Genomic DNA, 138,819 nt, shown 5'->3' with positions numbered 1-138,819 from the left:
ATTTACAGCAACATGGTTGTACTTGGAGGGCATTATGCTAAGTGAAATGTCAGACAGAGAAAGACAAATACTGTATGATATCATTTACATGTGGAATCTAAATACTATTATTTGAAATTAAAAAATAACTCCTTCCACCATGTCCTATTTTTAGTGTCAAGTATAATACAAAGTTCCCTTGGCGGTTTTAGTGGGACCTTGGGAATTAATAAAGGATCAGCCCTCAATAGGATTCAATGCTGGTCCCTGCAGTATGTGAAAGTGAGACCTCTTTGTGGAATTTAAATATATTTTCACTTGCTGAGGGGTTTATTCAATGACTTGTAGTAAACACCAAAGCTCTTACTTTCTTGAGAAAAAATGAATATCCTCGTCAAAATGTCTAAATAGGGGCTTCCCTGGTGGCTCAGTGGTTAAGAGCCCACCTGCCAATGCAGGGGACACGGGTTTGAGCCCCGGTCTGGGAAGATCTCACATGCCGTGAGATCTAAGCCTGTGTGCCACAACTACTGAGCCTGCGCTCTAGAGCCTGTGAGCTACAACTATTGAAGCCTGTGCGCCTAGAGCCTGTGCTCTGCAACAAGAGAAGCCACCTCAATGAGAAGCCCATGCACCGCAGTAAAGAGTAGCCCCTGCTCTGCAGCTAGAGAAAGCCGGCGTGCAGCAACGAAGATCCAATGCAGCCAAAACGAAAAAAAATAAACAAAAAGTCTAAATAGGACATTAATAAATGTACTCCTTTAATTTCACAGTGTTGGACAAAGGCTAATGTTGTTAGCTATGACAAGTTTCAGTAGCTAAAATCAAATATAGACATAAAATAAAAAAATAAATACAACAAAATAGCGACTCAGATATCTGTGGAGTATTACAATGAAGACATCAGAGATTCTGTCTCACTGACCTTGGATTTGGTCCTTAAGAACAGTTTCCACCATCTTGGAACCAGAGACAGCTACAAATATGAAATCATACTTGTGACTCCTCCTTCCCTTACGTATAATTTTTCACAGCTGCCGTGTGAGTGGAATTAGGGAAGTCTAGTTAACTTTTGCATAGAGAAGATCAGGGTTGCAGCAGAGTGATACTGAAGAAGGTCATATTTTGTTGGCGGGAAGGGAAGACCCGTAATGAAGTGCCATTTGGGACTGCTGATGCGATCTGAGAGCCTGGGGAGAATCTGCCAAAATGGGAAGAGGGTTGGACTTTGGTGGCACTGATTATTCAGGATTTGAAGACTTTCCCCTCATTACCAGCACCTCTGCACCAAACACAAGTCGTGCTGGCCTGCTGGGCTCTTGGCCATAAGTAGGCAGTGCTGGTCTGGGGTACAGTTCCCCAGGGACCACAGGGATAGAGAGTGCTATACGGTAGGGAAATGGAAACAGGGTCTCTGCCTAAAAGCAGCGTTTCCCCCATGTGAAAAACGAAAGGCTGGAAAAAGCTACCACAACAGGTGACAAGGTTTCTGTTTTCTCATAGCTGATGTCCGGGGAGGAAGGTGGGAAGACATAGACACATCCTTTTAAGAGGACCTGAGCTGAGCTGTTGCCTGATTCTGAAATATCCCTGAGGTCTTTGTAGGACCTGGTTCTGAATTGTTTGCTATGGAGATGTGGGGAGCCAGGAAAGACAGTAGCAGAACTAGGAGAGGCAGAGAGAAATTTCCCACAAAACAGGAGCCTAGAAAACGAAATTGGAAACTTGAACTCTAGGCAGAAAAATAAAATTCTGTGCAAATTTTATCAGGAAAATCAATTTCATCATTCATTCAATTTGAAATTAAAATAATATAACTAAATAAAAGAATTTTTAAACTCACTATGTTGAGGATCTTTAAAGGCCCAGGAAGAAAAATCACTCATAGACGTTAACAATAACCAACCATAAATGAATGAAGAACCAGAGTATATGAAAAATAAGCAATTGGAAATCTGAAAAATAAAAAATACATGGTGATTATAATTGAAAAACTCAACGGATAGGGTAAAATCTAGACTAGAAACAGGCAGAGTAAATGAAGATAATACTGTACAACAGAATGAAGGCCAGAGAAACAGAGACTGAGAAAGAAACAGATAGACAGAAGCTAGATGGAGAGGCTCTAACATGCACCAATAGAAATCCAAGAAAGCATGAAAGAGGAAATTCCAGAGCAGCATTATTTGAAGAACTTATAGGTAAGAAGAATAAAAGAAGGGTATTCTAGAACTGAATAAAGCTGTGGACTTCATATTAAAGGTATTCTCTATGTACTGGGAAAAATAAATAAGATTCAATCCACACATACACACATCTTGGTGAAACTGAAGATCATCAACGATAAACAGAAAATCTTTGGCCTTATCAGAGAGAAATGACCTATTACCTATAAAGGAACACTTAGGTCGAAAGCCTGCTTCTCCTGAGCAGCAGTTGATTTTAGCAGTTAATGGGCAACGTGCTGGGGAAATATCTCTTAGCCTGGAATTCTACTCAGCTTTAGTGTCGTACAATTGTGGAGACAGATGCCTGACCTTTGTAGACAAAGACTAAGCTCACTACCCGTCGAGCCTCACAGAAGAGCCACTTAGCAAGAAGAAATCCAGACAGAAAAACAAATGGAATCAAGAAACAGCAGCAAACACAGAAATAAACAAGCAATTGGTAGAAATCGGCTAACTCAATTAATTACTGATGACTAGAAGAAGAAAAATAAGCAAACTTTTGTGCATTTTATTCTTTTAAAGATGAAGTTCTGGATAATAATAAGAGGAAATAGGCACGAGTATATATCAGTTTCCCACTAGAATATCAGCACCCCAGAGACAGGATTTTGCTTTGCCTTCTGCTGTACCTCCAAACATTAGCACAGTGCCTGTCACACAGGAGGTGTTCAGTAAGTGTTTGTTGACTGACTGACTGAATGAATGAATGAGGTAGGGTAGAAGCAGACATTCAATGGGCAAGTATACTCAGGTTTTTGCCTTGTTCTCAAGGGGACAAGAGATACTGATAAAAATAAGGTGAATGCTTAAAGGATGCCATCAAGAGTATCAGAAAAAAGGGAAGAAAACAAAGAGAATATAGAAAATTGTATTAGCCCAACAGAAGGTAGAGGAGAAGAAGAAAGAGAAGAAAAGTAAAAGCTGATAAAGAGAAACCAGAAAGTAGAAATAAGTTCAAATGTATTAGCACTAATCACAATAACTATAAATTGAATCAACCTACCTGTTAAAGGACAGAGACCATCAAAATGGATTAAACCAAATGAACAACAAACCAAAGCCAGAAATTTTCTAGAACAGTGAAAGGTTAAGAAGAAAAGTCTGGGAAATGATATTCAAGGCATATATTAATTGGATGGAGCTTTTACAGTATTAATGACAAATAAAATAGAATTTAATTTTTTAAAAAGTTACTCAGGATAAAGAAAGACATTGCATCATGCTAAAAAACAATCCACAAGGTACAGTAAGCATAATCTTGTATGCACGTAACATAAAACCCTGGCATATATAAAGTAAAAATTAAAAGAATCAGAAATTAACTAAAGCACAGTCAGCATGGAAGATTTTTTTTTTTTTTTGCGGTATGTGGGCCTCTCACTGTTGTGGTCCCTCCCGTTGCGGAGCACAGGCTCCGGACGCGCAGGCTCAGCGGCCATGGCCCATGGGCCCAGCCGCTCTGCGGCATGTGGGATCTTCCCGGACCGGGGCACGAACCCGTATCCCCTGCATCGGCAGGCGGACTCTCAACCACTGCGCCACCAGGGAAGCCCAACATGGAAGATTTTTAACACATCTTTATTAGAAAGTGCCAGATCAAGTAAACAATGATTAGATAGTGTATGGAAGATTTGTTCAACATGATGAAAAAAATTTTGACATAAGAAATACAGATATAGAGGTCTGCTTCCAGTAAGAATAGGTAATATGTATCCTTTAAAGAACACATGAAAAATTAAGAAAAGAATCGCACATAAGGACCCAGTTTTCAAACAAATTTCAATTTTTAAAAGCAATTAAATGAAAAATCAACTGAAAAATTTAACATACTTGGAAACTAAAGCAGGCACTCTTAAAGAACTCATGGTTTAAAGATAATTCCATGATGGAAGTGGTAAGATAGTTAGAATTGGATCTCAATAATAGAATCATACACTGATGGTATAAAAAATAATGAATTTTCAAATTTAAGATTCTTAAAAGACAGCAGAGAAAACCCAAAGAACAGAGAAGAAAATCATAAAATCAAGGGAAAATTAATAAAATAGAAAACGAAGAAATAGTTTTGTTTAAAGGTCTAAAGCAAATATGACACAAGTGAAGATTTGTTAAATCTGTCTGGTATATACATGAAGTATATATTATATTATTCTGTACTTTTCTATGTGATTGAGAGAGTAAAGTAAAATACTGGGCACGAGGGGGCTGGAACGCTTTTGCCTAGATCACAATTTTGCCAACGTTAAGTTTACTCCAGATTCTCAGGGGCAGAGTCTGATTTTGGCCATTGGCTCTTCACTTGACCTGCCTGGGCTTTAGCTTTTTGGCGAAGACATCAGGTTGCTGTTTTTATTACAGAGAATGTGGCAGAAGAATGTCCCTAAATTACTGCACCCATCCTCCTGTAAGTAGAGCTGAGGGAGTTTCTTTGCTAAAGCCATATGTACACTGAAGTAGCTGTCATAAGCCTCTACGGGATTGCCTTCACGGGTTTTATCTCTGTGCGTGAAAACATACGAGGGAATTAAAGGAAGATGATGTTAGGATTTTAAGGTGGAAAGGGACCTCCTGTCTGTCCTCTCTCCCATGGCAGGGAGGCCTTTTACAGTGTCATGGAGCAGTGTGTTCTATGGAACAACGGAGAAAGCTCAACGCTTATTGAACAGAAGTCCCTGGGTCTCAACCACTGCTTTTAGCTTCTAAAGCAACACATCAGAAGTTTACTCACTTCCAAATGACAACCCTTCAAGTGTTGGAAAACAACAATCTGGTCCCTCTTCAGACTTCCCTCCTCCTGGCAACACGTCCTCAGTTCCTTCAGAAAGGAAAGAATCGAGCAATTCTTGACTACCTGTTATACATGCCAAGTGCCTTAGATAGAGGGTGTGATCATCTTCAAATTCCCTGCGAGTATCTGCATCGCAGATAGGGAAACTGCGGCTCAGGGAATTGAAATAACTTAGCCTAAGATCCTAAGGTTAATAAAGCAAGTTTGACTAAGCCCCTGGGCTTTCTGCTCCTCCATGCTGTTCGCGAGGTGTGTGGTCTTCGGGGGACCCTGCAGCCCACCCTGCCTTATGCTCCCTGCATGCTCAAACACGCACCCGGGATGTGCTACTGAGAACTGGACATGACATCATGACTTCCAATAGCCCGTTAGAATATTTTTACCTTACTCAATCCTCTCTCCAAACCACCGAATATGTAAGAAAGGCATTAGCGCTCACATATTACAGATCAGGAAACTGAGCCTCAGTACAATGGATGCCCCCCCGCTCCAGATCAACCATCTTTAAGTGGAAGAATTGGGATGCAAACCCAAATCTTCACATTCAGCATGTCTTAACCGTTGCTCAAGATGCCCACCCATGATCCAGAATCTCACCAGCATTAAGAACTGATCCACCCTAGTTAATCTGGACTTAAGTACCGTAATTGTTAATACATGGCCCCAAATGGCCTTAGCTCCTTTGGCAGCCTATAGGACACTACTGCCTTATGCAGATTCTGTTAGGAAGTAGTCCCCCAAATCTCTTGTTTTACAAAAACTGCCGTGACATCACAGCTTCTCTTTGTGCCACTGAGTTTACATTGATCTTTGCGAGACTGCTTCTTTCCTCCATCCTAGTGGACTCTATTCCAAGCTCCTGCCCAGAAGAGTATTTTAGATTATCCCTGTGTCTTCCAATGCGGTAGATCCAACGTAGTTAGAACTGGGTAACCGGCACCCTTGACACGCCTCTGTTTGCTCTCACGGTGGATCTGTTGATGACACTGGGGAAAGCACACCACTGAGGACTGAGCCTGAGGGTGTGAGTTCCAAAAGCTCAGGGTCCTGAGGAAACACAGTTGCAGAGAAGGGAAATCAGTGTGTATTCAGATGCCACCACTGCACCATGACTGGGATAACTGGGGGTGTGTGCTGGGGGGAGCAGCCCCCCTGGAGATATATTCTCTCTCTACAGTGGGGGCAGGTTGATGGATTTGGGGGGAATGAGACACGTGGAGACATTCCCCCATATCCTCCTGACATAAAATCTTTCCCCTAGATAATTACAGACCGTGCTCAAGGTCACAGTGAAGGTCATTCAATACCAGTGTTTTTCCCCACCTTTGCCTCATTGGGGGAATTCAAGTTGCTTGGAAATATCCCATCGCAGCTGCCTGCCTTTGGAGCTTGCTCTTCACTGAGGGAGACCCCCTTTTCCAGCTCCACCCCACACTCAGCTTGCCTCTCTCATTGCTGAGCACTCTTTCCTTTTCCTGTCACCACGCTCTCCCAAACAGATGGTGTTTATAGACAGGAAAGAAGCGGAAGTTATTCAGCTGTAAGGCTGGTAATCGATACCCAGAAACCGACCCTCTGAAGATGACAGTCAGAGGAGGGTCCTCATGGACGCAGCCACTAAAACAGCTCAGAGCAGAGACCGATGAGCCTGGCCTGGGCTGTGTCCCGGGGATAGGATGACAGCCTCTTGTGCTTGTAGCCAGTTAAGTGGGATAAACGTATGTGTTTCCTGCTGGCTTTTCCCTACTTCTCCCTGGACTTTATGGCTGTGTGTGTGAAAGTTTTATGTTCGTGAAGCCAGAGGCAGAGACCCGCCTCTTCCTGAGCTGGTGGGCAATCACCCCACTAGGGGGTGTTTGTTGAACTCCTGCGTGATTGTACTCTGCTTCTCACGTGTTGTTGTGGAGACTCAAGAAAAATCCTCAGCTGCTCTTCAGTTGCTGAGAGGAGGCTTTGCTGTCAGGACAGCGGCCCTCTGAGAACTGTCCCAGGCAAAGGTAGAAATAAGACGAGAGGCAGAGAGGGAGTGAGGCGGGTAGTATATTAGTGTTGATATATGGGAACTACGGAATATCGTTACATGTGGAATCTCACACACACACACACACACACGTATATTTGATGCAAGGAATCTTGGGTTCAGATGAAAGGGGGGTTTGGGTTTAAGATGAAAGAGGGCACTGATGTTGAACCAGCTGCCAGGAGGGTTGGAATGGAGGGAACCGGCAGTGCTTAGGGAGTGTGGGGTGGCATGGGGGGGGCCCCAGGTGCTGAGGGAGATCATGGAAAAGGACATAGGTTCCCCTATAACCCCAGGATGGCAGGTTACTAGGACAGACAGGTTTCCTAGTGGGTCAGGGCCCTGTGTGTAAAAGGGTCTGGCAAAGCATGGGATTCAGGGGCAGCCTCCAAATCTTAGCCAATTACAATTTCAGGGACCTCTCTGTGTCCCCCTCTGCTTCCCCATAAAAAGGTAATTTCTCTTTTGGTCAATGCCTAAAATGTCTGTAGCAGAGAAATGCTTTTATACGGCAATTTGAGATAAGGCTTAAGACGCAGCAGGGCCCACAAAGGGAGATGACACCACACAGAGGTTGAAGTACAGGCTTTGGATTCTATGAGGCCTGGGATCCATCCCAGCTCTGACATTTGCTTCTAAGGTGATTTCTATCACTTTTTGAGCCTCATCTTCTTAATCTTTAAATTGAGGACTACAGTTTACACCTTCCTTGTAGGGATCAAAGGAGCCAATGCATTTTTTGTGCAGTCACGTTTGTAAACCATCAACAAATAGCAACTAGTATGAGTCCACCCATGCAAATGAGTGTAAAAGATTCATTCAACACATAAATGGCAGAATTTATACAAGAGAACAAGAAAAGAGAACTCAGAGGAGATTGAGGGGCTTAGAGGCAGAGAAGGAGAAAGAGGGGGAAAGGAAAGGAACAAAGCAGCCAAGGCTGGCAAATGAACACACAGGGATGCGCAGGCTCAGGGCCCTGCCCAGAGGCACTTCTGGGTCCCATGAGCGGGTCCAGGACAGTGACCAACCTCAGCGAAGGATGATCCTACTGCCAGTTACGGAAGCAGGTGGCTCAGCTTCCAATCACATCTGTGGATTTTTGTCTTGAGTAAAGGAACCTCATTTCCAGGCCAAATAATAATTAAATAGATTCCAGGTTGAGACTGGTCTCTGCCCTCAAGCCATATACTGTCAGGGTGGGGAGATTAAGTACCAGCAAACAATGAGAAGATGGCGACAGGTTGAACTGGCAGGTCCTGTGGACTAACGGTGCTTTGGTAGCAGGGACCCCAGGGCTGGGGCAGCCAGAGCAAGTGGAGAGGGCATTCCTGACAGCAGAACAGCAGGAATAAAACGGGGAGCCTGGATCACTCAGTGGGGGAGACCTGTTCCCCTGAATTAGGTGCTTGTGTGTGGCGTGGGATGAGTCAGTCCCAGCCAAGGCCATACCTTGGGAAGGTCCTCACAGGGTGAAATTCAGAGTCGGGCTCCCAGGAGTGGTGAAAGACATGTTGATTTCTCAGGGGGTGGGGAAGGAATGAAGGGCATGGAAGGGCAGGAATGTCAAGGCAGCTTGTCCAGGAGGAGGGCGACACCTCAGAAAGGATAAGCAGGACATGCTTGGGTGGGGTCTTGTCAGGTCAAAGCCCACACCTGAGTTAGGAAAACTGGGGTCTCACCAAGTGGATAGGAGTTTTCCTGCTTGGTCATTCCTTGTTTAAAGGGCTAAAGAATTCTACTGCTAATAAAAATATAACTTAACCTAGCTCTCCATAAAGATTACAAACTTTTGGGCTTCCCTGGTGGCACAGTGGTTAAGAATCCTCCTGCCAATGCAACGGACACGGGTTCGAGCCGGGGGCTGGGAAGATCCCACATGCCACGGAGCAATGAAGCCCGTGCACCACAGCTACGGAGCCTCCTGCGTTCTAGAGCCCGTGAGCCACAACTACTGAAGCCTGTGTGCCTAGAGCCCGTGCTCTGCAACGAGAAGCCACCGCAATGAGAAGCCCACACACCACAACAAAGAGTAGCCCCAGCTCGCCACAAGTAGAGAAAGCCCAGGCGCAGCAACAGAGACCCAACTCAGCCAAAAATAAATAAATTAAAAAAAAAAAAAAGGTTACAAACTTTTGAGAAATCAGGTAATAAATCCACATATTAAAAAAAAAAAGACTTTGAGCTGGCGTGCTTTCTGACTCCATTTTCTATCTATTTCCCTTCATTGCATCAAGCATGCGTGGACAGTCATGTCCTTTGGTGTCGGATCCTAGTATATTCAGATCTTATCAGCCCTGTCCTTTGGAAGTCATGGTAGCCAGCATGTTGAGAGCTGAATGATGACAAATATGTGACAGTTTTCATCTTTCATGTTTTGTCATTTCCATACCTGCTACTTTAATGGCACAGCAATGAGATTACCGGCATTAAGCCACCAACATCTTCCTATCCCCAAGCTCATTCCTGGATAATTTTGCCTGAGGTTGAAAAAAAAACCCAAACAGTAAAGCATCTGCTTTAAATTAGGAGGATATTCCTTGGTATTCATATTCTTAAAGTAAATTAAAATTGGTTTATCTGTCTTCTTTAGAATACACAGGAAACTCAAATGGTCATGGATTTGGGGCTTGAATTAAAGAATTTCCTCATGGCCAACTCTGCTGTTAATTCAACCTGTTTTCTTAGGATATTTAAGCCTCAGATCAAAAGTAAAACTCAACACCAAGGGAGAAATAGAGTCTGAGTTGCAATTAAATTTATGCCACTATTCAGGAATTAGGGAAGGTGACTGGGATCCCCTCTAGGCAAGCTGAAGCCAGGTTTGTAATCCCCACTCCATTCAGAAGGATTAACAGTTTAATTCAAAATCAACATAAACAGGCACTCTAGAGAGTCCCCCCGGGTACACTGGGCCTGGCACACCAATTTACTGACAGCAAACCAACTGTTTTACCTGTGAAGTCCATGGTGAAAGGCCAAATATTTCAGACAAAAGTGAAACAAGTGAGGCATCATCAGGTCCCAGTGACACAGCACTATTTTAAAGGTGTCCTCTGGGCAATTTGGAAATGATCAGGAAATTCTAAATGTGCGTGTATTTAGACACAGAAATTCCATTCCTAGGACTCTACCTTAGAGATGCAAATTCGTACAAAGATCATGCAGACGGATGTTTATCACCATGTCATTTGCAATAACAAGAAGCGGGCAGTGACTTAAATAACAATCAATGATAGTACCTTCACACAAAGGGATAATATTTCTTCAGGAGAAGGTAGATTTCTATGTAGTGACAGGAAAACATCCCTGGCATATTTTTTGGTGAATAAAGCAAGCTTCAGACTAGAATGTGATCCCAGTGGAAAATCAGGAAAAAGAAAAGCATCAACGCATGCTGTTGTGTGGAAGAGCATACACCCTGTGGTCAGATTGCCTGGGCTCTAACCCCTGCTCTACTGCACGCCAGCTGGTCAGCGTGAGCGCGTGGAGGAGGCCTCGGTTTTCTCATCTGTAAAATGGGAACGCTAAGACTACCTGCCTCGTAGACACATGATAGGCTTTCAGATAAAGTATCAGACAAACTATTAATATTGATCAACTCTAGGGAGCTAGACTTGGGGGAGAGGAGAACTTTCTTTTTTTTTTTAACCGTATTCACTTCCAAATTTTTTTTCTTTGCACGAATGTTTAAACTGATTTTTTAAAAAAATGTTCTCTCTGAACTAGAAGCCATCTATCAACAGATGATGACTCTGGTTGCACCCTTGGTTGACTGAGGATTAGTGAAAGGTGAAGATATTTATCAGCTCAATCAGGACCCCAAGACACCCTGAGACTCTCCTCCTAGGAGAGAAAGTTCTTGGTCCACAGGACCCAAAAGGTCCACTGAGAACCACAAAAATCTTACCACAAATGACTCTGTCCAGCTCCCCACACTAAGTGAGCTGACCAAACTCAAGCATGGTCTTCTATCAGCTCAAGACCACGGGGCTTGGATGACCCCAGCCCCTTAAAATGCCTAAGAAACAACACTGTCAAAGGGATTTATTGTTTTTTCAAGCTAAAACCTGACTATAGGTTCCTGACAGCTTTTTTCTTAGAGCGGTCACTTTAGAAAACTTGCAATTATAAATCCTTTCTCTGCTCCTTTGAGATGTAAACCTTCTACCACCCAGAAATGTCTCCTCAAGGATCTGGCAGCCATCTCTTTGCAATGCAAACATCCAGGGAGATAAGTCCCCACGTCTCCTGGTCTTGTGGGAGGGAAGGGGCCTCACTTGGTGGACGCCTTGCTCCAATTTGCAAACTACCTCCCGTCATAAAGATGTGAGAAGTCTGTTTCTCCTCTGGATAAGTGCCAATAAGCAAACACAGATGGCCTAATCACATTGACCACCTCCCCCCTTATATATCCTCTAGTACTTTTCTTTTAGCACAATCCAGTGTTTAGAAAGTCTCCCACCTCTTATTTTAGTGGTGTTGGGCTCAGTGTTATACTGAAGTCTCTCCCCTACTGCAGTAGTATCAATAAAATGTGTCTTGTCACCGTTAATTGCTATACACCTCTGTTTCTCTTTGACACCACTGTTGAGGGAGGACTTCATCAAAGGGAAAGCCATGACCATGGGGAAGGGAGGCCTTGGCCTTTACCCTCGTGGTAATTACTTAATCTCTGCCTCCCAGTAAATACCAGAGGGAAAACTGGGTAGTTGTGGTTCACTACGCCAAAGACAGCTGAAATGTGAGTGAGGATTTCCCCCCCATATGAACACAAGCCCTTAAGTGAGTGCTTTACGAAGTACTGAGAAATGTGCTAAGCTCTCAATATACAGCAACTCATTAAATCCTTACAGTAACTGTATGAGATAGGTGGTGTTATTTTCTTAAACTCTAAGCATCAGAAAGATTAAGAAATTTGCTCAAGGTCACATAGCTCATAAGTAGCAAAGCCAGGTGTCAAATCCTAGTGTCTGTCTCCATAAGCTTTTGCATGGCCTAGATAAAAATCATGGTACAGACGTAGAGAATGGACTTGAGGACACAGGGAGGGGGAAGGGTAAGCTGCGACAAAGTAAGAGAGTGGCATGGACATATATACCATGCCAAATGTAAAACCGATAGCTAGTGGGAAGCAGCCGCATAGCACAGGGAGATCAGCTGGGTGCTTTGTGACCACCTAGAGGGGTGGGTTAGGGAGGGTGGGAGGGAGATGCAAGAGGGAGGAGATATGAGGATATAGGCATATGTATATAGCTGATTCACTTTGTTATAAAGCAGAAACTAACACACCATTGCAAAGCAATTATACTCCAATAAAGATGTTAAAAAAAATCATGGTAGCTCTGCAGATGAAGTATAGCTTAAATTCATGTTTAAGCTGGAAAGTTTCTTCTCCATGGAAAATAACTATGTCTTAGTGCATGTAATCAAAAAATAGCTGTACTCTAGCAATAACAACAGCAGACACCTCTGTAATAAAACACTTAGCCTTTTCCCTCAAAACTGGATAAAATAAAAAGAAGAATGTATATATATGTAAAATGGAGTCACTTTGCTGTACAGCAGAAATTAACACAATATTGTAAATCAACTATACTTGAATATAAAAAAAAAAACTGGCTTTCAGGCCAGTGAAATAGGGTGGTCATGGTACAGATCTCAGAACCCTGCCCTTTTTTCTTCATTCTCTTTCTTAATGGTCTTTGAAATGCCTTCTCTTGAGTATTGTCTCACTCCCCAACTAGAACATCAGCTCCCACTGGGTAGGGATTTCAACTGTTTTGTTAACATCTGTAGCCACAGTGTCTGTGGAAGTGCATGGCCCATGGTTGGTATCCAATAAGCACTTGTTGAAGGAAGGAAGAAAGGAGGATGGGAAGAAGGGAGGGAGGGAGGGAGAGAACTGAAGTGAGATTTAGAAATATGCTATCTCTAATTCAATCCCCCTCCCAGCCAAACTTAACGCGGCCGTCCAGAGAGTGAAGTGACCAGCCAGGGGGAACAGGTCTTTTCACTCTTCAACTAGGTTAACTACTCCATCCTTCTTGGGTGGTGGTGAGGGGGGAGGAGAGGGGCAGATTTGAGAATAGCTTAGATTTTATGAGGTTTCTCAGTCTCAGCACTATTGACATTTTGGGCCAGAAAACACTTAGAGCACACTCTAAGATGATAGCCACATTCCTGGCTTCTACCCCCTCAATGTCAGTAGCTCTGCCTCCACCACCCGCCTCTGAGTTGTGACAACTGAAAATGTCTCTAGGCATTGCCAGTGTCTGGGGACAGAGGGATGGCGGTGGGGAACAGGGCAAAACTGGCCAAGGTCAAGAACCACTGGATTAGAAGATAATGTAACGATGAGTTACTAACTAGATAAGGAGTAATTAAACTCCAGTGCTTAAACAGAACTGGGGGAGATCTCAGGATTTCGGGGGTACTCAAAACCATCGCATATACTGTGGAGAGAACCAGAATCTTGGGATCTGGGAAGGTTCCAAACTCCAGAAGCAGAGGAATATTCATCAACACGATGACTCAGGAAATGAGTATTCTCATGGTCTGCCTGCCATTCCAGGTAAGAATTCAAGAAATTTAATAAGAAAATTGATCTGTCTGTGCATGGTGGAAGAGAATCTAATGAACAACAACCCAGGCAAATTCAAAAGCCTCAAATTATTCTCCCTAATACCGGCACAGCCATTTTTGAACACAATTATGGACTTGAAACTCCACAGGGGAATTCAGTGGAAATCATTTAAACATTTATTTGATGTGAAATATCTGACCCAAGCAATTCATAGAGCAATTAAAGAAGTAGGGTCTGGGAGATTTGACGGTAACATAGTTTTGGGTTTTGTTGACAAATGGTCAGTAGAGGTAAAAATTAGTGGCATCTTGAATTAGATCTGAATGTGAATAAGAATCAAGGATCCCAGAGGGCTCAGTACAGGAAACTGTATTATCCAATAGACAGTGCTCATTAACAACCTAGAGGGGAAAGTAAATTTGACCTAGATTAAATTTGCAGATAATACAAAGTGAGTGACAAATAGCAAATGCAGAAGATAAAGTTAAAATTACCAAAGACCTGGACGTTAGAGAATCTTGATCAGAACTAAGATGGAGTTTAATGAGAAAAGGGAGGCTGTTACATGGTCAGGTGTGATCACACTTGACAGTCCGTGTAATCAGATAACACACGGGAGGGAGAGATCGGCATGGTGGTGGATAAACGAAAGGGAAACTCGGTATTCCTCTAACACACCTTGGAAGATTGGCTTAAAAACTTAGCATATTGTGTCTGAAGGAGATTTTGCAGCATAGGAAGTGGGATGTAGCAGATATGAACCTGCTGCCCCTGCAATCTTAGTTCAGGGGTATAGAGTTTTGCTCTAGGAAAATGGAAATCTGGTGAAGTTGATACTCTAGTAATGGTTGCAAGGTGATTCAGTGCTTTGCAAACTATCATCATCATCACCATCGCCTACTGAGTTCCTCCAGATAGCCCAGATTCTGTCATAAGGACTTTATTTTGTTTAAAAAAATTTAAAACAAAGGCTGGTGAACATTACTTTGTTACTTAATCATACACATGTATATCGAAGAACAGAACACTCCTAACAAAATATATAAGAGGAAGATAAAGAGCAGTGTAATGGGGCTTCCCTGGTGGCGCAGTGGTTGAGAGTCCGCCTGCTGATGCAGGGGACACGGGTTCGTGCCCCGGTCCGGGAGGATCCCACATGCCGCGGAGCGGCTGGGCCCGTGAGCCATGGCCGCTGAGCCTGCGCGTCGGAGCCTGTGCTTCACAACGGGAGGGGCCACAGCAGTGAGAGGCCCCTGTACCGCAAAACAAAACAAAACAAAACAAAACAAAAACAAAGACCAGTGTAATGGAGAAGACTTCTTTCCCTGATAACACAGAATAATATAAAAGCAGTTTAAAATACTTCAGTTTTTTTCTAGCTTTAAAAAAATATCCTGGGCTTCCCTGGTGGCGCAGTGGTTGAGAATCTGCCCACCAATGCAGGAGACATGGGTTCGAGCCCTGTTCTGGGAAGATCCCACATGCCGCGGAGCAACTAAGCCCGTGTGCCACAACTACTGAGCCCGTGTGTCACAACTACTGAAGTCTGCATACCTAGAGCCTGTGCTCCGCAACAAAGAGAAGTCACCACAATGAGAAGCCTGCGCACCACAAGGAAGAGTAGCCCCCGCTCACCACAACTAGAGAAAGCCCACACGCAGCAACGAAGACCCAATGAAACCAAAAATAAATAAAATTATTTTTAAAAAATTAAATTAAAAATATCCTTACGATTTCCATGTTTTACAAGTGAGGAAACTGAGGCACAGAGAGGTTAAGTGTTTTGCCCAGAGCCAGGCAGGAATTGGCAGAGAGGGGATTATCAACCCATATTCCTTGAGGAACAACCTGTAACAGGGGGAATCTGTGAGAAAACCTAGAATATTCCTGGCAGATCTGAGAGAAGTGGTAAATCCTATTTGAAGGCAAATTCTGTTTGTTGGCTCTAGTGAAAGAAACATGACATTTGCCTTCAATACGCTCCTGTCTCCTTTTTCAGAACCTCCCTAATTGGTTAGGCATTTATTTGGCTGTAAGAAAAACCTTATTCACAGTGGCTTAAACAAATAGGGGTTGATCTGTCACAAGTAACAAGAAGACAGAAGTAGATACTGGTGATGATTTCCCATTTCAGCAATGCCTGGGCTGACGTCTCTGTGTGTTTCTTGGTCTTTCTCTCATGGTTGCAAGATGGTGCCAGAACTGGGTGGAGTGTCTACGTTCAAGGCAGGAAGGAGGTGGGAGGTTCCTTCACCATGAAGGCAGAAGCTTTCCCAGAAGCCACCACAAGCTGACTTCCACTAAGGTCCCCTTGGCCAAAATGGGTCACATGAGCACACCTGCCTGGGAAGCGATTTGGAAAGCAGGAAACAGGATTGTTATGACTGAGTTGAAGCAGCCATTGGGTAGGCAACTATATGTATCTACAATGACCTCCTTCTCTCTTCTTTTCCCCTCAGCCAAGCAACCTGATTCCAGCAGTGCCTTGGTCTGAGCAGCTGACATGTTCTGGCTAAAGTGTAAGCCAGCAAAGAGCTGAGATGTGCCTATTTCTAGCGTTCATTTTCAGTAGAGTGTTTCCCAAGGACCTTAAATCACAAATCTGTAGGAATGGGTTCTGGAAAGCCATCCCTTTGCAGGGGCCAGCATTCATGGAGGGATTTGAATGTTCACCAGGGTAAATATCTACCAGGCATTTCTGGCCAGTAAACAAAGTCAGAATTAGAGACATCCCAAACATACAGTAATAACTGGATCATTCAAACAGGGAGAACTGGCTTCTGTATCAGGAGCGGATGCTGGGCAGCTTTTCAGAAAGTGAAACATGTAATTACTATACCACCAAGGAATTCACTCCCTGGTATTTACTCAAGAGAGATGATGTTACATATGTCTACACAAAGACGTGAATGTTCATAGCAGCTTTATTCATAATAGCCAAAACACAAACAGACAAAAAACAAAAGAGAACCAATCCCCCACCCCCACCCCGCCGCATATTGGGAACAACCCACGTACCCATCAACTGGATACTGGTGAATGAGGAAACAGATCGAGAAATAGCCACACAGTGGAATACTATTCATTAGTAGAAAGGAACCAACACTGAGTACATGCAATGATGTGCCTGAACCTCAAAAGCTTTATGGTAAATGAAAGACACCAGATGCAAAAGACAACATACTGTACAATGCCATTTATATGAAATTCTAGAAACGACAAAACTGATATGTACTAACAGAAAGTTTATCAGTGATTTACTGGAATTTTGGGGGGTGATGGAAATGTTCAGATCTTGATTGTGGTGGTTGCATATATTTGTCAAAACTCAAAAAAGTATACTCTTAAAATGGGGGCACTTTAATATGTAAATGGTACCTCAGTAAAGTTGATTTTTGTTTTTAAAATCCTATCTATGTCTGCATTTTCATCTTTTCCTCTTCCTTCTACCCCTCCTCTTCTTCCTCCTCCTTCTTCTTTTTCTTCTTCCTTTTGTTTCCTTTGTTCCTAGCCAAGTTCCTTTGGGAAAATTCCAACTTTATTTGGCAGAACTTCAAGAAAAGTGGTATTTGCCCAATACTTACAAGAAATGCAGAATGCCTTAGAGATTAGAGGGCGTTCACAGCAGTTACCCACATTTGACAACAGGGAGAGACAGGATGATGGTTAATTTTATGTGTCAACTTGGCTAGGTCCCAGTACCCAGATATTTGGTAAAACATTATTCTAGGTGTTTCTGTGAAGGTATTTTTTAGATGAGATTAACATTGAAATCAGTATACTTTGAGTAAAGCAGATTGCCTTCCATTATATGGGTGGGCCTCATCCAATCAGTTGAAGGCTTTACGAGAAAAAGACTGAACTCCCCCAAGCAAAAAGGAATACTGCCCGCAGTCTGCCTTTGGACTCTGCAGCTCTTCCCTGGGTCTTCAGCCTGCTGGCCTACCCCATCAGATTTTGGTCTTGCCAAGCCTTCGCCATTAATTCTTTAAAACCTCTATCTATTGATCAACTGATCAATCGATCAATTGATAGATATAGTTATAGATACAGGTATCTGTGTGTTTGTATCTGCATATATAAACACGTACACACATCTTGTTGGTTCTGTCTCTCTGGAGAACCCTGACTAAAGCAGACAGGTAAGACAGACAGAGCTGTGAAATTAGGTAAAGCTCTAGGCTCTCAAAGTACAAGTTGCTGCACAAGGGCTAGCAATGAAGAGTTGTGTGCACCACACTCCCAGGGTTCTAATGCCAGCTCCTTGACCATGGACAAGCGCTTACATTCTCTAAGACTCTTCCTCCCCGCAAAAGGGAAAAATAAAATCATCTATTCATTAATAAGCATTAAGTGAGATATTGATACAAAGCAATTCTCACTTTAGCATAGACAATATTGACTGCAAGAGGGTTGCACAGTTAAGCTTCTCGACTTCTGGAGCACTGCTCTTTGCCTGTACTTGGATACCTATATAGCATCCCCTCCTTTGTCTTAAATGACAACCAAACTGTCCACACTACTTTGAACTTTAAGAGGACCAACACTAAACTTGGATTCAAATTCCAATTTTGGTAGAAAGGAGTATTTAACTTATCGAATTAAAACTTCTTCGTATTGCATGAAAATAGTTCACTCGAGTGTGTATCTGTTATTTATTTGTTATCAAAAGAGCACTTTGCCTAAAAGAAAGGACTGACAAGTGTGCAAAATGTTTACAATCCTTTGTGAAATTGTAGTTTATCATTAGTTTGTATCTGTAAGTTACTGTTATAAATATTTCCTGTAGTTTTTACTGTTATAATATTGGTGTTATGATAAGTAGTCTTAAGCAACTTCCAGATAGTTCATTTGAGCTGACCTATTACCGTCATCACTGTTGGCAGCGGGTACTCATGCCCCATGACACTGCTCTACTATCAGGACCCATCTCTTCCCCCGTGTTCCCAGGGGGCTGTGCTGGGAGGCTCCATGTGAGTACATGACTCACCAGACACCCTCATTTCTGCAGTAATGTAATATGCTGGTCTGAATACCTGGGTGCCACAGTGCTAGGTGCCATCAAGAGGAGTACGAGAGATAGACAAATGTATGTTGATTCGATAAGTCAAATCAGATTAAACTAATGGAATTTCAGAGATTTTCCTGAATAATATTTTCCTTATGAACTTGCTACTAAACTCGGTTGCAGCTTGGCCTGCCTGGAGTTGAGAGACTCTGGTCTGGAGAAGTTGGCAGGCTGGGGGGATGGTGATTTGGAGATAACCACATGTCACACATGTGCAGCTGGCTCTTCACATAGAGTTTATAAAATGGTTCACATTCATGGTCTTTTTTATTCTTGTCCTTGCAAATGTCCCAGGGGAGTGGCAGGATGAGGAACACAGCCTCTGTGGATAGGTCCTTAGAAGAAAGAACCAGAGTCGCTCAAGCCCAGAACTGCCCTGCCCTTTGTACCATCACCAGCTCTGCCCTCGGCCTCCTGCTGCCTTGGTGCTCAACTCTCTACTACCTGAGGGGTAGGGGCAACATCTGAAGCCTTCCAGCCTTCCAGGCACATTTGACCTGGCACAGGCGGCTGCTTGTACAGTAGCTTTCATTTCCCCAGGAAGCCAAGTGACATAGGCATATACCTGTGGAAAGTTCTGGAAAATAGTGACCCTTGCTCACTGGATCCTCTGATCAATGCTCAGCACCCGTGTCTCTCACTTTCTCAACTTTAAAGGGAACACAAAAAGATACATGCACCCTTATGTTCATAGTAGCACTATTTACAATGGCCAAGACATGGAAGCAACTTCAAAGTCCATCAAAAGATGAATGGGTAAAGAAGATGTAGTACGGGGCTCCCCTGGTGGCGCAGTGGTTGAGAGTCCACCTGCCGATGCAGGGGACATGGGTTCGTGCCCCGGTCCGGGAAGATCCCACATGCCGTGGAGCGGCTGGGCCCGTGAGCCGTGGCTGCTGAGCCTGCGTGTCTGGAGCCTGTGCTCCGCAACGGGAGAGGCCACAGCAGTGAGAGGCCCAGGTACCGCAAAAAAAAAAAAAAGATGTAGTACATATATACAATGGAATACTACTCAGCCATAAAAAGGAATGAAATAATGCCATTTGTAGCAACTTGGATGGACCTAGAGATTTATTTATTTATTATATATTTTTGGCCGCATTGGGTCTTTGTTGCTGTGTGTGGACTTTCTCTAGTTGTGGTGAGCAGGGGTACTCTTCATTGTGGTAAATGGGCTTCTCACTGCAGTGGCTCCTCTTGCTGTGGAGCACGGGCTCTAGGTGTGTGAGCTTCAGTCGTTGCAGCACGTGGGCCCAGTAGCTGTGGCTCATGGGCTTAGTTGCCCCACAGCATGTGGGATCTTCCCAGATCAGGGATCAAACTCTTGTCCCCTGCACTGACAGGCAGATTCTTAACCACTGCACCACCAGGGAAGTCCTGGACCTAGAGATTATTACACTAAGTGAAGTAAGTCAGACAGAGAGACAAATATATATCACTTATATGTGGAAATCTAAAAAAAAAAAAAAAGTGATACAAATGGACTTACTTACAAAACAGAAGTAGACTCATAGACATAGAAAACAAACTTATGGTTACCAAAGGGGAAAGGTGGGGAGAGGGATAAATTTGGAATTTAGGATTAACAGATACACATTACTATATATAAAATAGAAAAACAAGGACGTACTCTATAGCACAGGGAACTATACTCAATATCTATCTATCTGTATATATATATAAAACTGAATCACGTTGCTGTACACCTGAAACACTGTAAATCAACTATGCTTCAATAAAAGTAATAAATAGGGCTTCCCTGGTGGCGCAGTGGTTGAGAGTCCGCCTGCCGATGCAGGGGACACGGGTTCGTGCCCCGGTCTGGGAAGATCCCACATGCCGTGGAGCGGCTGGGCCCGTGAGCCATGGCCGCTGAGCCTGCGCATCCGGAGCCTGTGTTCCGCAACGGGAGAGGCCACAACAGTGAGAGACCCGCGTACCGCAAAAAAAAAAAAAAAAAAAAAAAAAGTAATAAATAAATAAAGGGAACACTGGAGGATGTTCAGATCAGTCAGGATGGGAGAGGAGGCGCAGTCCTTGCATCTGAGTGAGCGTTGACAATACAGAGAATATCTAGCGAAAAGAAGAATGCGGCCCGCACGATGGGGTCTGGAAACATGAGGGGGTGTCAGGAGGACCGGGCAGGGCAGAAGAGGACCACATGATCCACACGATGAGGGGAAGCTAGAGAGACACTATGAGGAAGTAAATTCACTCTAAGGAAGAGTTTTCCAACATCAGTAGTCTCCAAAGATGAGAAGAAGTGAGCTCTCCAGCACTGGAGACATTCAAGTGAGAGCACAGGAGCACCTGGCAAGGAAGGAGTTAAGGATGAGAAGCTGGGCTAGGTCAGCCCCCCAGCAGGGGGTGATTTTCCCCCACCGAGGAAATACTGCAACGTCTGCAGACTTTTAGGTTGTCACACTGAGACATGCTACTAACATCTACTGAGTAGAGGCCAGGGGTGCTGCTAGATACCTTACAATGTCCAGGACAGACCCCACAACAAAGAACTACCTGGCGCCAAATCTCAACAGCGCTGAGAAACCCTGGAGTAGATAAACTGGAAGTCTGGAGCCTAATTTAATTTTTTTTTTTTTTTTTTTTTTTTGCGGTACGCGGGCCTCTCACTGCTGTGGCCTCTCCCGTTGCGGAGCACAGGCTCCAGACGCGCAGGCTTGGCGGCCATGGCTCACGGGCCCAGCCGCTCTGCGGCGTGTGGGATCTTCCCGGACCGGGGCACGAACCTGTGTCCCCTGCATTGGCAGGCAGATTCTTAACCACTGCACCACCAGGGAAGCCCCCAAGGCTGGAGTCTAGGGTAATCGCCCCTGCAATCTGTCCAGGAGCTCAGAAGACCATGGAAGGTAATAGTGAAATGCCAGAAATAACTGGATTTCAAGGAAGATTGCAAAGTAGGATGTTCACGTTGACATCAGAAATATATTTGCAGTTTCAGACACTGAGGGCTACATTTTGGGACTCTGGCCATCCGTGCTGTAGCCCAAACTATGAGCATGTTATTCTCCAAAAAGCAAATTTATATGTTCCCACCACTTCCACCCACTTCCATGTACAAGTTGCAAAACGATGTCCACAGATCTAGAGGTGGGTGGGCATGGGGTGGGGAATAGCTGAAAACAAGCAAAGGGAGGAATCTGCAATTAGCTTTCACCCAAATACCTCTAAAAATTATTCCCAATATCTCCTCTAAAATTATTTTAATATACTTTTTATCCTTCTGGGTGATGAAATTTATCGACCCCCAGAAAAGTCCTGTAAGTACAAAGAAACTCATTTTTGCCAGGCTTATCACACTCAGAGCTTGAAAATCAGATGGCTCTGAGGTTGACTCTTGACTCTGTCAGTTAGCATTGGGTCATTGGGCAAGTTACTTAACCCTCCTGTGCCTCAGTTTCCTCATCTATAAAACAGGACAAATAACATCTATGTCATAGGACAGCTGTGAGGGTTACACGAGTAAGTGCACAATGCCTGGTACATGCCAGATGCTCACTGATTGACAGCTATTATTCATATGATTATCTCTTCGGGAGATCTAAATAGCATGTGACATTGGGGTTAGGCACTGAGCAAGAAAATTATGCCCTCTTGACGCTCACATGTAAGATAAAAATTAGCTTGCCCCAATTATAGTTCTCCATAATTATTAATTAAAACAAATAAGTAGCTGTCAGTCAACAGATACACACCCTAGGGAGGGAGATATTACCAATTTATAGATGAGGAAAGTGAGGTGCAGATACTAAGTCACTGGCCTGGTAACATAGTAGCTCCTAAGTGGCAGAGGCAGAATTAGAACCCATGTGCTTGCAGGACACCAATGTCTCCTTGTTCCTTTCCATTTGCCTTCACAGCCTGCTTCCTTGGCTTTGGACTGGATCTGGGGATCTTGGAGCATCTCAAGGCCTGTCCTCAAAGCCTTCATAGGCACCAAAGTATAAATGACCAGTGACAGCAAAAACAGCCCCGTAAACCTTAAGACTCCTAACCTAGACTCCACTTAGGGCAAAGATAGAGACGCATGTGCTATTTTCAATATTTCAAAAAGCCATACATTTGGGGAATTTCCTGGCAGTCCAGTGGTTAGGACTTGGTGCTCTCACTGCCGGGGCCCTGGGTTCCATCCCTGGTCGGGGAACTAAAATCCCGTAAGTCGCGTGGTGTGGCAAAAAAAAAAAAAAAAAAAAAAAGCCATACATTTACCCCTGATGAAGCTGAAAAGATGAATTAAGATGCAACGTTTCACTGATTTAAGCTGGAATGACATCTACTCTCTAGGTAATACTGGTGACTTCAACCTGATTAGAAATTCTGATGGACAGACAGTTCCTATGTCTTTGATGAGTAAAAATGAGAAATCTAAGCAATATGGCTTGTTTTACAGTAAAAAGTCCATCAAAACCTAAACTACGTGGAAGAGAATAATAAAAAAAATGCCCTTACTTGGACGTATATACACTACCAAATATAAAATAGATAGCTCGTGGGAAGCAGCCGCATAGCACAGGGAGATCAGCTCGGTGCTTTGTGACCACCTAGAGGGGTGGGATAGGGAGGGTGGGAGGGAGACGCAATAGGGAGGAGATATGGGGATATATGTATGCATATAGCTGATTCACTTTGTTATAAAGCAGAAACGAGCATATTATTGTAAAGCAATTATACTCCAATAAAGATGTTAAAAAAAAAATGCCCTTTCCAATGTCTGGGAGTCACTGAGCTAAAAAGAAACAACAGACGTCATGAAATATCAGGCACAAGACAGCATGTGCCTGAGGATCTGGGGAGCAGGGCCACTGGGTATGATACCCACACCTTCTTTTCAGGGAACACTGTCCCGCCCAGAGCCCTGTGGAGTGGACGCTGCCATATCTACCACCACGTGTCCTCGCCTCTATAAGAGTGGGTTGGACATTGTGGACTCACTCATCTTTAAGCTGTTGGGCAATCTAGAACACGTATAGCTGGGTCACAATAATGAGCTGGGTCTATCGTGTTTCTCTCTTGGAAACCAGGAGTTGGGAAACTGAGAGATGGAGGCAGTTTCCAGCAGAGGTGCAAGACAGGAGGCCAGGACCCCAGCCCACCCCACACAAGTGCAAAAAATGTCAGTGAAATATCATGGCTGCTGGCTACATAGATCTTTTGTGGAAATAGCTAAAGGGCTAAGATCCATTTATTATAGAAAGACTAGACTAAACATTCCCAAATGGGGAATCCAACGGAGGGGTACCCTAATTTGTGCCACAGTGATAAGAGGGTGCAACGCCCCCCTGAGCCTAAGGGGTGCTGGTATGGTAGTTAGCAAGAGATTCTCTAAGGGACGTAGAACTCTGGGGCAGAGGAGACGGGCCGGAGACCCAGTCTTTCCTCACCATGAGGGGAGGTTTTACTTTATTAAATAAAATTTGTAAGACCTCCACGTGCCTGAGGCACACTAGGCTGGTTCTGGCTGTTTATCAGCCGTCCATCAAACTCCACTTATTCCTTCTTCCACAGCGGTGCAGTCAGAGCCAGGCGCCTGACTGATTATCAGGGCTACAGCTCCCAGCCTCTCTTGCAGCTCCCTGTGGCTGAGTTTTTACGGATTAAAATATGAGCAGAAAAGATGAGTGGTATGTGTGGGCTGGTATATTAAGAGAGTGGCGCGCCTCCCCATTTGCCCTGTCGTGCCAGCTGCTATCTAGGCCATGCAGGCAGGGACAGTACACTTAGTGCTAATTAAGTGTGGTCGGTCCATGCATCAGCTGCTCATCCTCGAACCGTTTGTAACCCATCCACAGCAAGATAAAGAGCTTACGTCAGAATGCAAATCAACAGCACTAAATGCAAATCATTAAACACAGTGTTCAGCTGACAAAGCAAGATATTCTCGATGAAGGAAGCAATGCATTGATCTACATCCTGACACAAGCTCCTTGTCTCCTTACAGAACATCCCTTTGAGGAGCAGAGCACTAGGGAGGGGTAGAGGCACAAGACGGAATGAACCTGGGTTCCTGAATATCTACGTGGAACGGAGCGCTGAGCTATAACCAAGAAGGGGAACAAGTCATCCCTATCTGGCAGGGCTGTGGTTAAGATTTTAAAAGCGATATGAAAAGACACCCAGCCAGGATCTACTAGGACTCATTCAGTACTGGCTGAATGAAACCTGCAATGGTTTCCTTCTCTAACTTGTAACAATCCATTGTCTTTTCTGGTTAGAGGACTGGACTCAGGCTGCTATACCTGGAGGACAATGCAGACATTCACATCTCTCGAGTCCCTGTTCTGTACCTTGGACTGGGTCAGACACTGTGGATTCAGCCCTGAGCAAAGACTGACACACTCTCTGCCCTTGTGGGATGCCAAAGCAAATGACAAGTCTAAGCCCGAGACCAGCTGCAGAAAGCCTGGAGACTAGGGTGCTTAGAGCAAGAGCTGAAGTGAATGGAGGAACCTGGGTAGCTCCTGGTCTGCAAGAGACCCAAGAGTGTGTTGCCTGAATTTGCAGAAGAGTTGCACTTTCTGTAGAGCTGTTCCCACACTTCATTGTATTTACAGTAGTTTTCCCTTGGTCTCATAGTGGGAAAAAGGTCATTCAAAGATTCTAAAATAATCTTGATTAAGGGGAAAGGACATTTTTCTATAACTTAGTCTGGAGAGAGAAAGGTTTTCCAAAGGCTCAAGGTTGCAAAAGCCATTTAGACTCAAGCATTTCTTAGGTTAGTTGTACATTCATCAAATCGTTGAACACCACTGTGATCCAGGCTCTTTGCAGACACACAGGGGAACAAGACCGAGTCCCTGTGCTCCTGCAAGCTCATGGCCGAGTGGGAAGTGGGAAGCCTACGTATGATCACCTGACCGTGGAACATGTGCTCACTAACGAGCAGAGCCTGGGAACCCAGAAGGATGGAGTCCAAGCCAATTGTAGGCTTTTTTTCCCCTTGATTTTCACTTGGGGTGTTCCCTCAGGATAGTATTACTCTATTGCTTGGCTAATAATAGTGATCTTGAAATTAGCATTTAACCTTCTAGCCAGACACATGCATGGAATACTCTTCCAAGCCCAAGAATGCTCAGTCATGCAATATGCACACATCCTCTAAGAACGGCACAGATGTATTGAATCACCAGAGGTATTGAATCACCAGATATCCCGAAAGATGTATGATTTCAACCTAATTGGTATCAACGCCCAGTATTGACATGGAACACCAGCGGGAACCAACCAGCGAGGCAATTCACCAGCACTCGGTGAGGAACTGGCATGCGGGAACACACCAACACACGCCCGGCTCTGACAGCCGAATCGTGGGCAACCGCATCCTACCCGCTTCTATTCACTGTTGCATTGCTATGGTGCCCACCCCCTTTGTATCCATGGCATTGAGAGCCTCGGGAGTTGGGCCGGTGACCATTCCTCGTATCTGAGAACAGAAGGAGAAGGGGAAGGTTGGGCAGCTCTAGAGAAGTGTGTAAATGGCAGCTTAGGGACAGTTTGAGCTTTCTGGTAGAGGCGGCCTAGGGAAATCGCCGCAGAAGCTTCTTCTGTTATGTGGATGCCGTATGCTGGCGCAGGGAACCAGGAGTAGAGTAAAACTATTGTTAGTATTGTAGCTCCGATCACGTTACATGTCTTTCCTGCTCCAGCCTCCATCGCACCCTACAAGCGGGCAGGGACGCCTCCGAAACCCCAGGTGGGGTGAGGGTCTTGCGGCGGTGAAGCGGCGGCGCTCTGTGGGAGGGAGCAAAGGTCGCGAGGTTCATGGGCAGGGACCGCGAGGAGGGAGGTGGTCCACAAAGGGGGGAAGTCTGAGAATCAGAGGTCCTTTGCATTCCGGGCTCCGGTCCCCTCCAGCAAAGCCCAGCCTAAAAACATCCATCCTTGGCGCACATCCCTCTCTATCTCCCCCACCCCAGCTGCGCCTCTCGCCCCTGGGGTCAGGCCACGGGGTCACTGCTCCTCCTCGAAGGATCCGAAGGCAGCTAAACGCGGGAGGCGCCCCAGTGAGGCTGCGGAGGGAGGAGTTCCCTAAATTGTGCTGGAGCGAAGGCGTCGAGGATAGGAAGAACTAACCCAGGCTGAGGAAGGCGGACGGGGCTACGAGGGAGAGAGAGAGGGGACAATGTACGCTCAGCCTGTTCATCTCTCGGCAGGAAGATGGATGATTTTCGGAGACCGTTGTCCCAGCGCTCCGGCTCGCTCCAGGGAGACGTCAGAGCGCTGGGGTCGGCGGTGGAGAACCCCCCTGCGCCCCCGCCCGGGCTTGCATATAAAGTCGGGGCGTCGTGGAGGCTGCAGCAGCGGCGCTGGCGGCGGCGGCGGCGGCGGCGCTCCTCTGAGGTCCCGGTCCTCCCCTCTCTCCTCTGCGGTGGAAGCGCACTCTCCGCCCAGCCTCGCCGCGGCGCTCCGAGGGCTTCCCGCCGGGACCATGCGCGGCCGCGACTTCCCGCTCGTCCTGCTGGCTCTGGTCCTCTGCCAGGCGCCCCGGGGACCGGCCGCCCCGGTGTCGGCGGGCGGAGGGACCCTGCTGGCCAAGATGTACCCGCGCGGCAACCACTGGGCGGTGGGTGAGTGTCCGGCGCGCTCTAGTCCTGCTGGGACCAGCCAGCCGAGGGGGCCAGTCTCCCCATCTCTCAGCTTTTCTGCGGCTCTGCGTTGGGGGTTGGGTTTTGCTCCGACCTTTCCACTCAGACGCCAACCCCGTTCTCCCAAAACTCCACCTTGCCCTTCAGTATCCCGGGAAGCCGTCGGTCCCTCGGCAGCCTCCGGCTGGTCCCTCGGTCCTTTCCCGCTCTCTTCCCTCCCCCCGCAGGACACCCGAGCCAGCGCGCAGCTCTCCAAAATCCCAGCCGTACGCGGAGATCACCCTCCCTCCGCATCTCCCAGCACCCCCTTTTATCCGTCTAATCACAACCCTGTCTGGCACGGTTCTCTCCCTGAACAATTTTGGGGAGCTGGGTCCCCGAGCGCGTCTCGGAGCCCTGGTCCAGCCTGGCGGCTGCGCCTTTACCCCCGACAAAGCCACAGGTGTGGGACACGGGGCGCAGCGCCCCCCCTGGGTTTCAAATCTGTTCAGCAAGCAGCGCCTGAATCCCACCTCTATTTGGGGCTCGCCTGAATTTCCTCAGTCCTTCTTTGCCTTGCAGCGATTTTCTTTTCCCTGCCCTTTTGCCCAACCCTCCCTCCTTCCATCCGGCAGGCTCGGTGCTCCGGGAATCACACCTGGTCTCCACGCTGATCCTGGGTCTCTGTCCCCGAAGTCCTCGCTTTTCTCCGCCTCTCTTCACGCTCTCCCCTAGCTCCTTCCCTCTTCCCCCTGCCTACAAGTCCTGCTTTCCAGGCACGGGCTTGGAGGTTCTCTCGTCCCGGCCCCCGGAACCGCAGCGGCTTGGACCGGGTCTCGGGCCGCGGAGCGCGCACCCGCTTGCTTCCCCGCAGCTGGGAGGCAGGTAGCGGCCCCGCTGCTTCTCGCTGCTCCAGCGTCACCCCGGGGCTCTCGGCCGCGTCGAGCAGAGCCTCTAGCAAATGATGCCAAGAGTTCGACTTCCTCAGACAGCTCCCCACACAGCCATCTACAACAGCCCTAGCATTTCCCGGGAAGCTGGTCGGCCCCTAGAGAGATTTAAGGCGGTGTGTGTGTGTGTGTGTGTGTGTGTGTGTGTGTGTGTGTGTGTGTGTACGTGTGCGTTTCACGATTTCCTTAGTCATCTACTTAGAAGTAGGGGAGGGTGTGTTGGAAAGATACTTGCTAATTCAACTCTCAGAGGATTTACAGACTCTCGGGGTGAAGACTAGGATGAATTTGGAAGATGGGATGAAGCTAGAACTGCGCGTCCTCAGCTCCTGTGCGCTGTGTAGGTTTCCCTCAGAGAAATGGAGCGCTCTGGGTTGCGATACAGTAGTTTTCATTATTACTGAAAGAATCATTTGCCAAGTCTTGGCAACCCCAGGGATGAAAGTATTTGTCATCTTTGAGGGACACCCGGAACCCAGGAGCCTGGTATAGAGAGGAAGGGTTGGGATGGGTGAAAACCCTTGCACTTCCAGAGAGAAGGATACTTAGAAGATGTTAAAGAAGCCAAACCTAGAATCGAATCTATGCTTAAAAAGGGCTCCTGGGAGTTTAGATCAAGTGGTCATTGTCCGGTGTGGCCAGCGGCCAGTGGGCTGGGAAGGTGGAAAGAAACTTCCAGATTTCCAGCCTCTTTTGCTCATCCATGTTTTTGTACTAAATATATATATATATGTGTATATATATATATATATATATATATATATTTAGCGGTACGCGGGCCTCTCACTGCTGTGGCCTCTCCCCTTGCGGAGCACAGGCTCTGGACGCGCAGGCTCAGCGGCCATGGCTCACGGGCCCAGCCGCTCCGCGGCATGTGGGATCCTCCGGGACCGGGGCACGAACCCGTGTCCCCTGCATCGGCCGGCGGACTCTCAACCAGGGAAGCCCTAAAAAGACTTATTGTTGATGTAACCCTTGCAGGCTAAACGCAGGACAAGAGAGTTAGCTGGGAAGCTATAATCATGGTATTTCTGACGCAAGCCAACGCTGATTGCTGTGATTCCAGAGCACATCAATCCCCAGGTCTTTCGGGTGTCGGCCATTTCATCACCCTTCATGGTGGTACTTGGGCATTCCCAGCCCCAAAGTGTACTGACCAGTGACACCCCCAAATTGTCTTGTTCTCTTATTTGTTCTCGAACACACTCTTTTTCCTTTTTCTCCCTTGGCTAACTGTGCAGAGTTGATGAAGAACAAGGGAAAGAGGGAGGTGACATAGAAAATTGCATTTAGATTTAAAATGACATTGCAGTTGCACAAAAGTTTGCTTTGGGTGGACATGCCCTCTGTTGGAATGTGAGCATTCACAAGCATGAATGCCATGTTAGATTTTAAATTGAGGTTTCTGCCCTAAGTAAATGCCTGTCCTCCTCAGTCACTGAAGACATGGAGGTTAGTTTTAATTAATGCAAACGAAAGCTACATATTGCTGTCCGGGAAGAAGCTGTTAGCACAAATTTGCAGGTTTGTTAAGTGAATTGCTTCTTCCAGCTGAGAGGAACGTGATGTGGCCGTGGAAAAACAAGTCAACAGACTGAAAACGTAACCAATTATTATCTGTCTCGATGTTCATGGAAATGTTTTGTGTGCCATGAAAATATAGGTCAACACTAACACTGGGAACTATCCCCCGTGCACCCATGAAATGTTTCTGGTCTTGGTTCTAACTCTGATGTGGAGCGCGCCGTGGAGGGTTGAATGCTACCCAAGCTACTGTGAAATACAGCTGAAGCATCACTCCAGAAAAACTAGCTCTTAATACTCAGCACTTTCTGTCTTAACGGATATTTTCTGAAGTTAGGATAATCTTCAAGTATGGAGCTCAAGAAAATTCTTTTCTGTTGCAAACCTGCCATTTTAGTGGTATTTTTAAGTGATTAAAGAAGACAAAAGCTCCCCCCCACCACGCCTGGCAAGGTTTCATTTTTTCAAGTGCCTATCTTTTGATCTCCATTATTATTATACGGATACATAACAAATGATGATGGGAGAAGAGATGGAAGTGGGCATAGCGTCCACGTTGCCATGGAGACGATTGTTTGGTTGAGGTTAGCTAGCTAAGAAGTACATTAGGACCCAGGGAACGTGTGCTTCCCTGGGACGTTCTAGATGGCGCACTTTCCTCAGAAAAAAGAAAAACATCTGTGGTCTAGGGGAGGGAGTCTGAACACCCATCCACCAAATATGCAAATACTGAAATTCAGTACAAGGTCCCAAAGATCTATGTTAAATCACCCACAGAATGCAGGCCCATTTTAGCCTTCCATTGTAGAAAAGTCACAGAATTCTTTAAGCATGACAAAAATGAAGTTATTTGTAAAAGCATCTCCATCATCCCTCTGCTTCATTGCCAATAACGCCTTTCTCATTTCCAGCATCCTAACCAGATGATAGACAATGACCGAGGACAAGAGCAACTGAGGTTATTACTGGGAGCATCAGATTCTAATCCCACTTTCCCATTATCATGATTCGATTTCCTCCATATTTCTAAGCCAAATGATTTGCTACTTCCTGGGAGGTTGTGGAACATAATCATTGTGATGGCTAAATGCAAAGTTATTTAGTAGATATCTGGGTACCAAGTTCCCCAAGCAGATAAGTGAGGAGCCAGTTTTTCAAGATTCCAATGCTTCAGTTGGGACAGTGTCCTTAATAGAGTCTTAAAATTGTGTGCAGTGTCAGGTCCTAAGTGACTTGGCAAAGCTCACACTGCAATGCAGGAAAACCTCATTTTCAGGCTCCCCAGTGCACACAGAATTAATTTTTCTGAGTTGCATAACTGAGTCATGACGTAGTGATATATGATCTCCATTCCTTTTGATAATATTAGAAAGCCTTTGGCAGACCTTATCCTTATTTCCAGACCCCAGAATGATTTCTAACTGCCTTATATCCTTAGGAAGTTCAAAGACACTTCAAAGCAGTATAACATCGTAGAGTCTGGACTGTGAGCTGATTTTAATCCCAGAATCTTTACTTGCATGTATGTGACTTTTGGCCAGTCTCATTTTCATCAAATTTAGTACAGTGTGGATCAAATGAAATAATCTGCATTTAAACATCCTGTGAGCTGTAAATACACACACAAGCAATAGAGTGACTGTGAGGGCTTCTCTCTTGGTGGACAGAGCAGCTGGGAAGGGGCCTCCTTCCATTTGCAGTGACTGAGGTCTGCCACGTACTGTCTGCGTGATGCTTGCCTTACATCTAATGCCAGTCAACACTGGAGCCACAGAGAGCTCTTTCCTTGTGGGCTTTAAATCAAAAGCACCATAGTTTTACTAGTGTTAGAAATTTGAAAGTGCTATAAAACCCAATTACAGAGAAATGGAGAAAATCAACTGAAGAAAGTAAATAAGATAATGTGAGTATATTCAAGCAACGGGCTAAAACGTAAAGAATACAGACCTTCAATCCCATACCCTTCTGACCCTAAGGCTATCCCCATTTGCATACAGGAATTTCCATGTTTTTAGTGGTTTGGCCTCCTGCACAGCAACTTTTACTTGTTTATATGACAAATGCTCATCTCTGGAGCTAATGATAAACTTTGGTGACCATTTTAGACCTCCAAGAGAAAATTCTGCATTTATATGGCTGAAAAGTGTTGGCCAAAACTTGTCTTCAACCTGTGTTTCATTACAAACTATAATTTCTAGGTACAATTTCTAGGTGCAATTTCTAGGTTCAGTCTCAGCTAAAATTCTAAGAAAGTTTAAATGAAAAATTCCTTTGCTACGTTTGTATCACAGGTAAGAGGAAAGCAACACCTTTTAATTAATTTATTTATTTTAATTAATTAATTTATTTATTTTTGGCTGCGTTGGGTCTTTGCACACGGGCTTGCTCTAGCTGCCGTGAGCGGGGGCTACTCTTCGTTGTGATGCTCGGGCTTCTCACTGCGGTGGCTTCTCTTGCTGTGGAGCACAGGCTCTAGGCGCTCAGGCTTCAGTAGTTGTGGCATGTGGGCTCAGTAGTTGTGGCTCACAGGCTCTAGAGCAGTTGTGGTGCACAGGCTTAGTTGCTCCGTGGCATGTGGGATCTTCCTGGACCAGGGCTCGAACCCGTGTTCCCTGCATTGGCAGGCGGATTCTTAACCACTGCTCTACCAGGGAAGTCCGAGCAACACCTTTTTAATCACACAAAGAAAAGCACGGAGACTTTTCTTTTCAGGAACAATTCAAGATTGACTGGGGTAGATGTTCGAACGCCATCATTCAGCTAGGAATAGAATTCGGTGCACACAGAAATGGTGATAGAATTTTAGATACGGAAGGTTCTTTTGATGTCATCTGGTCCAACATGTTCATTTTATTGTTGATAAAGTTGAAGGTTCGGGATGCTAAATGACTTGAGAGAGGTCACCTGGCTAGTTAGCAGAGGGGCTGGGACCAGACCCAGGGCTTCTGAGCTGCAGCTTGAATTCTGTCCATTCATTAGGCGTTTTGAGCAGGGATCAAAATCTGTCAGTCGTTTATGAACTATCTCCTAATAATATCAATAAAATGCTATTTATCCCACATTTAGGAGAAAGCAGCACAAACACAATTGGTGCCCTTTTTAATTTCTTGTTCATTCATTCCCCTGGGTTAAATTTGTGGCATTCTGTTTTTGTTGGGGTTTTTTTTGAACCAGAGTATATGCTTGTTCTATTTCTTTATGAATGTGGCATTGCATTTTTTTTTAAATTGAAGTATAATTGACATACAAAATTATATAAGTTACAGGTGTACAACATAGTGATTCATAATTTTTAAAGGTTATACTCCATTTACAGTTATTATAAATACTGGCTATACATTGTTTTTGTTTTTGAACAGGACATTTAATGGGAAAAAAGAGCACAGGAGAGTCCCTGTATGTTTATGAGGGAGGGAGCCTGAAGGAGCAGCTGAGGGAGTACATTCGGTGGGAGGAAGCTACAAGGAATTTGCTAAGCCTCCTAGAAGCAAAGGGGACCAGAAGCCATCAGCCACCTCAACGGGAGCCCGTGGGCATTCGCCAGTCTACCTGGGATTCAGAGGACAGCAGCAACTTTAAAGACGTGGGATCGAGACTCAAAGGTATAACGAACATACTGGGGAAGTGGGAATGGGGTGAGGAGGGGTCGGGGAGGTAGGAGGTGTTTGGGGAGAGTTGGAAGGAGGGGAGGTTTGAGCAGGGAAGAATAAAACTGTTCAGAGGTAAGACTTCACAGCAACTACATCGGGCTGACATCAGTACACACTCAGAAAATGAGTGGCCAATCCTCATGCTAGCTTTTCTTTTCAACATCATAAATTATTTTTCCTCTTAATACATCAAACTCCAATTTAGGAGTTTTGTTAGCAACTGTGCATTGATAGGATTTTTTAGCCTACCAGACCCTTCCAAAATATTTTGATAGTGAGGCCATAGATTATTTGAGTTGATCCCTGTGGATCTACAGATATGTTTTTTAAAATTTATTTATTCATTTATTTATTTTTGGCTGTGTTGGGTCTTCGTTTCTGTGCGAGGGCTTTCTCTAGTTGCGGTGAAGGGGAGCCACTCTTCATTGCGGTGCGCGGGCCTCTCACTGTCGCGGCCTCTCTTGTTGCGGAGCACAGGCTCCAGACGCGCAGGCTCAGTAGCTGTGGTGCACAGGCTTATTTGCTCCGCGGCATGTGGGATTTTCCCAGACCAGGGCTCGAACCCGTGTGCCCTGCATTGGCAGGCAGGTTCTCAACCACTGCGCCACCAAGGAATCCCGATATGTTTATTTTTGATGAACACTAGTGGAAGGGCCTATTCACAGAAGCTTTTGGAAGAGAGCATTCTTGCTTGCTACTTTTGATGCAAAATAGTACTCCTTCATATTTGTTCCAAGATTACCTAGCTCGGGTCTCATCCTAATATTTTAAAACTTGGTGAAAATATCTCAGGTCAACTGATCTGTTCAGTATATGATTTTATAGAGGATAGGGGAAAAGAATTATAACAAATTGGCATTGTTTAGATACAAAGAGAGTAAATGAGATAGAAGAGAATAAAATTTATAGGAAGAAAGCAAGGCAACTGAAAATGACGTGATTCTCATTAACTTTTAAGAAGTTTCCATGAAATTTATGATAAAAGGCAAAAATAATCATTACAATGCTCCTAATAATAACAACGGCTAGTTTTAGTGAGTATTTTTTATAATCCAAGTACTGGGTGAAACACCTTACCTTCATCCATTTCCTCGGGTAATGCTCACAGCAGTCTTAGGAGAAAGATTCAGGAAGATTCTATTATTCTCTCCATTTTAGAGGTGAGGAAACTGAGACCAGTCGTGCAGCTTTTCAAGGGAAAAGCCCGCGCTGTCTGCCTTGGCCAGTCCACTGCCATGTGAGGCATCTTCTGGGAATAGTCCTCATTGATCTTAAATATGAAGGATGCAGGATGCAGTAGCAGCTTTCCCTCTCGATGTTTCTGCCAATAAATAATAGTGTGTTTCACTCACAGACCTTGGAGAGTTCACCATGTCCCTCTTTCATGGTGGGTAACTCTGATTGATGACCCCTTAACAGAGGCTCGGGGCTGGCGTGGCCAAGCCTCGGATGGTTTCTCCAGAGGGAGGCTTTATGTGTCACCACTCTTCGGTCTACTGTGGATTCTCTGTGCTAAATGCAGAGCAAAAAAAAAGTTCCTTTGTTGCATTAAGCACCTAGAGAGAAAGTCTCTGGTAGCCTTTATTCAGAGAGAAAATCAGGATTCAATCAAGCAATACAGAAATAAGTATCAACTTTGTACAGAGCCCTGAATGATTAATTCTCTTGTCCACACCCTTGTCTGTGAATAGATCACGTGGTTCTAAAGGCTCTCGGAATTTGTGATTGACTTCTTGAGCCCTGGCTGGCCTGGCCTATTCTTGGCCAAACACTGAAATGGGGCTTCCCTGGTGGTGCAGTGGTTGAGAATCTGCCTGCTAATGCAGGGGACACGGGTTCGAGCCCTGGTCTGGGAGGATCCCACATGCCGCGGAGCGGCTAGGCCCGTGAGCCACAACTACTGAGCCTGTGCGTCTGGAGCCTGTGCTCCGCAACAAGAGAGGCCGTGATAGTGAGAGGCCCGCGCACCGTGATGAAGAGTGGCCTCCGCTTGCCACAACTAGAGAAAGCCCTCACACAGAAACAAAGACCCAACACAGTGAAAATTAATTAATTAATTAATAAACTTCTACCCCCAACATCTAAAAAAAGAGAGGAAAATAATTACATTTATAATTAAACAACAACAACAACACTGAAATGGACTTACCCTCATAGCTCATTCATAAAATAGCCCCCCACGCCCTACCACGTTATTAATCTATAGTGCTTCATTTTGACCCAAACAATACCCACTTTGAATCACTTTATTCCCCCAAACTTAGCTCTGCATAACTTTGGAATGTTTTGAAAAATGCAACTCCTTCCGCAAGGATCAAAATTTTTCTGCCATCTTCAGAAGGACATTCTGTAAACTTCAAAGGCAATTGCAAAAGAATAGCTCCAAAAAGGTCTCCGAGCAGCAGTTCTATAGGATGGATTGGGTGGCCAGTCACAGAAAGTGACTGCGTTAAGAGGACAATACTTATCAGTATACAGTGTGAGCTGGAAAAGCCATCTTTTTCTAATCAGGCCTTGCTTTTCTATTATATCTCTTTATGCTTTGTTCCTCTTTTTACAAGCTCAGAAAGCCCATCTCATTTAATTCCACCTCAGATTGAATAACTAGCTATGGCACACATTGGTACCATTCTTTTGGATGTATTTCCCAGCAATATGAAAAACAATTTGAACACTTAGTTTAGTCTTTGCACAAAACCAAAACAGTTTATCACTTCTCTTGCTTTGGAAATTCCACCTCAGTGAAAGTATGTTGATATGAAAACTGAAAACATCCTACAATTATCTTATTCACAAGGAGGAAGTACCAGGAGAATCATTCTGTTAGAAATCCTTATATCTCTCAGTGTTAGAAAGAAGTTTAGTAATGTAGCTGAGCATTATCAGAACTAGCAGCAGGGGGCTTCCCTGGTGGCGCAGTGGTTGAGAGCCCGCCTGCCGATGCAGGGGACATGAGTTCGTGCCCCCGTCCGGGAAGATCCCACATGCCGTGGAGCAGCTGGGCCCGTGAGCCATGGCTGCTGGGCCTGCGCGTCCGGAGCCTGTTCTCTGCAATGGGAGACTCCACAACAGTAAGAGGCCCGCGTACCGCAAAAAAAAAAAAAAAAAAAAAAAGAACTAGCAGCAGGGATTTTCAGAGGCTGAGGACTTTTCTTAAACTTAAAAAACTATCCACATATACTCCCCTCTCCCGTTTTAGTAACAAAACATCAAGTCCTGTGGCCAAATCTCCCAGAGCTGTAGTTAGAAACTGAGCATCTTCCTACATTTTGATGACAAAGATATTTACTTGATTCAGAAAAGATTCATGTAAATGCGCACTGAATCTAGACTACTATGTCACAGCAAACAGGAAGTTTTTAGCAACAATTATGGCTAACCATTTTCAAGGTGAACCTAAATCTTTTAACTTTACCCTTCTCACAAAAGTTAATGGAACTTTTACCCTATGGTTTCTATAACATGAAGCAGTGTTCAGCTCAGCTCCAGGCCCTGATCCATAACCCTGGATGCGGCTGTGGACTGTCCTGAGTTTCAATGAAGGTTGAGGTTAGCCTTTGGGTTCCTTTTGTAATTGGGACCCAGTTCATTGTTTTTTGAAGCCTAGGATTTTTTCTCTTATTTGGCGAGCATGAGGAAAGGGAACTGGGGAATGCATTGCTGGGGGTTTTACGGAAAGGAAGTAAATGTACAAATTTGCTCTCACTTTTAAGGGAGAGATCCCACTGTCCCATCAGATCAGTACAGAGAATAGAAAGGTTCTATTTATTAATATGTGAAATGCTCCAACGGAAGCTCCAAATATAGGGAAAGAGTAACTAAAAAGCTTCTGATTACCCTGTTTCTATGAAGGCGGGGGCCAGCTTCACTCTGCTGGCTCCCACCTCAGAAACAGTGCCTCTCAGTCACAATGGCCAGCTTCAAACAATCTACATACAATAAATGCTGGAGAGGGTGTGGAGAAAAGGGAACCCTCTTGCACTGTGGTGGGAATGTAACTTGATACAGCCACTATGGAGAACAGTATGGAGGTTCTTGAAAAAACTAAAAAGAGAACTACCATATGACCCAGCAATTCCACTGCTGGGCATATACCCTGAGAAAACCATAATTCAGAAAGAGTCACGGGGCTTCCCTGGTGGCGCAGTGGTTGAGAGTCTGCCTGCCGATGCAGGGGACACGGGTTCGTGCCCCGGTCCGGGAAGATTCCACATGCCACAGAGCGGCTGAGCCCATGAGGCATGGCCGCCGAGCCTGCGCGTCCAGAGCCTGTGCTCCGCAACGGGAGGGGCTGTATGGCAGCATCTTCAGGCAGCCTGGCGACCCTTAATAGTGCAGCCTGGGCTCCTGGGGAAAAATGAAGCTAATTGGTCTGTGTGGGAATTGAACCCCAGGCCCTGGCTTCACTATCACCTGGTCAAAACAATGGAGCCACAGAGCAGATAATAACTAATCTGAGAATCTCAGTAATTCCTTTATTAGAAACAAATGGCTGGTCTGGACGTTGGGGAACCTGAATTGCCAGAGAATCTTGGAAAGTGTAATAAGCTCTCATCTGGATAAAAAGTGTTTTCTCATCTCAGAGGGTAAAGGGTGCTATATGGGAACAAAGAAGTGTTTTGAAAGGAGAGCTACTTGGGCTTCCCTGGTGGCGCAGTGGTTGAGAGTCCATCTGCCGATGCAGGGGACACGGGTTTGTGCCCTGGTCCGGGAAGATCCCACATGCCGCGGAGCGGCTGGGCCCGTGAGCCATGACCGCTGAGCCTGCGCGTCTGGAGCCTGTGCTCCGCAACGGGAGAGGAAAAAAAAAAAAGTAGAGCTACTCATTCTTCCTTCAGTCTTAGTTAATTTGAACAGAAGACACAACAAGCCAACCACAATGCATTTAGAACTGGTAGAAACCCCGATTGCCTCCTCCTCCCAAGTTGCCCACACGACTACCATTTACAGTCATGGGTTTATAATATTGAATTGTGTAGTTCATAAACTAGCTTTGATTTGTGGAATGAGGCATTGCCAAAGCAGCAAAGTAACAATTAAGATCCCACATTCCTTAGCAGTCTCCCTACCCAGCTGCTACTTTAGTAACAAATTCCTGGGGATAATACATGTAATTTCCAACTTTGGTCAAACTATACCTGTGTAAATGAACTTACGAAACAGAAACAGACTCACAGACATAGAGAACAGACTTGTGGTTGCCAAGATGGGGAGGGGGTGGGGGAGGGATGAATTGGGAGTTTGGGATTAGCAGATGCAAACTATTATACATAGAATAGGTCCTACTGTACAGCACAGGGAACTATATTCAATAACCTGTGATAAACTATAGAGGAAAAGAATATGAAAAAGAATGTATGTACATGTATAATTGAATCACTTTGCTATACAGCAGAAATTAACGCAACATTGTAAATCAACTATGCTTCAATAAAAGAAATTTTAAAAAATAAGGTTTTCTTTAAAATATATATATATATATATATATATATATATATATATATATATATACACACACACACATATGTAGTCATATCAGAACACAAGTTAAGCTAATATAACAAAAAGACCTGAAAATATAGTGGCTCCCCGAAAGGAGGAAGTTAACTTCTCTCGGGGGACAGCTGTTGTTCTCAAGCATTAACATGCTCAGAGTCATCTGGAGGACTTGTGAGAGCACAGATGGCTGGGTCCCATCCCCCGAGTCTCCAGTTCTGTAGGTCTGGGGTAGACCTAGGAATCTACCTTTCTACCAGTCTCCCAAGTGATACTGATGGTTTATTGGGATGGATTTACTTTTAGCATTAGACTTTGCCATCACTAACTACGTTTGCTTAACTCTTTCTAATATTTTTTTAAGTTGGTGGACTCTCCAGGTTCTCAGCGTGAAAGAAGGAACCCCCAGCTGAACTGATACTGACAATGGTGGCCTCCCTCAAAGAAGCAAAACAAAACCCTCAAGAGACTGCGTTCTATGGGCATCAGTTCTACTGGGTCATCAAGTTTCCTTTATGCAAAATACTTAACTATTCTTGTATCTTTCAACTTTGACTCAAGTCATGATTTTCAAGCAGCATCTTCTGGTTTGAACTTGTTTGCTGTGAATAATTGTCCATAAAGAGTGCTCCAATTAATGTTCTTTACATCTGGGCTATTTGTCTATTAGATTCCAGTCCTTGTTCCCATTCACAATAAAAGCTTAAACATATTGTCCAAAAGGCAGGTAGTTTTCTTATTTCAATTCCAAATGAGAGGACAGTGATTAATACTGAGATTAACAAACAGGTTGACGGTGAACTTGTGTGCTCATTGATGAAAGCAGGCTGAGTTTTTAGCTTTGCTCTCTGAAAGCCACTTACTGATTCCTTGTAGTGACTTAGAGCCTTTACAGATGCCACTTACTAGAAGCTCAGACTTGCTTTATCGTTACCCAGTCGGATGGGCTAGGTTGAACATAGAGGTTGGCCCTCTTCATCATATAATAATTCCCATCTCTTCAGCCCTTACCATGACTAGGTATTTTGCCAATGGTACTGATATTCTCCTCAAAATAGTTTCATAAGCTGAAAATGATCCGTCTCGCTTAATAGCTAAGGAAACAGAGTTAGGTCAGCTGACTTGCCCAAGGTCACACAGTAGATGGAACTGGGATTCCAACACCTAAAGTCACCAGATTTTCTGTAGCATCTGACAGTTTTTCTATTGCCTCATTTTGAGCCCCTCTTTCAGTAGATTTAAGCCTAGCAAGTAGCACTGTTTCTTCAAAATTCCATTGCCAGCCTGAGAGAAGTAGTCCCCGGGGCCAGATTTAGTCAGCTCCACAGCAAAGGGAGAAAATCGGTTCCAGAGATTCCCTTCCATTCTCAGAGAACATGGCCTGGCGGTTCACAACACTCCCCAGTTCCATTTTTATCATGCCATTCACACATTAACAGATTTTAAAGCTTCTTTGCCATATGTTTGGATTTCCTTCATTTGGGGAAATCACATATGAAATGGTGAAGAGATTTATCTTGCCTTTGTTCTGATTATCAAAGAACCACATAAGATGTGATGTGTTCTAATTTCTTTTAAAATCACGTTGATTCCCAACTTATCCAGAGCCAGACCAGGGAAAATATGTGAGGTGTGTTTTCAGTGTCCTGTCACCTTCCTCTTCTTGGGACGCCCTGGGCCTCTTTCCCAAGAACTCGATCCTGAGCTGAGAGCACTAAAGCCTGCCATGCAGTTGATGATGAAAGGGAAGCCCTATCACCAGGATTCACCCTCCAGTAGGACACTCATAAAGATGAAAACAACCTTCTAGACCCAGGGGACATTTCTCCAAGGGTGGCATTTCAGGTAGGGAGAGGAAGACAATGCTTCTGGAATAACCCCATCTAGACAGTCACTTGTTTGGTTGTTTCATGAGAGTAGATGTGATCCTATGTTTCAATTGCAATCATTTTTCCCTCATGTGCCCTGACCAAGACACAAGAACTGCTCACTTGAATCCCTTGACCCTTGCAGGCGCCTAAGTACCAAGCCCTGGTCAAGACTAGAATCCCTTTATCCATTTATCTGTCCTTGAATGGATAAAGAAGATGTGGTACATATATACATTGGAATATTACTCAGCCATAAAAGAGAATGAAATAATGCCATATGCAGCAACATGGATGGATCTGGAGATTATCATACTAAATGAAGTAAGTCAGAAAAAGAAAGACAAATATCATATGATATCACTTATATGTGAAATCTTTAAAAATGATACAAATGGGGAATTCCCTGGTGGTCCAGTGGTTAGGATCCTGCGCTTCCACTGTGGGGGGCCTGCGTTCGATCCCTGGTCAAAGAACTAAGATCCCACAAGCCGCGTGGCATGGCCGAAAAAAAAAAGATACAAATGAACTTATTTACAAAACAGAAACAGACTCACAGGTATAGAAAACAAACTTACGGTTACCAAAGGGGAAAGGTGAGGGGGAGGGATAAATCAGGAGTTTGGGATTAATATATACATACTACTCTATATAAAATAGATAATCAACAAGGACCTACTGTATAGCAATACTCTGCAATAACCTATATGGGGAAAGAACCTGAAAAAGAACAGATATATGTATACGTATAGCTGAATCACTTTGCTGTACACCTGAAACCAAACAACATTGTAAATCAACTATACCCGCCCCCCTCCCCCCCCAAAAAAAGAAAGAAAGAAAGAAAGAAAAACTATTAGAATACCTTTACTCAAGAGATACAGCTTTCCGGGCTTCCCTGGTGGCGCAGTGGTTGAGAGTCCGCCTGCTGATGCAGGGGATGCAGGTTCGTGCCCCGGTCTGGGAAGATCCCACATGCCGCGGAGCGGCTGGGCCCGTGAGCCATGGCCGCTGAGCCTGCGTGTCCAGAGCCTGTGCTCCACAACGGGAGAGGACACCACAGTGAGAGGCCCGCGTACCGCAAAAAAAAAAAGATACAGCTTTCCCTACACGGAGAGCTTTCCTGAGCACTTGTTTGCAAGTGTAGCCCCGTCACCTATCTGTGTGGGCTTATTGGGTCAGGGAATTTTCAGCTGCAGATAATAGCATCCACCTTGAGCTGTTTAAGCAGAAAAGGAAAACTCCAAAAAAGCCAGGCCTCCGATAGGTTGACGAGATGGCTGCCACGTACTCTGCTACCCCTACAGCATTCTGCAGAACTGCTGAAGTTAGCACTCTCTTCCATCGCCTCTGCCACTACCTGTGCCCCTGGCATTATGCCCCTCAAACTCTCTTCCGCCCTTGGCTTACTTCCAAATCAGTTTTGAATGTCTGCGTCTGATTGGTGGAAGCTAGCCTGTATCTAGCCGTGAGGGAAGCTGGGAAATGTAGTTTTTAGGGTTCTACTTTGGGAACACGAGACGAAAACTGTGGGGCCAGACAACTAAAAATGGGTACGTGCCATCTGCTTCTACAAGGATGAGGTCACTAGCCACTGTAGTCGCTGACCTTCAACACACCCTGAAAGGAGTTCAGGAATGAGGCACTCTGTGCTCTGGGAAAAACTGGAAGAACAGGTTTTTAGATAATTAGATATTTTCAGGAAAAGATTTTTAGGAGCCCAACTCTTGCATTTCCTCATATCTATAAAAGCACTAAAATCATTAATGGAAACACCTGCTCCTCGTGACCAGCAGTAACCTTCCTGTGACTAGCAGCTACCTTCTGCCAAAATGTTTGCTTGATTGTCCTTATCCTTCTTCACCCAAATCACATATATACCGGCCTCTCCGCTTACCTCTTCGGAGCAGTTCCTCAGAGCATCTGAGAGGCTGTCTTCCAGGATATAGTCCTCATTTTGCCCAAATAAAACTTAACTCACAACTTTCACATTGCACTTTTTTTTTTTCAGTCGACAGACCCTATCAAAAAGAAGAGAGGGTGTTTAAAAGATATGGTCAGCCACAGGTTACAGATGTCCCCTGCCCCTGTGCTCAAAAAAGAATTTCCTCTTTGATTTCTGACCATTCCTATTCTAGAGAAGAGTTAACACCCAGCCTGGGATTGTGGGAAAGGAAGAGCCTGGTGGCTGCTCTCTGCAGCACACAGCCTAGGCGTGTGCATACAGCAAGGAGAGAAGATTGCTTTTAAGACGTGACAATATTTAGGAATCCTTGCAGCGAAGTGGGATAATCAAGAGGAAGAATCCAAAAGGGAAGAAAGCAATAATAATTGCCTTCAAATTTTCTCTTTTAAAAACAGTATTTTAATTTATTTTAAGCATCACAGGGTGGATTGCTCTGGGTAATTTAGCGGTCTTTGCTTATGATCAGAAGTTCAGTAACACACTCAGCAGATATTTCAAGCAGTGCAGTACCATTTCTAGCCCCACAATACCCACCTTTCCATCCCTATTGGGGATATATGATCACCACAGAGCATCTTAACCTAGCTCAGATGTGTAGGGAGTAATCTAAGTAAAATGTGGGATTTACATAATTCATTTCCTCAACCACAGGCTGCTTTAATCAGAGAGTATGAGATAGCTCTTCAAGGGAAACCCACAATGATAAACTATTGCCATTCCCAAAGCAGAAAGACCATGTGAAAACTGCTGCAATGAACGTGAGAATGCAGATATCTCTTCAAGATACTGATTTCATTTTCTTTGGGTACCCAGAAGTGGGATTACTGGATCATATGGTAGTTCTAACCATGGCTCTGCTACTCTTTGCCCTGTGATCAGACCCATTAAACTAATTAATGGATGATGAATGGATGATTCCACATGACTCTAGATGGAAAAGAGACTATTTTGTAGACCTTCAGGAATGACCACTGTACCAGTTAGGATACCTTTGGATGTTCATAACTGAAAGCCCTCAACTCAAATTGGCATAAAAGATCGATTTATTATTTCATATACCAGAACTCCAGAGGGAGGTAGTATTCATCGTTGTTGAGTTCAGTTTAATTCAGTGACCCAAATATATCCTCAAGGATAGGGGTCTTTCCGTCTTTCCACTCTGCAACCAGGGTTCAGATTTATCCTTAAGCTGACTTCTCTCATGGTCACAAGATGGCTGCTGGAGTTCCAGCTGTCACATCCAGACAAGACAAAATTCAAAAGAAGAAGAAAGGCCACTTCTTTTCAGGCTTCACCTTATTAATAGTGATAAGTCCTTTCCCAGAGGTCCTTAACTCCCTCACACCTCAGTGACCAGCTGGGTCACATGCTTGCCCTAATCCTACCACTAATGAAGAGAACCAGACCACTACGACTGACCTCACCGATTTGGATTTATCCATTGAGTCACGTGGGAGGAGTGTCAGGAACCTAAGCAAAGACTCTCTCAGTAAGGAAGGAGGATGGAATGGATGTGGGAGGAACTTTCAACAGTGTCTGCAATAGGCATGAACCTCATTTCTTGTGACCTCACACAACCCTGGTTCTAGCAGGATAACAATTTCAAACATTAGTCACGGCTATTAAGTGTAAACATGCTGGGTTTTATTCCATTCTCAGATGCTCATGTAAAGTCCTTTCATAGTTTTAAGGCCACGAGCCCGTTAGAGCAAGCGACAGTCCGTTTCTCTTGCTGGAAGCACTTAGGTTGTGACTGCAGTTGATAGGTCGCTCCTGGCTTTTGACTGAGCCTTTCTCATACTTTACTCCTTCCTTGCCTTGCAAGACAAGTGGCCGTGACTAACCACATAATAGCTCCTCTGACTCTACTGCTGAAATGAACAGAAATGGAAAGGAAATCGAATTGTACTCTCCTCTACCTGGCAATTTCCCAAGATGCCTCAGCTAGAGATCGCTTCCATGGATAGGCTGGGGGTTGAACTGGAATTTGAAAAAAATAAAAAATAAAAAAAATACAAACCATCCAGACCAGATTGTAGGAGGAGCTCTTTTCTTTTCACTTAACTCCTGGGGATGGAGGGAGAAAAGAAAAGTGAATAATGTGAAAAACAATTTAACTTAGTAGTCAGGAACTGGCAGCCTGCTGGTTGGATGTTTGCCTGGGCAGTGTCTTAAAAATGAGAACTAGTGACAGAAATTTCAATGTCAACGGATTTCACATACGAATCTCCCTGTGGCAGGGAGGGGCTCACATTCTCCAATTTGCCACAGTCCCCTCCATGCCCTAGTGCCCCCCAACCCCGCCTGCTACATTTGTTTACATTACCTGCCTGCCCAGTGAGAGCTGAGAGGATGCACAGAACCTGTCAGTCCATCATTCCTGTGCTAATCTGTGACACTCACCATGCTATTTGGTATTTCAGCATGCCCCTATTAAAAAGCAACTAGTCTGGGGAAAGAAAATTATTTGCCGTTAATGTGTTAACCCCATAGCCCAGGCGGAGAAGACCGGCAAAGGTAAGGAGGTCGCCACGGGAACAGGCTGCCTCTGCCGCCTTCTCCTGCCCGACACTTTCATTCTCTGATGAGAGGCTTCTTTCTCAGTCCCCACTCAGCCCCCAGGATGAGCTGCTCCCAGACTTGCCTTCTGTCTGCCTCTCCATCTTCCTGACATACACCTGACTGTGTAGCTCCCTTCCCTGTTTTTACTTCTTCCTTTTACCAGCACCAATCCTCCTGTCTCCTCCATCACTAGGGTCACAAGGTCGCCTTCTTCGCTATTGGGCACTTTACCATGAGTTACTTCCCCTTGGCTTCTGGTCTCATCATTGTCTTGGCTTTCTTCCTGCCTCTCGGCCTCCTTCTCTGTGTCTCCTTCACAGCCTCCTCCTCCTGGGTCCTGTTGAGTCCTGGGAGTTTCCAAGACTCCCTTTCAGGCTTTCTTCTCATCTTTGACCTTCTCTGTAGCAAACTACTCCCATGACACCACAGTGACCCCAGATTCCTGCTCAGCACAGATTTCTCCTCTGAATTTTCTTTTAAACTGAACAAGGGTATTTGACGTCCAGTTATTACATATAAAGTAAGCCTCAAATTTACTCTAGTTCTGGTCTTTATTCCTTCATTCTCTCTCTTTTTGTTTGTTGCATCATTTCTTTTTTTTTTTTAAGATTTTTTTATGTGGACCATTTTTTAAAGTTTTTATTGAATTGTAAATTTACAACTGAATTGTAGAATTGTTACAATATTGCTTCTGTTTTACGTTTTTGGTTTTTTGGCCACGAGCCATGTGGGATCTTAGTTCCCTGACTAGGGATCGAACCGTTACCCACTGCATTGGAAGGCAAAGTCTTAACCATTGGACCACCAGGGAAGTCCCACATCATTTTGATAATATTAGTGTAGATGACATTTACGTTCTGTTTTGTCATACTAAGTCCCACAATTTTTTTCATCCTAGTTATATAGATTGCAAATATTCATGCTCATCCACAGTTCTTTTTTTTAATTGAAATAGTTGATTTACAATGTGTTAATTTCCACTGTATAGCAAAGTGACTCAGTTATAGGTATACACAATTCTCGTGCTGTGGTTTTCTCTATTATCTCTTGATTAGATGAAATCCATCCTCTAATATTCATCTTAATAAAGGCTCTTAAGAAAGAATAATGTTCCTTGAATTCTTTCTCGTTCAAAAACTATTTGTCCACAGCCTCTATTCCTGGAGGAAAGTGATCTAGACTCAAAATCTTCCCTTGAGTATCATAAAGAGATTCCTCACAGCTTCCATGACAATCTCAGCTATTTGGAGCAGTATTTATATATTTTCTTTTCATCTTCAAGTCGTAACTATCTTCTAGTGACATTGCCATTGGTGTTTGAAGCTCTTGTTTCTTTGCATAATATCTAGGAAGAGTAGTGAGGAAATGGGAAGATGCAGTGTCCCAATACTAGGTTCATACAAGAAGTCTAGCCCATGGGACTTAAAAATGAAGGTAGAGTGGAGTTCCCTGTTGGTGGATCCAGTGGTTAAGACTCGACGCTTTCACTGCTGTGGCCCAGATTCAATCCCTGCTCGGGGAATTAAGATCCCGCAAGCCATGGGACGCCGGGGGTGGGGTTTGGGGGGAGGAAGGAGGGCAGAAAGACATGCCTTTGACTTTTCCTTTACTGGGGTGGGGGGAGTGGGGGGTAGATACCGCTTTAGCATGAATAGAAGTCAAACTTGGAAACTCCAAATAGATTATCTTGTTCAGTTTTTCAGAACAATCCTTAACATAGATGATACTATGCCAATTATATGCAGATTAGTACCTTGTGGTATACAAGTAAACAACTAGCTCAAGGGCGCCTAGCTTATAAATTGGAAAAAGCGGAATAAAACCCATCCTTTAAACTCCGAGCCAAGTTCTTGTTTAATATACCACAGCTGTCTCCTACAAATACCCCAGAGTCAAAATGATAATTCCCTTCCTGGCACGGTTAATGTCTGTTCTTCTAGGAAGGAAGAATGAATAGAACAATTCTTAATCTCCTTTCCCATCTCTGAGGCTTAAGTACCATCCGCAGCTCTGTCATTGGAGGGTGGCCAAAAAGATCACAGAGCTTCAAAGTATCTCCTCACCAGATTTCTTACACACTTAAATTCTGTTAATTTTTTGGGTTGGTCATTGTACCCCCAGAAATTGACTCTTAAAACATAAATATGTCTAGGTGGGTGATATATTAGGATATTTAAGTCATTAATACCCTGGTATTAAATACCAGGTATTAGAAAATAACCTGAGTGGCAATCCTATAGCATATAATGTCTAATGGTAGGACTAAACTTATTATCTATTTGTTGTCATTTGAAGGATACCAGGAAGAGAACACCATGTATCAAATATTTTTTACTGCATAGGCAGTAAAATTCTAAAATTTTACTTTTAGTATAATTCTAAAATTCTACCTTTAGTATAATTTTTAATTAACTAAATTTGAATTAAGAATTGCCCTATTTCAATATCGACAACAATATTGTACTACAATCGTCAAATTCGCTAAGAGACTAAAACTTAATTATATCAACCACTAAAAAGAGAGGAAATTATGTAATGTGATAGAGGTGCTAAATATCACTACGATGGCAATAATATTGCAATAATTAAATGCATCAAATTAACACATTGTACATCTTAAATTTACACAATGCTATATGTCAAATATATTCAATAAAAAAAAAAGAATTTCCCTACGTCAGGGCTCATTTTATTAAAACACGCAAATATTTCCTCACTCATGCTTTGAATAAATTGATTTAGAACTAATTCCTTCCTAACCTGAATTATGGAGGGGCATGAGAAACTTGAAAGCATAACATTTCTTGGCCTTCCTAGTGGCTTTAATGACATAAGAATCCCCGGGGTTGGGTTGACTTGGCCTAAGTGGGAATCTGAGCAGAAAAGGGCTTTCCATCACAGGGGCAGCGTGAAGCCCATGGACTTGCGCAGACTCAGAAAGGAAGGCCATTCCTTGGCTGAGAAAATGCTTCTCATAGCTGGCGGTTCTGGGAAGTAAGGCTCTGTTGGAAAACTCCTAGTGCCCAATTAGCAGGTGAAGTTCTCAAGATGACCACCAGATGGCACCCTCAGCCAAATTACTGAAGTACTCTGCGGGATCAGAATGTTGCAGCTGGGAGGATTTTTGAAAAGGTCCAACCATTTCTATTCTATTCTATTCTATCCCATTCCATTCCATTCCTTTTATGTTTAGGCCGTGGCAGTGAAAGTTCGGAATCCTAACCACTAGGCCACCAGGGAACTCCCTGGTCTAACCCTTCTATTTTACAACCAAGGGACCTCGGCCAGGGTGAAACTACCTTGCCGGAAGCCACATATCAAGTCGGCGGCAGAACTGGGGTTCCTGTGACCCCTTGACAAGGAATCCAATCATGTCTCTATGACAGTAATCTCAAGGGATTCTCCTCACCCCAAATGGAGCAAAAGACAAAAACGACACAAGGAGCTACTGTTTGAGTCTGAGGACAAAGTCTTGCTTACGCAGATTTTTGGCCAAGTGTCAGGCAGTCCGATTTACTGTGGGCTTGTTTGCTCTAGAAATGAGTCTGGGGTGGGGTGGGGCGAACACAAAGCAGTGGGATTTGGAGATACAACAAGACAGACTGATCCCGGGAAAGTAAGAGGACAACAGGCAGGGAAAACCAAGGAGAGATGCCTGGAGATGAGCTTTTTATTTATTTATTTATATTTTTTAACATCTTTATTGGAGTATAATTGCTTTACAATGGTGTGTTAGTTTCTGCTTTATAACAAAGTGAATCAGCTATACATATACATATGTTCCCATATATGGAGACGAGCTTTGCACTAGGGACAGAACGATGCAAGGAGGGGAGAAAAGGCAATTTAGACAGAGGATGCTCAGTGAAAGAACAGGAATGGGTGCACCACTGCATCAGGGCAGGCCCGAGGCAAATGGCATGTAAGCCCAGCTTCCCTGGGGCCCAAGGCCTCTCTCTCGTCACACTTGTCCCTCCCCACCCCTACCTCACCAACCTATCACTGCAGAAAACGTTCTCCAGCCAGGAGCTGACATCACAGAGTGAATTTCAGTGAGCGTCCTCTTTCCCAGGAGAGTTGGCATTTTAGGCTGGTCTCTCCTTTTGGATAAAAAGGTGTTGTCCACCTTAAGCAACAGTATAGAAGAGGGGCTTGGGGAGAGCGAGATGCTGTCAAAGTCAGCGGTTTAGAGCAGAGGTTTTCTATTAACCAGAAGGTCAACAGGAAAGGAAGTGGGTGAGTGAGATATGCGGGTGGAGCCTTGCAGGCAGAAAGAGAAGTTGAGATTTGAAACTGCAGAAGAAGTGTGTGGATGTATTGATCACTGTGCCTAGGACAGTAGGCACTCATTATCTGTTAGCTGAATTGATACGTCCTTATTGAATGTGAAAAGGCTCCCTGGCAAGGGAGCAACACGATGAACATGGTATTTAGGAAAATTCTTCCAACGTGAGTACCTGAAATGGATGGAGTTTAGTGGGAAGACTTAAAAAAAGAAAAACAAAACAAAACAACAGCTTTACTGAGATATAATTCACATACCATACAATCCACCCATTTCAAGTGCCTCATTCAATAGCTTTTAGTATATTCAAAGATATAGGCAACCATTCATCACCACAGCTGATTTTAGAACATTTTCATCACATCAAGAAGAAATCCCATATCCTTTATCCCCCGCTGTGTCCCCATCTCCCTGTCCCCCAGCACAAAGCAACCATGAATCTATTTTCTGTGTGTATAGATTACCCTATTCTGGAATTTCCTATGAATTTCCATTTACGTGGTACGTAGTCTTTTGTGTCTGGCGTCTTTCACTTAACATAATGTTTTCAAGGCCCATCCATGTTGGAGCATGTATTAGTATCCCATTCCTTTTTATGGCTGAATAATATTTCATTGTACATATATATCACATTTTGTTTATTAATTCATCTGTCAATGGGCATTTGGGTTGTTTCCATTTTTTAGCTATTATGAAGAATGCATGTTATAGACTTTCATGTACAGGTTTCTGTGTGGATGTATGTTTTCATTTCTCTTGGCCAGAATTGATGGTTCCTATGGTAACTCTATATTTAATCATTTGAAGGACTGCCAGATTGTTTTCCAAAGGGGCTGCAACATTTTTACTTTTCCCCACGAGTGTATGTTGGGTTCTGATTTCTTCACTTTCTCACCAGCATTTCTTGCTGCTGACTTTCTGATTCTAGTCAGCCTAATGCATGTGAAGGGGTATTTCATCGTGGTTTTATTTTTCATTTCCCTGATACCTAATTATATCAAGTATTTTTTCTCTATTGTTTTTCTCTTCTCTATTTTATTCATTTCCACTCTAATCTTTTCTATTTCCTTCCTTCTTCCTTCCTTTCCTTTCCTTTCCTTCAAGTTTAGCTTGTTCTTTTTCTAGTGTGTTAAAATGGAAGGTTAGGTAATTGATTTGCAATCTTCTTTTTTTAATATAGACAGCATTAACAGCTATAATATTCTCTCTAAGCACTGCTTTAGCTGCATCCCATAAGTTGTGATATGCTGCATCTTCATTTTCACTCATCTTAAAGTATTTTCTGTGGGGGAAGATATTTCAGGTAGAAGGAAGAGCTTGGATAAAGGCATAAAGGTAGGAAAGCTTGGGTCAAGCTTCGTGGTCAGTTGAGTTTGGCAAGAGCAGAGGGTGTGTGCAGAAGAGTTTGAGTGATGGAGAAAGTTAAGTTGGAGTCATCTTGTATGAAGGACCAAAGAGTTTATTCTGAATGGATTTTAGATAATCAGTTGTCATTTCTAGGACAATTGCCTTATTTCACTTTCTTTCTAGATGTGGAATGAGTGGCTTTCTGAAGGTGCAGAAGACAGGTGGGGGAAAGTTCAGAAGGAAGGACAGGAATAGGGTCAATACAAACACAAAAATCGGCGAAGTCTGTGCAATTCCTACCCTGCTGCCCCCTTTTTAGAGAAGTGGCTGATGGGGTCCAGCCACCACTGTGACTACTTCCCAGGCAGGAGGAAACACTGGCAGTGTTTCCAAAATAGCTGCATCCCATCCCCCTGTAGGAGGAAAAAATTGTATATCCTTGTTTCATCACTGGCTAAGTTTTAAGTTTTGAAAATTCTAACAGTCTTGTTGCCCGTTCTTTCCCTTTTGAAACTCTCTCTCTTTAGCTTCCATGTCACCACGCTTTCCTGATTTTCCTTCTCTCACTCCCCTGCCCTCCTCCAACACTGTCCATGAAACGCTGGAGCCTCTCAAGGCTGACTCTGTCTGCTCTTCTCACTCCACACTCCGTCTCTCTTGGCAAATCTCATCTCATCTCTGCCCATGGCTTTGATTATCATCTGTGCACCGATCTCAGAGCTCGGATAGCAGCCAGCTCTGCTCTGAGCTCTGAGTCCCAAGCCAGTACTAGGAGTTGCCTACCCAATATCTCTACTCAAACTCATTTGATCAAGACTGAACTCACAATCTCCTCATTCAACCTCAAACCTGGCCTCCTTGTCACCACAGGAGGCGTTCATGCTCTTTCCCCTCAATTACTGCAATAGCCTTCTAACTGGTCTTCTAGAACCCTCTCTCGCCTCCTTTCCAGCTCTTCATACTGCAGACGAGATGATTTATTTGAAATGACCCTATCCCCACCTATAGCAGACATTAGCTAATTTTTGGCCATCCAGCAGGTGAAAACACTTCCTATGTTGGAAAATTCCCCTCCTTATGAGTCTTGGTTGGATGCAGAACTTGCCTCCTAAAATTGTTTTTAGCCACGTAGACTCTTACTTTCTCTTTCCTTTGGCCTCTGCCAGACCAGCCTTGTTCCAGAGCGTCAGCCTGGCCCCGGTTCCTCCTCCTTCGCGCATGCCGTGCCCACCTCCACCCCTCTCCTCTTGCCTGGCTAACTTGTTTTCCTCTCAGAGTTCAGATTGAGTGTCACTTCTTCAGAGAAGTCTTCTGTGACTTCGTGGTCTAGGGCAGATTCTTTGTTATAAGCTCTTATAGGATGGAATGCTTTCTCTGGGCCTCACATACCCCTGTACAGTTACTGGGTGCTTCTGTTGGGTCAGGCACTGAATATGCAGGGCAGGACCAGAGAGCTGCCTTCAAGGAGCCCACAGTCTCCCTTGGGGCCGTGGACATCACTATGGGTGAGTGCTGGGGTAGCACTCCCTCAACAAAGTGCTCGGGGGAGGGGGTGGAGAAGAACAAGGAACCGACTGTTGCAAAAAGGCAGGCCAGCTGCACAGAAGGCAGTAGCATCTGGGCCAGGTCCGGAAGGAGTCTGCCTGGGGGGGAGGGGGGACGTCCTTCCAGGCAGAAGGAATATTCATACTCAAAGCCATAAAGTGAAAAAGCACATGGTGGACCAGTGACATGCAGAGAACTCTGGTGTCACTTAAGCAGAGGATGAGGAGGGAAGGGGGTTGAGGAGGAAGGCAAGAGACAAAAGCCTGGAAAGATGGGTCGGGTCAGATTCAGAAGTGGCTCAGACGCCATACTCATCAGCTGCTTGGCTTTTGTCCCATGAGCCATAAGGAATTGTTTTAAGCAGAGGAATTATTTGAAGCACCTAATTCTGACTACAATGTGAAGGACAGATTGAAAGGATTTAGGGACAGGAAGATAATATGGAAGCTGTATCTTTATAGCTCCAGAGCTTATCAAAAAGAGAACCCAATAAATATAATAGGTAGGGCTTCCCTGGTGGCGCAGTGGTTGAGAGTCCGCCTGCCGATGCAGGGGACACGGGTTCGTGCCCCGGTCCGGGAAGATCCCACATGCCGCGGAGCGGCTGGGGCCGTGAGCCATGGCCGCTGAGCCTGCGCGTCCAGAGCCTGTGCTCCGCAATGGGAGAGGCCACAGCAGTGAGAGGCCCGCGTACGGCAAAAAAAAAATATATATATATATATATATATATACACATATATATATAATAGGTAAATGAATCAATGGTGAAATAGTCCAATAAATGTAATGGGTAAATGAATCAATGAAGAAATAACCATAAACTGGGACCATGAGAAGCATTGCATGCCATGGGAGGCCATGCAGCCCGAGTGAGAGTTGATAAAGCCCTGAGCTGGAGAGTTCGCTGGAAACACAGGGCTGGGTGAATTTAAGAGACATTCTGAAGTAAAATCAATGGGGCTGAGTAGTTAACTGCCTACAGGCATTGAAGAAAAGGGATGAATGAATTAGGGTTAGGTTTGCTTAACAGTGACCAAAAACTTAGACTTAAAACAGAGAGCCCAGGTAGCAGTCAAGAGCTAGCATGGTGCACCAGTGTCAGGGACTTATCGCATATGGTCCCTTCCATCATGTCAATCAATGTCCTCAACATGGGGCTTCATGACATGGTCCAAGATGGGGGCTCCAGCATCACACCTATCTTGTAGCCAACAGACTACAGGACAGAGACAAGAACAGGGCGTGCTGGTGACCTTTAAGAACTTACATCCTAAAAGTGTTTTCTGTTCCATGACATTGGTCATTATTTAATCATATCCAATTGAAAGGGAGGCTGGGCGATGTCTCTGTTCTGGGCAGCTAAAATTTGGAAGATGTATGGCTGAGAAATAAGGTAGAAAGGAAACTGGAAAATATCTTGCCTCAAGGGGTCAAGAACAATTTCATCACATCCGTCGGGTGGCTACGAATGCAGAAAGAGAGAGGAGAGTTTTAAGAAGGTTTTTGGGAAGCCACACTGTAAAGACAAATAAGTTTTGTTTTGAACGTATCTGTTTTGGGGTGGCCTGTGGGACGCCAGGTGGAGAAAACCAGTAGGCACTTGCAAACGTGTGTACAGTTTCATTCTTATTTCCTCTACTTAGGCTATGCTCCTTGAGGATGGAGACTCTTGTTTATTCATCATTACATGTCCACCACACCTTGCAAGTTTCAGGAATGGATAAAGATGACAGGAAAATCAAGAAGGTGAAAAAAACTAACAGCTAAGTTTTTCAAGTACAAATGGGGAGAATATAGAACCCAGCCACTGTTAGCACTGGAAAGAACTTTCTCAGACCACTTTGGACAGGAAGGTAACCTCCTACGCAGTTCATTCAGAACCTACTAACCTAAACACACACACACACTTATACCATGTACAGAGCAGAAGAACACTGCTTTTAAAAATGAGGTGTTCCGGGGACTTCCCTGGAATAGAATAAAATAGAATAGAATAGAATGTGTTCTGTTTCAGGAGTCTATGGTGGGTGATGAGGGATAAAGGGAGATTTTGGAGATATAGCTGTACAGGGAGACCTGTTTGGGGTCACATGACCAGGCAGTGTCACAACCTTGACTGGACCAGAGATCTCCTGACTTCCAGGCTGAGGGGTGACACTGCACCTGCCTTTAAGAAGATGACTCCATTGTAAAGCAATTATACCCCAATAAAGATGTTAAAAAAAAAAAAAAAAGAAGATGACCCGCCAAAGGTAAGGGAACACGGCCCACTCCGTGTCTTGCAGGCCTGTGAGAGATGTGGCCAAGGATCTAGACTATTTAATCCAGTTTTACGAAAGGAGTTTTACAGAGAGCAATTAAGGCACAGTTAAGGAATTAATCACTAATGAGTCATTAACTCTGCCTCCTATTGTACAGCTAACAAGCTGAGGCCAGATGATTGGAGCCAGTTCCCAATTAGGGGGACGACATTGGCCAGAAAGCGCACCATCGGCCTCTTGAAGAGTCAGGAGTGCCTGCCTGCCGCTGCCGGGCCTCCCCTTTCCCAGGCGGGTCAGGACGCAGGCAGAGCTCGCGCTTGCAGAGCGGAAAGGAAAGGCCAGCTTTACATTAATATTATCTTCCCTGAAAATCTTTTTTTTTTTTTTTTACTGGCCTCCTGGAGGCTGGAATTCCATTCGTGTAGTAAGGTTCTGTTGGCGGAAAGGCGCGCTTGGACCTGAGACCGAGAAGGGTGCGCAGCGAGGCTGGGGGTGCGGGAGCGGGCGGGAGGCGTCACATTAAATGCTAGGTTCCTGGGGGCGGCTGTGTCCGGACTCCTGGTGTCCCTTCCGTGCACCTCCCGCGGGGAGGACGCGGCTCACTGCAAGCGGAGTCCCGCGCTGCCCTCGCTTCCCAAACCTGGCTACACCGAGGGCTCTCCGCCTAGGCTTTCAAGTAACCGATGAACTTGGCCGAGAGCAGGAAGGATGAGGATCCCCTGCCTCCTCCCGCCGGATTCTAGATTGTCGGGGACGGGCAGGGACTGTCTCCCCTGGTGTAACATTTCCCATCTCCCCAAACAGTAGCTATACGTTTAAAATAAGTAAAGACAGCGGGGCCGCCCCTGTTCAGTTGCTGACCTCTGGGCCGAATCCTGCCCCTCCCGAGGGGTCTCTCCCAGCCCTCCCACCCGCTCTCACCCACACCCGTCCCGATCACCCTCCCGGCAGCAGAGGTGGGAGCTCGGGCCCGCAGGAGGCAGAACTGGGTTTCGAGAGCGGGAAACCCACGTCGGCTGAACAGACGGGACCGGCCTGGGGTCGCAGCGCGGGGCTCCAGGACACCGAGCGAGGAAGACCCTCCGCTGCTGCGGCCGCCTCTGGACCCCGTGACTCTGGAGACCGGCGGTCTGGAGAGGCGGAGCCCTCAGTGCCCTGCGTCCCCGAGGGAGAGAGAAATCACCACCAGAAGTCCGGAGCCGCGGCGCGCAGGACGGTCACGTCACTCTCACCGGCAGGAAGAGACTCCTCCATAAAGGGAGAAATGCCAAAACTGAAATGCCGCCAACGAGGCGGGGGTAGCTGATGGCGGCTAGGTTAGCGGGGCGCCCAGCTCCGCGCCGGCCCGGGATCTCTGCATCAGCCCTCGGTCCAGGGGGAGCGCCAGACAGTCTGCGCCCGCTGCACCGCTAGCCGTGCCTGACTCCGCCCTTCCCTCGGAGCCGTCCAATCCGAGGCGCCCTTCTCCGCCCCGCCCCCGCGGTCACACAGCCTGGCCCCTTGGTGGCTCCTACCCCAGCTCCCAGGAGCCCGGAGGAGCGGTTTTGACGTCCCACCTTCTTTCCACCCCCCCACCCCTCCGCCGGCTGCCGTTCAGAACAGGGGTCGTCTTCCTGCGAGAGGGTCCCCAGGGCCTCCCTCCTAGTCTGACAGGATCCACGTCGGCCTGAAGCAAGGCCTGCTTAGAGCAACACAGTGTCTTTTCTCCCCGAACCCCGTAAGACCACTCCCAACTGGTTCCTGTTTCCCTTCAGTGGACAGTGGTAGCCTGAACCAAACCCGCAGCCTCATCATGGAAGACTCAAGAACCATTTCCCAGGTGATGAGGATTTACTGGGGGAGTCCTTTCCCCCAGAGTCCCTGAAAGGCGTGTGTCCGCCCCAAATCAGAGCCAGCACAGCCTAGTTTCGGAAGGCAGTGCCGCACCTTGACCGGCACCTCTGCAAACTGCTTTCCGTAGCCGTGAGCTTGAGCAGCGGCCCCAGGTGCTTCTGGATCGTCTGGGGCTTTAACGCTCTTTATCACAAGCCATTCTCACCTCCTACCGGAGTTAAGTACAGTACCGCCTGCCCGCCTCACCTGCACCCCTCCTCCTGGAGCTGGGAGCTTGACTCACCGCGGGCCCAGTGGAGCTGCCCTACTAAGCAGCCTTTAGGAAGAGGGCGAGGAGGGACGCTGGGGCTGATGCTCTGTCCAGGCCTCCCCCAGGTAGCCCAGGAAGGCACTCACAACGAGCACCCATTCCTCAGCATCTCAATTCCCAATGTGGCCTAATGAGCTGTTCTTGGGAATTGGAATTAAGGAGCACTTATTCAGCAACTATTTCCCGAGTATGCAATATGATCGTGAACGAACGGGACTTATAGTTGTTCCAGCTCCAACGCTTACAAGCAGAGTTAATTGGTGCAACCTCTCTGTGCCTCAGTCTCCTCATTTATAAAATGGGGCTAGTTGAATCTTCCTAGTAGAGTCCTTGTGAGGCTTAACTGAGATGAAACCACTTCGAAGAGTGCAAGCACATAGTAAGCTTTCAATGATCATTAGCTATTAGTATTTTGATCATTTTCCAAGGACTTGTCCCTAAGTCCAGGTATGGTTCACTCTGTTGGTGCCTAAAGAGATGGTTTAGAATATCCCTTCTCAGACTAAACTAGTAAAAGAGGAGATGAAAATGGTGGAAAACTGCAGATGCAAAAAGATAGGAAGAAAAATGGCAGAGAGAAGGAGACAGAATGAAAAGTGGATATGATCTAAGGTAATCGAAGAAGTTGCTGATGGTGAGATGCACAAGGTCAGAGGTGCCCAGGACTAAGGAGAAAGAGGGCGGAGTAAGTGTGAACAGCCGGGACCGGCCTGGGGTCGCAGCGCGGGGCTCCAGGACACCGAGCGAGGAAGACCCTCCGCGGCTGCGGCCGCCTCTGGACTTCCAACTTCAGGGCCACTGAAGTTGGAAGTTCTCTGAATAAATCATTCCTAGTAAAACGAGGGCATTAAAGGATGAAAGAGAAGATAGGCCAAAGTGAAAGAAATTTACTTACACATCCATCCTGAGTTTACCTATTTTTTTCATGCCAAGATCTGATATTGCTTGGGCCACTCCATTCATTTCCCTATGGAACCTCCTTGTCAGAGAAAAGCGCAAGTATCAATATATTACTCCCTACCTATTGGGGGAAATAACCCATTCAATAAATTCTTCCTGACCAGCCTACTATGTGTTAGGCTCCAGGTGAAGGTCTAGGGGTACACAGCTCTGGTTATGCCACAGGCTCTAAGGACCCACATGGCAGGGACTGAATCCTGTGACGACACTCCCTCTACTCCCAGCCCCGGGATAATCCTCCTTTTCCCAGGTAGGTTTCAGGAACCCAAGAACAGCACAGGGGTACTCGGGATCAGAGAATCGGGATCACAATGTGTATTGCTTCATACCAGACCATTGGTATAGTTTACACAATGTGGTAAACTACCCATCTTTCCCACTTCCCAGGGAGGTGGGGCTCATTTACAGGAGGAAAGTGGGCTGTGGTGGTTCACTAACGTGCTAACGACCTATAGACAGTAAGTAGCTGGTTGACGCTAAGGCTCTGGCCGCGCCTTCCCGGGAGCACTCAAAGATAGGAGGCCGGAAGGACCTGCGCGGCGGCAATCCGGACGATTCATACCGCGGCCTCTCAGGCTGGGAGTTCCGGGCTCTCCTTCGCCCCGGGGACGCCGCTAGTATCCCAGGAGCTTCTGAAGCCCGCGGAGACTTCTGGATTGCTTTCCCGCCCCCCAGAGACGGCGCCAAAGAGCCACAATACTGTCCACAACGCGCCCGCGAGAATGTGCCCTCCGGGTCGCGGCTCAGAGCGCCCCAGGACACGCTCCCCGAGCGCGACTGCTAGCCCGACGCGCGTCAAGCGGAAGCACTGGGTTGCCGGGTGCGGAGCGAGCTGGGGAGGCGAAAGGGCGGCGCGGGGCTTAGAAAAGGAAAAGTCGCTCTGCCCCAGTCTTCGGAGCACTAATGTCATCAACCCTGGGTAGCAGGGGCGGGCCCCGAGCCGGTGACCTGGACAATGATCTGAGAGGGGCCTGGGGCCGCGGCGGGCTGGAAAGAGGGAGGCGGGGCCGCCAGGAGCTTCGAGGAGTTCAACTCTTACCCTGGGAAGATGGTGTAGAAGCTTCCTAGGGTCTGGCCTTCAAAGTAGCAGCTGCAGCTCGGCTATTGGGGTATCGAGGGGCTGGGAACGCGCAGGCAGCTGAGCCTTAGGCTCCAGACACCCGGAACCCCACACACTCGCAGGCGCCCGCCGTGCCGGTAGAGGGGCGCTCTGGTCTAGGGCGTCGCTGTGTCTGGGACGCTGGCGATTCTCCGCTGTAGCACAGCTCCCCGAGGAGGATGCGCAGGAGGGAGCCCCAGCTCCTGCGCAGCCCTCTGCTTTCCCGCACCCTCCACATGCAGCCCCTCCAGAAGCCGCCTTCATACACACATCTTCCTCCCCGCCACCGCAGTCCTGAGCGCGCTTAACCAGAGTCAAACCAAAACAGGTAAATCTTTAATTCTCCTCCTCAATTCTTCGAAACTACTTGTACAGACAGTCCCTCAAACACTTTCTCCGCCTCCCCTTCCTCCCAGTCGGCCTTTTCTGGGGTTGCCACGCCGCCCGGGAGCGGCCGAGGTCAGGCGCTTTGGGTGCCTTGAACTTGGAGGCTCCGGCGCCCGCCGGGGTGGCAGCAGCGTGGCCGCCTGTCCCCCTCCAGCAGCAAGGCCCGGGGTCCGTGGGAGTGTGGGTGTGGCCAGAAGGTCTCGGCTGGCCTGGGGGGTCAGCCCTCCGCGGTGAGTCGGGCGCAGATGCACATCCTAGACCCAGGTCTTCAGGCGGCGCAGGGCAAGAGTGGCCGAGTCCGGGGGACCCAGGGAGAAGGCGTGAGCGCCTGCGGCTCGGGGTCGGCTCCTAGGACGGGCGTCTGGCCTGAATTGGTCCCCGGTGCCCTTAGAGGGCCTGCCACGGCTTCCCGATGGCCTGGATGTGCTCCTTGGCCTTCAGGCGCAGCGCCGCGATGCTGCTGTTGCGCGGGTCCGCCTCGTCCAGCGGGAACTTGTCCCCGAAGCCGGGCCCGCACGGGTAGGCGGGCGGCGGCGGCGGCGGCGGCCCGAGGGGCTGCAGGCCGGGCCCGAGGGGCGGGGAGTTCAAGAAGGGCGGCGGCGGCGGCGTGTAACTGGCGGGCAGGCTCTGCGCCGGCGGCCCGAAGCCTGGCAGGCTCTGCAGCGCCGTGGCGCCCCCGCCCGGCAGCGGCGGCCCGAGCCACGACTCGAGCGGCAGGGCGCCCCCCGCAGGCCCGCCGCCTCCGCCGCCCGGGCCCGCCCCGAGGGGCGCCAGGGCCGCGGCGGGCGGGGAGCGGCTGAAGGAGAGCAGGGGCGAGTCCTGCAGCTTCATGGACGACACCTCCAGCTTCTCCTGCCGCCGCCACTTGGCCCGTCGGTTCTGGAACCACACCTGCGGAAGGCAGCACAGCGCCGTCGGGCTGCGGCGGGGGCAGGACTCCCCACCCCCGAGAAGGACCGGGGCTCGACTGTTTCACCTGCTCCTTTCTTCCCCGCCGCCACCCCCCGCTCCCCACCCGCCTTATCCTTCTTGTCTGTCCCGTTTGCTCCAGTCTCCTCCCTCCTCCTCTTTCGCGCCGAGTCTCTTTGTCCCATCCCTGTCCTCCGTGGTGTTCCCACCCTTGTTCCTGTTTACCTCACCCTTAGCTGTGGTTGTATCTGTTTCCAACTCCTGGCACCGAGCAGGCAGAAAAAAAATGAAGTTAACCCTGGAATCGGACAGTGGGACTTGGAAAACCAGATCTCACCAAATTTCTGTGACCTGCTGGTTGGCGGTCCCTCCCGACCCTTCACTTTAGACCCGGCTTCCTCCCTGTGTGGTACAGTGGCTGCGCTTTTGTCGCAGACTTTCTGTGCTTTACCCACATTTTGCCTGTTATAAACATATGTATAAACAAATACTCTAAGTACTGTAACTGAAAACATTGGCTGTTAAAATAGAGCTATTTCCACAAATTACTGATAGAACAAAGTGGGTTGATTTTATCCCAGGCATATTTAATATGCATATTACTGTTCGTGAGATCTTCATTTTTATTTAATCGATATCTGACTAATATTTCTGATATTTCCTAAAAATGGCTTTCAATGATTACAATAGTTCAAGTTTAATAATCTACTTTTACTCCGTAGAGTTAGTTTTGACGTTAGCCTAAGATAAATTCAATGAGTTCAAGTTTTTCTTTTTTTCTTTACATAGAGAAAGTCCACACCAAGAGTGAAGTCTGGTCTCTTAAGGCTGCAACTTCCATTACTGATTTGATAAAAGCACAAGAAAGGGTGTAATTAAGGTTTCATTACCAAGTTACCACCCTCAGGAACAGAACAGAGAGAACTGGTCTAGTTTAGTGGGGAATCTAGAAAGAACTTTGGCCAAACTGGGGGGGGGGGCTTCAGTGTTAAATTTATGAAGGAAAGTGTGGGAATAATTACCACCTCAGAAGGGAGACAGCAGTTCTGAGTTAATTATAGGGAGAGGGGACCTCATAGGAAAACTGAGAAAAAACCATCCAGCACCTGAGCAGAGCAGGGCAACTGTCTGCAAGGCTGGGATTTGGGGGGCAGGTAGGGGGAGAGAGAAAGAACAAAAATGCAGGTACCCCGGGTCCCTTTCAATAAAAGATTCATCAGCATATCTGAGGCCCTGATTTTCCCAGAAACATTAGCTATATAGAGAAACACTGGCGCAGGTGAGGGCTTCCATCCCACTGCCTCTCCCTCCCCCACACCAACATCCCACTCCATCCCCCAAAGTATCAGCTAAGGCTTCAGATCCAGTATCCAGAGTCAGAGGGCTAAAACCTGGGATAGTCTGCTCTTCTGCTCTACTGCTGTCCTCAACACAGTGGGAGACTCTGCCTACCCGCCCCCTCCCCCGCAACCTGATTACATCATACCCATGTGTTAAGAACCCACCATATGCTGGGCCACTGTGCTGGACCTGTGATCACAGAGAAGTCAGACACTGTTCTCAAGAAGCTCACATCTTAAACAAGAAGCAAACATCCCCAAACAAGTAGAGAGGGAAGGAACAAGTAAAGAGGAAGGAACGTGGGACAGAGGCATGAAGGGAGCCCCTGTATTCTGGAGGGGCACTGGAGGGCTTTGCCCTTTCCTCTTTCTTCCTCTTTCACTTGTTTTCTTTCCCTCTATCCTACCCCATCCTTCCTCCCTGAAAAGCAGGTGCTAAAATGTCCACCCCTTCAATGAAATCCTTGCAGCTCTACTGCCCCAAATTAGGAGAAATTGAACTGTCCTTGCCAGTTAATCCTGAGTCACATTAGGGAACTATTTTTTAAAACCATGACATTTACTCATTACTTTAACCCCTTAAACTAAACAGAAAAGACAAAAGGCAGGAGCTTGTCCGCTTTTACTTTTAAGACAAGGCTAAAAGCCCCAAACATCTGAGTATCCTCACTTCCTGGAAATCTAATTCATTAGACACACACAAAAATCCCATCTTAGTTCCACTGCCTTTCAGATGCGGTGAAATTTGTTCCGAATGTCTCCCTTTCAGGCCTCTGTAAACTCTCCCAATTTGGAAATTCTCCCGGATTTTTCACAGATGACTAGCAAATATTTAAGGCTTTCAAATATTTTAATGATCAGGGATTAAAGATAATTCAGCTTTAATTAAAGCGAAAACCCCTTTAAATAAAAAAGAAAAGGCCTCTGCAGCAGTGGGAAGTTTGGCTGGATGTGCACCCGAGAAGCAAAAGTCAGTTTCTTAAACAAATCCACCGAAAGTTTCAACTGCGAGGCGCCAGGCTCTCGTTAAGAAGATAGGGTTTTCGTTTTCAAGAAGGTGAGCGCCGTAACTGACTATGGTGGCATTTGGGGCCGCAATCCGGTTACCCTCGAGCCGCTGTCTACATTCCCTCTCCACTCAGTGCTTCCCACCCCCCCGCCCCGGTCCTGGACGCTGTCGCCTCTTCAGCTTGCCAGCCATTCCCAGTTCCTCTCTTTTAGCTTAGAACGAGGGAGACCCCAAAGGGGAGATGCTACTACAAATTGGAACAGACTGTCCAAGGGACGGGGCATGGGGCGCATGGAAAATCTGTGACGCTCCTGTGGGGCTCTGGGCGAACCAAGCGCAGCAAGGCCCGTGGGAAAAGTGCCATAATAAATGCGTGGACGCCCGGGGATTCAAGGGAGCTTTGGCTGCAGCTTGAGCTTCCGGCCCTCCCGTGGGCCCATATGGGCGCTTTACCTGGACCCGGACCTCGGGTAAGTTGACCTTGCCGGCCAGCTCCTCGCGACTGTACACGTCGGGGTAGTGGGACTTCTCGAACGCGCGCTCCAGCTCGTGCAGCTGGTATGTGGTGAAGGTCGTGCGGTTCCGTCGATGCTTCTTCTTGGGCTGCTCCTCCTCTGACAGCTTCGAGTCGCTGGGGGCTGGGGGTCCGACAGGCAGCCCAGGGCTCGGCCGCGCCTCCCCTGTCTCCTTGGGGCAGTAGGGGCGAGGGGCTGGGACGACGAGACCCCGCACGGTCAGGGACACTCCTCGGAGTATCCGAAGGCCACCCCGCCCACCCATGCGGGCTCCGAGATGGCCCAGGGAGGTCGGGGGTCAGGGCTGCGAGGGTCCCCTTAACTTTCCCTGAACGCAAGTTGGAAGCTCCTGCTACGCATATAGCCCCCACCCCTGCGCCCAGATGCCTTAATAAAAGTTAAGGCAGGGCTCTCTCCTCTTGCAGAGCTCCTAAGTTTGGAAGCCCTAAGGGTCTCGGAGCAGCCAGGGTGCGTACTCACCTTCGTACTCGGGAGCCGGTGCCGGGGCGGGCGGCGTGGAGGGCTCGGCGCCTCCTGCAGGCGCCTTGGGGCAGGAGGTCCGCGCGCCCGGCCTCCTATCCCGCTCTTTCGCACCCCGGGCGACCCGCTCCTCCGAGAAGGAACCGAGGATCCCGTCGTCCTTGGTAAATCCCAGGATGGCTTCGATGCTATGCAGCCGCGAGGTACTTCCGCCCGGGCTGCGGAGCAGGTGGCCGGCGAGCGAGAAGCTGCCGTCGGCCATGGCTGGGGCGCAGCCGGGCAGGTGCATGGGGAGCGCCGGGACGCCGGAGGGCGCGGCCCGCGCTCTCCGCAGCGCCGCCTGCTTGGAAGACCGAGAGCAAGAGGCTGGAAGTCGGCCCCTCCCGGGTGCGGTCGTCCAACCCGAGGGGTCCTGACTCAAGGTCAAGCTCCGCGGGCGATGCGGGCCCGGCCGCGCGCGCTAGAGGAGGGCGAGCTCTCGGCCCGCGGCCGCCTAGGTCCCGGCGGGAGTCGGAGTTTCAACTCCCGGTGGCTGGGTCTCCGGGAGCTGAAGGCTCGAAGCCGGGTCGCCCCGGCTCCTCCCCTCTCGCCCGGTACCCAGCCTCTTCCCTGGTCCCTCCCCCCGCAGCGGGGCGGGTCCTTCCCTCGCCCAGCCTCAGGGTCCTCGCCCACCCACCCCGGGCTGGGCCGGCACTCCGAACCTTCCACCTCCCACCTCTCGATCAGCTCCGAACACTGCTGAGACCGCTGGGGCATGTTTGACGGGCCCGGGGACCCGGGTCCGAGGGCCCGCTCCCCGCAGTCCTGCCTCAGTGGGGCCGACGCCCTCGGTCCCACCTCCCCCTCGGGCTTGCCTCCCTCCTTCGGCTCCTCTCCTTCGGCCCAGGCTCGCCTTCTGCCCCGAGGCGCGCTTCCTGCGCCCGGCTGAGCGCCAGGGGCGACCCTTGGAAAGACCGAGAGCAGGCTCCCCGGATTTCTGGCTTTGGAAGTCAGTCCACGCTTCTTCCCAGTTTGAATTTTCTCCTCTTTCTTCCTCTTTTTAGCCCCACCGGCAATCCTCTTTCGGCTCCGTAGTCCGAAGCCTCGGACTTCGGGTTTATTTTGTTTGTCTATATCTGACTTAACTACTCCTCCCTGCCCCCTCGGACTTGCGCGCTCGCAGGCCCCCTGACCCCGGCGCCCGCCCCCGGAGACGGTGGGACCATCTGTGCTCGCAGGCCTGGCGACTTCAAGGGTCCCACGGCCCAGCAGGAGGCTGGAAGGCGCCGAATCGGAGACGCTGCCGGGCTCAAGCCGGTGGCAGACCCGCTAGGGGTTGTCACCCTCGCAGACTATTTGTCCTGAGGGAACCCTCCCTCCAAACCATCTTCCAGGCCAAGGAGATGACCCAACCTCAGGCTGAGGGGGGAAGGACCTTCGTCAGGGTGCAAGGCCTCGCGCTTCTCTGGGGGCTATAGGCACAATCCGCTGGCAAAGGGGACCCCGCGAGGCTTCCGAGGCCCAGAGTGACTCACAGGCCAAGTGGGAAGATGATTTGTGCGGGCGGATGGTTTTGTTTTGTTTCTTCACATCCCCCCCCAGTGCTGTGAACAGCACTGTAAACGCCGGCTCTTCTCAAAGCTGATGCCAGACCCGAGGCAGCCCCTGCCCTCACTGAAATGTTGGCGGGAAATGTGAACCAAAATGCTTTCCTAATAAAATCTGCAGGACTCAGAGATTCTTTTTGTTTCCTGGTTTTATTGAGATACTGCACTGTATAAGTTTAAGGCGTGCGGCGTGATGATTTGACACATACACACGTAAATGATGACCACAGTGAGTTTAGTTAACATCCATCATCTCACGGAGACACAAAACAGAGATTTTTAAAATCTCCTTTGCAGAGGCCCTCTGATCTCCACGCGGGGGCGTCTCCCCTTCCCCCCACCCCTGCCTCTACAACGTTGGTTGACTTCATTTTGCATTGAGACAAGCAGTTCATGAGTCCCTTCTGAGGGTCGGGCACTGATGTGGGCCTTGTCAACATCACAAAAGAAAAGAGAGGCTGGGGCCACAGGCCTTAAGGAGTTTAACGTCCAGCCTGAGAGACAAGACAAAGGAAACCAAAGAAAAACCTGTATCTTAGGGTCCTCCACCTTTAAATTAATGTTAGAAGGACATTTAAAAGGACATGTAACTATGTTAAGGATCTGTAAATGGAAATGGTTATTTCTCCGTGATGGGCGCATGGGAGGGGTTCAGTACACCAATTTCTCTATTTTTAATAAAACTGTAAAAAGGTGTATTAAAACAGCAAATGTGAGTTTACAGTAGGTAGAATTAAGCTAACTGATTTAAGTGAGAAATTATTTTTCAAGTAAAAGCTAAATTAATGAAAATCAATACACACTACAGTTTTTGTGTATCACTTTATGGTATTCAGCACATTCTTCATGCCATCCTAGCCTCACAACCCTGTGAGGTGAGCAGGACAAATATATTTGTCCCCATTTTACAGAAGAGAAAACTGAGGCTCGAAGTGATACAGCTCTTAAGTGGAAGGGACAGGACTGGAACTCAGAGTGGCCAACTCCTTGTCCAGTGCTCTCTGGCTGCCCCTCATTTGTAATTCTTACGGCAGGGTGTGATATTTTTGAACAGAATCAAAACACATCTTAGTCTGCAGTCCGTCTTTAATCCTTCCTGGAGACTGGATCCTGCACGTAAGAGGCTGAGGAAGAGGCAGCTTAGTTTCCCAAAGAAACGCAGTCAGAGCTTGAAGACAGTGGCCTTTGGGCGCTGGTGTCCAGGACGACAGGACAAACCCTCTGGAGGTTCCCGCCCCAGTGCAGGGGAAGCCTGCCACTTGGCCTCTTTTCGCATTTTCTAGGCTGTCAAAGACACTCTCCCCACAAACGATCTGGAGGCACCCCACAAGGTCCCACGAACCAGTTACAAAGGCCAGGTGGTTGAGATGCTGCCGCCTTGGTGACCAGAGGGCAGCCATAGGGATAATTAATTGGTATTTGTTGTTTCCCGAGTATGCTTTTTATGTAAACTCCCCCAATATTAAATTGATCTCTATAATCACTGCTAAACAAAGATTGGCAGCATTTTCTTAAGCTCCTGCCCACACGCTAAGGGGCTTATGGCCTTGTTTTCCAAAGTTAATTCCCTCTGGAACTGCCCAGCTCTCCCTAATAGGTCCAGGTGAGGTTAGCTTTTATTTACTGTTTATTTCAGAGTCTCAGGAGAAAAGCAGCAAAGACTTCAACAGCCACTGGCGAGGGACCACGGGGGAAACAGGGCAAAGCAGGACGTGGGGAGGTTGGGACTTCTTTTGTACGTGACATAAAGAGCTAGTCAATACTATTGTGGGCACAGTGGAGGGTACTCCAAGCAATCAGCCGGGGGTCATTGTTAGGGGCTAATCTACATGTGTATTTCCCAAGAACTCGATTAGGGAAGATGAATGGGTTCGGCCATGTCCTTAATTCTTCTAGCCCAAAGCTGCATTTTTCCAGCAGTTACGCCAGCTCATACCCAACCCAGCTTCGGCAAAAGCAAGGAGCCTGGCTTCTGAACTCCACCTCTGTTTAATTCATTAATTCATTAGGTGGATCAAAGAAAACTCCCTCCTCACAGCTGCCAACACACGGGCTGAACTTTAGGCAGCTAGAGCCCCTTTCAACTTGGCATGGTTTGGAGAAACATTTCCAGAAGTAAGGAAAATGAGAGTGGTTGAGGCTTGCAGGGATGTTTAAGAAGGGGAGGCTCAGTTTGATGTGGGGTAGACAATCTAGAATGACAACTGGACTGGGGAGATTTTGAGGAGAAAGGGGCTAGGTACCGGCTAGCACGAAGAAAACAAAGTCTAAACATAACCAGCCATCAAGGTGGCTCTTTTATCTTGGATGTATACAGGAGGTCCCTTTTCTAGAAGCATTCTAGGTGGACTGCTTCACCCACAGCACTCTTGAGAAAATGGGCATATATGGAGTGAATTTTCTGTACCCTGGGTGGGAAGGGGGCATACTCACAAGTGAGCTCATGGCATTTGAGTCTAGTAATTTCACCTTGAAGCAATGTTTTAGGTTTGGGCGAGAAAAGTGTCTGTTGGAGGACTTATGGGTTATCACTCCATAAAGTGTATAAAACCAACTCGATGTCTGCACGGAGACTATCCTCTTAGTAGATGTATTTTAATCCTGGAATAACTCCATCTGTCTCATACCACACTGGAGGACCATCTCCTCCCACAAGCTGATACACGTTCATTCGGCCAAAGCAACTTAACTTTAGCTGTAACCGAAGCAAAACTCAACTCATGCAATCATTAAACACACACACACACTGAAGTTCAACAAATTCAGCTGTCAAGAGTTAAGCAAAATATATGTCTATATAATGACAGTTATTATTTATTGAATACTAACAATATGCCAGTGGGCACTCTTCCAAGTCCTTTATGTAGATTACCTAATTCGTTCTCACAATAACCCTGTGAGGTAGACGCGATTATTATCTCCACTTTACAGATAAGGCGTCTGAGACTCAGAGAGGATAAGTCACTCACCTAAGGTTGTACAGCTGGTTTCAGGTGGAGCCGGGACTTGAACCCTGGTGTTTTTTCAGGAATATCCATCTAATCACTGCGTATACCACCTCCCAATATGGTGGGTGTATATACATATTCACAGTTGATTCTCCTGTGGCTATATGAGAACTAGCAGATAGAGTAAAAAAATTGGAGTCAAAGGGCACAGGAATAATGTGGTTCAGAGTTTGAGGGAGGTGGGAGTGAAAAAGGTGTGATGGGCAGTTAATAATTTATCTGGTCAATTATAATGATGCCAGATATGCTTAAAAAATAAGTATACCATTCAACTTCCCAAGGCTGCCTTATAAAGTTTAAGGAATTCTCTCTCTGTTCCCAGAGTTCCAATTCACTCTTAGGGTTTTGTGAACAATATATGTTTAAGCATTGATTCAATGTATTCTCCTCTATACTCTACTATTTTTTAAAATTAATTAATTAATTTGGTTGCACTGGGTCTTAGTTGCGGCTCGAGGGCTCCTTAGTTGCAGCTCAAGGGCTCCTTATTTGCGGCTCAAGGCCTCCTTAGTTGTGGCACACGGGCTCCTCAGTTGTGGCATGCAAACTCTTAGTGGCATACATGTGGGATCTAGTTCCCTGACCAGGGATGGAACCCGGGCCACCTGCATCGGGAGCGTGGAGTCTTAACCACTGTGCCACCAGGGAAGTCCCTTTACTGTTTATTATCGTATGTCATGAGCACAGTACACAAGCTGCTGACAGTCTTTGAAAAAAAAAAATCAATAGCTAAACTCTCTTTAATATTGACATATTGAGTCCAGAGATAAAATATACTATGCTTGTTCGTCTCTCACTATCAGATCTTCCCAATTGATGAAACATTTCCCTACTAGAAGCAGGATGGAAGGTATATCAAGAAAATGTCCTTGGAGATGCTTATCAGAAACTCCATATTTATAAGTAGACAACTTATATCCCTTGTCACTTCCATAAAATTGGCACAAATGATCAACACCCTTCCTATATACCAGTTTATTAGTCAATATGAACACCTGAATCTTCTCTACCATTTTCAGACTAAATTGAAATAAGTATTGGCAATTCCCTGGCAGTCCAGTGGTTAGGACTCCAGGCTTCCACTGCAGGGGGCATGGGTTCGACCTGGGAACAAAGATCACACAAGCTGATCTGCAGTGAATAAAAATCCCATAACATAATTGTGGCTAAAATACATAAATCAGTGAAGAGATGGGCCTCACAGGCATCTCTGGCTGAATTGAGAGCCCTATTGGAAGGGCATATGGAAACAGACATTTCATCTAAAAACAAAAATGAAATGTAGGGTAGTTGGGAGTGGTTGTGTTTTCCGGCAGTAATGCCCTGTTTGCAAGCCTTCCTTTTTTTTTTTTTTTTTAACATCTTTATTGGAGTATAATTGCTTTACAATGGTGTGTTAGTTTCTGCTTTATAACAAAGTGAATCAGTTATACATATACATATGTTCCCATATCTCTTCCCTCTTGCGTCTCCCTCCCTCCCACCCTCCCTATCCCACCCCTCTAGGTGGTCACAAACCACCGAGCTGATCTCCCTGTGCTATGTGGCTGCTTCCCACTAGCTATCTATTTTACATTTGGTAGTGTATATATGTCCATGCCACTCTCTCACTTCGTCCCAGCTTACCCTTCCCCCTCCCCATATCCTCAAGTCCCTTCTCTAGTAGGTCTGTGTCTTTATTCCCATCTTACTCCTAGTTCTTCATGACCTTTTATTTTTTTTCTTAGATTCCATATATATGTGTTAGCATACGGTATTTTTTTTTCTCTGACTTACTTCACTCTGTATGACAGACTCTAGGGCAACCTAAGTGTCCATCAACAGAGGAATGGATAAAGAAGATGTGGCACATATATACAATGGAATATTACTCAGCCATAAAAAGGAACGAAATTGAGTTATTTGTAGTGAGGTGGATGGACCTAGAGTCTGCAAGGCTTCCTTTGGTGTAAGAACAGGGACCACAGCTCTCTGCAGACCAGCCAGTAATTAGCAAGATGTCTGTCCTCCTCTGGCACTCCCCTTGTTGCCCAATTACAATATTTTGGGAACAACATCCTTAAAATTCGCCTCTGATTTAGTTTTCTGTTATTTCAGAGGACCGTAGGCTTAAGAATTATAAGAGGAAGCTTGGTGAGGATCGTGTCTGCTCTTTCACTTCTAGCCTCCACTTTTCCTTTGTTGACGTGGAAATGTGGACCCAGAAAAGTTAAGCGATCTGCCCCAGATGAGACAGGGCATCTGCAGCAGGGCTTGGGCTAGAGGCCAGTCTCCAGACTCCGCCAGGCTGCTGCGGCTTTCCCACTGCTGCTCAGCCCTCAGGAGCCTCCCCTGGATGCCCCATGCTTGCACGCAGACCAAGTCTGTGCTTGAACCCTGAGCAATATGCTTGTTGCACACATACAATGAAGTTACTCCTCACACTACTCCCCAGTCATTTATCAACACGGTTACCTTGGTCCTGAGCTTGCTTTTACAGCTGATGCAGATTCAAGTAGCCTCTGTGGAGGAGAAAACTTCCCTTGGCAATAGATTTGCAGGGCGTTTGGGCAAACAACTGATATTTCTACCCACTGGTGTGCCGGAATCAGCTCGTCCTGGCTTGTGAGAGCCAACAGTTAGCATCTCTTCCCAGCTCTGAGTTCACATTAGTAGCTTGAAATCAGCCATAGTGGGAGTATTTTTACCACTGAAATTAGCAAGCGCTAAAAATCAGGACATTCTCCCTCCTCCCCAACCCCCATGAATGTTTTCAAAATATTTACTAGTGTATCAATATTCCTACTCCATTAAGGAGTGAAGAAATCAGAAAGTATCATTACTATTAAAACTAAAATATGATCTCTTGGGCAAGAGATGTCCACCTTTTGCCAAAAAATGGGACATTTACATCATTATCTCAGAATATGTAAATAAGGGGAAACTTGGATTTCTGCCAAAGAAATGGCCTTTTTTGAGTTGTTAGAAGCAAAGCTATATTAAGATAATTCCTCTTTACTTGTTTTCTAATTAAACTAATTGAATTCGGAGTGACTAGGGGAAGTACCAGAGACTTTTATCTCCAGGGGATGATGGTCTTGAAGGCCATCAATCCTCTTAGAGTGCTAAGAACGGCAAATCTGAGAATGCCCATTTTGCAGCAGCATTGACCCATCTCCCACCCAGAGTTTGGCCATCTCCAGGATTCTTCTCTCCTCCTCTTTTTGAAAGGACAGTTACCAGGGAGCCAATTCTCATTTTATCTTCACAGCACCCTGTAAGGTCAATATTATTATAATGCTTTTTTCCCCTGTACCACCGGTAATCCATAAGCCCTTTTAGCTCTGTAAGACTTACCTCTTCCCCACTTTTCACATGGCCTCCTTGAATACTTCTGACCACTCTCCTGTCTGCTCCAACTTGCTCACTGAGCTATAGCCACACTGGCCTTTTTTCTCTTCTTGAAATCACCCAAGCCCCTTGCTGCCTCAGGACTTTTGCACTGACTATTCTCACTGCCTGCGATATACCCTCACCCAAATGTTTACATGATCGTTCTTGTCATTTTATTTGTCTCATAGCACCTCTCCAAAACTATTTTACTTATTATTTGTTTATTTGTTCGTTACCTGTCTCCCCTCATTAGAATCTAAGCTGCATGAGAACGGGGACCTTGTTTTTAGATCCCTAGCATCTAGAACATATGTGGCGCATAGAGGTGGTTGATGTAACGAATAACTGCAAGGAACTCTATTTCACAGATGAGGAAACAGATTAAGTAAGTTGTCTCATTTCACACAGCTATTAATTAGCATGAGTATACATTTTTTTTCACATTCTTTTAATCAGTCCTCTGGAGTTTTTCTAAAATACTATTTCCCAGATGTTTGGAAATGTCAAAGTGCTTTGCTCTCCTTCCCAAATAGTCCACAGAAATCATTTGATCACTTTCAAAAGTCAGTTCAGTCCACTCCAGTCTTGTTAGCATCAGCTCTGACCGGGGTTGCCTCCAAGGCCTTTGATGTGAGTGTTCATCACATGAGGAGACAGGGCTCTACGCAGTGCCTCTGCCGTCTGCTGAGAGCCCCCGCCATCCCGCTTCTCTCTTGCCGGGGTGCACCATCTTAGGGAATGCCATTCTTTTTCCAGAGTGGCCCCTGCATCTTTACTGCAGACTATTAGCTTTTACAGTTGACTGCAACTTTATGGACACTTGTTTGTCAATTTTTGTTGTACTTTCTCCTTTGACCCCTTAAGCCCTAAAAATGCTGATCTTATATGTCCTGACCAATCTAATTAGCCCCTTTTAACCACCAGATGCTTTCAATAGGGTTTTCAAGATGCTCCCCAGAAGTTATCTTTATTCAAATGTCAGGAGCTGACCCACACTTACTGCAGGGTGTATGTGTTGTAAGTTAAAGGAATGAGCTTTAAAGAAACACAACTTGGAAATCTTTTAAGCTTTCTAAAATGACTTAAGAAAACAAGCAAGCATCACTGTGCACACTTGTGTTATCCTTCTATAGCTCAAGGACTTAGACCCCATCTAAGAATGATGTCTTCAGTTTATAGATGAAATTGTGACAATATAGAGTTTTCCAAGAATAGCAACACTTTAGAGTAGGGTAAAGAGGCTAAACTTGGGTCCAAGTGGATTTGTTATACTTATATTTCTACTTTTGGTTAGGTTTGATAGTTTTCCATAATAAAAGATTTTTGAAGAGGCAAAACAAATGTCAAGATTTCTGAATCTGAATTTAATTTCAGATTAAATTTTCTTACCTCCTCCAAACAATTTTTGTGGCTCCCCAAACTGCCATTTCTAATGTAGACAAAAATGTAAGGAAGATCCAGCAATTCCACTTCTGGGGGGAATTCCACCCAATTTCACTGAAAAAAAATGAAAGCAGGGACTAAAATAGATATTTATGTTCATAATAGCATTATTCACAATAGCCCAAATGTGGAATCAAGCCAGCGTCCATCGGTGGATGAATGGATAAGCAAAATGTGGTATCTACGTACAACAGAATATTATTCAGCCATAAAAGGAAGGGAATTCTGACACATGCTTGAGGACATTATGCTAAGTGAAATAAGCCAGTCCGGAGGAAGTGGGGCAGGAGGAGGGAGGGGAAACAGAAAGACTGCTGTAGCCACATTCTGCATTTATTGTTGCACTGCATCTGAAAGTCCACACAAAACACGACTTTTGACTTGAACACCTAGAAGCGCTAGTCTTTTAAATCCCTAAGAGAACAAGAAGACATGATTTTTCCTTCCAGAATTCCTGTGGTTAGACAGTGAGTATATTTATTTTATTTTAACATATATATATAATGTTTATCCATTCTTTCACCAAATGTAACTTGAATACCTGTTATGTAGCAGACATATTCTACTCAGATTCTACTCAGGACCCTTCATTTATCTCTTAGAACCCTTTCTTTCTTTCTTTTTTATTTTTATTGGAGTATCGTTGATTTACAATGTTGTGTTAATTTCTGTACAGCAAAGTGAATCAGTTATACATATACATATATCCACTCTTTTTTAGATTCTTTTCTCATATAGGTCATTACAGAGTATTGAGTAGCACATTCCCTGTGCTCCACAGTAGGTTCTTATTAGTTACCTTTATTTTATTTATTTATTTTTTTTTGCGGTACGCGGGTCTCTCACTGTTGTGGCCTCTCCCGTTGCGGAGCACAGGCTCCGGACGTGCAGGCTCAGCGGCCGTGGCTCACGGGCCCAGCCATTCCGCGGCACGTGGGATCTTCCCGGACCAGGGCACGAACCCGTGTGACCCTGCATCGGCAGGCGGACTCTCAACCACTGCGCCACCAGGGAAGTCCCAGTTATCTATTTTATATACAGTAGTGTGTATATGTCAATCCCAATCTCCCAATTTATCCCTCCGCTACCTTCCCCCCCCAGTAACCATAAGTTTGTTTTCTACATCTGTGATTCTATTTTGTAAATAAGTTCATTTGCATCATTTTTTTAGATTCTACATATAAGCGACATCATATGATATCTGCCTCCCTCTGACTTACTTCATTTAGTATGATAATCTGTAGGTCCATCCATGTTGTTGCAAGTGGCATTATTTCATTTTTTTTTATGGCTGAGTAATATTCCATTGTATATAAGTACCACGTCTTCTTTATCCATTCATCTGTCGATGGACATTTAGGTTGCTTCCATGTCTTGGCTATTGTAAATAGTGCTGCTATGAACATTGGGGTGAATTAACTTTTATATTTTAATTGCATTAAGAGATATGAAATTCTTGTAGAAACTTTCATTTTTTGTGGGAGCAATATTTACATATTGTTCAATGCTTTGAACTCTTAAATGAAAGTCCTACATATGAACACAAGAGTATGAAACAAATATCTGTCCTTTATTTGAATACTTAGGCAGAGAAGAAAGTGAAAACTTAAAATGCACGGAGAATCCCAAACGTTTTTTTTTAATTTAATTTTTTTCATTGAGTGTATTTTATTTATTATTTATTTATTGGCATATAGTTGCTTTACAATGTTGTGTTAGTTTCTGCTGTACAGCAAAATGAATCAGCTATATGTATACATATATCCCTTCTGTTTTGGATTTCCTTCCCATTTAGGTCACCACCTCAGAACTCTGAGTAGAGTTCCCTGTGCTATACAGCAGGTTCTCATTAGTTATCTATTTTATATATAGTAGTGTGTATATGTCAATCCCAATCTCCCAGTCCATCCCACCCCCCCACTTCCCCCCTTGGTATCCATACGTTTGTTCTCTATGTCTGTGTCTCTATTTTTGCTTTGCAAATAAGTTCATCTATACCATTTTTCTAAATTCCACATATATGTGTTAATATACGATATTTGTTTTTGTCTTTCTGACTTACTTCACTCTGTATGACAATCCCTAGGTCCATCCACGTCTCTGCAAATGGCACAATTTCGTTCCTTTTTATGGCTGAGTAATATTCCATTGTATATATGTACCACATCTTCCTTATCCATTTCTCTGCTGATGGACATTTAGGTTGCTTCCATGTCCTGGCTATTGTAAATAGTGTTGCAATGAACGTTGGGGTACATGTCTCTTTTCAAATTATGGTTTTCTCTGGGTATATGCCCAGGGGTGGGATTTCTGGGTCATATGGTAGTTCTGTTTTTAGTTTTTTAAGGAACATCCATAATGTTCTCCACAGTGGCTGGATCAATTTACATTACAACTTTGTTTCACTCGTTTGTTTCAGCCTTTCTTCCCATCATACATTTTTCACTAGAGCTGCTAAAGTAGAGAGGTTTATTCATTCTGCCCCCAAAATTTAAATATAAAATATGAAACATATATTTAGAAAATTTAAAAACATATAATAAAGTTGAAGGGATTGTAAACACCATGTATCCACCACCTAGATTTTAAAATTAACATTTTTCTATATTGTTCTATCATATCTATTCATCTACCCATCCCTCTATCTACCCATCAATCTCTTGTTTTTTGTTTTGTATTTCTTAAAGTAAGTTTCAGGTTTCAGTGCATTTTAGCCCCAAATACACAAGTGCAAGCATATCACTGGCTAGAGTTCAATAGTTTGTTTTTTTAAAAACTTTTTTTAATATTTATATGTTTTTATTTTTTAATTTATTTTATTTTTGGCTGCGTTGGGTCTTCGTTGCTGCACGCGGGCTTTCTCTAGTTGCGTAAGCGGGGGCTACTGTTTGTTGCGGAGCACAGGCTCTAGGCACGCAGGCTTCAGTAGTTGTGGCACGTGGGCTTCAGTAGTTGTGGCTCATGGGCTCTAGAGAGCAGGCTCAGTAGTTGTGGTGCACAGTCTTAGTTGCTCTGCGGCATGTGGGATCTTCCAGGACCAGGGCTCGAACCCGTGTCCCCTGCATTGGCAGGCGGATTCTTAACCACCGTGCCACCAGGGAAGACCTAGAGTTCAATAGTTTTTAAGGATTCTCTTTTTCTTTTTCAGTAAAACATACATATGGTGAAAGACATACATCTTAGTGTACTATTTAATGTTTCACAAAGACATATGGCTTAATATGCTTTTTTATAGCAAACCCCTATCAAGACAGGGTGCATTATCATCACCCCAGAAAATTCACGCCTGCCCCTTCCCAGTCAGTGCTCACCACCATTCCCCTAGAGGCAAACACTGTTCCGGTATTTTTCAACATATGACAGTTAACCTGTTCAAGAACTTCTTACAAATGGAATAGTATAGCACGTACATTGCCCAAGACGTCTTTCATTCAACTTGATGCTTTTGAGATTGATCCATGCTGTTTTGTGTATCAGAGGTTCATTCATTTTTATTGCTGAGTTGTAGAATATTCCATGGCTGTTTATCCGTTCACCCATTGATGGACCCCCTGAACTGTTTCTACTTCCAGACTCCTGTGAATAAAGCTGCTGTCAACATTCTTGGACACATCTTTTTTTAAATTTTTATTTATTTTTTTATACAGCAGGTTCTTATTAGTTATCCATTTCATACATATTAGTGTATACATGTCAATCCCAATCTCCCAGTTCATCCCACCACCCACCCCCCCACCACTTTCACCCCTTGGTGATTAGACACATCTTTTTGAGGACATGTGCTTTCAAATCCTGCGAGTAGAACGCTAGGTCAGATGCAGTTTAGTTTAGTATGTTACTTTTATATGAAACTTCCAGAACTTTTTTCAGAAGTGGTTGCATTAGTTAACACTCCCTCTAACAATATACAAGTTCCAGTTGCACCACATCTTCACCGGCACTTGGCTGTTGTCAGTTTTTAAAATTTTAAATACTCTAGTGGGTCTCTGGTAAAATGTCATTCTGTAAAAAAAAAACAAAAAAACAAAAAGGAAAAAGGAAGAAAAAGGGAATTCCTTGGTGGTCCAGTGGTTAAGACTCCATGCTTCCACTGCATGGGGCACAGGTTCGATCCCTGCTTGGGGAACTAAGATCCCACAAGCCAAAAAAAAGCAACACAAGCAGCGCGGCCAAAAAGAAAAAAGAAAAAAGGAAAGAAAATGTCATTTTGTGATTGGTTTTAATGTTAACTGACAATTACAGCGGGCACCTTTCTATATGCTTAGCCATTTGTGTACCTTCCTTTGTTAAGTGTCTTACTCAAATATTTTGCCTTTCTATTTCTGTTTTTAAAATTTTTATTACTGAGTTGTAAGAGTTTCAGATATATATGTTTATATAAATTATATAATTTATATCTGACAAAAGACTGGAATCCAAGATATATATATGTAATTATATAAAATACATAAACTATATATTTATATATAATTATACCTGAAAAAAGACATATATATCTCCCAGATTCCAGTCTTTTGTCAGATACATGGTTTTTGTGGGTTTTTAAAAAAATTTTTGACTCTTGATGGTGGGATTGTGAGCGATCCTTTTTTTAAATATAAATTTATTTAGGGTTTTTTGGCTGCGTTGGGTCTTCATTGCTGCACGCAGGCTTTCTCTAGTTGTGGTGAGCAGGGGCTACTCTTCGTTGTGGTGCGCAGGCTTCTCATTGCGATGGCTTCTCTTGTTGTGGAGCACGGGCTTCGGTAGTTGTGGCACGCGGGCTCAGTAGTTGCAGCTTGCGGGCTCTAAAGCGCAGGCTCAGTAGTTGCCCATGGGCTTAGCTGCTCCGCAGCATGTGGGATCTTCTCCAACCGGGGCTCGAACCTGTGTCCCCTGCATTAGCAGGCGTATTCTTAACCACTGCGCCACCAGGGAAGTCCCAGTTTGTTCATTTTTAATCTTACTCCTCTCCCTGTCTCTGATGGTTCAGTTTGTAAGCGGTGATTTGGCAGATTTCTAGCATCAGGAGCGAAAACTGAAGTGCTTATATAACTCACAAACTGGATTAGTTGGCCTCTGAATGGCTGAGCTCACTATGTCAATATTCTTTCAAAAGAAGACCTCCTGTTTCATCATGCTGTAAGAGTGCATATCTAATTGAGGACTAGACTAAGTCCTGGCAAACTGGAAAGTCCATTTAATTTGTCTTCTTGGAATTCGTTCTTCTGCACCTCTCTCCAGAGCCACTGTGGTTCCTTCCACCCAGCTAGAAATGACCTCCAGATTTTCTCTCCACAGGCAACCCTCTGTGTTCCTGGCTCTTCTCCCTTCTAGTACCTACCAAAACTCTGTCCCCTCACCACCCCTGGGGCCTGTTGTCTCTTTGCTCAGCTGGCGTTAGTAAAGGGACAGAAACCTAGTTCTGTGACGGTGACTGTTGCCAGTCTGCTCTCTTTCATAAGATAAATCTGCATTGGATATTGACCAGCCCCGAAACCATAGCATGAATCATAGAATGTAAAGTAACCCAGCCCCTTCATTTTTACTATTGAGAAAATGAATTTCCAGAGACGATCAATGACTTGTTCAAGGTCTCACACTAGCAGAATTTGTGCTAGAATCCCAATTCCTGACTACCAGTTGGCTCAAAGGAACGGCTGCAAGCATCATGTCCGGTGGCAAGGTGTGGAGAGCGACAGCATCAGAGTCTTCTGCGAGGTTGCCTTCACTAGTGGACAGTGGCAAGCAGAACAGGATCACCTGGTGGGTTAAGAGTGTCGATACTGTGTGATGAGAATTGAGAAAAGAACTGAGGATGTCGTCACTGGAAAAGAGGAAACTGAGTGAGAACTGAGGCATAGCTGTGGAGCACCGTACAACAGAATCATGACCAAGGGGCCGAAGAAGCAGCCAGTTTCAGCTTAAGACAAGGAAGGATTTTCTAACAATTAAAGGTGTCCACAGATGGAAGGGGTGGTGGCTGAATTCCCTTGGAGCAGCAGATGGTGAATTCTGTACCACTGGGAGCTTTCAGATAAGCCTCAACTAGGCTGTTGTAGAAGAGGCCCCTTTACTGGGTGGGAGTTTAGAATAGATTCCCTCCGGGTCCTTTACAATTGTTGGAGTCTATGTTTTGTGTCCATCCCATGGCATAGACACATCTACCCTTTAGAGGGAAAAAGGCCTTCTGAATGCCCTAATACAGGCCCTTCCCTGCCCCGACCCCGTACACCTGAGACACTGTATTGATGGGGTGGTGGTGTCTGGTGTGCTGTGGTGTGGTGTGATACGCCATGGTGTGGGGCTGTACGGTGTAAAGTGGTGTGGTGTGTTGTCATATGATAGGAATCAGATAACCATGGCCAGAGTCTTCTAGGAGTTATACAGCCTCACTGGGGCAGGGACCAAATGGTACTGGAGCAATTTGGGTTGTCAAGGTGAAGTGCCAATTTGGTGACTTTTCTGAGCAGCACTGGCTACATCTCTGACAAGAAAGCAAGGCTTCTACGTCATCCTGCAACTGGTCTGCGAATAATTTGGCAGTCACAGTATTTCATGTCCCAACAAATCGTACAGAGTAGGGTCACGTGCATCACCCATTCACCAACGTTGTCAATTATAGGGCAGAGTCAGGTATTGAACTGAAGATAAATCTTATCTATTATTTATAGCTTTAAAATTGTGAGTGTTTTAAATGTCTGCACTCTGAGGATGCTGGTGTGGGGGAGGCTGTGTGTCTGGGGGTGGGGCAGGGGGCATATGGGAAATCTCAGTACCTTCCTCTCAATTTTGCTGTGAACTTTAAACTGCTCTAAAAAATTGTCTTTAAAAAATTGTGAATGTTTTAAAGTTTCTGGTATAAAACAAATCACAACTCACATGCCAGTTCTGATAAAAGATGAACATGATTTAAAAAAATGTTCATGGTATCTGGGGTTTATGGTCTGAATTTGTGTCCCCCCCAAATTCCCATGTTGAGTCGTAACCCACAAGGAGAAGGTATTAGGATGTAGGGCCTTTGGAAGGCGCTTAGGTCATGAGGGTAGAGAACCTTATGAATGAGATTAGCATTCTTATAAAAGAGATCCCCCTCATCCAAAGCTCCCCTGCCCTTTCCACCATGTAAGTATAAAATGAGAATTCTACTACCCAGTAGTAGGCCTTTACCCAACCATGCTGGCGTGCTGATCTCAGCCTTCCAACCTCAAGAACTATGAGAAATACTGTTTGTCATTTATAAGCCACCCAGTCTATTGGTATTTTATTACAATGGACTGAGCCTGAATGGACTAAGTGGGCTTGAGAGCTAATTATCCTTAAACACTGTACCAGAATTCTCCCAGGAACTTCTGAGAGGGGCTACACTTTGCCCAAGACCACAGATTCTGGACCGCTAATAATCTGTTTTATTTGCATATTTTCAAAACATGAAACTTGTTCTTATACAACACATTCAGGAACTCTGGTAGAGAACAGATTAGCCCCTAACTTTTTGGTCTTAGTTCCTTTCTCCTCTGATAGAGCAGTTCTTCTTGATAAAATTGGTCTTTGAGAATTATTTATTCTGTGAAGGTTCATGGAGAAAACAGTATTTTGTTTTGGTTGGGTTGGGTTTGGTTAAACAGCTCTAAGTGCCTCAGAGGTAAAAGTTCTAACTCTTCTGGGTAATTTCCTTTGAAAGAGAGCAAACGTTAGGCAAAAGAAATCCATGTATATGGTCGTGCCTGGGTATCTGCCAGGGATTGGTTCCAGGACCTGCCATGTATACAAAATCCAAGGATGCTAAGTCCCTTATATAAAATGGCATAGTACCATCGGCTTCCATATCCCTGGGTTCCGCATCCACGGGTTCCACATCTGTGGAGACGGAGGGTTGACTGTAGCCTGGAAGACTGCGGCACAGAATGAAAATAGCATGGTTTATTGGAATCCAGTCTGAAGGGGTGGGATGGGGAGGGACAGGAAAGAAAAAGAAGGAGGAGAGGTAGAGAGAGGAGCAAGAAGGGGAGAAGAGGATGAGAGAGAAAAGAGGAGGAGAGAGATAAAGAGACACACACACAGAGATGGGTGTAACATCTCAAAGCTATTTGTCCACCCTTTTTGTCCCCATGCTATCACCAAGTTCAAGAGGAGAAGACACTGAATACAGAAACAGCGGTAGCCTTTCCAGCTGCACCCCTGCCTCTAGCTTCCACCTCCCCTTCCCCCCAACTTCCCACCTCCACCCAAATCCATTCTTCACATGCTTCTAGAGTGATGGTCTCCAATGCAGATGCCGGCGAAGTCTAGTCTCTGCCTCCTTCTCGTCTTCTACCCCATCCTTGCTCCTTGGCTTCACGCAAAACTTGACGAGAAGCATCAATGACATCAAGAAGCCTGGAGTGAGAGGTAGTGTGACCTTTGACAGCCCTTGAGCCTGCAGCCTGGGCTCCCCAGTGGGTGCCCTGACCTTCCACATCTTTCTCTGAAGGGACCTGGAGTCCTGCTAATTGTTGGACAGGGTGAGACCTTGCCCTCTAAGAAGGAAGTCAAGGATGAAATGCCACGTGCTTTTGTTTCTTCCTGGCTATCCTGAAGATCTTTAAGCAGAGGTATGTTCTGCATCATTCACGGCTGAAAGGTCATACTTGACCACATTTATAACTAAAAGGACAGTATGATTCCTGCTGTAAGGTGCTAGCTAATCGTTCTACCAGGAACATTTAGAACAACCAAGCTATGTGTCTGTAGAGAGCTTTTCATATGGTTTTCCTAACTGTTCACTGCGTTAAAGCCTATGCGGTTTGAAATACTCCACGGGGGAGGGGTCACCTCCACCCTCACCTGGCCGCCTCCTCCATGCCTGCCCTGCCCCTCACATCACAGAACACTTCTGCTCCGCTGTCTGCCTGATCTCTGAGAAGGTGGCCTGGGCTTTTTCTTTGATGGAATCCAAGTCCATGTTCTGGAGATTCTGTAACTGCCCGAGAATAGAATCCTTATCTTCTTCCTCTTCTTCATCCTCATCTACCATTTTCCGGAGATCTTCGGGCAAATCCACATCATCTCCAGCCATCTGGATTTGGTTCTCGTCCATTTCACTCTGTGCGGCAAAACAAACACGGAGATGGAGAAGCCATTCTAAAACAAACACACAAATCCTGAAAGCAGCAGGGAGATAGAGGTCTGTTGCGGATGGATGGAGGGAATGGCACATTTGGCCACCTCGCAGCAGAGCCTGGGCCTGGTACCAGTTATGGAGGCCAGACATCCCGGTTGAGAACCCCCCCCCCCAACCTTTCACTGCACTTGGGTCGATTGGAACCTTCTAGCACAGTGGTTCTCAAAGTGTGGTCCCTGGACCGGGCATGTTAGAAAGACAAATTCTCCGCCTCCACCCTAGGCCTACTGAATCAGAAACTCTGGGGTGGGGGTCCAGCAATCTGCATTTGAAGAATCCCTCTCCTGTCGTGCTGATGCCCAGACAGTTTAACCAACTCCGCCTCAGGGCAGCTCTGCAAGCTTTGCTGTCTATCAGCCCCAGGCTGTTGTGACTCAGGGACCCCACTCTGGAGGGTGGGGTTTGGGTTCACAGGGCCAGACAGTGCTCCCTCGATCCAGCCATCTCTCTTCAGGGGCAACGTCTGTTTAACCATCGCCCCTTCCCTCCCTTCTACTAGACACAGAATCACCTCAAACTCAACTTTATATCCTTGTCACCTGGAAGCGAGTCTGGCGCACAAACCAGCTTATTGAGTGAATAGGCCAGCACCGTCTAGCCTTGCTTGTCGCCGATGCCTTACAATTTCCTTTTGTGGTCCTAGTTGTGGCTGTCCCACGATCTCTTAGTTCCTGCCGCCTGGCCTCTGAAATCCCTTTACCCTTAGGCTGCAGAGCCCTTTGTTTTGTAACAGAGAAGAATCTAGAGAAAAAGTTTCTCTGGGAAAGGCAAGGGTTTCCTTTCTCAGATGGCTGCTCTTGGATATAATTTTCTGAGAGGTCTCAGATATAAATTTCTGAGGTTGTAACGTGAGGGAAACTGGGCTTTGGGGACACAAAAGTTTAAAAAGAGCACCAGAAAAGCGAGTGATGGGAAACATCTAAGTGATCTTGTGGTCTAAGTGGTGGGAAAGATCTATGCAGACTGTAGGGCCCACCTCAAGGATGTTGTGACCAGCCTGGAATTTGTTACCAAAGGGCATGAAAAACCACACAAAGGCAAAATGGTCATCTCAGTCTTAAGCAGACTGCATTGATTTGATTGGAGAAAGATTTGGGCACCTGCCAAGTCCCCACTTCTGCTGCTCTGTAGCTCCAGACTTCTCCAATGGCCTTCGAGAGGCTGGAGACCACAGCCTTTCCCCAGAGCTCCTTTTATTTGGTTCTCTGGGTAAAGTGACAGCAAGCCTGGCTCCAGAAACAGGTTGAGAGGCCGACTTTTTTTTTTTTTTTAACTCAAAAAGATTTATTCTAAACATTAAAAGTTGACATAATTTGTTACAAAATGCAGCAAAGGACTTTTGATATTTTCCCCCCAGAAAACTTCAGTTTAGGCAAAAACAATGTGAACTTCACTCAGGATGAGGTTGTAAAAACCCCCTCTGGGCAGGGTATGCCATCATGTTGGCAGCCCCAGGGCACCATCGACAGATGAGGATGTGAGGCACCAGGGCAGATACCTCAGCTCAGCCGTGATGGACAGGTTCCCCCATCGCTGGCCCCTGCTCAGTTATTTTCCTTTTGCAAACCCAGTGGAGCTAGCTTCACAGAGGCAGTTAGCCAGCCAAAGAGAGAAGTCTCAGTTTTGTCTGGAATGATCTGACGTGGTGTCTCTGCCGATCCTGTTCACCAGCTCTGAGCTCTTTTTTTGTGTTGTCCACACGCCGTCATGGAGCTCAGCGGCTCACCTTCCAACGCGAAACTTCTAGATTACCTGCCCTGCCCTACACAGAGTTCCCTCTTCGTATTTACTTCCTTGCTTTCTTTCCCCACCTCGGGAGGCCGACTTCTGATGCTGAGAAGACGAGGATGCCTTTGGGCAGCGTGGTCTTCACCAGGCCCTCCCTGGAGACCCCTGGGAATGGCGACTCTCAGTGTCGACTCCCCAGGTGAGAGAAGCTTCTCTGTGCACTTGGCCAGGCCTCTTCCCCTCAAGGCGCTTAACGGATTAATTAGTTCCTCGTCAAACTGGTGTGGGGATTAATTAGTTAATCCCCAGGGGCTCCCAGCCAATCCTCCATTTCTGTTTATTTTTTATTTACCTACCCTCCAGGTTGCCCTTTAAGGCATCCCTTTGAGGATGGTCCTCAGGGCATTTTTACAGGGAAGGGAGGGAAAGCAGGGCCTCCTGGTGATTCTCAGTTCATGTAACTGCGGGACCCCTGCCCACACATACACGATTTGCAAAGGCATTGCTGGGAATCCTGGTACCCCCGCCCCTCTGGTTCGTAATAAGATCTCTGCACATGGACAGAGTAGCTGCTGGGGGCCTGGAGGGACAGGCAGCTAGAGGGGCCAAAGGGCCAGCGAGCCAGCCAGTTGGTGCCCAAAGAGACCCGAGGCACTCAGGAGGGCTCCCGGCCGGTGCTCCCCAGCACCCTCTTCACCGGGCAGCTCACTGTTCTGCCTCTGCTGCTTTGGACCAGTTCGGATTTATTTTTACCTCCTTCCACTGGCCCAGGGAAGGGAGGGTAGTGGGGTTCCACTTTGCCTCCCAACTCACAGAGGGGATCTGGGTCGGCACAAGTTCTAGCCAAGTGGTTCTCAAAGTGGGATCCCGGGGCCAGCCACAGCAGCATCTCCTGGAATCTTGTTAGAAAAGCACATTCTCACCCAGACCTGCTGATTCAGAAGCTGGGGGCGTGGGCCGAGCCATCTGTGATTTAGCAAGCCCTCCTGGTGATTCTGGTGCTTGCTAAAGTTTAAGAAGCCCCACTCCACCTCCCTTGAAGACAGGGGGCTGTAACTTACTCATCAGTAAGTCTCAGAACCCAGCGGAGTGTCTGGCGTGTCGCCACGGACAATAGATGTTTATTGAATGACTCGGTGAGCCCGTTGTCAGGGTCTATAGCCGCCTTAACAACACTTGAATGTGCAGGCCCTCTCCACTGTCAAGAGCTCTGTTTCATAGCTACTGACCTGTTTATCTTTACGCTCCGCTGGAGGCAGTGCAGCCTAGAGGTCAAGTGTTGGTCTGAGAATCAGATTACCTGAGCATGAAGGTTACTGCCACCACTTACAGGCTGTGTGACCTTGGGCACCTAACACTACCTCTCTGAGCTTTATTTCCTTATTTATAAATTGGGGTTATGTTATTTGCCTAAGAGTTACAGAAGAGTAATTAAATGATAACTGAATTATCTGGAAAATATTAAGCATATATATAATTATATATAATTAAAGGTAGATACTCCTGAATGAAATGACCTTCAGAGGGAGGGGGAGGGGCATTTGCACTGGATAGTCTTGACTCTGCACGTGGTGCTCAGCCCCATCAGAAGGCCTCGCTCTCTTGGCCCCTTACCTCTGGCCTGGGAATGAACCCTCCCTACCTTCACTCCAGAGGATCAGCATTCCTAGCAAACTGGGCCTATTCATTTCCCTTTTAGCACTAGGCCCTCAATTTTGGGAGAAACCTGCCCAGAGGGTCCAGCTCCCCTTACCCCTTGTCAGGCTCACCCTATTGTTTGTGGGACACAGAGGATAAATACTGATAGAGGTCCCTGGCTTAGACCTGTACCTCTTTTTTCCCCAGTCCCTGGTTCCATCCTTCCATGGCAAGCTTGTGTGTATGGTTTCCAGTATGCAGACCGCCACCCTACTTTTCAGGCCCAGTGGTACTCAGGCCAGCAGCTCAGTGTACCCTCGAGAGGACAGACCTGGTGCAGAGGCCTGGGAAGGCCCCAGAATGCATTTAGGCAGGGAGTTCAGGGCATTGGGCAGCCAGAGTGTGGTCTACAAGAGGGGTGTGGGCAGGCCTGTCCCTTTGGCCGCAGACTTCTCACCCCTTGTGAAGATGTGGCCGGTGGAGGAACAGAGGAGAGTCTTCTAAAGCACAGGGCCCGGGGCAGGTGGTGCTGTTTGTCCGGGCTCAGGGCGGCACTGGGTGTGGTCAATGGCTGTGGTCAGAGAGTCCTGTGACCAGCATCCTTCCGGAAGGACAACGCTACTGACTGTGCATCAAAGCACCATGGCTGCAAGTGACGAGTCTAGTCCTGGAATCAATTTTCTTGGGCTGCAGCCTGTGCCCTGGGCACATCGTAACTAAGCGTAAGCCAACCAGGCAGGTCTAGAGGACAAAATGAAGTCCTCTGGAACCAAACCTGAACTCCCGGACTCGTTAGCACTGTGGGTCAGCTGTAGACCTAGTACAGGCCAAGGGTTAGGGTCCCTCCCATTTGCAAAAAGCTGCAGCCAACCCCGACCCCTATCCTGCAGAGGTGGCTATGACAGTGGGAAGACTGTGGGATTTAGAGTCGGGAGACCGGTTCTGTCCTTCGCCCACTGCATGACCTTGGGCAAGTCACCTTACAATTTGATGCCCACCAGGTGGGACCCTCAGAGGATTACTGAGCAGATTGAACGAGACATATTGTGAAACGGCCTCGTAAGCGTCTCAGCTCTGGACAAACAGTAGCTGTGGTTATTAATATTTTAGAGGAAAAAGCGCATCACGGCGTCAAGATCCCTGCTGAAAGGATCCCTGGGAGAAAGGAGGCGTGCACAGTGAAAGAGAGGGTGGGAGAGTACCAGCCCTTAAGAAAAAAATCGGGACAGAGCAAGCAATTCAGGCCCGTCTATGGGGTTTATACAGTGGACCCTGGGCCTTGTCTCTCCCTTGCATGACAAACCACCCTGCCGATAGGACCTTGTCTACCATCCACACAATGAAAGTCTTCTCCTGACTTTCTGCTGCTCCAGGTTGGGAATGCTAGGAATATTTTGACAGAGTTCACGCATCAGGAAAAGGCAGCAATGCCTCATCACAGCCCACGAGCACAAACGCGGTTACAGCCAATACAAATCAGCTCCAGGGAGGGAGGGGAAGTTTGGCGCTGAGAACCATGGTGTAGGTGAATAAATGAATGAATGAATGAGTGAGTGAGTGAGGGAAAAAGTGAAGTGAACCAGCATATAAAGAGGAACTATAGGCTATACTTCATTCTTCGGGGTTCTGTTTCAGAAGTCTCCTCTTTTCTAGAAAGCTTATCAACTTGCGCTATTGTTTAATGCAGTTAAGAGCTAATTATTTTTATGCTGGCTGACCAGAATCAGTTTTAATCTCTTGCTTTTTAACCAGATTTATAATCTTAATTGCCAGTGCTGAATGCCCCATTATTTAAATAGCCCCATAGCCTGCATTGCTATTCCCTGTGACTGATTTCTGACCTCTCTCTGAAGGGTAAGCACGACCCTGGATTCAGACTTCCTACATCCTCATCTTGATAAACTGGACTTCATCTTGTACCAAACTGGAGATACGATGATAAACTATCTTACACGGTTATACGATCAAAAGGCTGAGTATTTACCACTTAAGAGTCCAGTCAGTCAAGCTTGGTGTACAAGCACACACCCGTCTATTTGATACAAGGTAGATTTGGTTTTGGTTTTGGTTTGTTTCCTTGTTTTTGGTCTACAGGATACCAAACCGCTGGATTAATGGATTTCTTTCCCGTGGACGAGTGGATCTAATATTTGATGCTTTACCTATTCTGAGGACCTCCAGTGTCAGCAGTTACCTGTTTTCACAAACCACCCCTCACTGTCCTGGTGATGAGTGAGGCAGCCACGCTGGCCCCTAGGCAAGGTGACAGCATCCCCTGGCTCCCATCCTGCCAGAGCTTACAAGACATTGGGAGGGTGACGTGTAGATCGAAGGATACAGCCAGTCAAAAAACGCCTCTATAGAGAGGAAAAGGGGGCATGGCCTGCTTTGCCGAAAGTAAGGAGGAATTCGGGCTGGACCAGGAGGGAGCGGGGCGTGAGGCCCTTGGGGGCTAGGCTTCAGCAGAAAGCTTCATCCTTGCTCCGATCAGATGCTGCTGAAGAACTGAGTTTATGTTTTCTCCCTGGGGACAGTGGTTCTCGACCCTCTCCGTACCTCTGAATCCTTTGTAAAGTGTCGAAAACCACGATGGTCAGGCCCCACCCCCATATTTGGCTCTAGGGATCTGTGGCAGAGACCCAGGCAATAGAGTTTTTAAAAAGCTTCCCCGGGTGATTCTAACGCATGAGTTGGTGTTGAGACCTTGTCCCGGGCTTGCTAGCTGCAACTTCTGCTATACCACACCGTCTTTCCCTCTTTAGCTACTTAAAGAGCCCTCAGCACACCCAGAATGGGACAGAGGCTGTGGATTTGACTCCTCGAATACAGTTTTTAAAATAATTAATTAATTAATTAGGTTGTGCCAGGTCTTAGCTGCCGCAGGCGGGCTCCTTAGTTGCAGCATGAGAACTCTTAGTCGCGGCATGCATGTGGGATCTAGTTCCCTGGCCAGGGATCAAACCTGGGCCCCCTCCACTAGGAGCGCGGAATCTTAACCACTGCGCCATCAGGGAAGTCTCCCAGCCGTCAGTTTTTAATGTTTGATTGAGAGGGTGCACACATAGGGCCCCTCGTGGGATGAAATGTTCCCACTGTGTACATCTTAAACTTCTTTCTTTTACGCAGATGTTCCAGAGGAACTCAAGAAGCTCTTAGAGGCCGCTTGTCCAAGCCTCTCCTTTACAGATGAGGAAACCGAGGTCCTGGGAGGTGAAGATACTTGCATAAATGTCATTCTACTTGTTAGGGGACAAGAAACCAGCCCTGCTGCCAGGTCTTGCAGGAAAATGTGGCCAGTGGGTCGGATTGGCTTGGAGTTGAATCTTGCCATTTACCGGCTGTGTGACCTTGGGAAGTCCCATTCCCTCTCTGAGCCACTCTTCTTATCTATGGAGGGGAGATGATATCTACCTACCTTCCAGGGTGGCTGTGAGGATTAAGTGAGAAAGTGTGGCTAAGCGACACATCCAAATCCGATGACTTTCTTCCCTTCCCAGGTTCCCCCCAGGACCTTCAATCCACGGCTCTTTCAAGGGCGCGAGTGAAAGGAGCAACTGAACTAGGGCAGCAAAGGGAGGAGCGGGAAGGGACAGCCCCTAACGGGCCTCTGATGGCCTCCCTGTGCTGCCACCAGAAACAGCTGCTCAGAAGCAGGAGGTTTCAGTGTCTGGGACCCGGCCAGGCAGCCCTGAGAGCCCCTGATCTGAAGGAGGTGGGCAAAGAAAGCTTCACAAAATCCAATCTGTTTGTAAGAGGCAACTTTCAAATTCAGTTCTAATGGAGCTTTCAATGCACTACATTTAAAGAAACTCTACCGATAGATTTTCTTCTATCTTCATCTTTGTTCAAAGTGAACGATGCCCTTATTACAGCAGACAAACACCAGGTGTAACTAAATCGTATAGCTCAGCAGGGAGCATGACATTATTTTTCAATGACTAACCTAGACTGACAATTCTGTTAATAGGATTAGGGTTCATTGTGGAACTGTTTTCTCTTATTAATTTGGCTTGACTTACATATACATTTTGAATTGGCTAGAAAGAGGGGCACTTTTGTTTTCAGAGAAAAATCTTGTGGCTTTATTTAAAATGTATTACTGCCTCTATTTGCAAAAAAATATGACATCTTAATTATTATATAAAGTAATTCTGTATTTTATATGAAATCATAATGTCGAATCCAGTCTTGTTTTTTTCATGAAAATTGATTTTAATGTAGCTCTTATGGCTGATAGATTCCTTCTGCTGTTTTTGATACTTTGTTCTTTGGGTGTGTTTCTGTTTTCCTTTTTTCCCTATGACATCGATCATTCAGCAAACCTTGTGTGTGTGTGTGTGTCTATGTGTTTGTGTGTAGTATGTGCATATGTATGTGTGCGTGGTGTGTGTATGTGCGTGCATGTGTGTGTGTGTATGTGTTTGTGTGTAGTATGTGCATATGTATGTGTGCATGCATGTGTGTGTCTATGTGTTTGTGCGTAGTATGTGCATATGTATGTGTGCATGCATGTGTGTGTCTATGTGTTTGTGCGTAGTATGTGCATATGTATGTGTGCATGCATGTGTGTGTCTATGTGTTTGTGCGTAGTATGTGCATATGTATGTGTGCATGCATGTGTGTGTCTATGTGTTTGTGCGTAGTATGTGCAGCTTCTACATGTCAGACACCATGCAAGGCCCTGATGACAGAGACAAAACCTCAGCCCCTTTGTTAAGAAGCACACAATCCAGCAGGTGAGAGTATTCAGGTTGGAAAGTGGCATAAGAGACATGCACTCAGGCATCACGCGAGCATGGAGGAGGGGGAGGGGAGGGAGGTCATGGAAGTTTCTGGAAGAAGTGGCACTAGACCAACGTCTTACAGGAAGGAAAGAGGTCACAGGGAGCAGGGTGTAGGGGACGCAAAGCAGGAAAGTGGTATAGTCCAGGCGAGGGGTAGCAAGAAGTGAGGCTGGAAAGTTAGTAGCCACACCGTGGTGTACAGGCCAAGGGGGTTGGACTTTATTCTGAAAAGTCATGGTAAACCTTCGTGTTTTGTTTTTGTTTTTGTTTTTAATAAAAACAGGGGAGGAGGGGACTTCCCTGGTGGCACAGTGGTTAAGAATCCACCTGCCAATGCAGGGGATACGGGTTCGAGCCCTGGTCTGGGAAGATCCCACATGCCGCGGAGCAACTAAGCCTGTGCGCCACAACTACTGAGCCCGCGTGCCACAACTACTGAAGCCTGCACGCCTAGAGCCTGTGCTCTGCAACGAGAAGCCACCGCAATGAGAAGCCCGCTCACCGCAACGAAGAGTAGCCCCACTCGCTGCAACTAGAGAAAGCCTGCGCGCAGCAACGAAGACCCAACGCAGCCAAAAATAAACAGATAAATAAAATAAAAAATAAATAAATTAAAAATATATATATATAAAAAACGGGAGGAACAGAATCAGTTTGCATCTTGGAAACCTCACTCTGCAATTCTGAGGGAAGCAAGAGAAAGTCAACGATCTACTTGAAGTATTGTAGTAAAATTGCTGAGAAGTGACAAGCCCTGCACTTGGGGGTGAGCTGAGAATGACTTATGAGGTGAAATGACGGTGACCTGGTGCTTTGCTGCATGTGGGGCTGGAGGAGGAGGGACGAGGCAAGCGTGACTCCAGGGGGAGTGCTGGGGGGGGAGCCCTCGGTGGAGGTGGAGCCTGCAGGAGGCGCAGGGCTGGGGGAGGATCGGTGTCTGTTCTGGATCGAGCTAAGAGGTGCCCGAGCAGAGGTGGACGCAGTGGTGAAATTTAGGGAGAAGGTCTAGGAAGGCGGGATAGATTGGAGTCATCAACACCTAAGTGGCAGCTGAAAGCAATAGAAGACGCAGCCATTCAGGGAGAATGTGATGGCTTGAGTGGGACAAAGGGCAATGGAGGAAACACCCTGGGATATTCGGAAATTTGGGGGCAGTCAGGGGAAGGGTAACCCTTGAAAGAGACAGAGAAGGGACAGTTTCAGGAGAAGGAGAATGAGAAGGATCGTATCCAGAAGCTGAGGAGAGAGAGGGCTCCAAGGAGGAAGCAATGAGCTAAAGGAGGCAAAGAAATTTCTGCCCCAGGAAGAGCTGCTCCAGGAGGAGGTCCCCAAAGGAAAGAGAGGAACCATCTACCGCGTTGAGACCAACCGCCGAGCGTCGGCCGGAGGCAGCCTTCGGCAGAGCAGTGGGAACAAGTCATTTAGGAAGACGCCCAGAAAGCCACGTTCAAAGTGCTGTTTGCTTTAGTTGGGAGAGACTTGACCCCTTTTAAAAAGGAGAGGCCCATAGGGAGGAAACCCTGAAGACACAGGACAGACGATCATTAGTGGAATGAGACCTAAATCTAACATGAACATCATGGGTTACTTTAGGCAGTGGAAGTCCCCTGATTACCTGGAATTTGAAAACCAGAGGAAACCAACATAAGGGTGGATGTGAACGTCCTCACGACGCATATACTTTCCCACAAACACGTCCGATTACTGTGATTTGATGCTTGCGTTTATTTGACTCCTTATGTGATGAGTGCAAAGTGGTCATCAAAAGACAAGGGTACGACCAACGGGGTTGACCTTGACGGTGAACAATAAACCCGGAGAGGAGGCCTGTGCTGTTTGCCGGACACCAGGGCTACACTCCTCCTTTCAGAGGCCACATTTCCTTTGCTCCGTTGGCAATCGACTGAAACTCTTTTTCACAGGAAACACCAGCCAAGTAATTTCTTTAGAAAATACAGTTCTCATTCCAAAATGTGACACAGTTATCCTCATTAGACCTGACGGCTCCTGGGAAGACATCTTCCTCAAATCCGCTCTCTGTTGGGCCTGGGTGAGGGGACGGGCCCAGAATCGGCTCCTGCCGGTTATGTAACTGCTGCGAGTGACCGTGAGGAGCTGTGAATGAGGCCCCCAGGGGTTCCCCCTTGTTAGCTGGAGGACCTGGTGAATGTGTCCAACCGCCTGTGGGCTGTTAATACTATTAGCTCGGCTGTTTACCCAACATGGATTTTATAAGACGGCACCAGGGCTGAGGATTCTGCAAACCACGAGGGGAGGGAAGGTTGTTATCAGGAGCCCCATAGGGTCCTGGTGAGCCTTGCTTTCCGCCCAGCACCATTTTCTTTGTTAGACGGTTGTGTTCAGTTCTCAAGTCTGCCATCCCGGGTGGAGACACACGGTTTGGAGGGGGTGGGGGAAGAATGGAGCATGAAGAAGTACTGGGAAAAGACCAAAGAGGCTCAGGGGAACTGTGAGTCCTTGGGCAAGTCCCTTGATTTGCATGAGTTTCATGATGATGCATCGAGTGTACACCCATGATATGTGCTTTTCTGTATATCAAAAATGTTTAATAAAAAGAGAAATGCAGGGCTTCCCTGGTGGTGCAGTGGTTGAGAGTCCGCCTGCCGATGCAGGGGACACGGGTTCGTGCCCCGGTCCGGGAAGATCCCACATGCCGCGGAGCGGCTGGGCCCGTGAGCCATGGCCGCTGAGTCTGCGCGTCCGGAGCCTGTGCTCCGCAACGGGAGAGGCCACAACAGTGAGAGGCCCGCGTACCACAAAAAAAAAAAAAAAAGAGGGAGAGAAATGCAGCTCAGACCCTGGGACCACGCAGCCAAAGCGCCGCGGCAGTGCAGGTATCCACACCTGCCCTGGGAAGAGTTTAGAGAGGCCAGAGGAAGGGGCGGAGTGTGTGCTTCTCCCATGTGCCCGCCTATCCTGAGGTCATGGTCGTTGCTAATGACGATACCATGTCTGTCCTACTCATGTCTTTTGATGACCTTTTTAAAAAAAATAAAATAAAATAAATTAATTTTTTGTGGCTGCGTTGGGTCTTCGTTGCTGCACGCGGGCTTTCTCTAGTTGCGGCGAGCGGGGGCTACTCTTTGTTGCGGTGCGCGGGCTTCTCATTGCGGTGGCTTCTCTTGTTGTGGAGCACGGGCTCGAGGCGCTCGGGCTTCAGTAGTTGTGGCTCACGGGCTCAGTAGTTGTGGCTCGTGGGCTCTAGAGCGCAGGCTCAGTAGTTGTGGCACATGGGCTTAGTTGCTCTGTGGCACGTGGTATCCTCCTGGGCCAGGGCTCGAACCCGTGTCCCCTGCACTGGCAGGCAGATTCTTAACCACTGCACCACCGGCGAAGTCCCTTTTTTTTTTCTTTAAACAGTCACCATGCTATACATTACATCCGCAGGACTTATTTACCTTCTAACCGGAAGCTTGTATTTTTGACCCTCTTCACCCAGTTTTTTCCACGCCCCCCCCCCCTTGCTTCTGGCAACCACGAACCTGTTCTCTGTATCTATGAGCTTGGATTTTTTAGGTTCTCCGTATAAGTGAGATCTCCATTGATCTTTCTCTGTCTGACTTATTTCACTTAGCATCGTGTCACCAAGGTCCATACGTGTTGTCGCAAATGGCAGGATTTCCTTCTGTTTTATGGCTGGATAACAATCCATTGTCTATGTATACCATGATGACCATCTTTTAATCGTGGTAATCAGATGAGTAATCCAATAAGTGCAGTAATCAAGATGGCAAGCCCCATGAAGGGGATACAAGGAATGACTTGGGAATCTGTTTCCCCACCTCCTCGCTGGCCCAGGCCACCCTCAGCCCTGTTCAGGCTGCCATAATGGTCCAGTACTGACCAGCCAGCCCCTCATCCCTTTCCCTCCAATTCACTGTACACATTGCCATGGCCTTGGCCTTTCCCAATCACAGTGATGCCCATGGGCACTGCCTGGCCTTCCTGGGCCTCTTTGCTCCTTATTGGAACAACTAGGAGATGAAAACCTACCACTTATATTCCCATCATGCTTTTAAGAAGGCTTTCTAAAGGTTCCACTATGAAGGGTTCCTCTGAATAATTAAAGAAAGATCTAAGAGTTACAGCCAGTTCCATACCAGCCAGCAGCATGGGCCCCTCTAGAGAAGCTGGCTTGATACAAATATTAGAACCAAAGCATGACATTCTGGGCCTGGGAAATGACTATCCCCCATGGTCGTCATTTCCCCAAAGTCATCTCCTCTCAAGGCTGAATATTCCAATTCCTTCAATGCTTCCTCAATTACAGTCAGTCGTTTTAAAATCTCTCACCATCCTGGTTGCTGCGGAGACAGCTACAGCGCTTGGTTTTCTAGCTGTTTCCCAGCGTGCCAGGGGAGGATCCCGCTGCTCAGACACTGCCCTCCCAGCCTGTACCCGCCACTGTCCCTCACGTGTGCTGCCACCTCCTGCTTCGGGACAGGTGCTCACAGCAGAGCCCACCAGGCCTTTCCAGGCTCGCTAGTGCAGCGACCGCTTTAGAACAAAATGTACAATCTGGTCCTTAATATCAAAAGAATGGGCTTAAAAAAAAAAAGTCATGTCCAGAAATTTATTTCTGTTCCTCAGCACCACCACGGCCCTTGCTACAGCACACAGTCCCCGGGGAAGAACTGAGAACATCTGAGGGGTGGTTCTTCTGGGGCAGTCCGGGTGCATTTCCCTGTGGCTGCGTCTAGGGACACCAGGGAGCTGAAAGGACCCAGCTTCCTGTCCCTGTGCGGGCAGCGGCTCCTACCACGAGTACCACACCAAAGCCAGAATCTGGCTTGGACAGGAGTGACCTGTCTGCACAGACAGGAAGCAGCCACCCTTGGGCTGATCTTGGCCTGGGCAAAGTGTCTGTCCCTCCTTGCCCCTTTCCAGCCATGGGTGCTGTTGAAGGCCCCCTGTACCCTGTGCCTCAGAGGGGTGGGAGGAGAGGATGTAACTTGTGACAGCCACTCAAGGCAAAGGAAGTGGGGCAGGTCTGCACTCCAAGCCCAAGGCCTGCATTGAGGTTGGGGTGTCGGCCGCATCTGGTGAGAACTGGACAAGGCAGAATATGATCCAGGTGACGTCTTATGGCATTCTCCCTATTAATTACCATTGTTATGAATAGTTATGAATAGTGCACACCGGATTAGATAGAAGATCGTGTGCTTACAAAAAAGCAGGCAGTTGTGTTGCTGGGGTTTTTCACACCATAAGCAAAGTCTTGCAACATTATGTGTAGCATCCATTTTTATGAAGTCCAGCCATGTTATAAAGCGCCCTAGGGAGGCCTCCACCAGAAAGTAAACTCTGCAGTGAAGGATGACACGTGGAATGCTTTCAAGTCACACTATCACTGTTTACTTGAATTGTGTTGGAACTGCGTCAGCAACTCCCAGGTCTCCGGTCAAGCCACCAGCTGACACAGGGGCAGGAAAAGTGATGCACCTGGTCCTCTGGGGGATGGATTCTGCGACACTTTGCTGAAATAGTGAGCAGTGCCGGTTTCCCCCAAAGTGTCAGGATAATTTTAAACCACAGGGAACTCCAAACCACTCTAAAACTTTTGGGACACCTCAAATATTAACAGTAGAAATAGAAGAGACCTTGGGGCCAGAAGGAGCTACATCCAAATCCTTTTGTGTGTTAAGATGCTCTTTTGTGTGGTTGAGAGGCCCAAGTTCCAATCCTGGTTCTGTCACTCCACAGCTGTGGGGTTTTGTGAAGTCCCTTAGCCACAGCTCCCCTACCCCCATCCCCCATTGGCTGCAGTTTCCACGGGTCTAAAGTGAGGCCGCGGCATTAGATTCTTAGATGAACTCAAAGGTCTCCTTCAGGGTCTATGAAAACATCAGGTGGGTTCTCATGCATTGTGCACTTGAAAGAGCTGTAGAAAAATGGGCACACGGGCAGCAGTAACCCATGCAACGAAAGACACTGGGCTCCATCGTTAACAATGTATAGATTTCTTTGGGGTCCCCCTCCTCTAGCTGGCTTTAGGGAGCAGTAGCCTATGCAGACAGAGTCACTATCGCTCCACGGAGGATATGAATCTGTACGTTATGCGGCTATAATTCTCCCTTCTTCCCATAGTTTCTGTTGGAAAGGCTCTTGTTTCAAAGGACAGCTTGGCTCAGAGATTTGGGAATTATTTTTTCTCTGAAGAGCATCAAACTCATTTTACAAAGCCCGAAGGCATCCACCCCTGAGAACTGAGGTGAGCAGGACCGTGGACTCACCAACAAAGCTCAGATACTTGTGGTGCAGGGACCTCCAGTTCTTGCCTTGTTTACAAACATCAGGGTGCCCACCCCAGGCCTCCAAGACCCCTGGTTGTTATTATCAAGAAATAAAACTTTTGTGCATGGAGATAATAACAGCAATTAGAGCGATCATCCATGGAGCGCTTTCCACTCGTCAGGCACTCGCCTTGTCAGGCACACCTTATTATCTCAGACAAAGACCTCAGGAAGTAGGTATCACTGCCCCCATTTTACAGATGAGGAAATGGAGGCTCAGATATACTAAAAAAAACATCTGAGATTGCAGATGTCAGAGCCAGGATTGAAAGCCAGTTCTCCTTATATCTTCACCAAACAACAGAACAGTCGTCAAAAATATATCCTCAACAACAACAGATATATATGTATTCTTAAAAAGCCCCACCTTTGGGACTTCCCTGGTGGTGCAATGGTTAAGAATCCGCCTTTCAATGCAGGGGACACGGGTTCCAGCCCTGGTCCGGGAAGATCCCACATGCCGCGGAGCAACTAAGCCCATGCGCCACAACTACTGAGCCTGCGCTCTAGAGCCCATGAGCCACAACTCCCGAAGCCCGCGCGCCTACAGGCCGGACTCCGCAACAAAAGACACCGCAATAAGAAGCCCATGCACCTCAAGGAAGCATAGCCCCTGCTCGCCGCAACTAGAGAAAGCCCACGTGCAGCAACGAAGACCCAACGCGGCCAAAAATAAATAAAATTTAAAAAACACAAAAAAACCCCACCTTTCTGGAACAGACACAGCCAGTTGATGGTGTGTGTGGGTGTGTGCGCAAGCACGCAAGTGCACTTAATTTCTGCTTCCTTCCAAACGAGATGTGTGGTGCTTTCATCAGATGCACCGGAGGCGGGAGGCGGGAGGCGGGAGGCGGGAGGCGGGAGGCGGGAGGCGGGAGGCGGGAGGCGGGAGGCGGGAGGCGGGAGGCGGGAGGGCGGGGCTTCAGTTGAGCGGCGGGAATCTGCTGCCACATTGCTAAACACAGCCTGGCCATCCCAGGGAGCTTCAGGAAATTCAGGCAACAGGAGCGGAGGGACCGTGTTAGAAGTGCTCCACACTCCCCAAATGCAGTCCCGGTGGGAAAAAGTACTAACCTGGAATAAGGTGGGCAAAAAGCAAGGCACTCTTTTCGAAACTCATTGGTTGCAAATAAACATGAGTTTAAATTTTATTGTGAGTTCTACCCCCTCAGTGAGCACGTCCGTCTTAGGATCAATGTCTCCCGGGCGCGGGGCTCTATACCTTTTCAGTGGCTTCAGCAGTGACCTTGTGGGCAATGGGCTCGCTCCCTTTGCTTACAGCTTGCAGCTTCTGAAGTCAGCTTTCCCAGGGATCTGCAGGGGACCCACTGAAGCAGCTGGTTTAGCTGCACTTTCTAAACGCCCAGCCTGCTGGCTCTCATCCCTGCGAGAAGACCATGTGCTTTGGAAGGATCTCTTTGGCTTCTCCAGGTGGAAGATGTTCTCTCAGGGAGGGTGCCCCTCTGGAAGGGGGAGCTGGACAGCCAACCCAGAAGGTGGAGGTGGAGTCATTTAGAGGAGCTGGGCGATCCCCAGGTAGGGGAAATGAGAAGCGAGTCGGGAGCAGGGAACTAGGCCCTTGGTCACCCCTGGATACAAGCCCTGGAGCAGTGCATCCGAGCCCTGTGCCAGATCATGTCAACATATCCTGTTCCCACCTCCCAGGCAGCAAAGGGAAAACAGTTGTGCAGTAGAGGGCACTGCAAGCAGTTTTTTTTGTTTTTTTAAATTTAATTAATTAATTTATGGCTGCGTTGGGTCTTCGTTGCTACGCGCGGGCTTTCTCTAGTTGTGGTGCGCGGGCTTCTCATTGCAGTGGCTTCTCTTGTTGCAGAGCACAGGCTCTGGGCACACGGGCTTCAGTAGCTGTGGCACGTAGGCTCAGTAGTTGTGGCTCACGGGCTCTAGAGCGCAGGCTCAGTAGTTGTGGCGCACGGGCTTAGTTGCTCCGCGGAATGTGGGATCTTCCCGGACCAGGGCTTGAACCCGTGTCCCCTGCATTGGCAGGCGGATTCTTAACCACTGCACCACCAGGGAAGTCCTTGCAAGCAGTTTTTAGTTTACGAGTCAGACCTTTTGGAGACCAGCTACTTGACCAAAGCCCACAGGAGTTTGTCCTCTCAGCCAGGTGCTCGGTGATGACCATCACCACCACATCATCTCCAAAAGGAAGGAACGGATTGTTCCTCTGACATAGAGGAAGAATGTCATAGAAGTTAAGACCCTGGGCTCTGTTTTGCCTGGCAGCATGGCCCTTGGCCGGAGGGAAGTTACTCTCTTTCTTCCTCTGTTTCCTCTAAGAAACCTACCTTACAAGACTGTCCTGAGGATTAAATGAATTGATATGTGCCAAGCACTTAGAACAGTGCCTGGCACTTAGGAAGGAGCTCAAGAAATGTCAGCTGTGATGATTACCCCCATTGTGCATTTATATATAAATGTTCTATAGTCTTTACATAAATTTACATAAACAGGTATTACTCCATTTTGTTGAGAGGAAATGCAAGTTCAGAGGTTAATAGACTGGAATCTAGTTTTTATGAACAAGTTCAATGCTATTTTCACTATATCATATGCCTCAATTACGATTAAGGCATATAAATATATTTATGTATTATATATATGTACATCTATGTGTGTGTATATACATGTTATACATATATATATACCCATGAGTGTGACCCTTTGCTGATAATCAAACACTTTCCATTTCTTATTACGTAAAAAATGACTGGATGTTTACTGTGTTGAGTGTCTCACCTTTGGGAGTCTGTATTTTTCTCTGAGGTGAACTCTGAGGCACGCCCTCTCTGCCTTTTTTTGTGTAAATGCAGCATCTCTTTCCATCCTAAAAGTAAAAGAATAGAATAAAGGATCAAAGGACGAAGAGAGCTAAGGCCATTCCAGCCCCTGCTCAGGGGAGCCAAACACTGGGACACACCTTCTTAGTTCCCACTGCCGGCAGACAAATGGGAAATAGGGGAGTTTTTCCTACATCCCCAAATTTCTGCCTCTCTGTCTGTCATTCCACTATCATAACTCAGTACAGACCCTAAATCCCAAAGACAGCTCAGTTCTGGGAATCTCTTTCTGATGCACCCCGGGAGAGGGGCAGGGTGATTACTCCTGATGTAGACCCGACCTCACTATGTTTCTCTAAGTACAACCTGAGACCACAAGCGTCAGAATCACCCGGAGCGCTCATTAAGAATGCAGCTTCCCAGTCCGACTGCACTGTGGAGAGAAGCTACATTTTAAAAATCATTTTGTGTCTTATTTTATTATATTTATTAGGGGTTAACACATTTAGTTCTTCTAGAAATGCTAGGTGTATGAGCTGATGACAAAGGATGTTGAGTGTTATTCTTGGGACATAAGTTTTATTTTTTAAATTAAAAAAATTGAAATATAGTTGCTGTACAATATTGTGTTACAGGTGTACAATATCGTGATTCACAATTTTTATTTTTTTGGCCGTACCATGTGGCATGTGGAATCTTAGTTCCCTGACAAGGGATTGAACCCGTGCCCCCTGCAGTGGAAGCACAGAGTCCTAACCACTGGACTTCCAGGGAATTTCCCCCTCCCCCCTTTTTCCCACAATTTTTAAAGGTTGTACTCCATTTATAATTATTATAACATATTGGCCGTGTTCCCTGTGTTGTGTTACAATATGTCCTTGTAGCTTATTTTATACATAATAGTTTGTACCTGGGACATAAGTTTTAAATTCTACAGAACACTTATTTTTACAGAAAAAAATGTTTGGAGCAAACCCCTAGCATCTCCTTCTACTTCCTTTCCTGATGCCCTTTATTAAACCCTTATGTGGACTTTCCACGTATCTATTTAAGGTCTGAGTCCGTCTCCACCCATGCTGCCTTGATTCTGCAACATTCCCAAAGTGGAAGACATTTTTGAGTTTTTAATTTTTTTTGGCCACACCATGCGGCATGCGGGACCTTAGTGCCCTGACCAGAGATGGAACCCACGCCCCCTGCAGTGGAAGCGTGGAGTCTTAACCGCTGGACCACCAGGGAAGTCCCCAGTTTTGAGTTTTAAAGGATGTTCTCCTTCAGATCTCTGCAGAACTGTTTCCACAAGACAGTTACACTCAGTGACTGAGAGCCTGAGATTCAGTTATTATTCTGTTCATTTAATTTCACCAATAAATTGTGATAGAATTCAGAACTCTGAGCTACAATAATGTGGAACTTTTAAAAAGCACTTGAAATCCTTGACAGCTGAAGCAGGGACATTTAAACATACGGCAGGGAATCCAATTGTGAAATGTTCTCTCTGTAATCTTACCAAAGAGAGATGTGTTCTGGAAACGATGCCTTCGTCCAGGGGAGAAAACACATCTCCTCTCTTCCCATTGTTGCCATTTATAAACCACCAAGTCTTGCAGACTTTTTCTTCCCAGCGTCTCTCATAATCATCCCTTTCATTTTAACTATAGCAGCTTCACGAATGTTCTGTTACTCCATACCGTATCTTGTGCAGTGATTCTTTAAATAGTCGTCTGTTGACTAAAGTATTCTATCAAAAGAGCTGGAAGCAGTGGTGTGCTGGCAAACGTATCACAACCAGCTCTTTGGGGAGAGAAGCTGTTTGTAGAACTTGCCAATTTCCATGGTGTAAATACTCCCACCCAGGCGGATTTCAAACTATCAACTTGATGTCGCTGAATGAGGAATTGGGGAGAGATGAACACAGTCAGCTTTCATGAGTCAGTGCAGGCTGCTGTAGGTCAGCTCCAGCATATCACTGGCTGGAAGATTAATTTTTCTCAAGCACTGTTTAAATCAGCTGCTCTTGAATTCAGCAATCTCCCTGCCCGGCATGGAAACAGCGAATATGGCCTGTCCACTTTTCTCTATCATAAATACTATGCCGGCCCACTTGATTGGAGAGGCCCTGGCCGTTTAAATGATCTCCCTGCTTCCATCGTAGCCCCACAGTTGAGAAGCAACACTTTTAACAAACTCCCTCGGCGATTCTTACACAAGCTGAACAGGGTCGCCTTCACAACACTGTCAATCAACCAGACTCCAGTAAAAATGTAAAAACATAAAATAAAATAAACAAGGTCACCTTCTAAGCCCCAACTTAGGTTCAGTGTTCCCTTCCCTGTTTGGAGGGAGGCATCCTCAAACAAGGTAGGGTATGGATTTCCATAATGCCCTGCGGGCGGCCTAATTGGACTTGTGATGGTGCTGGTTTGAAGTGGGCTCCCTTGCTCAAGATGATCCAGAGAGAAGTGGACACCTTCGGGGACGTCTGTGAAGCTCACATTCACCACCTCTTCTCCCAGCTGCCCAAAGAAGTGCATTATTGGAGGCTATATTTATGTACCCGGCCCCGCCCTCTGGCTGTACAGGATTGGACCAAGCTTGATAAATGGACTTTCTTCTCTGGGAATTCGGGTTTGGGACTGAGAAAGAGACCAGTAGTGTGGCTCGAGCTGTAATGGGTGAATTCGGGGGATGTCGGCTGCCATTTTTCACTGGCCACGTGGTTTGGGTAGAGGACCAAGTAGAGGGCTGACTGCCCCGAAAGAACAAAGCAGCCGTACTGAGGTGGAAGCCACGGCGAGATTGAAAACTTGGGCTCGTGGCTTCTCAGCAATGCTCTGGTCCTGGTTCAGGCCCATATGAGGCCTGGGGGGATTTCTGTTATGGGTTTGGTGAAGCATCTTTGCATGAAGCATGATTTGCCTTAAAATAAATTCCCTGTTTTCATTTTCAGGTGGCTAAACTGGTTTCTATTTCTTGACTCCAAGTTTTGGAATCATCTTTTTTTTCACTGTAATAGTTGCTCTCATTTACGCATTTTATTTTTTTATTGAAGTATAATTGATTTACAAGGTTGTGTTAGTTTCAGGTGTACAGCAAAGTTACTCAGTTTTATATATATACATATTCTTTTTCAGATTCTTTCCCCTTATAGGTTATTACAAAATATTGAGTATAGTTCCCTGATGCCTACTTCTTTATGTTGTATTCTATTCTAGGTGATGAAGCTCTTGAAAACTCAAGCAATGGACAGGAAGTCATGCCTCTTGCCATGGGAAAGCAGGCCGGCCTCACCGTCCTGATACTATTGCTTCAATTGGTTGATCACATAAATGTATCTCTCACACACACACACACACACACACACACACACCCTGAGTAGCTGGTAAACAACCCAATCCACTGACTGACCATACCATTCGACTATTTCGGTCTTTCATCTGTCCAGATGTAAAATTAAGTAAAACAAGGTCATTAGTTAATCAAACAGATGCCGTATCTGTGACCAGATTTATTGCTGGGACGTACTGAGTGATATTTTAATATCAGGTATATAGTCTATATTTCTGACCATTTTCTTTTTATTGGGCCCCTTGAGCTGAGAACATTTGGTGCTATTCTGTTTCTGTTTCATTATACATGTGTTCTTTTTTTTTTTTTAAACATGCCAAGGAATGATGCCTTTTTTTGCCTAAGTATTATTTTAGCACAAACATTATTTTTGCAGCTGCATTTAAAAAAAAAAACTGATCTTAAATTTACCGCAGAGCCAAGCATAATACATTCTAGGTAGTTGTATGAGTCACAATTTCTTTCAGGAAAAAAATACAATAGACAAGGTTTCCATTATATGCAGGCTTTTATGCTTTCTTGGTTTCCTCCAGGTCATTAACCCTTTCACCTCTAATCATCTTAGCAATAGGACCTAGGCAACTATTATGTAATTGATCATTAGCAAAATAGCCATGGTGGCAAAAAGAAATACTTTTGTAACATACAATGTACATTGAACTTCAAGATTGATGCTTCAATACTCAAGTTGATTTAAGACTCAAATTAATTCTACCTTAAACTTTAAAAAATTACATCTATATTACACTTATTTAAAGATCAGTCTTCAGCACTGAAAAATTGGTGATATTCACATTCCATAATACCCAACTGAAATGTTACTGTTTTATTTTTATTACATTTTATACAGCCAGAAGAATGTCCTTATTTTTTGGAGGTATATAGCCAAAGTATCTAGGGGTAAAGTATCGTGATGTCTGTAATTTACTTTAAAAATGGTTCTCTGTATCTATCTACGTTTCCACGTATCTATCCATGATCTAACGAGATGATCATCTATAAGCAAATATGGCAAAATGTCAACTGTCAGTTTTATGCCATAGGTATATGTGAGCATTCATTATACTGTTGTACTCTTCTCCATCTTTAAATTTTTCATAATAGGCAGTCTACACATTTATTCAGTCTTTGAGAAGCAAGTTTTATGACATAATTGTCATGTCGTATTTTCTAGGCTTTTTTTCCTGCACATGTAAGATCAAGAACACCGTACTCTATGTTCTTTAAGGCCCTCTTCCAAGTGCAAAGTCTGAATTCTCACAATTTGAAAGCTTTCTACTTGCTAGGAGGGTGAATTTCCTCACGACTGTAAAGTTATTTAGGCACAGTTTTTCATTTGAACAATTGAGGTCAGTTAAAATGTGTCTGGATCAGAAAGTGTTCAGTGGCTTTCAGGACAACATGCAGATTTATTTCGTATTTTTCATTTCCCTTCATACAAGTAGGACATAGTAACTGCCGATGCTAGGAAATGGTTCACTCTAGCAGAACAGACTCTCCTCAGGTTAGAAGCAAACAGCACGAGGAAAGGCATCTAAAGAGCAAAGAGGTAGAAACTGGGGAGCTGAAGACAGTCTGGCCAGAATGAATTTCTCTGTGCTTTTAAAAGGAAATGAAGTTGCATGTACTCACTTCTCCTCGATCACTTGCTTTTGGTATTCCTCATATTCCTCTCTAGTCATCCCCTGAGCTGCTGCAGGATCAGATGTACCTCCTTCTTCTTTTTTTTCTTCGGACCTGCCACCAAGTCCTAAATTCTTTACCTGACTACTTATCATAGTTTTCATAAGGAAAGCCATTGTTTCTGCCCCAGAAAAAGAATACCAAAAACTCAAGACAAAACCTGAAGGAAATAAAACCCCCACAAAACCTCTAAATATCTTCAACAACAGCAACACATTCAAAAGCAGAGGACTTCGCACAGGCTCATCTATTCAAGGGCATAATGATACAGAAGAGTGGTTTGTGCGCTGTAAGCTGGATTAAAGAGGTGAACTCCTTAGTATAGAGAGGCAGATGGTTCAGATGACTAAAGCATACAACCAGATGCAGCCGACTGCTTTCTGAATACACTAAGCTAATTTCAGAGGGGAAAAAATCCTTCACATTATCCATCCCTCTCCCTACCCATTTCTAAATTATAAGCCAGCAGGGCTTCATCAAGAGTTGGTTCAATTAAATTAATCAGAGCAGACCGATTATATGGCTGTAGTGGAATTTCCAAATTCCAGCCCTTGAGGACAACATCCTGTTGAAAACTGAGTCCAATGAGACTCAAAACCCGAAATGCTTCATTAAGCAAAAATAATCCTTTGATCCATCATTTTATCTCATTGGACTCTAAGTACTATGCAAGGATTTGCTTGAATTCTATACTGTTTCAGCGGTTACTGTGTCCTGTACATAAATACCCAACTGAGGCAACAGGCAAGAGGGTCCTCCGCTTACATCTGGATTACCCTAGCCTGCTCCTGAATCGTTACACTTCTGCATGGAAATGACGCGCTGGATACTTTAACTGCTCTGATCCAGAAGGTAAGAACACGAGTCAAATCATCAGTGTGTATCGAGGTCACCTTTTCCTCTTACACGCAGTCACTTCCTGGGTGCTCTATTTAAGCTCACTGGTGTTACTTGGAGAAAACTTTTGACAACGTTTTGTAACACAGATTCTCAGTGGCTGTGGTTTTCTCCAGGTCAAGGGAGGAATTTGAGCATGGCTAAGACTTTAATCTATGTTAGTATCTTTCTAATTAAAGCACTCCAAGAGCAGGTGGGGCAGAGGGGAAAGATACAGCCTATTAGTAACCTATGCTTATTGTTTTATCTGTAGGCATGAGCCCTTTCAGGAAATAGATGACTATCCCTCAGATTGTACAGAACTATACAAACTGGATTTTTGCCTAAAATGCTTTTTTTAATGTATTTTAAGATCTGCTTTTCATCCTACTAACCAATTTAAAATTGTTGCTAAAATGGTCTCAATTTGAAAGATTAACAAAGATTTAGGGTGAAATAGAAACTTTTCTCGGTGCTCTCTGATTGAGAATGTACATTCATACTTAGCTCCACTTCCACTTTAAGATGTGTTGCCTGGGACTTAATACATTCAAACCATGATCTCTAAATTATTATTTAAAATAAAAATCCATTTTATAAGTTATTCTAAAATTATTAGATTATAAAATTATTAAAATTCCATTTTATTAGGAATTAGGAAATATTATGAATGGTGAGGGTCTCAATTCTAAACTCCAAAGCCAGCTGGTGAAGCAGCCTCTCCCTGTCCAGTCCTCTTCTGTCTGTCTGTGTGTGTGGGACGGGGGTAGGCTGGGGAGGGGTGGGTGTCAAGCATCACAGAAACTCTTACGTGGTAACTACATCAGTGTGACAAATGAATACTCCCTGGTGGTGCTTTATGAAATCAAATCTTCCATTGTCTTCCCCAAAGATGATTCCATTGGAAGTGGGATCACATCTTTAAAAACTTTTTATTCCTCAGTTTATTATAATGGCCTTTCCACTTGGACATTCAGCAACTCTTTGCTGTGTGTGGAATCCTCCAGAAAGGGAAAATAAATACTCCAGGTGAAACAGGACTAGGTGTTACCCCTCCTCCAAAGGCTTCTCATCATACTTGAACAAAATCCCAAATCTTTACTATGGCCATGTCCCCAGTGCCCCAACCAGTGTCTAGTTTCCAGCACTGCCCCCCCACCCCCAACAGAAGGCTCACTGATCAGGCTTTAAGTTTCCTCTGATTTCTTTCAAACCTATCTAATTTAATTCTTTAATTTTACATTACTCAGTATTTTCTGTGGGCTTATAGCACAAGGGTCCATTACGTTAGTTTCCATATTCTGAAACCACTTTATAAAGACCATCTTTACAAAGCTACCAACCCTGAGACGGAAGTATTATGAGGAAACTGAAGGTCATCTTTAGTAAGTGGCAAAGTCAAGATTTAAACTCGGATTTGTTTGACGCTAAAGCTCTACTCTTTCCTTTTTATACCACGTGGACTCTCAGAATTGGAATTACTTGGTTGAATGGTGCTTGCCAAAGAGAGGAAAAGATTTTTATAAAACTGCCATTACTAATGACTAAAAGTTCCAGCTTAGCCACACTATTACCGGTATTTGGTTATTAAAGATGAAAACATCAAATACGTTGTTTTAATTATTTTGTGTTTTTCATTACCAGCAAGGGTAAGCATTGATCCATTATCATTTCTTATTCTCTTCTTATGCTTCCATGTATTGACTCTGCAGGTGGTAGGCCACCTAGGGCAGAACGCAAAGCACGTGACACATGAAATACTATCACAAATCGGGGCCTACTTGGGAAATAAATAACTACTTATTACCCGAGACCCATGAAGGAAAAAAGTAAATTTACTAAAATATTTCTTTATTTGAATAAGGTCAATGTCATTTCTTGAATTCCAGCTAGCATCAAATTAACAATCAGAAAAAAACACTTGACAAAATGTTATCCAATTGAAATCAACAGTGGATAGAAAACCCTTTTAAACTTTAAAAGAAGTATATTAAACAGGCAACATACAGATCTAAAAAGTTGCAAGTGGTGATTTTACATTAGATCTTATAAATTAAAAAATCCCCAATATAACCATTTGTTCACTATCTCCCTGCGATAAGCACATGGACAGGAAAAGATAATCACATCTTAATATTCACAACTGTCACTTATGTTCTTTACAAGGATTGTATCTCTGCAACGCAGCGGGTCAGGCAATCTCTTATTCAAGTAATTTTTGTTTTCCCCAAGTTATCAAAAAGTACAACTGTCTGAGATAAAATGTCACAAAAATCACAATGAGCAAAGCAAAAAGCTTTAGCAGGCCATCTTGAAGATGGGGGTTTTCATGGCTTGACCATGATCTGAAGATGCTTTTGTACGTTTAAGAGCTGTCAAGCAAAGTACCAAGAGCTACAAGCAGCAATCTGGGTTTAGTTTGTAATTGTAATAAACCAGGAGTTTTAGTAAAAAGAACATTAAGTAAAAAACTGTAAGTATAAGAGAATCAGTGCACATTTGCTAATGTCATTGACAATGAAAACGTTACATCAGCTCTCAGCTCAGCTTTGAAGTTAACAAGAGACTTCTGTTCACCCCCCATCTTAGCGCTTCTCAACAGCAGTGTGCTCAGAATCACCCGAGGTGCCTGCTGAATACTGATATTCTGAAGCCATCACCCCTGAGTTCTGCTTCAGGTGGTTTGGAGCTGAGCCTGGAATCGGTATTCTTAACAAGCACTCCAGGATCCAGATGGACCACAGACCACACTCTGAGAAACACTATTATCCCTTTAATACGTAACAAAATATTGTGGCCTCATAGAGTTTCAAGCTGAATAAAACATTCAAACAATTACAACACGAAGCGTTACATTAAATAAGAGTATTAACCATTATATTGAATATAATTGCATTTCTTTTTTAAAGTGGCATAAGCACAAAGACTTACACTAAAATTGTAAAATCAATTTTGTTTTAATCCAAGGCACCTGTAAAATACTTGCTGGTGTGAGAGAAGTTAAATTCAATTATATAAAATAGTACAGAAATGAAAGAATCCTGGCAGTGACTGATTTTTCCACAGAGAAAACATTTTTCTACAGAAATGAGCTACTTAAAGTTGACGATTTTGAGGAAAATAAACCAAATTTCCAATAATATGGTAACTTGTATGAACCGATTTACTGAGTGATTTTCAGCAAATTAAATCAGTACGAAAGAAAAGAAGGTTCATGCTCGTATACCGCATAGGTCTAACATTTCTTTAAGTTCAGGCACACGTGACCATGGATTTTATAATACTGGGTATTTTGCAACCTTTTATCTCAAGAGGATTTCCAAGTCTCGTAGTCTACAACTGAAACATTCTTCTGAAGGTATTAATTTTTTTTTCATGGAATTAAGAGTAAATTCTGTGATGATGATGTCTCTGAAATATGAATTTCAAAATGCTAACACTACAAGGAAAAATGCTAGCAAAGCAGTTCTGTGTTGGAGTGGCTGTTGGTACGAGAGTGATCCTTAGAATGTTCCTGTTCGGCGTTCCAGGATAAAGGCTACTGTAAGAAAGCTGTGCTAGGACCGTTTGCATATGTAGTGCTCGTTAGGTACTGCTATAATGCAGAGCTCTTTAGAGCCTTTGTATGGGTTTTCAGCAGTTAGTCCAGTCTGTAAATGACAACTAAGAGCAAATTTATGAAGGTTGTGAAGAATCAGATAGTGCTGTTTACAAAACAGTACTATTTTCGATTCTGTGACAAATGAAAGGTATCGTTTTAGCTAGCTGGAAGAGGTAAAGTAAAAGAATATTTTGGGACCGGAGGACTGGACTTGGTGGCCATCCGGTTCTTGCGCCCCGGGGATGCGGGGCGGAAAAAAAAAAAAAAAAAAGAATATTTTGAAGTCTACATCAGTCGTGAAAACAAAATGTCATTTACAGATTGTTTCTACTATACCTAGAACTATGTACAACAACCCCTTCCAGCCTGATGTTTCAAAGTTAACTTACTAACAAGTGCTTCACAATATCCTTAGTTCTGGCATTAAAAGAAAGAAATCAGAAGTACTAACACTATTTTTCAAATTTTGCCTTCAAAAACTTTAACACTGCTTCTACTACTGCCTTCTTGATTTCCACAAATATGCAGCATCACAAACGCCAGGTTGCATGGAGTGATGTAAATCAGAATGCAGTGGTAGTTTTTAATGACCTTAAAATATACTCAGGACATGCAATCTGAGTTGAATTTAGAGATATAAACGCAGAGTAATTTTCCTAATATTGAACTGACACTGTTGGAACACAGACATTCAAGAATATGAGCAATCACGAAATGAACACATCACTAAGTAAAATACCCATAAAAACCATTGTCAGAGGAATGTTGTCACCTAAACGCGTTTTCAGGCAAAAAGCAGCTCTTAATTCTCCCCTCCAACTTCCTTTAAAAGTGAAATATATCATTGATAATCAGAAGGGAAAAAATACTTCAATAAACATTCTGAAGCCTATTATCCAGATCCTAACGCCCTCAGACAAAACATTCTTTGCTTTCAAAGGGAGCTGTATTAAGGCTCAAGGACTGCAGGACTGAGTCTTCGAGTAGGAAATCCTGGCCTCTAAAAAAAAGGCTTTGGTTACAGAATAAACACGATGGGTAGCTCTCAGACCTCTTATTTTGGCGGGGGGGCAAGAGGGCAAGGGTGCTTATGCTAAAGATAGAAACTTCCAACATCAGAGACTTAGGGGTAACTTTCATATACGGGGGTGCCCCCTTTCTGTTATTTACCCTCTGATTTATCAATATTCTGTTCAGTGGCTGTATTCTACTGGCCGGAAATTCACTGAAATTTAAATAGATTTATGTACTATGCACAAATTTACATATGGTTGTCTTTAAGGTTTATTCTTATTCAAGTCAATGTTTAAACAGTTATTTTATACAAAATTTAATAATTTAGACTACGAAGCAATTTAAATACTTAAATTCCCTCAAAAAGACATTTTGTACATACATACATGATGTACACATATGAAAATGGTGGTCAAAAGAATTTTTTGGCAGCTGCTTCTTGCTGAGTCCTACGGAAAAAGAGAACAAAAACAAAAACAAAAAAACAAACTGAAAGAAGTTCTATATACTTTACATTGGAATGAAACAGGATTGCATAAAATTAAAAATGCCTTTTGAAGTATGAAATACATGAAGATAAACATATGTCCTACACATGTATTCCCATGTGAACTGAAATAGACTAGACATAATATTTGCTTTGTATGAACGTAATTTTATAGGTATTGAAAGTTCTATTATGGACCTTGATAACTTTATTGAATATCTCAAGTTAAATAAATACAGAAAAATGTTGGGTCAAATTTTAGAGACTTACCTATACATGATATAACCAATGAATAACACCGTTTGTACCACTACAAATATAACAAAGTGCACCGTAGATAGACACGATGGAAATGGCGGTAGTTCTGGACATTTCAGTCTTTCATTTGCTGGCTATAAGGCAAAGAACTTTCTATTACAATTAGTCAAATCAGTATTTTAGAAAAGGAAATAAATGTGAAATCTTTATAAAACTCATGGTTTACTGTATAAACTCAAGTATTTTCATTAATTCATCTCATAATTGCCTTCCACCCTCTTAACTTTCACCACCAAACTTTTTGAAAGAGCAGGCAACGTGGGAAGGCCTCCACTCTTTCTCTGTCCTGTCACTAACTCATTGCTGTCTGGCTTCTACCTTCATCACAGTGACAATGATTTTAGTGTCCTTGAAGGTCACAGATCACCAGTTCCCTCGACACTCCCAGTTTATACTTGCTGTACTAGAGCAATTATTAATAGCAGCATCCTCACTCTCAAAAGTGTTCTATTTCAGACAATTACACAGTTGCCCTACCAATGAACTACCTGACAGAGATAATGGCCTTTTCTCAGCTCTCATCCACCCCAATCTCCTAACATTCAACATCACTAATTAGTATCTTGGAAAATGTTTCTTTTCCTATTTCCATGATTATTCATTTTATTATAAGCAAGTAATTAAATACCAGGGACAAAGATTTCATCAAGGTATCCAGACAGAATGGCTTCTAAGGTTAGTTGTTCTCAATATGCTCACACCTATGGGACAAGGTCTTCACTATGTATTGATATATACTACCCACAGCATCAACTTGGCCGTTGCAACAAAGGCAAAAGTTGGGGGGAAATAAACTCAAATAGAACTAAGGGAATAGATGACAATGCTTTGGATGGGAGATAAAATGGTCAATAAGAAAACTATTAAGCTATATTTGAAAAACTGGAAGGGAAGAGGCAAATGCTACAAACATTTGTGAATTTTATAAGGGTTTTCAAAGCCAGTAAATAAGTTAGGAAGAAACTTAAAAGTTCCAGGGATCTGTCTTCTAAATAATATCTCCTATGCATGTTAAACTTCAAAAATATGCCACCTATTTTTAATATTTATTGCCTATCTCCAAAAATGTAGGTGGGACTTACACTCCAAAAAAGACCTAATAAAGTAAATAAAATAAAACTTAAAAAAATGAACCAAGTAATACAGGAAAGTAGCTGGAAACAAACAAAAATCTTGCCTAAAGAAAGCTGCTATCAGTCAGCCAGTTTTAGATCTGCACCTCCTGAACAGCCTAGACAGAGAAATATGAATTACCTGGTGCCCGTCTGTCTAACAAATGGGTGTGTCGAGAGACATTTACCTTGTTCAGAGCCGTTTAAAGGTATCATTACTGATAACAAGAGACATGTTTTTAAAAGAGAACTTATAGAAAAGAACCCAGAACAAAAAAAGTCTGAGATTGTGATGACTCCACTAACTGGAATAGCAATATATTTTTTAAAAAATTCTATTCAGTAGGCTATGGAAGCATGATATGGAACACGCAGACATTCGAATCATACGGAGTAATTCTACCTTGAATACTAAGAAGGAGCACTGGCATTAATTTAAAAGTTAAAATATTTTCAGTGGAATATGTGGTTTTCCTTTCCAAAAGAAGACTGTGATAACCATAAACTAGAAGAAGAAAGAGCTTACCATATTTCGCTGCACTAAGCTATCTATGTCCCGCTTCACTATGTGGAGGTGCTCTTTGATGTCATTGAAGTGCTGGGTTGTCTCATAAACGCCCCCTGCAGATCCAGGATGCTGTATGCCACTGACCAGTCTGACACTTTCACTCACGGAATTCCTGAAATAGAAAATCCTTTTACAATGGAATCACTAGAAAGATGATTTTTACAGTCAGAGATTTCAAATGGTTAGATATATTTCTAAACCCAATGCATCAGACCATTTAAAAAAAAAAAAACAAAGAAAAAAACCCCAGAAACAAAATAAGTATTTTAAAAAATTGTCTTCAAGATTAGAGAATAGTTTATAAAAACTAGATTATGCCTTTATCTTTTACTAAAGGTTGTCTAACCACAGAGAATACTACTAAATAATTTGTGTTAAAAACAATATTATAAATGGCTTGAATAACATACTGGATGATACTCTTAATGGGCTTAAATCTTTCTAAGTGTTTAATGTCCTGCAGTAAAGGATTAACCCATCAGGCCTGGGCTGCCCAAACCCCGCGCATTCCAAAGGTTTTCAGACCCGGCCCATGACTAGCCCCTGGGAGATAATCTCTATGCCCCTGGAATATCCTGCCTGTTAAGAGTGTCTCCGTCTACCCGGGGCCTTGGGCCAGGCCAACAATATGATTTATGTTTGTTTGCCTGGGGCCTTACGCTGCAGTACCAGTCTGACCTCTAGGGGGACTGAAGATTGAGCAGTTAAGGTCAGTCATGTGGGTGCTCCATGCCTATGTGACTGACCCCTAATAAAAAAAAACCCCGAAACCAAGTCTTGGGTGAACTTCCTTGGTTGGCAACACTTTGCACATGTTGTAACGCATCACTGCTGAGAGGAATAAACACTGTCCATGTGACTCCACTGGGAGGGGACAACTGAAAGTTTGTGCCTGGTTTCTCCTTAACCCCACTGTATGCACCTTCTTTCTTTGCTGATTTTATTATAGATCCTTTCATTGCAATAAACCACGACTGTGAGTACAGCAGCTTTTCTGAGTTCAGTAAGCACTTCTAGAAGACCACAGAATCTAGAGGCGGTCTCAGGGACTCGTAAGACAAATGTATCAATAATTCAATTTCTCTTTACAGTTCTATCAGATATCCCGTATATACATACCTGGTGCTTCAACCAGAAACCAACTAAAGAACATCTATCTGTTTCAGATATGAAGGAAAAACTGGTTGTTTGGCATACTGAGCAATGGTGTGGTAATCTCCACCACGGTATCTTTTTTGAAGGGTAATTCTGACTTTACACATTTTACCTTACACTCTGACTTCAGAATATAATCCCCATGTAAGATGTGATTCCACTATTCAGATGTAAGATAAAGAGCTCTACCACTGAGTACGCCCTTTGGATATGAGTTGTAAGCATGATAGTGTAAGAGACTACAATTTTTTTTTTTAAATAATGGCAGAAATGTAACAGGGCTATTTATTAAGAAAGAAAGAAACATATCTGAATTTCAGTTTACCTGAAAGTATTACTACTCCCTTTCACCTGTCTTGGTCCTGATGTTCCCTGAGAATATCCTTCACATAAAGCCTCTGTGTCTGGGATGCTTCTTCTAGTCCTGGCCCTTCCCTCCAAGAGGGAGGGTCTAAAATGGAAGGGCCAGTTCAAACTACTGCCTTTCCTCTATACTTTCCTCTCCGTGAGGCTTCCTTGTCAAATGCAACCATTCCCTAAACATCACACATACTTTTCTCCTTTGTATCCGTATACAGTCAGCCCTCCTCTTCTGTGGTTTCCACATCCACGGATTCAACCAACCATAGATCAAAAATATTCAGAAAAAAAAATTCCAGAAACTTCTCAAAAGCAAAACTTGAATTTGCCACACAGACAACTATTTACATTGTACTTACAGCTATTTACATAGCAATATGTTATATGAGGTATTATAGGAAATCAAGAGATGGTTTAAAGTATACAGGAGGTTATAAGCAAATACTATACCATTTTATATAAGGGAATTGAGTACCCCTGGATTTTGGTATCTGCAGGGCCCTGGAACCAATCCCATGCATATGAAGGGAATACTGTATATGGGTTTTCTTCCTCATAGAGCATAAGCTACGCGAGAACAGTAATGTCTCTGATTTTCTGACAGCCTTCAACAGTTACAGTGCAATTTGGATGAATGAATAAATAAGTTATCTACCTTATTTCCTTGAAGTAAAATTTGGTTTAAAAAGTATCAATAAAAGTTGGACTTCCCTGGTGGGTCAGTGGTTAAGAATCCGCCTGTCAATGCAGGGGACATGGGTTCAAGCCCTGGTCTGGGAAGATCCCACATGCCGCGGAGTAACTAAGCCCGTGTGCCACAACTACTGAACCTGCACACTAGAGCCTGTGAGCCACAACTACTGAGCCCATGCGCCACAACTACTGAAGCCCGCACGCCTACAGCCTGTGCTCCGCAACAAGAAAAGCCACCGCAATGACAAGCCTGCGCATCGCGACAAAGAGTAGCCCCCGCTCCCTGCAGCTAGAGAAAGCCCATGCATAGCAACGAAGACCCAACACAGTCAAAAACAAATAAATAAATTTATCAATAGAAGCTTTGCTAGAAGAAAACAACAACAAAAAAGGAACTCAAATATTAAAATTACTTAGTAGGTCAGGCTGAATGTTAAGTATAATAAAAAATCTTCAAAAATTCTACTTGAGTTACACGAGCAATGAAGAGTTAAAAATTTGCTACAAAATATCTCAAGTGCTTTCTGAATAAATGACATCTGTTGATTAAAACTTCTTTGAATGGTATACATGCTCAAGGAAATTCATGTGAGTCTAAGCTTTTCCACTTAAACCCAAATTAAGAATTATATTCTACTATCTCTAAAATACTTACCAAGAATAAAGCATCCCAGAATATACAACCTTCTCACATATCTGCATTTTAAAATATTGCTTCCCAGAGCATGAACTTGCTTATATATACATAAATGTCTTTTTAATACACAAAGACTGAGTCATCATTCATTCATTTGCCTCTTGATTCTGCTAATGTTTATTTGCTACATGTTACGAGCCAGGCAATTTTTAGGGATATAAACTGTGCAAGAAAAATATAATTCCTGCCCTGCTGAGACTAATAGACTAGCAGGAGAGCAATGTGATAGAGGCACATCTAGAGTTCTATGAAGAAAGATGCATTTAACTTAGCTGGGCACCCACTGCTGAATGTTAAAGGATAAAGGAGGGTTCTGTGAGGATGGGATTGTGACGGAAGGAGGGCATATGTAGCTTAGGGAATAGGTCAAGTGAAGAGGGCTGGATAGAACACCAGAGAAAAAATACCTTTTAAGGAATAATGGAAGGATGACCAACAAATGAAGAAAACTAAGAGGCAGCAGAGGCCAAGAACATCAAGAGTAAGTGGTATGCTAGAAGCCTTGGGAAAAAAAATGTCTCAAGATAGAGGGGGTGGGAAAGGTGTCAATTTCTACAGAAAGTCCAGCAGGATGAGGACTGAAAGGTACTCATTACAGGGCACCACTGACTGCAGAAAGAACAGTTTGGTGCTTTCAGGACAAATTACAGTGGTTTGGAAACGAAGACAGGCAGTTTGGTCTACTTTTTTAGAAACTCACTAAAAAGGAAGGAAAAAGAGAAGCAATAGTAAAAATAATAGAAAGTGTCAATTAAAGGTTTTGTTTTGATTAGTTTTCAATAATGGAAGAGCAAGCCCTTTTGTATGAGGTGTAAGTTAAAGGTAGAAGACAGAGAAAGGATCACTAAAGAGCAAGGGTCAGAGAAGTAGAAAGAACGGGATCCAGGGCTAAGGACTAGCCTGGACAACAGCTGTGCGGATGGAGACAAGTGAAGGGAGGGAGGGTGCAGCACAAAAGAGGAGGTGAAGGAGGAGACAGTGTCATCTCCCAGGGAGAATGTCAATGGCAGGCTGAGTTATGGGGCTTGAAGAGAGTGGTGAAGATACAGAATGAATAAAGATCACTGAATAGCTTAAATATTATATGACAGGGACAGGCTGAAGGTACAGAAGATGATAATTAGGAGCAAGATCCCAGAAGAATATGTGAAAATATTCATGTGAAAATGCCTAGCACAGTACCCAGAATGCAAGAGGTATTCAAAAAATCTGGTACAGGTAAATATGAAATGCTAAATGCTGTCTGCTCACCAAAAAGAACTTACTAAAAAAATCACAACCAATTAATAACACAGCCAACACATACAAATAGCAAAGTTCAAAGAACATTAGTAACTCTGTCCACTGAAAAGGCCCAGAAGCAATGACAATCCAGTAGCATTAAGCACGACACTGTCTTTAAATACCATTTCTCACTAAAAGACCAGGGCTCCAAAGAAAAATGCCTTTGACACGTGTGGGACAGAAATGTACAAGAGAAACCTGGAAAGTCTTACACCTGAAAGGAAGGAAGCTACCAAAGACTACTGGGGTTGCATCAAAAGGATGCAGAAGCTAACCTGTAGGGACAGCTAGCGCCCAAAGACGAAACAATCTGAACATCAATTATAAAGACTAATGTAAAACAACAAAACATGTTAAACTCCACGAGTTGAAAAACAATCAAACAAACATCACCTCTCACTATCTCATCATTTAACCTTGGTCACTGCCAGGGGACCAACTCGTTATTCTAAGAAAATGATAAAAAAGAATCAAGTATTTATCCTGCCTTTCCTGAACTATTTCAGGATAACAAGTAAGTAATCAGAGAAATTCTTTTTACATGGAGAGGGAATTTTAGAATAAGAGTGTCATCCTTCTTCAACCTCTAATGAAATGATGGATTTAGGCTACGGCCATCACTGGCTAAAACTTAGGCTGATGGAGGCACTTTATAATGAATGGCTCAGGCTGACAAAATCTGGTTATTAGTAACTGCTGGACTGGGTGATGGGGATCTGAGAGAAGGCCCTTATATTAGCCTCAACTTTTTTGTATGTTTAAAATTTTCTATAATTAAATAAAAATCGGCAAGGACTTATGGTATGCTAAAAATAGCACCTGAGAGTAGAGATAATGAGTACTAGTTCTGACTGTTTTCATATCATGATCTTTTATCATTCAGAGCCTTTTCCCCTCTTTCTGTAAACTGCAGACAACTGAACTACATGCTTCTGCTAAAAAAAATTCTATGATCCCCTAAGAGCGTGAAAATCCATGAAGACACAAACCAGCCTTTCTATGAAAGGCAAATATTTCCTATCTCTTTGCATTTTTTTCTGAAGCTTATTCAGAAGAAAAAGCTTTAGAGGACAAATTCAGAAATTTGAGTTCAGCTTTTACATTAACTTATTGCATGCATGACATTTGTCCTTCATTAATAAGGGGGAATTTACATGGATTGCTAACTACCCTAAGTAAGTGTTTGCATGGATAATACAACTGGATGGCTAGGCTTTGCTGACCACTAACTGAATCTTAAGATGTTCTAGTATTACTCTTAAGTAAAACAAGCACAAAACAGTATCTAAAGCATGCTACCATTTACATCAGAAAGAAGGAGATCTAAGAAAATACACATGTGGAGAAGAAATAGAGGAAGAACAAACCAGAAATTAATGGGATGAGTTACCAACAGGGGGTGGATGAGAGAGAGCCAGAAAGAAGGAGAGAATGGAAGTGGGGCAGCAGTGATGAAGAGGAAGTGATACCTCAATGAATATATTCTGGCCCCTAGAACCACAGCATTCACATACCCTTCATATACCCAAAATATAAACAATTAAAATCAACCAGGATGTAGGAGAAATGCAAACACTAACAAAAAACCTAACTGTATTATAAATGAATATCATAACCATACTGAAGAGAGTAGGGAAGAAGAGAACTAAACTAACTACCTGGAAAACAGTGTCTGGACTAGATACTATAAGGCTAGAGGCAAAAGGAGCTTTACATAAATCATAAATCCATCACTGTATGTGTTTCTCATAGGGATATGGCTTAATAATTTGAAACCACTTTATGTATACTTTATGCACACACTAAAACTATACCAATAAGTAAATACATTATAGATAAGAACCAGGTTTCTCCCTTTTGGAGAAACAACTTTCAAATAGGGAAAGGAGGAAGGCTAAAATCAGCCCTTCAGTTTTCAGTTCAGTCCAGTCCAACCAAAGTATCTGTATAATCCCGTGGTATACAAATGTAGAGTAAGGGATACAAAAATATGTGTGTATGTGTGATTAGTATACATTCACATATTCCCTAGACCTGCCCACTGAGAGGGCCTAGAAGCAATGGCACCCCAGTAGTAATGAGTATACCTAGTGCCCAGATCTTGGTTTCTAAATACTTTTCTCCAATAAAAGGAACCAGGGCTCACTGAGAAGTGGTTGATTCTAGAGCTGGGGCACAGAAAATACAAGATGAGCTTGAAACATATTACAGTACCAGAAAGTAAAGAAATATTTTAAAAAGATGGGGGTTTGTTGAAAGAACACAGAAGCCAACCTGAAGGAGTTCCTAACGACCAGAGCTGGAACAATTTGAACAACAAAATAAATAATGATAGTACAGGATTATAACCCACAGAATAAATAATCCATGCGTCCACACTGATATAAGTAGGTTAAATAAATAAATGGGGGAGAAGGAGGAGTGGTCCTTATAGAATGCCAGTAAGTAGATACAGAAGGAATTATGGAAATAGAAAAACCAGCATTTGGTAAACACCACATTCTTGTTTCAGATAAAACATCAATGGATGCTAAAATCAGGGAGCCAAAGGTTAAAGTGAAACAGGATATTTACAAAGACTCGAAGTAGCTTTCCCCAAATATTTATTAACCACCAAGGGAAGGATAGTAACTTTAAAGTAGAGAAACCGGGAAGAAACAACAATATCCAAGTGATCACAGCCAACATCATCAGTCATAAGACATGCCAACAACATGAGCAGGATGCACTGCTGTATTCTTGTCAGAAGTGCAGAACCTCCACCCAGTCGTGAGTAAATACCAGACAAACCCAAACTCAGGAACCAAACTGGTCCGATGAATTAATCAATGTTCTTGAAAATTGCCATGGTCATGAAAGACAAGGAAATATGAACTATTTCAGACTGCAGAAGTCAAGAGAAATAACTAAATGCAACGTGCAATACTGGATAGGATCTTAGAACGAAAAAGGCACTGGTAGAAAACTGGTGAAATTTGAGTAGATCATTAGTTTAGTTAATAGTACTGTGCCAATGTTAATTTCTCCATTCTGACAATTGTACTGTGGTTATGTAAGATGCTAACATCAGGGGGAAGATAAGTGAGGGATACATGGGCTATATGAGGGATATGTCCTTATTTTTTCTTGCAATGTCTAAAGTCTAAAATTAGATCAAAATATTTTTTTAAATGTTATATTGATCTGGTCTGTTTCTAAAACAGTTTAACTATTCATTTAACATCATAAATATTTTAATCATGAGTTTAAAAAAACTTAAAGATTTTTTAAAAAGTGCCAAACAGTACAACTGAAAGAAATACAAATTTGCAGTTACAAGTTAGGCTGCCTGTAATCTCTAGGTGTTAAATGTTATCACCCTCTGTTTAACCTCATTCGGTTGAATTTTCCAGTCCTAAAGAACTCACCTTAACATTCTAGTTTGTCAAGGGCTGTACTGGCTGGGGCAGTGCCCTAATGTATTAGCTTATGACATGTGACATGTCGGCTGTTTCTCTGCTTCAGGTGTTGAATGCTAATTATCTGATAAGTGAATCCTTTTTAAAAACCTATCATTCAATGTTCCAAGGACACAGTGTCTCCTCTCTGCAGCAACCCTTTGCCCAGGCTCTCTTAGGGTACAACACAGGATGAAAAAGAGGGAGTCACACATAGCATATTTCCTTCAAAATGGTTTCATTCCATCAAAAAGAAGTTCCGGCATCAGGTATGTTTGTTCTACAGACCTGTAATACTATGCATGCTTATTCCTCCAGTTATTTATCCTAGGATTGTTATGTATTACCCATATTCTTTTTATATTTTAGAAATGCACAAATGCTGTCAAACAACTGACAAAACCTATTTTTTTTTTTTAAGATGCTAAAGCATCTTTTTCTTTTCTAGCTTGGAACAAATAAAAAAATATAGACAGGTTTCCTAAATATCAAAAGTCCCCGTATACTTTACATTCCCCTATTTAGAAAATAATCTAGAACGTGATTCTTACTCATGCTGCAGTCTTACAACAATAATGTGCTTGCATATCTAGAGAAGTCATGAATTTAGGATAAAGGTATCACGCAATACTCAGACATTACTGTTGTATACTTACTTCATTTCATTTACTTGTCTCAGAATCTCATGCTGAGTGTTCACAACAGTATCCAGTTCTTGTTGAGTGGTCTGGAGAAAAAAACAAAAGATGACCACCCAGCTCAATAATCCCCATTCTACAGAACATACAGCTTTTCTTTTCTACCCCTCCGCCACCAAAGGCTAATAACTAAGGCATATCTGCATATTTTCAAAGCTCACCTGTCCATGCTGCCCTGGGATTCCTGCTCCTCGTTTAGAGATCTCCTCCGTCAAGGAAGAGACATACCTTCTCTGTTCATCAAGAATCATATCTAACTGTCGGTTCAGCTGCTTGATTTCAAGATGAATACGATTCTGTCCTTCAAAGATTTGTCTCAGCTCACGATCTCCTACACTCTCAAATAATTCATCCGCTGAAATGGAAATTACAAATCAAAATTATTAGAATCACCTACACATAGTTTTCAAATTACTGTAAGTGACCAAAGCACTAACATATACTAGAATAAGAACATCATCAACACAGTGTTATGATCTTCCCACAGTGTTAAACATGCATGTAATTAATTCAATCGTGATTAAATTACTAATTGTTTTCACCATCTCTGGTGGTTGAATACTTATTATAAATTAGGTCTGAATTGTTTCACCTAAAAATTATTTTGTCTTTTAAATAGACTGTGTGATTCTATTTACAGGGGCAGGCAGAACTAATCTAATTGGTTGCCTCTGGAAGGGGGTTGACTTGAAAGAGGTAAGGGAACTTTCTCGGGTGATAAAAATATTCTATATACTGATCTGAGTGATGGTTAAAGGGGTATACACATTTGTCAAAATTCATCAAACTATTTTCTTAAAATGTATGCATTTTACTTACATAAAAGATTAAGAAATGGAGTTGAGAACAGCTGATTTTCCTTTTATTCCTGACCATGCTTAAATCAGATCGTTTCATTCAAACACTTACTACAATAAGCTTCAGGATATATTCACAAATCTTATGTGATGTTTAAAACAAATCCAAGGAAAAAATAAAACTTACCTTTCATTTTTATCTTCATTAAATCTGAATCACACTGTTAATCATTTATATTAACACACTACTTAGTTCAAAAGCTAGCCCAGGCTTTATTAAATATAGCTTTGATCATTTGTGCTCATAGGGAACCGAGATCATAAAAGTTAGCAGATTATATATAGTCCCTCTATTTGGCCTCATCTTGTTTTGTTTTTGACATGTAGCCCATGTAAGTTCTTAATTACATTAGCTTAGACTAATATTTAAAAATTTTCAACCTTCAATGTCCAGAATTCTGTTGAGTAGTAAGAGGAGTCAGTAATTACTTCACGTTACTCTCGCAAGTCTTGATAGTTTTCAAGTGTTAGCTCTATATTATAAGGTAATTGTGTGTCACTAAAAGGAAAGAAATAAACCTTGGACGATTTCATTCAACAAATATTTACTGAGTCTCAGCTACTACGTCAGCACCGCTGTTGTTTTTTTAGGCTTAGGGGACACAGAAGTAGACACAGCAAACAAAGACCCCTGCGCTCACAGAGCTTACACTCCAACGGTTCACTGTCTACATCATCCAGGTACTCCCGACTGCACACTTCAGTAAGCGATACTCTTCCCGGTAAAAACATCAATCTCCGAGCCCTTTAGAGACTGAAGATTTGTTTAAAAATTATTTCTCGAAATTACTTGGAATGTGCCAGAGAGCACATTTTATCTTTGCCACAGAGCAAAGATAAAATGAATGAAGTGCCGGGTGACACATAAGCGCCACAGCTATTGCTGCAGCGGAGGACAGCTCTGCTCCAACTCACCAGGCTGCCCTTGAAGGTCAGGGTGGTCCTTCTGGAATTCCTCCTTTTTTTTATCCAATTCTTGTTGAAAGTGCTCAAATTCTTCCTGGTACTTTTCTTTCTCTTTCTCAGAAATTTCTTTATCTGGTGTAGGCTTTTTTGGAGTTTAAGAATAGATCATTAAAAAAATTAAAAAGAAAATAATAAACCTCAGTATATGTTCTTTTTCTCATTTTAACTACTCTACCACTAGGTGAAAGGTTAATTTACTCTTGCTACTAATATTACAACAAAAAAGAAAAATAGCCACTACCATTTATTGAGTGCTTGCCAGAGGGCACTGTCTTTAATGTTTACAACGTTAAGGTGGCCAGTACAAACATCTCAGTTTTACCAGTGAAGAAATGGAGCGTTACAGAGGTTAAGTAACTTGTACCAGGTCATAATGGCAATATCTGGCAGAAACAAGATCCAAACCTAAGTCAGTCTTCTCAAGTTTTCAGCTAAGAGGCAGTACCACTAAACTACAGATAAACTTTTGGAAAAAAATGAGTATACTTACCGGCTCTTTCCCAGGCTCAGTCAACTGGAAAGTCAGAAAAGAAAGGACATCATGGTCATCTACAAAGTAAAAAAAAAAAAATGTGAGAAAGTTCTGTAATAGATTATTTTTATGGTTGTGAATTTACTTTATAGACATCTGTTGCTTTAAAATAATAATCAATAAGGGAAACAACAAAAATTTGCTCTAATTTGGTAAAGGCAACGGTGCTCTGTGAGCTTAGAGACAAAAATTCATCTGACTTATATTAGAACTGGGTTAGAATTCACTTTTTAAAATCCTAAACCAGGACATTTAGCTGTGCTTAACATATGACAGATGTTTAATAAATGTCTGATAAGGGAATGAACAAATGAAGGGTCAAAACAAGTCCAAACTCCTAATTCTGGCAGCAAGATCCTCCTTTATTTTTCCACAAATCTCCTTCACGCGCTGCGTCCCAGTCAAGTGAGACAAAATCCTGTTCTTCAGGTATTTCCTGTTCTATCTGTCTCTGAACCTTTCTTATAGTGCTTATCAGTCCCAGCCTTACTTTCCTGTTTTAACCATGACACTGCTCTGTCCTGGATTACTGGGACAGTCCTGATTTATCTGTGTTCCCCTGGCATTACTAATAGCATCTCCTGTTACTCCCAAAGCATCTCGATTAGAATATGATTACTTTTCTATATATTATTGATATTTGTTTCCCTCATACAGATTTTATTTCACCTAAAATCGTATTAAAAAATCAAATTAGGGGCTTCCCTGGTGGCGCAGTGGTTGAGAGTTCACCTGCCGATGCAGGGGACACGGGTTTGTGCCCCCGTCTGGAAAGATCCCACATGCCGTGGAGCAGCTGGGCCCATGAGCCATGGCCGCTGAGCCTGCGTGTCCGGAGCCTGTGCTCCGTAATGGGAGAGGCCACAACAGACAGTGAGAGGCCCGCGTACCGCAAAAAAAAAAAAAAAAAAATCAAATTCATTTCAAGCTGTTTAAGCTAAAAACAGCTAACAGATCAAACCTCGTTACATCGAACTACAATACTCATCCTGGCTAGTGTCACATCCACAAAGCAAGAGAGATGAATTTCCACTGCAGCAATCTCTTTGCTTTCTGCTACTTTTATGGATATCTAGATATATAGCCAGATTAAAGAGAAAATTGTAATACCATAGTGTAGGTTAGGTAACATTAGGAGAAGTCATGCAGTGTTAACAGAGCCCTAGACCCAGGAGCCAGAAATCTAAACCAAGTCCTGCCTGGGTCTGATTTATTGGCCATGTGATCTTTAGAAAGTCCTTTAATCCAAGATTTGGCCAAGTCACCTAAAAATCGGTTAAATATGATCTATCCTTTCTCCTTCCCTCCTTGTTCTATTGTAAGGAAAAATTCACATATTTGAAAATAATAAAAATATTATACAATATGAACACAAGATGGTGTTAACATCCAATGATAAGTTCATTTATCACCACTCATGGAAAAAAAAGGGTAAGTACGTCTTCTTTAAAGTTTAGCCCCCAATAATATTTCCTCAGGCTACCAAATTCATTTAAATGTGCTGTGACAGCTCTCAGGATCCTAAAACACTTGGCAGTTAACCTTTTAAATGTCTCCTTCACTATAAAATATCACACCCAAACTGACAGTCTAATTTACATAATTGCACATAGCCCCAGCCAACTGTAAACCTACAGAAAGGAGAGGATCAGCAGTCCCAAGAGACCCAAAAGACTGGCACCCCAGATCATGGAAGGTTACAACCAGTCTTAAAAGGTTAAAAGCAAACAACGCTACCCATCTCCAAAATACATTATTCCCAATAAAATTCAATTCACAACCTTTCAATATTAAAAGATACCAAGATTTTACCTGCAAGACCTCCAGTTGCAGCAGATATTCCAAAATGCCCCTGTGCAGGGATAATCATATTTTCCACTTTGGTGCAAAATTCATAATCATTTTTGTCTGGTGTGAAGCCATTATTGATCATTACCTAGAAAGACAAACTGTAGCTATAGCTTTTACAAAGATCTTGTAAAACGAATCTCAAGCAGTCAGTTTATGACTATTTGATCTTTATATTCGGTCTAATAACCACCAAAAAGCTATGAGCTTCAAATCATTATGCTGTATACCTTAAACTTACAGTGTCGTATGTCAATTACATCTCAATAAAATTGGAAGAAAAAATGAAAATAAAAAAAATTTTAAAGCTGTAATCCCTTGTCCATTAAATAAACTCACTTATTTGGGATCATTATACAATGAGATAATTCACTTCAGAAAATGGTTTTTGCCCTACTGTGTGTCAAAGGCTTAAAAATAAAAATCTGATAACTTTCCATGAAAATCTTTCTAAAATAGAATGTGGTTCACATTCTCTAGAGAAGACTTAAGGAACCAACCATGATTACTTTCTCTGAATGGTTCCTACAGAAGAGGGATCAGGCTTGGTCTGAAACTCCAGTGACAGAGCTACAACGAATAAGTTAAATTGACAATTTTTACTATAGCAAGTTGAGAATTAAACAGATTGCCTCAGCAAGTAGTGAACTCCTCTTCATTAAGTTAGGGGGGTGGGCTTCCCTGGTGGCGCAGTGGTTGAGAGTCCACCTGCCGATGCAGGGGACATGGATTCGTGCCCCAGTCCGGGAAAATCCCACATGCCGCGGAGCGGCTGGGCCCGTGAGCCATGACCGCTGAGCCTGCGCATCCGGAGCCTGTGCTCCGCAACTGGAGAGGCCACAACAGTGAGAGGCCTACATACTGCCAAAAAAAAAAAAAAAAAAATAGGGGGGTAACTGGACTGTACTAAGTTAGCAGAGAGTCAGCAAAAGTGACAAGTCATATAGACAAAAAAAGGCAGAAAATGAAAAAAACAGAAAGACACATAAGCTTCTACACTGCAGAATGTATTTTTGAAATAATGACCCTACACGTCTTAAACGAACTTTGGAAATCTAAGCAAGCACAGGAATCCACCTGGCACATGAATATTCTTCTCATGAGCCCAGTCAAGCAGTGGTCTGGCCTCTTCAATACCTTCCACTTCTAGCAACCCAACCACTAGCCCCACCCTAAAGAAGAGCCACCGAGACAGAGTGGAAGCAAAGGGAGTAAGTAGGTACACGGCACCAGAGTAAGGGTACTTCTATCATTACCTCCAGATGCAAAGTTTCATTAGTGACACTTAAGATAAAGTCATACAGGTAAAATGTGACAGTACTTGATCCAAATTTTTAGCAAAAGAGTAAGGGACAGGGCAATATGAAGGGTTAATCTCTATATAACGTAGGATGGCAACATGGGAACTCCTACCAATTTTTTAAAAATCACCTGCCATTTATTGACCAATATTAATATTTCTGTTTCCTCTATTCAGTAATGTTCCTATTTGAGTTTATAGCATGTACAACTGATTCTCCTACAGTCTTTCAAATCGCCGATCAGTAAGACATTTGCCTTTGAGAGATAAAAAAAAGAAGTGTTAAGTTAATCATATTCTAAAATTAATACTAAGAACTTTCAACTCTTCAATATTTTTTCCTTGAGCCCTAAGAAATTGAAAATCCATCAGAAGTATTTACTATCCAGTTCTAATTCTTTAAACAAACAAAAAAAAGGTACAATATATTCACTGCATGATGAGTTTGGAGGAACCTTAGGGCTGTGACTGTACAGGTACAATATATCCACTGATTAATACCAGTAATGCTTCTCTGAGATTACAGATAACATCCCCTATTCATCTTACAGTTTCGACCCGTTGTTAAATACCATGCTTGCAGTATTTAAAATCTTGTTTTGGAATTCCCTGGTGGTCCAGTGGTCAGGACCCCACGCTTCCACTGCTGAGGGCGTGGGTTTGATCCCTGGTCGGGGGAACTAAGATCCTACGTGCCACACGGCGTGGCCAAAAAAAAAAAGTGTATAATATCTTGTTTTGACATATTTCCTCCACTAACAGCATTTCTTTTTCCCCTTGCTTTGTTTTTCCCTCCAAAGCTCAAACAACTGGGAGCTAAAGATGTAAGTATATTTAGTAAACATTTCTTGAGTACTAAACACGGGCACAATATTAGGGAGTATGAGGAACGTAGGATATAGTGCCTGCATTGAGATGTGTACAACCATATTGATGAGAAAACACATACAAACCATAATTAACTAGCAAGTCAAGACAACATATTTTAAAGGGCAAATAAGCACCAGAGGGAAAAAAAACACTTAAGAGTTTAAGAGAGACAGATCCTTACGAGCTGATGTTTGGGAAATCTGATGGAAAGGGACCCTGAACTAGTATGTTCCAGAATGAGCACGACTCCGCCAGGCAGAGAGGAAAGGGGAGAGTATCACAGGAAGGGGCAGCGGACGGAGCAGGCACACGAAGGCTAGGACCGTTAAGTCACAACCAGATGTCCTGCCAAGTCTCTCTAAAATGTATTCTTCAGAACACTGGCTCTATAGACATTCACAGATACGAAGTGAAAAGAGAATTCCATGGCCCAGTAAGCCTAAAGAATGAGGGGTTTAATAAAGGTTCTTTATTTCGGGACTTCCCAGCGTCTTTAACGTGCTTGTATGCACAGACCTCCCAATCTTATCTGACCACGGAACTTTTTTGGGGGTTCTGCAGGATTACGGTTTTGCGAACTGCTGGTAGGGCTGACGGCCTCACTGCGTGGGGTCGTGTAGGCAGCCTCCCTGTGATCTGTGTACTCAGGTGTGTGTCTGTACTCGCCACGGTTGGTATCTGGGTTCTGCCACATGAAGGTAAGCATGACCTACTGATGCCCCTGATGAAACTGTACAGGATGTATAATAATTCCAGCAGAACTCAAATCCAAGTTAGTCATAATAGACTGGACAGTGCCTCTATTCTGAGGTCTCTAAATTAGTTTGGAGTAAGCCAATACAAAGTTTTCCAAATAACTGTCTTTTTCAGAGTTTATACAAAGGAGTGCAAGGCTGGCTCATGATTTAGGGAAAAGAAAAATGTATACAAGATATTCTTTACTTATAAGCATTATATAACCAGGTACTGATGGTATTGTTAAAAATGCAATGTTCACATGGTATTAGTGACCTTAGTTATTATAACTTAGTTATTATAACTGCCTGCTGGGTATATCCACCTAACCTAAATATTAACCCAAACTCAATTTGTCTACAACTAAACTCCTTACCAACTGTCTGCCTTCCCACTCCTCCCTCAAACACAAAGAAACGTGCTGCTTTTTGGCTAGTTAATGGTAACATTTAGTTGAACACTGGCCAGAAATTCAGGAACTATCTTTGACTCCACAACTATATTCACTCTCCCAGCCCCAAGCCAACTAGTACTAAGTTCTGTAGTCTCCACCTCCTAATCATCTCTTCTTTCCTCTACCCTCGTTCAGACCACAAGTGGAGTCTTGCCGCTAAAATAGTGCTGGGTTCAAATCACAGTTCTGTTACTTATGTGGTAAGACACTGTCCAAGTTACTTAAACTCTCCCGTATTCAATTTCCCCATTTATAAAACTGGGATGCCTTCCCCATAGGGCTGTTGGAATAAATGAGAAATATTTGCAAACGATATATCTGACAAGGGGTTAATATCCAAAATATACAAAGAACTCATACAAGTCAACATCAGAAAAGCAAACAACGAGATTAAAAAATGGGCAGAGGATCTGAATAGACACTTGTCCGAAGACATACAGATAGTCAACAGGTACATGAAAAGATGCTCCACATCACTAATCATCAGGGAAGTGCAGACCAAAACCACAATGAGACATCACCTCACATCTGTTCAGAATGGCTATTATCTAAAAGACAACAAAATAACAGATGCTGGTGAGGGTGTGGAGAAAAGGGAACCCTTGTGCACTGCTGGCAGAAATGTAAATTGGTACAACCACTATGGAAAGCAGCATGGAGATTATTTCTCAAAAAATTTAAAACAGAACTACCACAGGATCTAGCAACTCCACTCCAGGGTACTTATCCAAAGAAAATGAAAACATTAATGAGAAAAAATATAGGCACCCCTACGTTCACTGCAGCATTATTTACAACAGCCAACATATGGAAGCAACCTAAGTGCCCACCAACAGATGAATGGATAAAGATGTAGTACATATACACAACAGAATATTCCTCAGCCATAAAAAGATTGAAATCTTGCCATTTGCAACAACATGGATGGACCCAGAGGGTGTTATGCGAAGTGAAGTAAGTCAGACAGAGAAAGACAAATACTGTATGATTTCACTTATATGTGGAATCTAAAAAACAAATGAACAAACAGAACAAAACAGAGTCATAGACACAGAGCACAAACAGGTGGTTGCCAGAGGGGAGGGAATTGGCAGGGAGGAGAGAAATAGGTGAGAGAGAGTAAGAGGTACAACCTTCCAGTTGCAAAATAAATGAGTCACAGGTATGAAATGTACAGTGTAGGGAAATCAGTCAATAATTATGAAATATCTTTGTATGGTGATAGATAACTGGACTTATCACGGTGGTCATTTTGAAATGTACAGAAATACTGAATCACTACATTGTATACCAGGAACTAACATAGTGTTATAGGTCAATTTTACTTGAAAAACAAACAAACAAACAAACATATAGCACTGGATTTGTGGACACGAGCAGTAGAGGATGGGGGTGGGAGAACTGGATGACGACAGTCAAAAGGGATAAACTTACAGTTATAAGATACATAAGTACTAGGGACGTAATGTACAACATGGTAAGTATAATCAACACTGCCGTCTTACATATGAAAATGGTTAAGAGTAAATCCTAAGAGTTCTTATCAGAAGGAAAAAAAAAGTTTGACATTACTATTTTATTTCTTAAATTTTATTTTACATGTGCAGTTTTATTTCAGTTTGGAAATCATGCACGAAATATGATCTAATAAAAAATTCTAATCTAATATAAAAATTCCAATCTAATATAAAATTTTTTTTCTATTTAATTCTCTATATGAGATGATGGATGTTCATTCAACTTGTGGTCATCATTTCATGATGTATGTAAGTCAAATCGTTATGCTGTATACCTTAAACTTCTACAGCGCTGTAGGTCAATTATATCTCAATAAAACTGGAAGAAAAAAGAAAACGTGAGAAACTGCATGTAGAGGACCAAGTACAGGTCGTGGCTCATTTACAGCAAGAAGGCTAAAATCATCCTATTTTTTGCTCCTTTCACAAATACCATTATAAAAACACTGCTGCCTAAGTCATCTTCCTCAACTGTAAACCTGATCGTTTCACATTCCTGCTTAAAACTCTGTAAACTGTTCCTTACGGGATAAACTACACAGAGGGCTGCGAGACTTGTTACCGCCAACCTTTCAACCTCACTCTCCAAATCTCCTCTATCCTCCAGCCATAGCAACTATTTGCCTTTCCCAAATCTTGTAACAGTCCCGATGCCTGTTTTCTCTGCCTGGAATATGCACTCCATCTAGGAAACTTCTACTTCTCCTTCAAGGTGCGGCTCAACTCTGAGAAACTGTTCCTGACTTTCACCTCTCCAGCCTGACAGAGTTATAGGATTCTAACCTCCTGATCCCTTAAATTTACCACATAGCATACTAACATTACATAAGCATAATGTTACATAATGTCACCTCCATTAGACAAGCTCTTTGGAGAAAATGACCTTTGTGTGGCACACAGCAGAATGCCTAAACATTCACCGACGAAACACAAACCTACTGGCAAATTTGACAACACATGACCACTTACACCGAGCTGTGAAGCCACCTCTGCTCTCTCAGAGTAACACTGATGAGTATGCGAACAATATCCAAATTTAAAATGCATTGAATTTCTATCAAAGATTCAGAATGAGAAGTCATACTAGAATACTGTTCATTTGATTATCTCTAAATGCATGTTACTTACTGTCAATGTTTTCTGGTAATACGTAATCTTTGCCCGGACAGGATAGGGTTTATTACGAAAGTCCCTTTGGCAACTTGCTAAAGCTTGATTAGCACCATCACTATAGTGTGAGGGAAAGGAAGACAAACAAGAAACTTAAAGCTTCTCGATATGTTAAAAACTCACTATTTAAAATGATTAATGTCCAGAAAGGTCAAAACAAAATCAAGTTATGACAAAGCTTGGGATATTTGAAGTTATTTATGCAGAAAACACCAAGGACTCTGGATAACAAAAGGAGCCAACGTTACCACGGCTGCCTGCCGGCAAGGGGAAGGGATACTCTTCCTCTCCACAAGACTAGGGCAGGGTCAGAGTCACATACGGTGCTTTCAACAACGCAGATTCCTAGATCCCACCCTCGATCGGCTGAAGCAGAATCACAAGGGGGAGGCTTGGACCTCTTGTTTAAATATTTCAATGGGTGGTCATGATGAACTACCAGAGTTACAAATCACTAAGGTAGGAAAGTAATTTTTCTTACAGTTCACTGGCTAAAAGGTAATCCCCCCAACAAACATGTGAAAATTAAAAATGTACATACCTGATTCATACACATTATAAATATACTGAACACTCGGAAGTTTTGGAGCCCACTGAGAATCTTTTCAATACAGCAATACAAAGGCTGAATGACATGGCACACATTGCTTAGTCATTAGGTTGGTTAAGGCTCTGAACTTTATTTTTTAAAGCTCCCTCTTAATAAAAATGAAAAAACATAACTATTGTTATCACTGAGAGCCAGGAATGTTTTATCAACCTTTAGAGGTACTATTTAATTTCAGGTTAACTACAACACATTTTTATGTTTGAAATCTAGGTGGTCCGCAGAAAGAACTTTAAAACAAAACCAAATTAAGATAAGACCTTTCCACTAAGTTACAAAAATCATCTCAAGGAAAAGAATAATATTACTTCATCTGGAAAATGTTCAGATTTGAAACAATATATTTTATAAGGTTTCTAAAAAGAAGCTGAAATCAGGAATAATGTAAAAAATATACACTTACTTTTGATGGTCATATTGGATTTGTCCATTGTTGCCTATAATCACTATTGCAGGATTATTTTTCTATAAATAAAGAGAATGTATTTGTTTTAAAGTCCTTAGACCAAAGAAGTATAGATCATTCTGTGTGTGCTATAAGTTTTCTTACACCTCTAAAATCCTAGGACACTGTGAGCGTGGGACTTGTGTGGGACTTATGGGAGCTCAGTAACAGGGGGACTAACATGGCCTCAGCATTCAAGCTCAATGTTAAAGCTCTCCTTTAAATTGCTAATCATGACCTCGGATAATCAGCGGACAAACTACTAAATGAAACAATGATCATCAGTTTTAGGGCTGCTAAAGCACAAGTTAATGTTTCCAATTCATAAGTACATTTTGCTCTTAACTGTTTTAGAGAAATCGGCTGATCAAAAAGTGTGATTAACATATATGAAAACATATCAACATGTGAGCTAGTAGTAGTCATGCACACATTTTCATGAAAACAAACAGTAATAATCTTCTAAACACTAACCACCTACATCTAAATGACTCATGCTGATCCATCAAAATTATTAAGCATAGTGCCTTCCCTGGTGGCACAGTGGTTGAGAGTCCGCCTGCCGATGCGGGGGACACGGGTTCGTGCCCCGGTCCGGGAAGATCCCACATGCCGCGGAGCGGCTGGGCCCGTAAGCCATGGCCGCTGAGCCCGCGCATCCGGAGCCTGTGCTCCGCAACGGGAGAGGCCACAGCAGTGAGAGGCCCGCGTACCGCAAAAAAAAAAAAATTATTAAGCATAAACAGGGTGATGGGGAGGTGGATACTGAAAAGTTCTCAGACCTGAGGTTCCACTGTTACCTCAAGTTGGTAGATGACAAATCATGAACTCCTAGCTTTAAATTTATAAATTCCCAGCTATGTAAAGACTAATCATCACACTTAAAATACAACTTGGGGAGTCCTCTACTATTAAACTGACAGAAGTGTTAAATAAGCTATATTGTTCACAGCCTAACTTTGTTAGCAAATATATTAAAATGGGTAACAGTTCTGAAAACAAATATACCTTTCCATCATTGTCAAAAGAATCAAAAAATATTCCAACACCATTCCACATATCAGCTGATCCAAACACAGGACCCTCCAAGCCTTGATTTTCTGTATACCAAATTGCCTGTAAATACATAACACGGGACATTTAGAGACTAGTGGTATATGCATTTATACAAATTTTCCAAGTTAAAGAAATTACCGTACCAGGCCATCAGCTCCAATCCGACCTCTTCCAGTCACTCGAAATGTCACCTCAACTTCCCAGTTCTCAAAGGCTGCTTTTGTCTTTGTCCACACCGATCCTCTTTGGCTTTTTAAAGATGGTGCTATTCGAATTTGATCTGAACTTGGAATAGCATCTAGAATAGAAATCAGGGAAGAAAAGTTTTGTTATAATTAGATAAAACTCAATGAATCACCACCAAACTGTTACATATACCTACTGAGACCTAAGTTTAACTCAGTTACCTGTATGGTAATTTTGTTAGGAAAAAATTTCATGTTGACAGTTTCAGCTTTTAAATTTTAGTGGGTTTTGATACCCCCCTCCTATCTTTGGAAGAGTGCAATATCTCTGCAAAAAAAATTAAAGCTGCAACCAAACACTAAAAATTCAAGGGGCAGCAGGGAGGAAACTACAGCTTGAAAGGCAAATCAACTACTTAATTCTCATGATACTATTTTTCAAACACCTGAAAAATTTGCATATTTTCTTTTTTAAAACTGTATTTTTTTTTTTTTACCAGTTTACAAATGTTAGAAATCTCAAACAGTGTGAAAAGAACATACCACTAGGAATCAAGAGACTTATTCCTAGTCTCAGTTCAGCTGTGTGACTTTGAGCAAATAATTCTTACTCTCTCGGGCTCACCATATGTTCACCTGTAAAATGAAGGGGCTGGGCTCAATCACTTATATGCACCCTAAAAGTTATATGCAAAATTTTGAGCATATATACATTCTTCTAGGGAGAGGGTCAATCAACTGAATTTCAGGTCAATAATCAGTTCTTCAGCATCAGGAGATTCTCAGAGAGAACAGTGATCCCCAAAATGATGGCCTGCATCTCCATTCACTTACTAGCTGTTTGATCGTAGGCAAGTTACTCCATTTCTCTAACAACCTCATAGGCATATAAGTGCAAATAAATATTTCAATAAATGTTAGCTGTTCCTATTATTGGACTAGATAATTATTAAAGCACCTATGAGGTCTATATTTGAACAATTCTGGCACACCTTTTCAGATATTAACCAGTTCTGACATTCTGACATCCACACTGGGACATAACTGTATTGTTTCTTTACAGGTAGGAAAAATTGACTAAAAGACAAGTTGAGATATTTTAGTAAGTTCAGCCACTATTTGTCACCATGACTTTCAAACACTTAAAGGTTTGGGGCAGTCATCACAGGAAAAGCACTGGATATAGAAATCAGAAGACCTGGATTTGAGTACTATTCTACGGACACTATCTATGTAACCTCTTCCAAGAACCTTAATCTTTCTGAACATCAGATTTTTTCACCTATAAAACAGATAACACCTGCCTTGCCTTCCAAGGATCTAATCAGAGCATGAAGAAGGTGAAAGAGCTCTGAGAGCTATAAAGGCTTACAAATTGCTGTTATCATTTTTGCCCTTATGGACCCAAGGATGTGTACTGACAGTACAAAAGAACATGAGGGTTAAGAAAAAGAAACACCATAGATTTGGTCTTAATTTGGGGATGATGTAAGGGGACACGTTTAAACTAAATCTTAAAAATTTCTCTATTAAAAAAATTGTTTTAAATAATGGATCTCAGGGCAAAATGAAAGGGGAAAAAATGATCAGTGGAGTTAAGAAAGCTGTGAGACTGTAAAAATTACAGGGATAATGAAAGCAAGGGATACCCATAAGCAGTGATTCCCAGAGTCAACAGACAGAAAAATCACTAGCTAAAATTCTAATCTCTTTATTTCAAATTCAGTGTAGCCATACAACTTTCATTCACCCAGGTACATTATCTGACATTTCTGCAGCAGAAAAGTTTAGTTGGTTATAGGTTCTGAAAAGAAAGTCAATGTGACTAATTTAAGTAGCTGATTAACATTCTTAATTGGCTGATGTATGTGGTGTGAGCGTGAGAAAAAGAACAGCAAGCCAGCAATGGAGAATGGCAGAAGCGAAAAAATGTCAACACATTTACCACCACTACTGAAAAATTCATCATCATTCCAAGAAAAGAAACAAAAATCCCCCAAACCTGTGTTTGGTACACCTGCATCGTCTTTGTGTATTAAAACAATGCTACCTTGATAACAGTTGTCCAGCTACATACCCTTGATGAGTGATCACATAATAAATGTCCGCTGAGTAACAAAATGCACTCTACTTCAAATATTTAATGACTTGGTCATTAAGTCAAATTGAAATTTATGCCTTTTAATTGTACATTAATTTCAGTGAAACAGCACTTCCTAAAAGTATGCTTCCTATTCAGCAACTACTTTCTAGAAATGGAACATTTTGTTTCAAGCACTCGACAATCTAAAACGATGTATACAAACCTTACATAAATGATTGCTTAATAACACATAAAGATGGAATTCAAACTGCCAGTGCTTCTAACCCCAGATAAAGGCATTTGCCACTTGTTTCAAAGGTTGCATCTGATGGTCACTGAACAGAGTTTACAGCATGCCAAGTGCTACGGCTGATTCCTTAGTCAGAGGTGACACATCGGCACTAAAGTAGATACGTTTTCTTTCACATATGTACATAGCTAGCAAGGCTCTCTTACCCACTAACAGTGCTTAACAGTGCCAAACACATAAAATCAGTAACACATGGCGCACAGGTTATTTCAATTCCCCCCCACAAAAACCCCAAAACAGCTGTATGTATAATGCTATTCTTAGCCTCAAGTTCTCAGTCAATAACCCCCTCCCTTCTTCTACTAAATAAAGCAACGAGTGTGACTATTAAATTACCTACTGTGTTAATACAAGAGAAAAGATCAAAGACCACACCAAGTCACTGAGAAAGGCAAACTTAACGTACAGTTCCAAGAGGGTGAGAAGAATGTCCTGTGACATAAAGACTTAAAGATTATTCTAAAGCCAACACATGCCACCTCTAAAGCCGTCAGGGGGCATCGGGTACAAACTGGAGCATTACCCACTGCTAACACCGGAGGAGAAAACGCAGGGGAGGGCCGAGGGGGAGCGGGAAAGAAGGTGGAGGGCTGCCAGACCAGGTCTCAGGTTCGGAGGAGACGTGGCGTTGGGGTGAGACGTGATGCCCAGAAGCGAGCTCAAGTTAGTACCTGGAAGTGCGGGAACTAACGGAAAAACCTCTAACCCAAACGGAAAGTACAGACAACATCAAAGACGGGAGGAGGAAGGTCGGGTGGAGAGAATGTGGGAAAGACTGGGGGGCTGGCGGAGGGAACCTTGCGGACCAGAGCCGGCGTGCAGGCGAGGCTGCTGAGAAAGGTCCCCTCCACCGCGCATACGGGGTGCAGCGGGGAGAAGGTGAAGAGGAGGAGGCTCAAGGCGGGGAGGGGACCCGGGCCCCCCGACCTCTGCCCTGGCTTACTCCCCGCGTGGGCCCAGAAGGGCACGGTCCCGTCGCTCTGCACCAGGTGCGGTCCCTTGAAGCTGTATTTGTACTCGAAACGCCGATGTGGCTGCGCGCCTGGGGTGCCCGTGGCGCCGGCAGCTGCCGGGTGGCCTCCCACGCCGTCGCCCCCGACGAAACGACAGAGCGACAGCAGCAAAGCGCAGAACAGCGGCCGAGCTCCAGCCCGGGAACCCCTTTGCCTGGATCCCGCCATCTTGGATTCAGGGAAACGGGAGGCCGGCGGAAGGAGGAGGGGGCGGGCGCTGCCGCCGGCCAACAGGGCGCTCCATGATTGGCGGAGCCCGGGGGACCCCGAGGGCAAGGGTGAGCTCCGCCCCCAGGCTCCGCTGTCCAGGAGGCTGCTGGACCCAGAGTATCTGTGGGCGGGGCCTGGGGCGGCAGGGTCCGCCCGCTCCTCCTATCCTCTCCCAGGGCGGGAAAGGGACTGCAACATACCCTTCCCACCCGATGTGGAGTGTTGGAGGAGCAGACCCCAAGGCCAGGAGCTTCCTCCTGCCTCTTAACATACTTTAGAATTCTCGAGCCCTGACATGGAAGCCACCTAAGTGTCCGTCGACAGATGAATGGATAAAGAAGAGGTTGCACATATAAACAATGGAATATTATTCAGCCATAGAAAGAAACGAAATCGACTTATTTGTACTGAGGTGTATGGACCTAGAGACTGTCATACAGAGTGAAGTAAGTCAGAAAGAGAAAAACAAATACCATATGCTAACACATATATGGAATCTAAAAAAAAGAAAAAAAAAGGTTCTGGAACCTAGGGGCAGGACAAGAATAAAGACGCAGACGTAGAGAATGGACTTGAGGACACGGGGAGGGGGAAGGGTAAGCTGGGACGAATTGGAGAGTGGCATGGACTTATATATACTACCAAATGTAAAATAGATAGCTCGTGGGAAGCAGCCGCATAGCACAGGGAGATCAGCTCAGTGCTTTGTGACCACCTAGAGGGGTGGGATAGGGAGGGTGGGAGGGAGACGCAAGAGGGAGGGGATATGGGGATATATGTGTACGTATAGCTGATTCACTTTGTTATAGAGCAGAAACTAACACACTATTGTAAAGCAATTATACTCCAATAAAGAGGTTAAAAAAATAAAATACTTTAACTATTTAAAAAAAAAGAATTCTCGAGCCCTGACACCTGTGGACCCACCACATCAATCCTCCCTGACTATAATAAACCTTTTCAGTATTAGGTAGAAGAAAAGCATTCCTTTTGATGTGAAACCCATTGTTCAGTAGCTGGTTTTCATTAGGTGGACTTTGCAGAATCATGTCTTTCCAGAAACAAGGCATAATCACGAATACTAATGGTCCTAGCCCCTGAGCTCCACCAACCTGTGTTAGGGCATTTCAGACTGGGAACCAGCAATCCACAGGCCCGGAGAAACCTAAGATCTTTTTGTTGGTGTTGAATCAGGTGTGAGTTTATCACTCAACATTTACCGTTCTCAAAATCTAATCCCAAGAGCTTTCCAAATTTTGAAACCATAGCAATAAGGCATTCAGATGAAACTGAGTTTAGTTTTGATAAGAGGAATAATGTGCTGTGAAGGGAGGGAGAAATAGAACCTGGACATTTGAGATAGTATTGGTCTTTGATTCAACAAATAAGTTCTGCATTTTAAAAGGGAATCTCCTTTGCCTTACCTAGAAAAAATATTGTCAAAATATTAATGATCATCCAGAGTTTTGTTTTTCATAAGTATCTTACTGAATTTTTTTTTCAAATCTGAGAATAAGCAGTATGATTTAAATAGCTTATTTCATTAGCTCTTCTAGAGTTCAGCAGGTGCTCGGTGCGAATTGTTCCATTTGTAGATTTCTTTTTTCTTCCTTTTTTTTTTTGGGCCGAGCCGTGTGCAGCATGTGGGATCTTAGTTCCCTAACCAGGGAACGAACCCACAACCCCTGCAGTGGAAGCTTGGAGTCCTAACCACTGGACCACCAGGGAAGTCCCTGTAGATGTATTCTCTTTTTTTTTTTTTTTGCAGTACGCGGGCCTCTCACTGTTGTGTCCTCTCCCGTTGCGGAGCACAGGCTCCGGACGCGCAGGCTCAGCGACCATGGCCCACGGGCCCAGCCACTCCGCGGCATATGGGATCTTCCCGGACCGGGGCACGAACCCGTGTTCCCTGCATCGGCAGGCGGACTCTCAACCACGGTGCCACCAGGGAAGTCCCTGTAGATGTATTC

At 44.4% G+C, this 138,819-nt stretch overlaps 4 protein-coding genes across 4 annotated transcripts; 1 reads left to right on the top strand and 3 right to left on the bottom strand.

Annotated features, from left to right (window-relative positions):
* Nucleotides 1–27,112: 27,112 nt before the first annotated feature.
* Nucleotides 27,113–39,286, top strand: GRP (gastrin releasing peptide). The gene is made up of 3 exons (XM_065890421.1): nt 27,113–27,251; nt 33,082–33,324; nt 39,249–39,286. The coding sequence occupies exons 1-3, from the start codon at nt 27,113–27,115 to the stop codon at nt 39,284–39,286; spliced, it is 420 nt and encodes a 139-aa protein (XP_065746493.1).
* A 20,392-nt stretch (nt 39,287–59,678) lies between these two features.
* RAX (retina and anterior neural fold homeobox) lies at nt 59,679–63,833 on the bottom strand. The gene is made up of 3 exons (XM_065890518.1): nt 63,545–63,833; nt 63,003–63,259; nt 59,679–60,182 (listed from the first exon to the last, which is right to left on the bottom strand). The coding sequence occupies exons 1-3, from the start codon at nt 63,831–63,833 to the stop codon at nt 59,679–59,681; spliced, it is 1,050 nt and encodes a 349-aa protein (XP_065746590.1).
* A 17,956-nt stretch (nt 63,834–81,789) lies between these two features.
* On the bottom strand, nt 81,790–104,507 carry CPLX4 (complexin 4). The gene is made up of 3 exons (XM_065890450.1): nt 104,341–104,507; nt 99,320–99,407; nt 81,790–82,017 (listed from the first exon to the last, which is right to left on the bottom strand). The coding sequence occupies exons 1-3, from the start codon at nt 104,505–104,507 to the stop codon at nt 81,790–81,792; spliced, it is 483 nt and encodes a 160-aa protein (XP_065746522.1).
* Nucleotides 104,508–110,136: 5,629 nt separating this feature from the next.
* LMAN1 (lectin, mannose binding 1) lies at nt 110,137–136,830 on the bottom strand. Its single transcript, XM_065889695.1, has 13 exons — nt 136,570–136,830; nt 133,192–133,346; nt 133,001–133,108; nt 131,951–132,012; nt 130,899–130,998; nt 124,859–124,982; nt 123,005–123,063; nt 122,464–122,596; nt 120,853–121,046; nt 120,650–120,720; nt 112,326–112,479; nt 110,640–110,761; nt 110,137–110,331 (listed from the first exon to the last, which is right to left on the bottom strand). The coding sequence occupies exons 1-13, from the start codon at nt 136,805–136,807 to the stop codon at nt 110,295–110,297; spliced, it is 1,557 nt and encodes a 518-aa protein (XP_065745767.1). The 5' UTR covers nt 136,808–136,830; the 3' UTR covers nt 110,137–110,294.
* Between the last annotated feature and the right edge of the window lie 1,989 nt (nt 136,831–138,819).

This window comes from Phocoena phocoena, chromosome 13, assembly GCF_963924675.1.
Source record: "Phocoena phocoena chromosome 13, mPhoPho1.1, whole genome shotgun sequence".
NCBI classification, from domain to species: Eukaryota; Metazoa; Chordata; class Mammalia; order Artiodactyla; family Phocoenidae; genus Phocoena; species Phocoena phocoena.
This window is presented reverse-complemented; position numbering and strand designations above follow the sequence as displayed.

Bases quoted from the DNA above. Each gene is read 5' to 3' on its own strand.
- GRP (XM_065890421.1), top strand. From the start codon at position 27,113: ATGCGCGGCCGCGACTTCCCGCTCGTCCTGCTGGCTCTGGTCCTCTGC. The intron at 27,252-33,081 runs GTGAGTGTCCGG...GTTTTTGAACAG, and splicing joins CGGCAACCACTGGGCGGTGG to GACATTTAATGGGAAAAAAG. The intron at 33,325-39,248 runs GTATAACGAACA...TGGACTCTCCAG, and splicing joins CGTGGGATCGAGACTCAAAG to GTTCTCAGCGTGAAAGAAGG.
- RAX (XM_065890518.1), bottom strand. From the start codon at position 63,833: ATGCACCTGCCCGGCTGCGCCCCAGCCATGGCCGACGGCAGCTTCTCG. The intron at 63,260-63,544 runs GTGAGTACGCAC...TCGTCGTCCCAG, and splicing joins ACCGGCTCCCGAGTACGAAG to CCCCTCGCCCCTACTGCCCC. The intron at 60,183-63,002 runs GTAAAGCGCCCA...TGCCTTCCGCAG, and splicing joins TACCCGAGGTCCGGGTCCAG to GTGTGGTTCCAGAACCGACG.
- CPLX4 (XM_065890450.1), bottom strand. From the start codon at position 104,507: ATGGCTTTCCTTATGAAAACTATGATAAGTAGTCAGGTAAAGAATTTA. The intron at 99,408-104,340 runs GTGAGTACATGC...TTTTACTTTTAG, and splicing joins AAGCAAGTGATCGAGGAGAA to GATGGAAAGAGATGCTGCAT. The intron at 82,018-99,319 runs GTGAGACACTCA...TTTGCCGCACAG, and splicing joins AAAAATACAGACTCCCAAAG to AGTGAAATGGACGAGAACCA.
- LMAN1 (XM_065889695.1), bottom strand. From the start codon at position 136,807: ATGGCGGGATCCAGGCAAAGGGGTTCCCGGGCTGGAGCTCGGCCGCTG. The intron at 133,109-133,191 runs GTACGGTAATTT...ATGTATTTACAG, and splicing joins GGATTGGAGCTGATGGCCTG to GCAATTTGGTATACAGAAAA. The intron at 120,721-120,852 runs GTGAGCTTTGAA...TTTTTTCTCCAG, and splicing joins TCCCAGGGCAGCATGGACAG to ACCACTCAACAAGAACTGGA.